The sequence below is a fragment of the Ranitomeya imitator genome, chromosome 1 (genome assembly GCF_032444005.1).
Source record: "Ranitomeya imitator isolate aRanImi1 chromosome 1, aRanImi1.pri, whole genome shotgun sequence".
Classification (NCBI taxonomy): Eukaryota; Metazoa; Chordata; class Amphibia; order Anura; family Dendrobatidae; genus Ranitomeya; species Ranitomeya imitator.
Genome location: NC_091282.1, coordinates 115,540,529 through 115,684,707, shown reverse-complemented (window position 1 = coordinate 115,684,707; position 144,179 = coordinate 115,540,529). Strand labels below are relative to the sequence as shown.

General features: G+C 45.1%; 1 protein-coding gene across 1 annotated transcript; it reads right to left on the bottom strand.

Moving 5' to 3' along the window:
- Nucleotides 1-42,717: 42,717 nt before the first annotated feature.
- TBCA (tubulin folding cofactor A) lies at nucleotides 42,718-113,096 on the bottom strand. The gene is made up of 4 exons (XM_069749961.1): nucleotides 112,951-113,096; nucleotides 48,329-48,434; nucleotides 45,340-45,426; nucleotides 42,718-42,959 (listed from the first exon to the last, which is right to left on the bottom strand). The coding sequence occupies exons 1-4, from the start codon at nucleotides 113,001-113,003 to the stop codon at nucleotides 42,879-42,881; spliced, it is 327 nt and encodes a 108-aa protein (XP_069606062.1). The 5' UTR covers nucleotides 113,004-113,096; the 3' UTR covers nucleotides 42,718-42,878.
- Between the last annotated feature and the right edge of the window lie 31,083 nt (nucleotides 113,097-144,179).

The window sequence follows — 144,179 nt, the reverse complement described above, 5'->3', positions numbered from 1 at the left end:
TGGGGGCTTATCTACAGCATTACAGAATGCTGATGCCGATGGGCTTAGCTCAGATACAATTTTTGGGGTGACAGAGTCCCTTTAATGACCAGTCCATTTGTTTAAAAATCTGACCAGCGTCAATTTTTGTGGTAATAACTCTGTAACGCTTCAACGGATCCCACTGATTCTGAGAATGTTTTTCATGACATATTGTACTTCATAATAGTGGTAAAATTTGTTCGATATAACTTGCGCTTATTTGTAAAAATATCTGAAAAAAATTCAAAAATGTTGCATTTTTCAAACTTTTAGTTCTTATGCCCTTAAACCAGAGAGATATGTTACACAAAATAGTTAATAAATAACATTTGCCACATGTCCACTTTACATCTGCATCATTTTTTAAACATATCTTTTTTTGTTAGGAATTTAGAAGGGTTAAAAGTTGATCAGCAATTTCTAATTTTTCCAACAAAATTTACAAAATCACTTTTTTAGGGACCACGTAACATTTGAAGTGACTTTGGGGGACCTATATGACAGAAAATACCCAGTTACACTATTCTATAAACTGCACCTCTCAAAGTCTTCAAAAATACATTCAAGAAGTTTATTAACCCCTCATGTGCTTCACAGGAACTAAAAAGCAATGTGGAAGGAAAAAAATGAACATTTAACTTTTTTTTACCGAAAATATACTTTAGCTCCAATTTTGTTGAGCAATTTCTCCTGAGTACGCCAATACCCCATATGTGGAGGAAATCCACTGTTTGGATGCATGGCAGGCTTTGGAAGGGAAGGAACACCATTTGACATTTTGAATGCAAAAAATGGCAGGAATCGGAAGCGGGTACCAAATCGCGTTTGGAGAGCTGCTGATGTGCCTAGCAGTGGAACTCCCCCACAAGTGACCCCATTTTGGAAACTAGACCCCAAAGAATCCGCAGGTGCTTCATGGAAGTTTATAACGTATTGCTGTGAAAATAAAAAAATACATTTTACCCATAAAAATGTACATTAAGCCCCTATCTTTTTCATTTTCACAAAACTAACAGGAGAAAATGGACCCTAAAATTCATTGTGCAATTTTTCCTGAGTCCGCCGATACCCCATATGTTGGGGAATACTACTATTTGGGCGCAAGGCAGGGCTCGGAAGGGAAGGGGCAGCATTTTACTTTTTGAACTTAAAAATGTCTGGAATCGAGAGCAAACGACATGTCGTGTTTGGAGATCCCCTGATGTGCCTAAACAACGGAAACCCCAACAAGTAACCCTATTTGGGAAACCAGACCCGTCAAGGAATGTATCTAGATGTGTGTTGAGCACCTTGAACCCCCCGATGCTTCACAGAAGTTTATGACATAGCACTCTGAAATTTAAAAAAATCACATTTTACCCACAAAAAATGTACTTTTAGCACCAAATTTTTCATGTTTACATGGGTAAAAGGAGAAAATGGACCCCAAAATTTGTTGATCAATTTCTCCTGAGTATATTAATACCCCATATGGGCAGGGCTCGGAAGCGAAGGAGTGACGTTATGGAACGCAGACTTTGATGGAATGGTCTGTTGGCGTCAAGTCATGTTTGGAAAACCCCTGATGTGCCTAAACAGTGAAAAAAAAAAAACATAAGTTACCCCATTTTGTAAACTACACCCCTCAAGGATTTTATCCAGGGGTATAATAAGCATTTTGAACCCGCAAGTACTACACAGAATTTGATAACATTAGGTCTTCATTTTGAAAATGTTTATTTTTTTTTTAAGAAAATGTTGTTTTAGTCCCTAATTTTAAATTTTCACAATAGATAACAGGTGAAAACGAACTGCATAATTTGTTGTGCAATTTCTTCATAACGCGTTGATACCTAATATGTGGTCAAAAACTTCTGTTTGGGCACATGGCATGCCTCGGAAAGGAAAAAGCGCTATTTGTCTGGCATAGATTTGTGAATGCTGTGTCGCATTGTTGAGTGCCCCTGACATGCGAAAACAGCAGAAACCCCCCACAAGTGACCCCATTTTGGAAACAAGACCCCTCAAGGAATTCATCTAGTGGTGTACTAAGCATTTTTAACCTGTAGGTAACATAGTAACATAATAACATAGTAACATAGTTAGTAAGGCCGAAAAAAGACATTTGTCCATCCAGTTCAGCCTATATTCCATCATAATAAATACCCAGATCTACGTCCTTCTACAGAACCTAATAATTGTATGATACAATATTGTTCTGCTCCAGGAAGACATCCAGGCCTCTCTTGAACCCCTCGACTGAGTTCGCCATCACCACCTCCTCAGGCAAGCAATTCCAGATTCTCACTGCCCTAACAGTAAAGAATCCTCTTCTATGTTGGTGGAAAAACCTTCTCTCCTCCAGACGCAAAGAATGCCCCCTTGTGCCCGTCACCTTCCTTGGTATAAACAGATCCTCAGCGAGATATTTGTATTGTCCCCTTATATACTTATACATGGTTATTAGATCGCCCCTCAGTCGTCTTTTTTCTAGACTAAATAATCCTAATTTCGCTAATCTATCTGGGTATTGTAGTTCTCCCATCCCCTTTATTAATTTTTGTTGCCCTCCTTTGTACTCTCTCTAGTTCCATTATATCCTTCCTGAGCACCGGTGCCCAAAACTGGACACAGTACTCCATGTGCGGTCTAACTAGGGATTTGTACAGAGGCAGTATAATGCTCTCATCATGTGTATCCAGACCTCTTTTAATGCACCCCATGATCCTGTTTGCCTTGGCAGCTGCTGCCTGGCACTGGCTGCTCCAGGTAAATTTATCATTAACTAGGATCCCCAAGTCCTTCTCCCTGTCAGATTTACCCAGTGGTTTCCCGTTCAGTGTGTAATGGTGATATTGATTCCCTCTTCCCATGTGTATTTACATTTATCATTGTTAAACCTCATCTGCCACCTTTCAGCCCAAGTTTCCAACTTATCCAGATCCATCTGTAGCAGAATACTATCTTCTCTTGTATTAACTGCTTTACATAGTTTTGTATCATCTGCAAATATCGATATTTTACTGTGTAAACCTTCTACCAGATCATTAATGAATATGTTGAAGAGAACAGGTCCCAATACTGACCCCTGCGGTACCCCACTGGTCACAGCGACCCAGTTAGAGACTATACCATTTATAACCACCCTCTGCTTTCTATCACTAAGCCAGTTACTAACCCATTTACACACATTTTCCCCCAGACCAAGCATTCTCATTTTGTGTACCAACCTCTTGTGCGGCACGGTATCAAACGCTTTGGAAAAATCGAGATATACCACGTCCAATGACTCACCGTGGTCCAGCCTATAGCTTACCTCTTCATAAAAACTGATTAGATTGGTTTGACAGGAGCGATTTCTCATAAACCCATGCTGATATGGAGTTAAACAGTTATTCTCATTGAGATAATCCAGAATAACATCCCTCAGAAACCCTTCAAATATTTTACCAACAATAGAGGTTAGACTTACTGGCCTATAATTTCCAGGTTCACTTTTAGAGCCCTTTTTGAATATTGGCACCACATTTGCTATGCGCCAATCCTGCGGAACAGACCCTGTCTCTATAGAGTCCCTAAAAATAAGAAATAATGGTTTATCTATTACATTACTTAGTTCTCTTAGTACTCGTGGGTGTATGCCATCCGGACCCGGAGATTTATCTATTTTAATCTTATTTAGCCGGTTTCGCACCTCTTCTTGGGTTAGATTGGTGACCCTTAATATAGGGTTTTCATTGTTTCTTGGGATTTCACCTAGCATTTCATTTTCCACCGTGAATACCGTGGAGAAGAAGGTGATTCACAAAACTTTATAACACTTAGATGCGTGAACAAAAAATTTAATTTTGTCCACTAAAATACTGTTTTAGCACCAAATTTAAAATTTACACAAAGGGTAATGGGAGACATTAGACATCACAATTTGTTATGAAATTTCTCCCGCATGTGGCAGTATTACAAATGTAGTTGTACACTACTGTTTAAGCACACAGCAGTTATTGGATGGGAAGGAGCACTACTTGGCTTTTAGAGTAAGTTCACACTAGGTGTTTTTTCAGCGTTTTGTTTCTGCTGCAAAGCCTGCTCTTTTAGCAGGAAAGAAACTGCATAAAAAAAAGCATGTTTGACTTGTCTTTTCTTCCTTTTTTTGCTGCGTTTTTTTTGTGGTGGTTTTGGCATGCTAGATTTGTCTCTTGTGCATGCTGATAAACTTTAGTGTTTAAAAAAGTCCTATTCCATAGAATCAGGTTTTGGCACAAAAAAACATAGCAAAACCTAATATCTGCGTTTTTGGTGCGTTTTTTTCACCACTCATTCAAGTCAATGGGTGAAAAACGCTAAAGAAATGCTGAAAAAACACTGAAAGAAGTGACATGCTGTATGTCCAAAAAACTATACAAAGCACAAAATACTGATGACAAAAAAAGAGTGTACATGAGATTTCTAAAATCTCAAAGGCTTTGCTTGTACTGTAAAAAGCAGATGAAAATTTGCATAAAAATAACACTGAAAAAACACCTAGTGTGAACTTAGCCTTAGAACGAAGATTTCGTTGGAATAGATTGTGGCTCCATTAGTTGAGCCCCTGAGGTGCCAGAACAGCAGAAACCCCCACAGGTGACCCCATATTGAAATTTCACTGCCTAAGAAATTCATCTAGGGGTGTAGTTAGCATTTTGAACCTATAGGTCTTTCACAGAATTTTATAACATTGAGACTAGGAAATATGACATTTTAGTGGCAAAAATATAATTTCTGTATCTGCTGCAAATTTGTCAGGTACACAAAGGTTACCGTATTTTTCGGACTATAAGATGCACTTTTTTCTTTTTTGGAGGAAAATGGGGGTGCTTCTTATATTCTGGATTAACTTACCAGGAGTCTCATCCCAGGCTGATGCGTGGCAGTTTTGGAGATGCTCGGTGGTGCTAGGGCTTCGCCGACATTTTGTGAAACCCCAAAGCCCCCCCATAATGCATTTTCCTCCAGGAAAATGGCCGCCGGACGCGGAGCATGTGTAGACCGAGATCTTGGGAGACGTTTCTATTGAGAGAATCTGAACGTGTCTTGTTGGCACATGATCACAAGTGTGCATATCACATACATACAGTCATGTGACCACTGGGTCATACCGAGGAATCGTGACAGTGTGCGGTTCAGTAGTTTCCAGTCACATAGAGTGCATGCAGACTTTTGTCTCAAGACTGGACTAACCCCTTTCATGGAGAACAGATTTCTCAGCTCTACCTGTTAGTAGTCAGTAATACAAGATACTACTACTCACCAATTCCTTAAATGTCACTATAAACAAATGAATAGATTGCTTTATTAATAAAAAGTTTGAGTATATTGAAACTTTATGTTATCAATAGAATTTCACCAACATAATGTAACTAATATTTTCATTAATTGTAATAAACCTTCTGTCAAAAAAGTTGCAGTGCTCATTTACAACCAAAACTGTTTTAAAATAGTTTTACAGCTCACTTAAGCAAGCATCTGTCACCATGTTAAGGCGTTGTCAGCAAAGAGTCAGGTTTGAAAAGTAAGGTAAGTTATTTTTTACTTTGGAAATAAGAGTATATACACAAGTTACATATGCTGATAATGATAATAGTGTGTGGTTTTTGTATGTAGCTATCTAATGCTGACAACATTATTAAATAGCCCATTAATGACCACACAACATGGTGGTCTTTTTGCTACCTTGTGTGCGTAACTTGTGATTATACTGTTAAATTTAGAGGATGATTATTAAACTCATTTACCCTATAATATGTTTGCATGCTATCTGTTATCCTTTTTCTTTGTGGGTTTAGTTGCTTGTAATTTGTAATTGTAATATGTCCAAGCGAGGTAGTCATGGGCGATCTGCTGCTTCTGCTCGCTCTGGCATACTACAGAGAAAACATGTCCCAGTGTCCTACTGTGTGTGGGGTGCATCACACTTAAAGGGATTGTCACCTGAATTTGGAGGGAACAATCTTCAGCCATAGGGGCGGGGTTTTCGGATGTTTGATTCACCCTTTCCTTACCCACCGGCTGCATGCTGGCTGCAATATTGGATTGAAGTTCATTCTTTGTCCTCCATAGTACACGCCTGCGCAAGGCAAGATTGCCTCTGAGAGTTTGAATCCATCTTTCCCTGTGGCTCCGCAGGCTTAGTGCACCCAAGGACCCCAACATCCATTTTGAGGTTCCCAGGGTGACAGAAGAGCTAGCAGGGAAGGGTTCTTTTGCAATCTACTGCCCCGAGTAAAAAGCTCATGCTGTCCCTAGCAGCCTATTGGCTGTGACCGATGCTGTAACTTCATCACCCTCTCTGTAACTGCCCTTGACACTTCCTGAACTTGGCAATAACTCTAGCTCCCCCTCCCTTATCTGAGACTGCTGTTACAGCTAACCCACCCTAGGCTAGACTGCAGCCCCAGAGGGTTTTACTCTCAGATAACATACATCAATATTTAATACATTTAACCACATTTATCCATTCGGGGTGTCAAGGAGTAGAACATCACCTTCACCACTCCTACATAATCGTACTATACTTACTCTAATGGAAATTACAGTCCACTATGATAACATCCTTCACAGCTTGCGGTGGGATTCTACTTATAAACAAGCAAATCTGAATAAGCAGAGCTGCATTATTAAACCTAGGGGAATGACAATCCAGCAGTTGGGCTAAGGACCACACAGCAGTAATACCTTTATATGGCCATTATGTTCCTATCAGCATATGAATTGATATGCCAATGAGGCTGAAGAGCTGTGATAGATCTGAAGTCTCTGTCACACAGCTCTATTCCTGCCCAACACCTGCACCTCTAGCTTGATTGATAGACTCTATCCTGTGTGAAAAAGGAGTCATCATCAGTTAAGCAGAAGGAGGCGGCGCTGAGTTGGGAATAGAGCTAGAGTGACAGAGGCTTCAGATCTATTATACATAGCTCTTCAGCCTTGATGGCATATCAAGTCATATGCTGATTTCTCAGTGATGGAGGAATGGACTGGACATGACAACATATTTCTGGACTTGTATTTGAAAGAACTACGTGTGCATATAAAAAGTTTGAGGTGTAAAATGCTACTGACAGATTCCCTTTTAACCCCTTAAGCCCAAAGGGTGATTTACACGTTAATGACCGGGCACATTTTTACAGACCACTGTCCTTTTATGAGGTTATAAGTCTGGAACGATTTAACGGATCCTGATGATTCTGACATTGCTTTCTCGTGACATCTTGTACTTCATGATAGTGGTAAAATTTCTTCGATAAGACTTGCGTTTATTTGTGAAAAAAATGTGACACCATTCTAAAAACTGCACCCCTCAAGGTGCTCAAAATCACATTCAAGAAGTTTATTAACTCTTCAGGTGTTTCACAGGAATTTTTAGAATGTTTAAATAAAAATGAACATTTAACTTTTTTTCACGCAAAATTTAATTCAGCTCCAATTTGATTTATTTTACCAAGGGTAACAGGAGAAAATGGTCCCCAAAAGTTGTTGTACAATTTGTCCTGAGTACGCTGATACCCCATATATTGGGGTAAACCACTGTTTGGGCGCATGGCAGAGCTCGGAAGCGAAGGAGCGCCGTTTGACTTTTCAATGCAAAATTGACTGGAATTGACATGGGACGCCATGTTGCGTTTGGAGAGCCCCTGATGTGCCTAAACATTAAAACCCCCCACAAGTGACACCATTTTGGAAAGTAGACCCCCTAAGGAACTTATCTAGATGTGTGGTGAGCACTTTGACCCACCAAGTGCTTCACAGAAGTTTATAAGGCAGAGCCGTAAAAATAAAAAAATCATATTTTTTTCACAAAAATGATTTTTGGCCCCCAATATTTTATTTTCCCAAGTGTGACAGAAGAAATCGGACCACAAATGTTGTTGTGCAATTTGTCCTGAGTACGCAGATACCCATTATGTGGGAGTAAACCACTTTTTGTGCGCATGGCAGAGCTCGGAATGGAAGCAGCGCAGTTTGGCTTTTCAATGCAAAATTGACAGGAATTGAGATGGGACGCCATGTTGCGCTTGGAGAGCCACTGATGTGCCTAAACATTGAAACCCCCCTCAAGTGACATCATTTTGGAAAGTAGACCCCCTGAGGAACTTATCTAGGTGTGTGGTGAGCACTTTGACCCACCAAGTGCTTCACAGAAGTTTATAATACAGAGCCGTGAAAATAAAAAATCATTTTTTTTCCACAAAAATTATTTTTTAGCCCCCAGTTTTGTATTTTCCCAAGGGTAACAGGAGAAATTGGACCCCAAAAGTTATTGTCCAATTTGTCTGGAGTACGTTGATACCCCATATGGGGGGGAACCACCGTTTGGGTGCATGGCAGAGCTCGGATGGGAAGGAGCGCCATGTGGAATGTAGACTTAGATGGATTGGTCTGCAGGCGTCACATTGCGTTTGCAGAGTCCCTAATGTACCTAAACAGTAGAAACCCCCCACAAGTGACCACATATTAGAAACTAGACCCCCAAGGAACTTATCAAGATGTGTTGTGAGAACTTTGAACCCCCAAGTGTTTCACTACAGTTTATAACGCAGAGCCGTGTAAATAAAAAAATCATTTTTTCCCACAAAAATGTTTTTTTAGCCCCCAAATTTTTATTTTCCCAAGGGTAACAAAAGAAATTGGACCCCAAAAGTTGTTGTCCAATTTGTCATGCATACGCTGATACCCCATATGTTGGGGTAAACCCCTGTTTGGGCGCACGGGAGAGCTCGGAAGGGAAGGAGCACTGTTTTACTTTTTCAACGCAGAATTGGCTGGAATTGAGATTGGACGCCATGTCGTGTTTGGAGAGCCCCTGATGTGCCTAAACAGTGGAAACCCCCAATTGTAACTGAAACCCTAACCCTAGCCCCAACCCTATCCCTAATCTTAACCCTACCCCTAACCCTAATCCTAACCCTAATCCTAACCCTAGCCCTAATGGGAAAATGGAAATAAATACATTTTTTAAATTTTATTATTTTTAACTAAGGGGGTGATGAAGGAGGGTTTGATTTACTTTTATAGCATTTTTTGAAGCGGATTTTTATCATTGACAGCCATCACAGACTAAAAGATGCTTTTTATTGCAAGAAATAGTTTTTGTGTCTCCACATTTTGAGAGGTATAATTTTTCCATATTTTGGTCCACGGAGTCATGTGGGCTGGTTTTTGGTCATTCAGCCTCACAAAAATCAGAATAAACAGCGATCAAAAAAATGTCACCTGCCTGAAAGTGTTACCAATAAAAACGTTAACTCTTCCCGGAAAAAACAAGACCTCACATGACTCTGTGGACCAAAAAAATACTATAAATAGTAAATCACCCCCTTAGGGAAAAATAATAAAATAAATTTTTTTATTTATTTCCATTTTTCCGTTAGGGTTAGGGCTAGGGTTAGGGCTAGGGTTAGGGCTAGTGTTAGGGCTAGGGCTAGTGTTAGGGCTAGGGTTAGGGCTAGGGATAGGTTTAGGGCTAGGGTTATGGCTAGGGTTGGGGCTAGGGTTGGGGTTTCAGTTACAATTGGGGGGTTTCCACTGTTTAGGCACATCAGGGGCTCTCCAAACGCGACATGGCGTCCGATCTCAATTCCAGCCAATTCTGCGTTGAAAAAGTAAAACATTGCTCCTTCCCTTCCGATCTCTCTCGTGCGCCCAAACAGGGGTTTACCCCAACATATGGGGTATCAGCGTACTCAGGACAAATTGGACAACACCTTTTGAGGTCCAATTTCTCTTGTTACCCTTGGGAAAATAAACATTTTGGGGGCTAAAAAAACATTTTTGTGGGAAAGCATTAAGCTACTTACTGGTAGCGGCATTTCTTGGAGGCCCATGACAGCACGACGAGAGAGGGGATCCGCCCATTAGGAACAGGAAACCTACAGATACAAAAGGGCGGTACCTCTCCCTTGCCTCAGTTGTATTTCAGAGTCTTGAGAGGACTACCGCGGTTAGTGGTACACAAAAATATACACTATATACAGATTATATACAAAATATCAGACATCTATTGGGACTGGTATCGTATTGTGAAATATATACATTTATAGGAAGTGCAACCCCCAGTGAATAGGGAGGGAACTAAGGGTGCTATCATGGGCCTCCGAGAAATGCCGCTACCAGTAAGTAGCTTAATGCTTTACTCGGACTCCCATGACAGCACGACGAGAGAATTACAGAGATGTAAGCTTCCTTAGGGAGGGACTATGGCCTGTAGCACCCTTAACCCGAATGTGAGATCAGAGGAAGCCCCCAAATCCAACCTATAGTGCTTAAAGAAGGTGGACGGGGATGACCATGTGGCCGCCTTACATATCTGGTCGATTGATACTCCAGACTTTTCCGCCCAGGATGTAGCCATGGCCCTGGTGGAATGCGCCCTCAGATTCTGCGGAGCCGGACCTCCATCTGCAGTGTAAGCCAAAGAGATAGCCTCCCTAATCCACTTTGCTAGTGTGTACTTTGATACCCTAAGTCCCTTTCTAGGGTTTTGGAAAGATAAGAACAACGCATCATCTTTCTTCCATGTGTCAGTAATAGAGATGTACTCTAGCAGGCATCTCCTAACATCTAATGTATGGAGTAGTTCTTCATTAGGGTTGGAGGGATTGGGAAGGAAGGATGGTAAAACTATCTCCTGTGTCCTGTGAAACCGTGATGACACTTTTGGTAAATAGGCTGGGTCCGGTCTGAGGATTACTCTGTCTGGTAGAAACTCTGTATAAGGGGATACCCTGGAGAGTGCTTGTATGTCCCCAACTCTACGGGCAGATGTAATTGCCACAAGAAAAGCTGTCTTAAAAGATAGGGCCTTAATTGAAGCTGATTGTAAAGGTTCAAAAGGCTCTCTAGTCAATGCTGACAGTACTAGGTTGAGATCCCAAGGCATAGATCTATCTTTATGTATGGGTCTAGATCTAATAGATGCTTTAATGAACCTCGAGATCCAATAATTATTGGCGATGTTACATGAAAATAGAGCCCCTAGGGCCGAGACCTGTACCCTTAGAGTACTAGTGGATAGATCTAGCTCTAAGCCTTTTTGCAGAAATTCTAAGATTTGTTTTATAGGTAATCCCTCTTCTAAATTAAAATCAGAAGAGGCCAGAAATTTCCGCCAGGTTCTAGCGTAAATTGTTGTGGTTATTTGCTTTCTACTTTTCATAAGGGTCTCAATTAGACTCGGGGAGAACCCTTTGCTTTTTAGCAATGCCCTTTCAAAATCCATGCCGTTAAATGGAGATTCTTTACTTGAGGATGACTGATCGGACCCTGGTAGAGCAGATCTGGAATGTCCGGAAGTACCCAGGGGTCTTCCACTGACATGATCCTGAGCCAAGTGAACCAGGCCCTTCTGGGCCAGAATGGGGCATTCAATATAACTCTGGCCCGATCTTCTCTTATCTTCCTGACTACTAGGGGTAACAGGCCTAGTGGAGGAAATAGGCCTAATAGTGCTGCCGTCTCTTGGATGTGCCACTCCCCGACGCACGTTTCGGCGTCAGCCTTCGTCAGGGCTGACGAAGGCTGACGCCGAAACGCGCGTCGGGGAGTGGCACATCCAAGAGACGGCAGCACTATAGGTAACATATGCTCCTGGCCTAATATTTCTTTTCAACAGTGATCATTTAATATTTAATATTATGTGTGGCCCATGCCTATGTTTATAAGTACCTTCACATGGCATATATTAAGCACTAATTGCACTTTAAGTCAGAAAAAATTACACATAGATAACTTAGTACTCCAGGTCATGTGACTGCACATTCTTAACACTAGTTGCACCTTATGCCAGCATACTATTGTATATATATATATATTTTATGGCATGTATCAAGCACTAGTTGCACTCTAAGTGAGTATAAATTACATATACACAATTCAGTACTCTGGGCCATTTTTCTCTCTTTTTTTAATAAAAAGGTGCATGGCCATATATGATAAATTATTTTCTTATTTTTTGTGCAATCTTTTGTATTCAATAATTTTCAGTGTTGTAGGGCTTCTTTTGAACAGATTTTTTATATCATGTACTGATGATTACAATGTGATTATATGTATATATATATATATTTTTGCCCCGTCTTCTTGGTATTGTGCCTTCTTTTTGGTTTTCCTTCCCCTCTACCATTTGGTATATTTATTTCTAATAAATCTATTTAATTTATTTGGACATTTGTTCGGTTTTTTTGTTCTCTTTCTTTTGCATATATCTCTTTCCGATTTGTCCGTTATTTCGTCCATTATGGGATATATATAATATCTTATATACACAAATTGCATACCTTATGTTTACTAAGAATATTATGAATCTTTATATCCCTTGCCTTGAGCTTTTATCCTAGTGGAGGAAATGCATACGCCAGTTGAAAATCCCATTTGATTAGAAAAGCGTCTACCGTCAGAGGATTTTCCCTGGGATTTAGGGAACAAAATTTTTTTGTCTTCCGGTTGTCCCTGGTAGCAAATAAATCTACTTCTGGATGTCCCCATTTGTGGACGATCTGATCGAACACGCAATTGTTTAGGGACCACTCCCCTTGTCTCAAGGTGTTGCGGCTTAGAAAGTCCGCTTTGATGTTTTCTTTTCCTCTTATGTGTAGAGCGGTTAGGGATAAGAAGTGATTTTCTGCTGTCTGGAACAGACGATCCGCCACTCTCATCAGGGACTCGGAATGAGTTCCACCCTGATGATTTATGTATGCGACTGCCACCTGGTTGTCCGATAGGATCTTGACATGATGACCCTGCAGATATATGAGGAATTTTTTCACTGAAAGCTCTACTGCCATTAACTCTTTCTGGTTGGAGGAGGCTGATGTTAGGGGAGGGGACCATAGACCCTGAACCATCATGTCATCCATGTGTGCTCCCCAACCCGAAGGGCTAGCATCCGTTGTTACAACACGTGTTACCTGTGACACCCAGGGAACTCCCGCTGATAAGTTTTCACTGTTTAGCCACCACCTAAGAGATGTGAGTGCTTTTGGACCTAAGGTAATCTGATTCTGCAGGGACCCCTGTAAGATTCTATCATTAACCAGCACCTCGGATTGTAACGGTCTGGTGTGGAACTGGGCCCAACGGACGGCGGGAATGCAAGAGGTTAAAGAACCCAATAGTGACATAGCCTGTCTAAGGGTCATGGATGGCTTATCAATTGCCCTAGACACCTGTTGCTGGATATGTAACAACTTGTCGGGTGGAAGACAACACTGTTGGGATTCTGAGTTTAACAATAGTCCCAAAAATCTTTGTATTTTCTGGGGCTGTAAACGAGATTTTTCGTAATTTACGATCCACCCCAAATGCTCAAGTTTGGATGTGGCTGTCTCTAGCTGAGAACGGCAATGGTCTGCAGAGCTCCCTACTATAAGAAAGTCATCCAAGTAGGGAATAATTAGGATGTCAGACTCTCGTAAGTGTGCCATGACTTCGGCCACTAACTTTGTAAACACCCTAGGAGCTGCCGATAAGCCGAAGGGAAGAGCTCTGAACTGGAAATGGCGAATCTGGCCCCCCATTGACACAGCTACTCTCAGGAATCTCTGGAAGTGTTCATGTATTGGAACATGATAGTATGCATCTTTTAGATCTACAACTACCATGAAACAGTGATTAAACAACATTTTTATTGCTGAATTGATTGTTTCCATTTTAAATGATTCATTGACCAGGAACTCATTAAGACATTTGAGATTAATGATCGTTCTAAAAGATCCGTCTGGTTTCTTAATCAGAAAAAGAGGAGAATAAAATCCCCTTCCTCTTTCTGATTCCGGAATTTCAATCAGCACGTTCTTGGAACATAAGTTGATAACCTCTGCTTCCAGGGCTGCTTGCTCAAGGGGGGAGGAACGTAAAGGGGTTAATTTAAATTTTTCACGAGGCCAGTGATTGAAGTCCAGTTTTAGACCTTCAGTAACGATGCCTCTGACCCATTTACTGTTTGTAATGTCAAGCCAAGCTGAAGAGAATGCTGACAGTCTACCCCCCACAGGGATCGCTAGTCATTGGTCCGGTTTTTTCTGATCCTTTGAGGAACGGCGAAACATATATCCCGTACCTCTACCGCGTCTGTCTTCCCATCTGAAACTTTCTCTAGTGGGAGAGGACCCGCGTTTCTTCCCGCGACCAAATCTCCTTCGATTGAACGGCCGGCGGTAAGATGAATATAGATTGGGGAATTTCTTTTTGTCATCCCCTGCTTTTTCCAACAACTCGTCCAGAGTTGGACCGAAGAGGTATTGTCCTTCACACGGAATGGCGCAGAGCTTGGTTCTAGACTGAATGTCACCTGACCAGCATTTCAGCCACAAGGCCCTGCGAGCCGCGTTGGATAGTCCTGCCGCTCTAGCCACCATTCTGACAGAGTCCACCGATGCGTCCGATAGGAAGGCTGCAGCATTCTGGATGGTCGGTAGAGCCTTCAGAATAGTGTCCCTGGATGCACCGTCCTTAAGCTGAGACTCTAACTGATCTAGCCAGACCATTAATGATCTGGCCGTACATGTTGCCGCCACAGCAGGTCTGAGAGATCCAGCCGCCATCTCCCAGGTACCTTTAAGGAATATATCTGCTTTTCTGTCCAGAGGATCCTTGAGGGTCCCCATATCCTCAAAGGGTAATGAGGCTTTCTTTGACGCCTTTGCAACAGCCGCGTCCAATTTAGGAGCTTTATCCCATGTATCCACAACCGGATCGTCAAAGGGATACCTGCGTTTTAATGCTGGTGGTAAGGCCCCCTTTTTTCTGGTTTCTTCCATTCTCTAAGGATCAAGTCCTGAATCTTTTCGTTTACCGGGAAAGATCTATGTTTTTTACGATCAAGTCCGCTAAACATCATCTCCTGTTTCGAGGGTTGTGATTTAGGTTCCTCTATACCCATGGTGCCTCTAACTGATTTGACAACTTTGTCGATTTTATCCAAGGGTAGACAAAATCGTCCTGACTCCTCATCTGATGAAGAGGAGAGAGGACTGGAGAGATAGGCCTTCTGTAGGCATCCGTCCCCTTCAGGAACAGGAAACCGACTGAGGCAAGGGAGAGGTACCGCCCTTTTGTATCTGTAGGTTTCCTGTTCCTAATGGGCGGATCCCCTCTCTCGTCGTGCTGTCATGGGAATCCGAGTAAAAAATGATTTTTATTTTCATGGCTCTGCGTTATAAACTGTAGTGAGACACTTGGGGGTTCAAAGTTCTCACAACACATCTAGATAAGTTCCTTTGGGGGTCTAGTTTCCAATATGGGGTCACTTGTGGGGGGTTTCTACTGTCTAGTTACATCAGGGGCTCTGCAAATGCAATGTGACACCTGCAGACCAATCCATCTAAGTCTGCATTCCAAATGGCGCTCCTTCCCTTCTGAGCTCTGCCATGCGCCCAAACAGTGGTTCCCCCCGCATATGGGTATCAGTCTCTCTCTCAGCCTCTCAACAGCGGAAAGCACACAAAAAACAGGTACCCTCCCTATATACTACAATCTTTCTTCTGATTTGTTTCCTCTGGTAGGTGTCTGTTATGACCTGGTGGTCAGGACAATAATGGACCTGGTGGTAAAGAGCACACGGAATGACCAGATAGTTACTGATAATATAGGACGAGCTCTGGGACGTGGGAACTTTGCTGACCGCAATCCCTAATCCTATCAACCACACTAGAAATAGCCGTGCATTGCGCCTAACGCTCCCTATGCAACTCGGCACAGCCTAAGGAACTAGCTAGCCCTGAAGATAGAAAAATAAAGCCTACCTTGCCTCAGAGAAATTCCCCAAAGGAAAAGGCAGCCCCCCACATATAATGACTGTGAGTAAAGATGAAAATACAAACACAGAGATGAAATAGATTTAGCAAAGTGAGGCCCGACTTACTGAACAGACTGAGGATAGGAAAGGTAGCTTTGCGGTCAGCACAAAAACCTACAAAAAGACCATGCACAGGGCGCAAAAAGACCCTCCGCACCGACTCACGGTGCGGAGGCGCTCCCTCTGCGTCCCAGAGCTTCCAGCAAGCAAGACAACAATCAGAATAGCAAGCTGGACAGAAAAATAGCAAACCAGAGAAAAACAAGCAGTCACTTAGCTTCTGCTGGGAAAACAGGTCACAAGAGCGATCCAGGAGTGAACTAGACCAATACTGGAACATTGACAGGTGGCATGGAGCAAAGATCTAAGTGGAGTTAAATAGAGCAGCAGCTAACGAATTAACCTCGTCACCTGTGGAAGGAAACTCAGAAACACCCACAGCCACCAGAGAAAGTCCATGAACAGAACCAGCCGAAGTACCATCCATGACCACAGGAGAGAGCCCGACAACAGAATTCACAACAGGTGTCATTAGGGAAGTTTAATGACAGAGGTATAAATTTCCATTTAAGGAGATGGTACAGGAATGGAAGAGTACCAGCTGTAAAACTGATGCTGGATTGCCGGCTATGGAGTATTTGAGCAGATGTTTCACGGTACCATGACCCGGTTTAGGTTTAGACTTCCATCAAACTCCCCTGATTAATCTTAGTGGAGGAAACATGTCTGGAAAATGATAGGCGTATATAACCAGCGTCATTCTTAGATCCTGGTGATGACAGGATTGGTCAACTGAATGTGATACATGTTTTAATAATAATAATAATAATAATAATAATAATAATTTTTATTTATATAGCGCCAACATATTCCGCAGCGCTTTACAAATTATAGAGGGGACTTGCACAGACAATAGACATTACAGCATAACAGGAATACGGTTCAAAACAGATACCAGGAGGAGTGAGGGCCCTGCTCGCAAGCTTACAAACTATGAGGAAAAGGGGAGACACGAGAGGTGAATGGTAATAATTGCTTTAGTTATTCGGACCGGCTATAGTGTAAGGATCGGGTGTTCATGTAAAGCTGCATGAACCAGTTACCTGCCTAAGTATGTAGCAGTACAGACACAGAGGGCTATTAACTGCATAAAGTGAATGAGAACAATTTTTTTTTTTTTTAAATAGGCCACACAGGGATCCTTACATTAATGCATTGAGGCGGTAGGCCAGTCTGAACAAATGAGTTTTTAGGGCACGCTTATAACTGTGGGGATTGGGGATTAATCGCATTAACCTAGGTAGTGCATTCCAAAGAATCGGCGCAGCACGATTCTTTTTTTATTGTTTAAGTCGACTCTTCTGGTTTAATAGACTTCCTTAAAAGTTATATTTTAATGTTTCACGTTTTGCTTGAGGTTAGTGATTAGCGAGTATACTCGTTGCTCGGGTTTTCCCGAGCACGCTTGGGTGATCTCCGAGTATTTGTAACTGCTCGGAGATTTAGTTTAACTTGCCTCAGCTGCATGATTTACAGCTGATAGACAGCTTGATTACATGTGGGGATTCCCTAGCAACCAGGCAACCCCCACATGTACTCAGGCTGGCTAGCAGCCGTAAATCATGCAGCTGCGTCAACAAAAACTAAATCTCCTATCAGTTACAAATACTTGGAGACCACCCGAGCGTGCTCGGGAAAACCCGAGCAACGCGTACCCTCACTCATCACTACTTGACGTGTACAGCATGCTATAGAGAAACATGATTAGTGATTGTCAGCTATCTCTGTATGTATGTAGCTCATACGTTGAAGGCTGTCAATCATTGAGTGAGACTGCCCACTGGACTCCTAAACCCAGAATGAGCAGATATTTAAGGGAATATAATAACTGAATAATTTTTTTTATGAAATTGCCTTCAATCATCCTATTCTTTGATATACTGCCTGCAGATTTAGCTGCATGCTTCAAGTCTCTGTCACAAGTTCTGTCTATTTTACTTGAAAATAGCGTTTAATTAATCATAAAAATTTGAAACCTCTCAGGGGAACCTGAGGATGCAGCGGGAGCAAATGCTGTCCGCTGTGCAAAGCTTCAAGGTTTACATTTATAACAGAAACCACAAAGCAGATATGCCCTGAAATTCAGCTTTTAGTTTTATTTAAATAACATCTTAAATCAGATATTTTAACCAACATTCAATTTACCAGAAATAATTAACAATGCACTTTCATGGCTTCACACATTAATAATAAGCGGAGTGAAAAATAACCTTTGAAAATAATAAATTGAAAAAATCATGAAGTGAAAAATACAAAATATTGATATTTAAATAATCGATATCAATTACTTAATGTAAAACGCTCTTCTTCCTTCGAAACGTCTGACCGTGGGTTTGAAATGCAGAGTCGTCCATAGGTTTGTTGCTAGCACTGTTATAACAAGGTTAATGTGTGCGATGTATCTATAACTAATCCTATATACTTTATGTATGTTCAGAAGTACTGGGTCTGTGGAACGTGAACATTTTTTCACTCAATATGCTGATACTAAAAAATCTGCACAGAAATATCACAAGTATTGAATTATCGGTACAAAGTAATTTGTAATCATATTAATTTGGAGGAGTTTTATTGATATGTTTATTCATATGTCTTCACATATTGTCTATATGCCTTTTACTGATGGCAAGTAATAATAGGGCGTTTTATATTCTAAATGAATAACTCGTCTTTTGGCTAAACTAAAATTATACGCATGAAAGTTTGACATTTTTATTACGTGAGAAAACTTTTTTAAATTATTCACAAATAATCCTTTCATTCCTCCATCTTGTTTGTAGGAAAAGCTTAGCGCCTGCATTTTTAAATATCCAAACAATTCAATTTTTCTAAATCACATCTATATCTGAATCCACAGTAGCATCTAAATTATTTATAGCAGACCACAGCCAACCTTCTCCGTGAATATTCAAAATTTCTCGCACTGAGAAGCCAAAAAATTATAGAAAACATTTATATGTTTATCGTGCCATCTGTCAGCAAAACCTTCTTCGCATTTGGACAGTAACCAACTTTTTAAACCAGATTTTTCTTGTCTCTGCTTTTGATCTACACATTACGGCACAAAAAAAAAAACACAAGCGGCACCTAGCACTACAATATGTGAGCAGGAATATGACTGACAATGCCACCAACATACCAATTTCCTCATGATGGCACCCTAACCCAAAGGTAGGATTATAAAAATGACCGATAATATTCTTGACTTACAGACAGACAGATGTATCAGCCGTTATTCAACTTTACCCTATGACTTGTATATAGGAAAAGACATAGGCGTGCAAATGTCCACCAACCATCGCTGTATGAAGATCTATGAAGATTTATTGATGGAAGTAGAATTGTTGCTGGTAGATTTTTGCATATAGGGATATTCTTTAAAATCTTTTTAAAAAAAAACATTTTTAACCCCTTAACCCCCAAGGATGGTTTGCACGCTAATGACCGGGCCAATTTTTACAATTCTGACCACTGTCCCTTTATGAGGTTATAACTCTGGAACGCTTCAACGGATCCTGATGATTCTGACACTGTTTTCTCATGACATATTGTACTTCATAATAGTTTTAAAATTTCTTTGATAGTACCTGTGTTTATTTGTGAAAAAAATAGAAATTTGGTGAAAATTTTCAAAATTTCACAATTTTCCAACTTTGAAATGTTATGCCCTTAAATCACAGAGCTATGTCACACAAAATACTTAATAAGGCTAGGTTCACATTGCGTTAGTGCAGTCCGTTCAACGCATGCATTAAACGGACAGCGCAACACAAGTGCCTTTTAAAGATCGCGTTATGCGATCGCGCTAGCGCAGATGCTCCATCTGTGCTAGCGGTGACAGACCCCGAAATGCTGCAGACTGCGTCCGAGGGTCAGTCACAGAATGATGGCACATCACTAACGCATGCCGATTATGACATGCATTAGCGATGTGCTACATAATTGCAGTCAATGGGTATGCTAACGCATCCGTTACATAGCGTTAGTGCCGCTATGTAACGGATGTCATCAGCGGATTGCCATTAACGCAATGTGAACCTAGCCCAAGTAATATTTCCCACATGTCTACTTTACATCAGCACAATTTTGGAACACTTTTTTTTTGTTAGGGAGTTATTAGGGACCACATCATATTTAAAGTCACTTTGAGGGGTCTATATGATAGAAAATACCTAAGTGTGACACCATTCTAAAAACTGCACCCCTCAAAACCAGGGATGTCAAACTGCATTCCTCGAGGGCTGCAAACAGGTCATGTTTTCAGGATTTCCTTATACTGCACAGGTGATAATTTAATCACCTACACACATAATGATTACAGCACCTTGTGCACAGCTAAGGAAATCTTGAAAACACGCATGATTTGTGGCCCTCGAGGAATGCAGTTTGACACCCCTGCTCAAAACCACATTCAAGAAGTTTATTAACCCCTCAGGTATTTCACAGGAATTTTTGGAATGTTTTAAAAAAAAAAAAAAAGAATATTTAACTTTTTTTCACAAAAAATTTACTTCAGATCCAATTTGTTTTATTTCACCAAGGGTAACAGGAGAAATTGGACCTCAAAAGTTGTTGAATAATTTGTCCTGAGTACGCCAATACCCATATGTGGGGGTAAACCACGGTTTGGGCGCATGGCAGAGCTTGGAAGGGAAGGAGTGCCGTTTGACTTTTCAATCAAAAATTGACTGGAATTGAGATAGGACGCCATATCGCATTTAGAGAGCTCCTGAAGTGCCTAAACAGTGAAAAAACCCCACATGTGACACCACTTTGTAAAGTGTTTCACTACAGTTTATAACGCAGAGCTGTGAAAATAAAAATACTTTTTATTTTTCCACAAAAATTATTTTTTAGCCCCCAGTTTTATATTTTCCCAAGGGTAACAGGAGAAATTGGACTCCAAAAGTTGTTGTCCAATGGCATGGCAGAGCTCGGAAGGGAAGGAGCGCTGTGTGGAATGCAGACTTAGATGGAATGGTCAGCAGGCGTCACATTGCGTTTGCAGAGCACCTGATGTACCTAAACAGTAGAAAGCCCCCACAAGTGAATTGGAAGCTAGACAATTGGAAGCTAGACCCCCCAAGTAACTTATCTAGATGTGTTTGTGAGAACTTTGAACCCCAAAGTGTTTCACTACAGTTTATAATGCAGAGCCGTGAAAATAAAAAATAATTTTTTTCCCCCAAAAATGATTTTTTAGCCCCAAAATTTTTATTTTCCCAAGGGTAAGAAGAGAAATTGGACCACAAAAGTTGTTTTCCAATTTATCCTGAGTACGCTGATACCCCATATGTTGGGGTAAACCCCTGTTTGGGCACACGGGAGAGCTCGGAAGGGAAGGAGCACTGTTTTACTTTTTCAACGCAGAATTGGCTGGAATTGAGATCGGATGCCATGTTGCGTTTGGAGAGCCCCTGATGTGCCTAAACAGTGGAAACCCCCCAATTCTAACTGAAACCCTAACCCAAATACACCCCTAACCCTAATTCCAACCACACCCCTAACTCCCACACACCCCTAACCTTGACACACCTGTAACCCTAATCCCAACTGTAAATGTAATCCAAACCCCAACCTTAACCCTAATGGGAAAATGGAAATAAATACATTTTTTTTACTTTATTATTTTTCCCTAACTAAGGGGGTGATGATGGGGGGTTGATTTACTATTTATAGCGGGGTTTTTTAGCAGATTTTTATGATTGGCAACTGTCACACACTAAAGAAGCTTTTTATTGTTGGTATGATAATAAAGCGGTTTTTTTTTGCCTTTTTTTACGGTGTTCACTGAAGGGGTTAACTAGTGGGACAATTTTATAGGTTAGGTTACAGACACGGTGATACTAAGTATGTGTACTTTTATTAAAAAAAAATATTATTTACATAAATAAATGTATTAATTGGAACAATATAATTTTTTTCTTTATTTAGGAATTTTTTTTTTTTTTACACATTTAAATATTTCTTTTTTTACTTTGTCCCAGGGTGGAACATGGTTGTATAGTGTCAGATCGCTGATCTGACACTTTGAAAAGCACTGTGTCAGATCAGCCACCTCCCTGCAGGACCAGGAAGGATCCCGCGGCCATCTTGGATCCTGCAGGGAGGAGAAGCTCGGAACAACGCAATCACATCTCAAGAATAGAGGGACTCAATTCTATATTTTACTTTAAAATTGCATAGATATCGGCCAACCCTGCAGTCTATCAGAGGTGGCCTGTTTGCTAGACAAGAAGTGGCTTCTTGAAAGCATTCATTTAGAGCTGACCTGATTTCTATGTTCGGCCTACTTCAACGCCACCACTCTAGTCCGATGTTACAGAGGCAAATCTGCCTCATATAGCAGTATCTGCATCTGCACAGTTTGGGACAGCAACACTACTACAGGTGCATCTCACAAAATTAGAATATTATAGAGTTAATTTATTTCAGTTCTTCAATACAAAAAGTGAAACTCATATTAGATAGAGTCATTACAAACAGAGTGATGTATCTCAAGTGTTTATGAAAACCCGAAAGTCATTATCTCAGTAAATTAGAATACTTTATAACACAAGCTTGAAAAAATGTTTAACATCCGAAATGTTGGCCTACATAAATGTATGTTCAGTAAATGCACTCAATACTTGGGGCTCCTTTTGCATCAATTACTGCAATGCAGCGTGGCATGGAGGCGATCAGTCTGTGGCACTGCTGAGGTATTAAGGAAGCCCAGGTTGCTTTGATAGCAGCCTTCAGCTCCTCTGCATTGTTGGGTCTGGTGTCTCTCATCTTCCTCTTGACAATATCACATAGATTCTCTATGGGGTTATGGTCAGACGAGTTTGCTGGCCAATCAATCACAGTGATACTGTTGGTTTTAAACCAGGTATTGATACTTTTGGCAGTGTGGACAGGTGCCAAGTCCTGCTGGAGAATTAAGTTTCCACAATCTGTGATGGTTTGGGGAGCCATTTCATCTGCTGGTGTAGGTCCACTGCATTTTATCAAGACCAAAGTCAGTGCAGCCGTCTACAGGGAAATTTTAGAGCACTTCATGGTTCCCTCTGCCGACAAGCTTTTAGGAGATGGAAATTTAATTCTCCAGCAGGACTTGGCACCTGTCCACACTGCCAAAGGTACCAATACATGGTTTAAAAACAACAGTATCACTGTAGAGAATCTATGGGGTATTGTCAAGAAGAAGATGTCCCATTCATAAAATCCACACAGAAAATCCGCTATGTATTCACCCTGTTTGACATAGCCTTAAAGTAATAGATGATGTGTTTTTAAGGAACACCGTTGCCTAATCAGGTCTTGAGGTGTGATGCAGCGAGGGCTGGTATTAAGAGTAAAAATTGGGCAATTGCACTGGGCCCCCATACCCTTGTCGACCCCACATTCTCTACAGCAGCAGCTACACTGTTAAAAGCATTGAAACAATGAAAAAAAAACAACAACAACAACAACAACAACACATATTTGGTATTGTTGTGTTCGTAAAATTCAGGTCTCTAAAAACAAAGTAAATTAATCAGATTGGTAAACGGTATAATGAGAAAAAAAGATCAAAACTTCAGAATTACGTTTTTTGGCCACCGCAATATTGCAATAAAATGCAATGAGAGAAGATCCAAACATCGTATCTACACCAAAATGGTATTAATAAAAATATTTCAGAACAAAAAATAAACCCTCACCCAGCCCCAGATCACGAAAAATGAAAACATTACTGGTCTCGGAATATGGAGACAAAAGCAACATTTTTTTTTTCTGCAAATTTCAGAATGTTTATTTGTAAGGAGAAGAACCAGATCAGGAGTACCTTTTCCGTGATGGATCCGGAACTGCCATCTATGTTGCTGACCGGTAGTGACAAGGTCCGTGGTCAGGACATAGATGAGCCAACGTACCGGCAGGCTAGCCGGGTGGCCCACTGTGAACTGTATCCTGTTCAGCCTGCATTTAACCGCAGAGTAGCTCTAGCCTCTGCTGGGGTTAAAGACTTATCTCCTGCCTGCACTTTGTCTTCCGGACTCAGGACCCCCATCAGAACCATGAGGAATCACCGCCACGATCCAGGACGCCATCTTCTCCAGGACGACATCGGACTCCCATATGCGCCACAACCTTGGCGCCACCACCTGTATCCAGGAATTCCACTCCTGACGTTGTCGGACTGATAAGTCTATTACCTCTAAACTCTTTACCTTGTTTACCTGTGCCTGTTTTCCCCAAGTTACAAATCCCCTTCTGAGTACAACCTTACATCCTCTTCTCCCTGCGTGGAGTATCCACTGTTATATTATAAATAACGTGGTTTAATTTAACAGATACAGCTAGAATTAGTTATAATTACGGCTCATATGAAAAAAACTAATACCTCTAAAAATGTCCTTTATTATTCAATCTTTAAAAAGGGAAAAAAATTATAATCCCCAAACTACACAGTGTGAAAAAAACAAACGAAAACTGTAAAGATATTGCTGATCCATATAAGGTGTAACAGCATAGGCGACGGTTATACCTGTGTAACCCTAATTAGCCCTAGCTGGACCCTTACTGACAGCGGAGGTTGACACCCTCTTGAAAAAAAATTGTGCCCCCATTCAACGGCGGCTCGCCCTGTGGTCCCTAGAAGCCCCTAGAGTAGTACAACCACAAATATATATACATTAATAACACAATCCAATATGCCTGACTTATTTGTGGAATACTAGGATACACAAAACAAACCCTTAGATGTAGGACCAGGGGGTTCCAAGAAATATTCCTGAAGCAATGCCACCGTAATACAATCATAAAGAAATACCAAACATAATCTCTAGTTAATATTTAAGTAGAAGAGGGGGGGAATGGAAACCTACACTTCCCTATTTCCATGTCCCTTCCTGACTGCGGAGGTTGGCACCCCACCACAGCACGCAAATGGAGCCCCCGCTCAACGAAGGCTCTCCCTCAGTTTCCCTATAATTTACCCCTTATTTGTTGTAAACAGATAAAAACAGAAAAAAAGGGGGAAAGAAAGGGATCAATATACAATGAGTGGCCTTATTGGGCTATCAACTAGAGCCTCCCTGTGCCCTATATGACCACTATGGGCATGGTTTGTGCTGCCAATAAGTTGGCAGTCGTTACTAGTGGAATACCACCTATTCTGTTAGTGATAAAAAAAGGGTTTTGTCACTACTTTTTGCTATGGCAGTCTAAGTAGATTGTAGCTCTATTGCACTGTGCCCAAACAAAACATTTTTGTCACTGCTCTTTACTATAGCAGTCTAGGTAGTTTGTAGCTCTATTGCACTGTTATCAAACAGATCAGCAATAAATCAATTCCTGACGAAGGAAGTGTCCGAAACGCGCGTCGGGGTGCGTTACCACAGGGCACAAGCGACCCAAGGTATTTACCGTTAATTAGTCTATGATTCAGGTCCCCTTAGTGCACTCTTTGCACACTTGGTTGTTTGATGTGGATCGGCACTTGTAGTGCCACGAGTGCCTCTTTATACTTGGTACCACACTGATATAATCTTTACTTACTGACCTCATATATTGTGTTGGCACCTGTTTGTATGTCCTGAATGATTCTTTGCACTTAGCACTTTTTTAGCTGAGGATTGATTATCCTATAGTTTAACACTGTGTTTTGGTCTGGAACAACTGATTTTAATTGGCACCTGTAGGCATTTTTTCGCTGTGTATATGGTTTTTTGCACATAGCACTTTATTTATATTTATTTATTCACCATATCTTTTTACATTTGCATTTATCTATAATGACGTTTTTATGGGAATCATGAAGTAGAGAGATTTTTTTATGTATATATTATAGTGGGGACCTTGTGTGAATCATATTGGGTACGCTATTATTATTTGTAACATTCTTATATTGCCCTGTGGTATGGACTAAATGATGTTTTTATGGTTTTATGGAAAATTGATTGTTTATATATAAATTTTTTTAAAAAATTGTGTAATAAAGGCAGATATAATTATAATATATTCCCTTGTGTGGTGTTGATCTCTGGTTAGTCTATGGTCTAGGTGTTTGGGATTGTTCATTCAATAAATCAAATAGGTTAGTTTAAGATACCATTTGTCCTTGATATGCTAGATTGGCATTGCCTCAGCTGAAATAGCATTATTTTTTATAGTGCAAAACAAATATATACAGTGGTGAAAACATCAGAGCTTTTAGACAGAATATATGAATCATAAGGTATTGATATGCCAGTCAAAAAACCTATCCCTGTTTATAGCCCATACTAGATGGTAGCCCGATTCTAATGCATCGGGTATTCTAAAATATGTATGTAGTTTAATTATGAAGATTTTAGAATAATACATTGAATACACAGGATTCAGCCGGCCGCAACCAATTAGCGAAGAGTGGTTCAAATCCCGTGCCAATTCGCAGCCGGACTGCGCCTGTCGCTGATTGTTCGCGGCCGGCCACGTATTATATAGCACAGCCCACGGAGCATATAGCACAGCCCACGCAGTATATAGCAATGTGGGCATCATATCCCTGTTAAAAAAAAAAAAAGAATAAAAAATAGTTATATACTCACCCTCCGGAGCCCCCAGATCCAGGCGAAGCGTTTACCGATGCTCCTCGCGCGCTCCGGTCTCAAGTATACATTGCAGTCTCGCGAGATGATACGTCATCATCTCGCAAGATCGCAATGCATGGAGCGGTCACCGGGGCATCGAGAGGAGAGGGAAAGGCCTGTTCTGGATCCGAGGGGCCGACCGACGGTGAGTATATAACTATTTTTTTAAAATTATTTTTAACATTAGATCTTTTTACTATTGATGCTGCATAGGCAGCATCAATAGTAAAAAGTTGGTCACACAGGGTTAAAGGGACACTGTCACCTGAATTTGGAGGGAACAATCTTTAGCCATGGAGGCGGGGTTTTGGGGTGTTTGATTCACCCTTTCCTTACCCGCTGGCTGCATGCTGGCTGCAATATTGGATTGAAGTTCATTCTCTGTCCCCCGTAGTACATGCCTGCACAAGGCAATCTTGCCTTACGCAGGCGTGTACTATGGAGGACAGAGAATGAACTTCAATCCAATATTGCAGCCAGCGGGTAAGGAAAGGGTGAATCAAACACCCAGAAACCCCGCCACCCATGGCTGAAGATTGTTCCCTCCAAATTCAGGTGACAGTGTCCCTTTAATAGCAGCGTTAACAGAGTGCGTTACACCGCGGCATAATGCGGTCTGTTAACGCTGCCATTAACCCTGTGTGATCGCTGACTGGAGGGGAGTATGGAGCGGCCAATGACTGCGGGGAGGAAGGAGCGGCCATTTTCCCGCCGGACTGTGCCCGTCGCTGATTTGTCGTAGCTGTTTTGCCACAACCAATCAGCGACTTGGGATTTCCGTGATAGACAGACAGAAAGACGGAAGTGACCCTTAGACAATTATATAGTAGATAGATTGCACTCCATTGCATTATGCCTAAAAAATAATAGACAATCTGGCAGTCATAAAATATACTTAGCTCAAACATGCTTGATCAGCTTTGTCTCTGCTCAAACAGTGTCAGCCTCAACGCGTTTCCCTCCCATGATGAGTTCATCAGGAGGCATATGGTATTTTAGTGTTCACTCGGGACATCACAGATATAAGATGACGCCTGGTTGCCCCACGTTAACCCTTGCTCTACTGCATCTTGCAACCTGCTCACATTCACCACTTAAATTTAAAAAAAACAAACAAAACTATGCATGTTTAGGATCTGCATACTCATACTGAACTGGAGAATCATAATGGCAAGCCAGTTTTACCATACAGTGAACATGTAAATAAAAAAAACCCCAAAAAGAATTGTGGAATTGCACTTTTTTGCAATTTGGAATTTTTTTTCTTGCTTTGCTATACACTATGTGATAGAATGAATGGGCCCATTCAAAAGTGCAAATCGTCCCACAAAAACAAAAAAAAAGCCCTCACACGGCTATGGAGATAGAAAAATAAAAAGGTTATGGCTCTTGGAAGAAGGGGAGGAAAAAACAAAAATGAAAACAAGAAAAAGGGAAAATCTTATGAAGGAGTTGAACTGTTTAAATTAAAAATTTCAATGAAAGGTCCTCTTTAAAAGTGCAATAATCAGTGATTTCATATTAGAAATGTAATTAGAAATTTATTTTTAGTTACTGTGCTGAATTTGGACAAATAGAACATGAGAAAATATACAAAAAATGATTTAATAGACTAAACATCAGGATGAAAATGGATGTAAAAAACTGGAAAAGCATGGATGCCACTGCAGTGATATTGGGAAAATGAGAGAAGCCCTGTTTCAGCATCAGATACATTTCATTTCTTCACTTTCAAGAATAATATAATTTACTGAACCAATTTATTCTCTCATAAAACGTTAGTGATTGAGGAACGAGGGCTTGCCAAGACGGATTGCAGTTTAAGAACGCAAGAAGAAAATTTCCATTATTTTAAGTTCCATCATCCCTGGCATACAAGCTTTCATGCTTGCGAAAATAAGTAACATTTTATGAGACAAGAAGTTGCCGTGTATATCTATTGCTTTACCTACATAAGCAGCTGGGAGACAACAGTTATGCTGGTACACACCAATGAACAGTATTATACCTACGGCACCATTGTGATACCTACAGACGTAAGCTAAACATCAATTATTGTGTGATTGTAAATTGAACCGTTCTGTATATATCCCTGGAGAAAACAGTGATATATAGGATATAAAAGATCTCTTGTTAAGACAACACAATTTCCACATTGCTGGAACGATAGTTTACTGTTGAATATATATCTTTGAACGGAGAGATGACATGAAATATAAGAAATATTGAAAAACTAAGTTTAAAAGATAGGCCATCAATGTTGGATCAGTGGGAGTGCGACACCCGGCACCACGATGATCAGTTTATGGTGGCGGCTGAAACTGCTCAGTTGTGGAGCTGCACAATCCACCTATTCAAATCAATAGGGGGTGGATGTGCAGTACCCGTCTGCAGACACTACTGCGCAGATGGCGTTGTACTGTGCAGCTCCGTAATGGAGCAGTTCTGGCCGCCGCCAACAGCGGATAAGCTGGGTGTCACACCTCCAACGGTCAGACATTGAAGACCTGCATCCACAACCATTTCGACCCATTTCTGAATAAAAGCTAAAACACCTCAAAAGGAACTTGATCCAGTTGTCAATTTAAAGCCAAGGGCACGTCAGTCTTCGGGAACACCTCTGGAGCACTTGTGGGATTGGCACGCACTGGAATAAAATGTAATTTTAGCAGTCATTCTGCTGATAAAACTATGAAGAAAGGTGTTAAGCTTTTCCTAAGTAGTGATGCACTCTGCTTTCCCCATCTGTCTCTCAGACAATAAATGGCGCGGCTGTCGAGCATGAGACCCTAATACAGGGCTCTACAAAGCATCGTTTTAAGTTCACAGCAGTCAGACATTCAACAAATACCCTGTGTATAGTAACTATACTTTGATTATTATTTTTTAAACAAATTAATAGTACATGTAAAGATTAGAGACTTATATATCTTATATCATCAAAATAAAAAATAAAAATAGTGTAATTCATTATGTACACACATATGACAAGTTGTGGGCCACCTTTGACATGCAAAAATAGAGATAAACAAACTCAAATAGGCTTTATTGGCAGGACCAAAATACATGCAGTGTTGCCAAAGCAAGGAAAATAGATGCGACATGGGAAAGGATCAGGGATTATGGGAATGGATTGTTGGGGACACAATTTGGGAAATAACAGTGCATTTGTTGGTTTTAAGTTCCTCTCAGCTTATGACATATGGTGAGTGACGTATTTTGCGGCGATCTCCACTGTTCATTCCTCTTCCCCCAGTAGGATGCAGAGTTTCCTCTCCTCGTCCATGGATGGGAAGTCCGGGTTGTGAATGGAAAGTCTCTGGAAGTGGGAGGCCTTCACTGCTGAGCAGGGCCGCCATCAGGGCATGACGGCCGTGACTGGCGTATGGGGCCCGGTGAGCAGAGGGGGCCCGCATCGGGCCCCCTCTTATCTGCTCACCGGGCCCCTACCGGCAGCCGCAGGCTAACCGGGCCCTTAGCGCCGATGCTGCAGCTGTTTAAAGCTATTGACGTGCGGGCGCGGGCCCGCACGTCAATAGTTAACAGCCGCGGCGCCGCCAGCCAATCTGAGGCTGGCAGGCGCTGACGTCAGCCGCAGCGTGCGTGCATGTCGCCGGCGTCTGACATCATTATCAGTCGCCGGCGACTGCATGCACGCTGCAGCTGCGTGGAGACTTCGCCCGCCGCAGGAGCGCGGCAGGTAAGAAGAACTTCTTTTTTTTTTTTTTAGAGCGCCGATCCGGGGGCCCAAGGAAGAACGCTGGACAGAGATGGGGCAGAGTGCTGGGAAGAGATGGGACAGAGTGCTGGGAAGAGATGGGGCAGAGTGCTGGACAGAGATGGGGCAGAGTGCTGGACAGAGATGGGGCAGAGTGCTGGACAGAGATGGGGCAGAGTGCTGGACACAGGGGCAAAACGCTGGACAGAGATGGGGCAGAGTGCTGGGCAGAGTGCTGGACAGAGATGGGGCAGAGTGCTGGACACAGGGGCAAAACGCTGGACAGAGATGGGGCAGAGTGCTGGGAAGAGATGGGGCAGAGTGCTGGGAAGAGATGGGGCAGAGTGCTGGACAGAGATGGGGCAGAGTGCTAGACAGAGATGGGGCAGAGTGCTGGGAAGAGATGGGGCAGAGTGCTGGGAAGAGATGGGGCAGAGTGCTGGGCAGAGTGCTGGACAGAGATGGGGCAGAGTGCTGGACACAGGGGCAAAACGCTGGACAGAGATGGGGCAGAGTGCTGGGAAGAGATGGGGCAGAGTGCTGGGAAGAGATGGGGCAGAGTGCTGGGCAGAGTGCTGGACAGAGATGGGGCAGAGTGCTAGACAGAGATGGGGCAGAGTGCTGGGAAGAAATGGGGCAAAGTGCTGGGAAGAGATGGGGCAGAGTGCTGGGCAGAGTGCTGGACAGAGATGGGGCAGAGTGCTGGACAGAGATGGGGCAGAGTGCTGGACAGAGATGGGGCAGAGTGCTGGACAGAGATGGGGCAGAGTGCTGGACAGAGATGGGGCAGAGTGCTGGGCAGAGTGCTGGGAAGAGATGGGGCAGAGTGCTGGACAGAGATGGGGCAGAGTGCTGGACAGAGATGGGGCAGAGTGCTGGACAGAGATGGGGCAGAGTGCTGGACAGAGATGGGGCAGAGTGCTGGGAAGAGATGGGGCAAAGTGCTGGGCAGAGATGGGGCAGAGCGCTGGGAAGAGATGGGGCAGAGCGCTGGACAGAGATGGGGCAGAGCGCTGGACAGAGATGGGACAGAGCGCTGGACAGAGATGGGGCAGAGCGCTGGACAGAGATGGGGCAGAGCGCTGGACAGAGATGGGGCAGAGCGCTGGACAGAGATGGGGCAGAGCGCTGGACAGAGATGGGGCAGAGTGCTGGGCAGAGTGCTGGGAAGAGATGGGGCAAAGTGCTGGGCAGAGATGGGGCAGAGCGCTGGGAAGAGATGGGGCAGAGCGCTGGACAGAGATGGGGCAGAGCGCTGGACAGAGATGGGACAGAGCGCTGGACAGAGATGGGGCAGAGCGCTGGACAGAGATGGGGCAGAGCGCTGGACAGAGATGGGGCAGAGCGCTGGACAGAGATGGGGCAGAGCGCTGGACAGAGATGGGGCAGAGCGCTGGACAGAGATGGGGCAGAGTGCTGGACAGAGATGGGGCAGAGTGCTAGACAGAGATGGGGCAGAGTGCTGGGAAGAGATGGGGCAGAGTGCTGGGAAGAGATGGGGCAGAGTGCTGGGAAGAGTGCTGGACAGAGATGGGGCAGAGTGCTGGACAGAGATGGGGCAGAGCGCTGGACAGAGATGGGGCAGAGCGCTGGACAGAGATGGGGCAGAGCGCTGGACAGAGATGGGGCAGAGCGCTGGACAGAGATGGGGCAAAACGCTGGACAGAGATGGGGCAGAGTGCTAGACAGAGATGGGGCAGAGCGCTGGACAGAGATGGGGCAGAGCGCTGGACAGAGATGGGGCAGAGCGCTGGACAGAGATGGGGCAAAACGCTGGACAGAGATGGGGCAGAGTGCTAGACAGAGATGGGGCAGAGTGCTGGGAAGAGATTGGGCAGAGTGCTGGGAAGAGATGGGGCAGAGTGCTGGACAGAGATGGGGCAGAGTGCTGGACAGAGATGGGGCAGAGTGCTGGACAGAGATGGGGCAGAGTGCTGGACAGAGATGGGGCAGAGTGCTGGACAGAGATGGGGCAGAGTGCTGGGCAGAGTGCTGGGAAGAGATGGGGCAGAGTGCTGGGCAGAGATGGGGCAGAGTGCTGGGCAGAGTGCTGGGAAGAGATGGGGCAGAGTGCTGGACAGAGATGGGGCAGAGTGCTGGACAGAGATGGGGCAGAGCGCTGGACAGAGATGGGGCAGAGCGCTGGACAGAGATGGGGCAGAGCGCTGGACAGAGATGGGGCAGAGCGCTGGACAGAGATGGGGCAGAGCGCTGGACACAGATGGGGCAGGATTGGACACAGATGGGGCAGAGTGCTGAACACAGATGGGGCAGAGTGCTGGACACAGATGGGGCAGGATTGGAAACAGATGGGGCAGAGTGCTGGACACAGATGGGGCAGAGTGCTGGACACAGATGGGGCAGGATTGGAAACAGATGGGGCAGAGTGCTGGACACAGATGGGGCAGAGTGCTGGACACAGATGGGGCAGAGTGCTGGACACAGATGGGGCAGGATTGGAAACAGATGGGGCAGAATGGAGACAGATGGGGCAGGATTGGAGACAGATGGGGCAGGATTGGAGACAGATGGGGCAGGATGGATGCGATGGAGACAGATGGGGCAGGATGGGGAGATCATATGGGGCAGAATGGATACTCATGAGGGCAGGATGGGAGAACATATGGCTGGAGCCTGCAATGAGACACACGGGGGCTAGGATGGCGAATATTACCATAGGGGCTAATTAAGGGATATTATTATTGCAGTGATGTATTTATTTTATTTTTTGAGTATACTGTTTTAAATGGGGGGAGGTCCTGTTACTGTGCAGAGTGATACTATGTCACCTTCTTTATGTGGTGTAATGTAGAGGCTGTGAAAATTAAGTAATGTATTCTGCAAGTGGAACTCGAGATAACTGTGTTATTTCCTGCAGAGACGAGTCCTGGCTGGAAGAAATGATGGCGGTCTGTGCTGGATGAAAGATGAAGGACTTCACCTAGAGACGTCACTGGTGAGTCAGTGTTAACTATACACTGACACTATACACTGTATACTATATACAGAGCTCCTGTGTATAATGTCACCGGTGATCACTGTATTACCTGTACACAGACACTGCTTACTAATTACAGATCTCCTGTGTATAATGGCACTGATGGTGATAGTATTGTGGTTGTTTTTTTTTTATTACTGATCAGTATTGTAGTATTCAGTCACTATGTGGTGGTAATATGCGGTCTGGTCATGGTGTTGTGGTATTTGTTCCTTGTATTTTATATTATTCGATCACTGTGGTGGTAATATGTCATCTGGTCATAGTGTTGTGGTATTTGTTCCTTGTATGTAGTATTATAGGTCATTTTAAAAATTGAAAAATAAATAAAAATATACCTAAATTGTATTGCATATTTTAACAAATATTTAGTAGGTTACAGTACAGTAGGGCCCGGCCAAAAGTGTCTACCATGTTCTGGTGGCGGCTTAAAAAATCTTTTGGCCAAAACAAAAGCTGCCGGCTATATGTGTGATCTGGTGATGGGAACTGTTAATGTGTGATAGGTGAGAAGTGGAGATTTTCCAAGAGATAGCGGTGGGACTGTGGACAGTTCGAGGGGTGGAGCCTGGAGGCGGGGCTGGGGTGGAGCCTGGGCGGAGTCTCAAGGGGGCCCCGAAAATTTTGCCAGTATGGGGCCCCAAAATTTCTAGTGGCAGCCCTGCTGCTGAGTATTTGTTGCAGGGAAGCAGGAAGTGCGCCTCATCCTCCAGTGCCCTCTGCTGGCACAGTCTGTTCTCCTGTGGCTTGCATGTCTGTCAGTGCCGCCCTGTTTCCACCTCTAGACTGTAGGCACTCAGTCTGTATAGACTCAGGGTCTGCCTGTCTTTGGGATGATGTAACCTCTCCAGATATGGGGCCAGAGTATAGTCCCTCCGCAGTGACCGGTAGATAGAGTTTCTGGGACTTATCTAATTCACTCTGCCAACCCTCTATATATTACATCTTGCAGCGCTCTGAGATCTTCATTTCTGCTTTTGTCAGGACGTGTTGCTGACTTTGGTGGGACTGGCTGCCGAGGTTCGTGGCTTGCGCTGGGCTTTGGCTCAGTAGGGCTTTATGAAGGTAGGAGCTGGGGTTGCTGCTCTGTATGTGCACCTGATGTGATAGTGCCCTCTTGTTAATAGTAAGCCATAAGGGGAATTGGTCCAACTCTGATCAACAGGCTATGTTTGAAATGCTGCGATGTACTTGGAGATATTTTCAAAACTCCAGGTGGAAGACTTTGGCTGGGCTGGAATCCCACTGTCTGGTCTGGATAAGTCGCTGGGCCCCAAACCTCACTACCATACAGTAGTATAGGAGTGATGATGCTATCAAATATCTTAAGACAAAATCTCACCAGTTGTTTGAGGTCGTGCAATTGTCTTCTGATGGCATAGAAGGTTCTGCACGCATTTTGCTTTCACGGCCTCGGCTGCTTGCTTGAGGCTCCCTGTTTGGCTTAGCTCCAGCCCGAGGTAGGTATAGCTGTTGGTCTTCCCCAGTGTGGAACCATTTAATGTGAGGGAGTGAGTGGGGTTTTTATTCTGGTTTCTCTTCTGAAACACCATGACTTTAGTCTTCTTTTGGTTGATGGGCAGCACCCAGGTGGTGCTGAATGTTTCCAACACTGCCAGACTATCTTGGAAGCCTCTCTCAGTTGAGGAGAGTAGCAGGAGGTCATCTGTGTACAGCAGGAACTTCACCTCTGTCATGCAGACTGAGGCCTGGGGTGGAGGAGGATTCCAGGGCTGCTGCCAGTCCATTTATGCAGATGTTGAATAGAGTTGGGCTCAGGCTGCAGCCCTGTCTGACCCTGTGGCCATGCCGGATGAAGCCTGTGCTCTTCTCGTTCACCTTCACACTGCAATGGTTCTCAGTGTATGAGCTCTTGATGATGTCATAGGTTCGGCCATCTATTCCGCTTTCCAGGAGTTTCAGAAACAGGCCGGGGTGCCACACTGAGTCAAAGGCCTTCTTGAAGTCCACGAAGCATGCAACTATTTGCCTTCTTTTTCCTGTGGATGTGGGTCTTGAGGCATGTTAGTGGCTACATTTTGTTAATAAAATTGCACTAAATTATGGTCTGCAACCATCTTTCTTTCATGTTCACACTCCGTGATATGCAGTTTGCAGGCTGATCTAAATTTCCTATTTTTCTGTTGTGGGAGAATCTCTCCCAGTAATATAGGCTGGATATTGAGCTGTGTGTAAGGCTGGTTTCACACTTGCGTTTGGCTGGTCTACGTATGGCTGCGTACATCCTCTGTTAAGCTCCACCTACTTCTGCATGCATCCTGCGTACCTTTAACATTAGGTACGCAAGGACGTGCGTTGCATGCGGATGTGTCATCATGCGGTGTTTTGACATGCCCGCCAACCGCACGGGAACGCAAAGAGTTGCATCCAAAGTGTTGCTGTTTTCATTAGCTGTATATTTGCCCAGCTTCTACTGTACCTTGCACTTCCACTTGACCTGCTTTCCTCCAAATCTGTAGTTTCGCCTCCTCTCTATGCTGCAATCTCTAACATCGAGAGAAGGGTGAGGAACATAATGAGAGCTGTTGTAAATGAACAGTCGCTCTAATGGACACTTAACATTTTTCATGTCACTGAGCAGCCACAAAATGGTAGAGCATTTTTAATAAAGACTATTTTGAAAATTTCTTACCTTTACACTGAGGAAGCAAAGAAAAAAAAAACATAGCCCTTAAATATATGGTGTGTGCAATTCTTTGTTGTTTTGGTGATCTATGTTAATGAACTTTAAACTAATTTCATCCAGTAAATCAACCCTGAACATACAATGCAGTAATAACCCTCTGTATCTACTATCTTACATATTGATTTCCATTTCTGATCATTATCTGCTCTGCAACTTCAGGGCAGATATATCTAAACTTCGACTCAGTACCCACTACTGTTGATGATCATTTGCAAAACTGTTTTTCATAAGCATATTACTGCTGCGAAAGAAAATTTGTCCTATTAATTGGCTTATAGGTTACACTTAATGGTTTGTGATCTTTAACCCCTTCACGACCTTGGATGCATTCATACTTTCAGTTTGGCAAATACTTACTGACTTTGAACACAGGAAGCTGTGCACATGCGATCACCGCCATGTGTTCAGCTGACACCTGGCACTTAGGTTCCAGGAGCGGTGCCCACTCCTGGCATTTCAACCCTCTAAATGCTGCGATTGATATTGGCAAATTCCACACCGTCGGGTGAAGCCCAGCCACTCGTGGATGGCAGACTGGCACCTGAGAGAAGAGGCCCAGGATCTGCAGTAGCACCCAAGGCTCGGTGAACAACATGGTCCTCAGTCACGAAAAACATGCCCTTCTGGGCGAAAAGAGGCAACCACAATAATCCTTGCCCTGTCTGTTAGGCAACAGAGCTAATGAAGGGAAGGCATAAGCTAGCTCAGTTCCACCTGATCAGAAAGGCATCCACCGCCAGTGGCTGTTCCCTGGGGTTAAGAACACAGAACTGCTTCACCTGATTCTTTTGATGGGGAAGAGGTCTATGTCTGGATGACCCCACCTCCGTACAATCTGCTCAACGATGGAAACCTTTAGTACCCACTCTCCCTGCCTGAGTAGGTTGAGGCTCAAAAAGTCTGCTTTGAGGTTTTCTTTTCCTCTTATGTGAAGAACAGTCAGTAAGTTTAGACCTGGCCGGAGTATCTCCAGACCAGCATTTCCGCCACGATGCTCTCCGGACAGGCCGCAGCTTTTGCTGCCAACCTGACAAGAGTCCGCTGAGACATCTGATAAGAACGCTACGGCACCCTGTATAATTGGACTCCAGAATAGTCTCTCTAGAAGTTCTCTCCTTCAGTTGAGTCTCTAGTGTGTCCAGCCAGACCATCATAGACCTGGCTGTACATGTAGCCACTACCGCTGGCCTTAGAGCTCCTGCCGACATCTCCCAGGTGCCCTTAAGGAAGGTATCTGCCTTCTTATCCAGTGGGCCATTTAAAGTCCCCATGTCCTCAAAGGGCAAAGAGGATTTTTTTAATGCCTTGGTTGCTGCCACTTCAAGTTTCGGGGCCTTATCCCAAAATTCGGCACTGGGTCGTCAAAAGGATACCTCCTTTTAAAAGCTGGGGGAAAAGGAACCTTTCCTCTCTCTCTCCTCTGCTACGGTCTGCATGACTGACAGTCTTTGCAAGTCCCCCTTGCCGGACTCTTGTCTAAAGTGCACACTCCTTATGTCTTGATTTCACAGCACACTTCTTTCCCTGGCAGGAATCAGGAGAAAATAAGGGGAAGACTACATCAAGTGAACTTTCACAATGATCTTTTACCAGTGCGAATCAATAAAAAGGTACTGGATCACAAGGGGGATGCATCTCAGCCGAAGGATCTTCCCTTGAGGCTGCTGAAACATCACTCTGCTGGAGCTTCTCCGACTAGACCTCCCCGCAGAATACAGACCCTCACACGGCCACTTCCCGCAGTGTCACGGGGTCATCACCAGGATGCTCTAGGCTTCTCACAGAGCTGCTGTACAGGATGCTCCTGTTCCTGCTGCTTGCACGAATCCATCCTTTAGAAAAGGATCAAGGCCCGGAAGCAAGGTGGTCTGTTCAGGTACCATTTTAAACTGCTGGGCACACCCCCATCCGGTACCCCCAGATATCTGGGTCAGCAGGTCTCTCCTGGCTTTCGGTGCCATTTTTCTGGAGATCTTCTCCACGAAGCTTGTCAGCCATGCCTCCTGGATGTGATGTGGTCTCCAGGTGCCCCCCCTCCCGCAGGTACAGAATATGTGACCGGCCCCAGACAGACACCAGCCCCTGGCCACCCACACCGCCCCACTGACCTCAACACATCACCAGGAACCGTTCTGGCCGCATCACACCAGATGTGTCCCTAGGCATGTCATCGGGGCCCACCAGATGCCCCAGAGAGCGCCACGCACCAGACACCGCCCGGCACGCTCCAGGGGCATACTTACCAATCTTCCAGCGCCGACCATCCCGAGCAGGCACTTTTACCCAGATACCGCTCCACCTGCTCTGCTCACTATAGTGCGGTCCCCCCTTGACCCACTGTGGCGCTTCTAGGAACCCCGCTGTCTGAACCGAGCATCTGGGTCAGAGAACCAAACGAATCTTCTATCTTCTTCACCGGTATGTCTGTAAGAGGTTTACCCATCAAGGACAGGAAACCAACTGATGCGTGGGACAGGTGTCGCCCTTTTGTGTCTGTAGATTTCCTGTCCTTGAAGGGCAGATCACTCTAGTGGTGCTGACGTGGATACCAAATAAAACTATACTTTTTCATAATAGCGATGAACAAAGTGGACTAAAACATGATAAAACCAGAATGTAAATAAAGATGGTGATGCTGAAAAAGGTCATCTGGTTCCGCAAAAAACAAGCTGCCATACAGCTCCATCAGTGGAAAAGTAAAAGTTATAGCTCTCAGAATAAAGTGATGCAAAAATTATTTTTCTATAAATTTGTTTTTATTGTGTAAAAGCGCCAAAGAACAACAAAAAATATATAACTAAGGTATCGCTGTAATAGTACTGACCCAAAGAATAAAAACTGCCTTATCAATTTTACCCCAAGCGGAAAGTAATTAAAACAATTCCTGAATTAGTGGTTTTTGTACATTCTGCGTCTCAAAATTTGGAATAGAAAAGCGATCAAAAAATGTCATGTGTCCGAAAATTGTACCAATAAAAATGTCAACTTGTCCAGCAAAAAATAAGCTGTCACATGATTCTTGGGTGAAATCTCAAAAAATTATACATTTTTAAAAATATGCTTATGCAAAAACTAGTTTGCTGTAATCGCACCAACTCAAAGAATGGAAAGTTATCATATCACTTATACCGCACGAGAAACTGCATAAGAAAAAAATAAAATCAATTCTTCACCTGCTGTTTATTAGTTCATTCTGCCTCTTAAAGATTGCAGTAAGGCTTGGCGCACACTTATCCTGTACTCTGGGCTGAGCGCTTACACCGGGGTTTCCATATAAATCTCTGAAATATTTGATTCAGACAGAACCCCCGGCAGAAGATTCCCTATAATGAGGTGGATGGAGGCACTGTGGACGCTGTGTGGCCTATGATCCAGAGGTGTCCATCTTTTTAGGCGTGCAAAAAAGCATGCTTCCCCACAGTTTTCTTCACTTCTGAAAAGAAGGACAATGCTGATCAGAGGCCAGATAGAGTCCAGAGTAATTATGCTGCCTCACTACAGTAAATTGATCTCTCGGGAATTGCATCTGAATCACGTCATTTGGAGATTTAGATGGAAACCCCAAAGTAAGTGCTCAGCATATAGCACAGGATAAATGTGATCCCAAACATTATGTAAAATGTTCTCAATAAATGATTCAACTCAATCCACAAAAGAAGCAAGTCCACACTCGGGTCCATCATCTATTAATTTAAATATGGGGGCTTCCACAAAGGCTCTGGAAAAGCGTATGGCTTCTGGCCCCCCCGAAAGGAATCTAGCAAATTCTGCATTCCCAAATCCAAATACTCTCCTCCCTTCTGAGCCCCAGAGTGTGTCTAAACCACATTTAGCAGCAGTCATCCATCTGGCTCTTCGGTAGTAATGAGAGCCCCCTAATTTACAGGTGCATGTCTCCAGAAGCATGAGCTGGGCATAATGTACAACCACTGCTGCTTGTTTCTGCAAAGCAGCCATAGAGTCAAAATCATCACTACACCTGAAGACAAATTCCCAAAGGGGTATAATTTCCAAAATGGGGTCACTTGGGGGGGGGGAGCTTAAACAACATTGTAGCTGTAAAAATGTAATTATTCTTTCTTCACCACTCAATGGTATACATTTCTGTGAGGCACATGTGGTGTCAACATGCTCACCTCATTGAGAAGGTGTAGTTTGTAACATGAGGTCCATGACCATGTCACATTGGCAACGCGGCATCCTCAAACCATTACAGCAACATCTGAACTCCAATATGGCTTCTTACGTTCTGAGCTTTGCACTATGCCTAAAAAGTAGTATTCCCCAACATATAGGGCATTGGTATACTCAGGAGAAATTGCACAACAAATTGTATTGTGCAATTGCTCCTGTTACCTTTGAGGAAAAAAAGGGGCTAAAAGAACATTTTGGGGGGCAAAATAGGATATCCTGAATTAATGGGTAGACAGGATCCTGCTGTAATTAAAACCGCCACAGGCTGGAGTGCTTGGTCAGAGTTTTAAATTGCAGCAGGATTCTACCTACCCAAAAATTCAGGCTTTAGCCTAAGCAAGGTGTTCACACTAGATAGGTTCCAAGCAAAACTGGAGATCACCTTGTTGTTGGCTGCTGGGCATGCATGAATTGCACAGATTATGTGCTAAGAAACTCCATTTTTTCTTATTATCTAGAGCAGTAATGCTATCCATATTTTATATTTACATGCTTTAGCAGTACAGAATGCAACTCTATTTTTTTGTCATGCATAGAAATAGCTACTATGGTGATGGCTACGTTGTTGACGTATAGTCAGCGTTGCAGCCAATACCTGAGCACTCAACTCTGGCAGAGCCACTGAGCTCAGATATTGAGTGCAACAATGCCGACTTGACATCAACGAGGCAGACAATAATAGACACTGGTAGAGGCATTATTCTTGATTGGGGAAAGCCATTTCTCCACTACATAAGCCCCTGGTAACACGTCAGCACCTCTAACGCCCATCCCATGCAGTGCTCATCACAGGAGCTTGCTTCATTACAAAGCCCTTACTGCAGGAAATCAAAGCATTGGCATTTCCCAGACTACTCAATTTCACCCCACCATCTACTTAACATTAAACTACTCCAGTACTGAAATTAACTTTTTGGACCCCATCATTAAGCTGCAGAACAATGAAACAGAGACATCCCTGTATCAAAAGCCAATCAACTCTCCAACATACCTTAAATGGGACAGTTTCCATCCAAACCACAAACTAATGTCTACAGCCAAGCCACCAGATAAAATGGTATAATGTTCCAACCCCATGGCTAGGGATGAACACCTTGGTCGCCTTAGAAAGACCTTTAGAATCAGGGCTACCATCCAAGAACAATTCAAAACCAAATTACAAGAGCAACTAGAACAGTGTTTCTCAACTCCAGTCCTCAAGACCCACCAACAGGCCATGTTTTCAGGATTTCCATAGGTGATGGAGTTAATGCTGAAGCAGGTGATGAAATTATCACCTGTGAAATACTAAGAGATCCTGAAAACTTGACCTGTTGGTGGGTCTTGAGGACTGGAGTTGAGAAACACTGAACTAGAATATCAAGGAATCACCTGCTACATTACAAAGGCAAAGAAGAAAATAACCGGGTGCCTCTAGTAGTCACCTACAATCCAACTCTGGAGGTGCTAAGGGGAGCTGCACGTAAATTACAACCTCTACTACAAAAAGATGCCCGCTTACAATCCATTTTCCAAGACCCCCCACTACTGTGTTTTAGGCAGCCCCCAAATCTAAGAAGCATCATTGTCAGAAGCTCCCTGTCCTCTCCAACAGCTGCAGGTACCTTTCCTTGCAACCAGAAAAAAAAAAAAAAGTAAAACCTGTCCATTTATAATGACCACGGACACGATAAAGATCCCCAACTCACATCAGGATTAGATCCCAGGTACTTTCAGCTGCATCACTTCTAATGTGGTGTACCTAATTATATGTACTAAATATCCAACTGGGGTCTGTATGTGGGGGAGACAGGGCAAAAACTGAGGACAAGGATGAATTCTCACCAACACACAAGAGAAAAAAAAAAAAATTGGATCTACCTGTGGCAAAACATTTTTGTATCCCAGATCACAGCCCCATGGACATGAAATTACTTGTATTAAAAAGGTAACTTCAATTCTCAGAGAGACAGAAGAGTCTGGGAATACAAACTCATGACAACCTTTGACACTCTCAATGCAGGAATTAATGTGTCACATGGATTTATGCCTTTTTATATCAATTAAGGAATTTGCTTCTCAGACCTTGTGGGGGCATCACAACACAGAACCAGACCCCAATCAGAATAAAATATTCACACTCCTTATCTATGAACGGTTATAATATTTATGGACACAACTGTTTATCACTCTCTTGTATTGGTAGTTCTGCTTCACTTCACCTGCCATAACTGACATTATTTCTGTGTTGTGCATAAATACGTGATTCTTCAGAATTGCTATTAGGCTGCCGTCACACTATCAGTATTTGGTCAGAATTCTACATCAATACGGTATTTGTAAGCCAAAACCAGGAGTGGAACAATTAGAGGAAAAGTATAACAGAAACATATGCACAACTTCTGTATTTATCACCCACTTCTGGTTTTGGCTTACAAATACTGATGTAAAATACTGACCAAATACTGCAAGTGTGACGGCAGCCTTAGTCTATGCCTGATGAAGAGACCAGTGTAGTCTCGAAAGCTTGCAATTTGTTACCATCTTTTCAGTTAGCCATTAAAAAGGTATCAACCACTGAGGACTCAATTCTAAATATTTTTCCCGACTACTCAGTAATTACACTGCGACGTATCTGTATAAGAGAAAGCAATTTATTTTGTACATCCTTGACGTTACACATCTGGAATCTTGTCCTTTTATTGTCAGGCCACAGAAATGCATTCAGATTTCCCAATGTTCAAGCAGGACAGTGGAATGGTATCAAGGCATAAAAAATGGAGGCGGGAGAGAGCTCAGGCATCTAGTTTCACGGAGTCCAGCATGGCACGAGCATCCTTGTATTCCTCTGTCTCTTCTAAGTCTTTTTCATTCTCCTAAACAAAAGAAAGACGATTACTTCAAGCATGGACGATGGGCCACACTGCCCTGATATTCTGACCCTATGACTGGGGGACAGGTGACAATGCCGATACAATGACTTGGGCATCTACAGGAGGCTTCTATGGTAGAAATATCCCAAAACAATCAATAATGGTATCAATAAGAACTACAACTCAGAGCTCAAAAGACAAGTCCTCATACAGCTCCTTCAGTGGAAAAATAAACTGGTCTGTTAATGGGAGTCACAAGACGTGAAAATTCTGGATTTGTTTTAATTACTAAAAAACCATTATATATCACACACAAATGCGGGAGAAATAAGTATTGAACAAGTCCCCAATTTTCTACGAAAAGGTGCTATTGACATGAAACTATCACCAGATGTCTGTAACAATCCATTCAACCCACAATGGCAAAGACATCAAACCATAGCGGTCTATAAATTATGTATAATACAAAATCACACAGGGAAAAGGTATTGAAAACTATTAACAAAATGTAATACTTTGTACAAAAGCCTTTGTTAGTGATGACAGCTTCAAGATGCCTCCGGTATGGAGAAACTAGTCGCATGCATTGCTCAGGTGTGATTGTGGCCCATTCTTCCATACACTCTTCTCATTCGGACGGTTGCCTGGGCTCCTTCTATGAACTCTGAGCTTTAGCTCAGTCCATACATTTCCTGTTGGATTCAAGTCAGGTGATTGGCTGGGCCATTCTATAAGCTTTATTTTCTTTTTCTGATTGAAAGTTTCCTTGGATGTTGGGAATCATTGTCTTGTTGAAATGACCATCCTCATTTCATCTTCATCATCCCGGGAGATAGCAGCAGCAGATTTTTTATAGAGAATGTCTCGATACATTTGTCCTTTCATCCTTTCTTCAATTATATGAATTTTGCCAGTGGCGTATGCTGAAAAACAGCCCCACACCATGATATTCTCATCGCCAAACTTCACTGTTGGTATGGTGTTTTTCGAGAGATATGAAGTGTCTTTTGGCCTCCAAACATGATGTGTATTATTGAATTCAAAGAGTTCAATGTTGGTCTCATCTGACCAGACTATTCTGCCAGTATTTCACAAGCTTGTCTAAATGTTGTTGAGCAAACTTTAAAACGCACTTGAAAAACTCTCATGCTGAATAAAAAGTATGTTCATGGCGAGTATGCATACAGGCCATAAAGGCTGAGAGCATTACGGTACTTATTTTCTTTGAAACAATTGTCCCTGCTGATTCAACAGCTTTCTGTAGCTTTCCACAAGTGGTCCTTGGCTCTTAGACAACTCTTCTGATAATTCCTTTCACTCTTAGGTCTGAAATCTTGGGAGGAGTAACTGGTTGGGGCTAGTTTCAGTTGAAATTATGTTCTTTCCACTTCTGGATTATGGCCCCTACAGTGCTCTATGAAATCTTCAGAAGTTTAGAAAGTCTTCTGTAACCAATGCCATTAGTATGTTTTGCAACAATAAGGTTGCAAAGGTCTTGAGACAACTCACTGGTTTTACCAATCGTGAGATATTTCTTGTGTGGCACCTTGGTAATGAGACACCTTATTAAAAATATCAGTTGGTTCAACTAATTTCCTGTAATAAGTGGCAAAATTGCTAACAGATTACACCTGGTGTCATGAATTTCCGTGGCTTTTTGTAACTTTTTCTTCAGGTATTCAATACTTTTTTCCCCACTTTCATTTCTCATTAGAAACACAATTTAAACATCTATGGATTGATTTCTTTGCCTGTGGGGATTGGATGGTGAAAATTTCTTGTCAGTAACACCTGTACAGATATCTTTACTTAGAAAAATGGTGATCTCTCTCTGCAAATGAAGTCTACTGTGTTAAGTCTGAATGAAGCATAGAGGCTACGTTCACATATGCGTTGTGCGGTGCTGCGTCGGCGATGCAACGCACACAAACGCAGCTTTTTGTGACGCATGAGTTCATTTTTGCATGATTTTTGGAGCAGAAAAAACTGCATCATGCAGCGTCCTCTGCGCCCTGACGCTTGCGCCAAAATGACGCATGCGTCACAAAACGCAAGACAACGCATGTCCATGCGCCCCCCCCCCCCCCATGTTAAATATAGGGGCGCATGACGCATGCGTCGCCGTGGCTGCGCCCGACGCAGCACCGCACAACGCTAATGTGAACGTAGCCATATTAAGCTTATTTAAAATCTGTGTAAACTCCTAATAAGACCTAGAGCCAAGAAAATAATGGGATCACCTGATATAATGCGGGAACAGGTTTCTACAGTACATCACGCTACGGTTTATATGCATGTATAAACGTAAAACTAGAATTGATAAAATGAACTCATTTGCTTTATTGTCTTTGAAAAATGCAAACCTATACACAAAAATACTTACCAAGACCTGTGTCAGGTCTGTGTGTGCGGCTTCTAGCCTGCGGTGACAATCTGGGATCATCATGCGAGATTCCTGGAGAATTTCAGCCTGAAACGCAAAAAGTAAAGACCTGACATTCCAACTAACAAAATGGGAGTCAAGTTTATTTTTAAATCATATGAATACACTATTATGACTGTAAGCTTGGCTAACTAGATGTAAAATTACTAATTTTCATACATCCTTGTGCCCAGGCCAGTTATTTTATACCCGTGTCCAACGACCGTGATGTCAAAGTTGTGAGCATGACTGGCATCCATAGGAGGATCAGAAGACTCTATACGTAAAGTCTTATCTGGCTCAAAACACAACTAATGTGGCAAATGATGTGATGGATATCTTGAAATCTGTATCATCATTTTAGTACTAGAATCAGTTACATGAGGAAATGTATCATTGCATTTGCAAGCACTTTTAGGATGCGGGATAAATCGCATCGTACAGGCCCACCACTTTTTGAATGTGTCTAGAAAAGTGGACCATGTCAACAAGGACGGAGGGGGTCCGATAGAGCTCTAACACTTAAGGTTTTCAAGGTTATGGATGGATACCTTGAACATGGAAAAATTATTTTTACATACATTAATCATTGCCATTCGTTAATTAAATTACATTACGTTTCAGACTGCAATCTTCATACCTTCACTCATTTTTAGACCCTCCTATATGAAGTTTGCAGCCAGAAACAAGTTTAACATTTTTCCCATGTGTGAGTGTCCCTCCCTGTAATATAGGCTGGATGTGAGGTCTATCAATATGCATCCAGCGAGCTGCTGTCTTTACTCATTGCCATGTACCAGCACAGTTCCAGAACTTGTACTTCTCCCTTATCCATAGCTTGCTTTTTCTGCACTCCACAAAACCTTACATGCTTTTCCCCCGCCCTGCTACTATTTTGATCACTGAGAAGATGAGAAGGAGCAGAGCAGTCAGAACCAGGAGTTGACAGATTTGTAACATGATTTTTTTGTAGTTAAGTCTATATAGAAAGTTGCTTAACTTTGCATGTAGAAAGCAAATGAACCATAAAGAAAAATAATCTTTGTGATGGTAGATTACCTTTAAGGTATGAAAATGGCTGAAAATGTGGAGCAAAGATTTCATTTTCAAAATACTTCAATTTAAGACTTGTGGATTTAGAGGTTCACACTGTAGACGTGTACACACCCACTTGTCTATTTCTCGATCAACACAAAGCAGAACCTATCCTTATTTGTAGCTTTACCAATGGTAAAGGAGTGAACAAAACGATAATAAATATCCAAAAAGTGAAATGTAGATGTCAATAGGATAATTTGAAAAATCTTGAAAAATAACCACATTAATAAAAAAAAATAAAACCACCATCATTGATTAAACATTTAGCAATTTTGATTTCAGGGCCAGACTGCGTCAAAGTTTTCCTAAAATTCCCATGTAGGATAAGGGCAAAGGTACATCACCGAGCTGTAAAATCATCTGGAGCCATATGTAGCTTTGCGTTTTAGATTTCTTCGAATTTCTGTAAATTCAGGCAGAAAAAAAAAAAAAAAAAAAAAAATGTTTCTTCTGACTCTACTTTATGGAGAAAAAAAAAAAAAATGTATTCACACACTTAAGAGGTTTTTTCGCCATGGGCGCTGACAGCGGATGGAGGGGTGGTGTATATGTGCTCGCCCTGGTGGTGACTGAAATCACAGCCTGCACTCGGAAAGTTTATTTTAAATAACCTCCTTCTGCTGTTTTTCGCCCCTTCATCCAGAATGGGATCAGCTGGTTGCATTAAAATCGCCTGCATCGTTTGGTTAATAAAGAAATACTGCGCCGAGATAATATCACAGAGAGATAATTACGGCATGAGAAAAACTGTCATTGAGTATATTGATCATGTGGAGAGACCCCGGCAGGAGGCGTTAAGCGACAGGGAAGGGGAAAGAAAATGAAAAGCAGAAAACAGCAGGTTTTTATTTTGATGCTTATCATGCATAAAAAGTTATTACTTATCACTGCATTTCATTTTAGCAGAGATGATATTCTCACCATGCGCTTGGGAGGAAAATTACCAAACTGGAACCCCACCGAATGTGAACATTTTTCCTGCCTCCATACTTAAGTGTTGTTTTGTAAAATCCTTAGGTTAAGGATAAGAAATACGAGAAGTTTATAGTCTGCGGTCAGGAGGCTGATAACCTGGCGGCAGTTTTACAGTAAAATATGCTGCAATAGTTAGTTCCAAAGAGGAGCGATGGCTTTACTGTGTGGCGGCATTATATCAGTGCAGGATGTGCACCAAGAACCAGCCATTTATTCCAAAGCATTAAAGGGGATTTCTGGATTCACCTTTGTGTAAGTGATCGGTCTTACCTATGTAAAGTAATGAACTCAGCCTTTAATCACCCTCCCCGGTTACAACATACTAATAAAGCCACATATGTAGAGACCATCTTGTCCTGCAACAGATTCCCCTATACACATTAAAGTCAGCAGAACCCGACGACATTTGCACCATCAACCGATCCGCTGTCTACTGTCTCCAAACAATGATTCAGGTAGAACAGCTCAGCTACTAATGAAGTGAATAGGATCTGAGCTGCCGTTCTGAACATTGACCACTACACAGCGAATGGAACGCTATAGGGCAGCCTCATAGCAGAGAGTCATGCCCTGGCATTAGATTCTCATTGACGTGTTACTCCATCCTGGCACACAGATATTAGTTGGCACATCTGCACCTACTGAACGTCCATCCGACTCTCTACACAAAATAACTAAGTGCACAACACTGGCCCGAAGTCTTCAGGGCCACTCTATAGACGGTCAGCCAGTCCTTTCATACCAGCGCCTTATGCCAGATTGGGCTCATTCATTTCTTAATTATAGGGTCTGCTTGGTGAAGGTGCAATATTCTGATGACTGTACATGGTAAAACGAAAAGGGTTAAAAAAAAAAAAAAAAGTCACTCGTTACTTACCTGTTTTTTAATGACGTACTCGTCCCCTCCTTCGCTTTTCATGCGCTCTATCTTCTCCTCTTGTTGTTTAGCTTCTTTTTCATACATTAATTTTTCCTTTGATAATCTGGAACAGAAGACATCAATATCATCATTGCTAACAATACCTGGATATTGTGGGTCCAGACTGGGCAGTATGTTAGGTCATCCCAACAATATGCCCCTTTAAGTACATGTCAAGAGGCTTGGGTGCACATCTGTGACTGAACCCTGACACTGAAGTGTGCAGCAAATTGTAAAAGGAGTTGTCCCACCCCTTCCTATAACAGCTCGTTTTCAGCTTCTTCCTCTCTTTCTTTCAAGAACCATAACTTATTTTTCTGTTTCTATAGCTGTACAAGTTTGATTTTTTTGAGGGGAGAAATATAGTTCTGAATGACACCATTCACTTTACCACTTGAAAATTATGGAAGAAAAGAAAATAAGTTTGGCAAAATAGTGGAAAGAAAAAAAAAAAAAGCAATTCTGCCAAAATTTCAGTGAGCTGCCTGTAGGATTGTGAGAGAGGCAAATCAGAACCCTCGCTTAACTGCAAAAGACCTTCAGAAAGATTTAGAAGACTCTGGCATTGTGGTAAATTGTTCTACTGTTCAGAGACACCTGCGCAAATATGGCCTTCATGGAAGAGTCATCAGAAGAAAACCTCTTCCGAGTCCTCATCATAAAATTCAGTGTCAAGAGCACAGCTAAACAAGCCTGATACATTTTGGAAACAAGTCCGGTGGACCAATGAGGTTAAAATAGAACTTTTGGCCACAATGATCAAAAGGTGTGTGTGAAGAAAAAAGAAGGGACAGAATTTCAGGAAAAGAACATCTCGCCAACCATTAAGCATGGGGATGGATCAATCACGCTTTGCGGTTGTATTGCAGCTAATGGCAAGGAGAACATTTCACGGGTAGAGGGAAGAATGGATTCAATTTCAACAAATGATGCAAACATAACACTATCTGTGAAGAAGCTTAAGTTTTTCGAAGAGGATGGCTTTCTACAAATGGTTAATGATCTTAAACACATGTAAAAATCCACAATAGAGGACCTCTAAAGGCGGAGGCTGAAAGTTTAACAATGGCCCTCACAGTCTCCGGGTCTGAACAACATTGAAAATCTGTGGTTAGACTTCAAAATAGCAGTGCATACAAGACGGCTCAGGAATCTCACACAACTGGAAAAATGTTCAAAGGAACAAAAGATGAAAATCCCTCAAACAAGAATTGAAAGACTCTTAGCTGGCTACAAAAAGTGTTTATAAGCTGCGATACTTGCAAAAGGGGTAGAGATGAGTGAATTTGATTGGGTCAGGGCTTATTCGGCAAGCTATATTGCTTACCAAATAAGTTGCAGAGGGAACCCGGCTTCCTGGATTGCTCTGACTGATCAGCTATTGGGCTCCGCAGCTGCATGTTTCGTGGCTGTGTGACAGTGTCACGCTCACGCCCTGACTGGTGGGCGTGAGCTCGGGGGGTTGTGGCCCCACTGTGCCACAAACCAGACTACCCTGGAAGGGGCGTGACTATGACAGCTGCCTGGGTTTTCACTGGAGCCCCTGATGGTGAGGTCAGACTTGTGCAGAAGGCAGCTGCCAGGTGCTACTCCAGGGTGGTGTATGGCTGTGGCTGCTGATCCCACTTGGAGAACAGGAACACTAGGACAGGTGTAGGCATCAGGCAAGACTGGCAGAAGAGCACGGCTGAAACTCAGATGAGTAGGCTGGCACGGCAGAGACAGAGGGCTGGCAGAGACACGGCAGAGAACAGAGGGCTGGCAGAGACACGGCAGAGAACACAGGGTTGGCAGGCACGGCAGAGAACACAGGGCTGGCAAGAACACAGGACTGGCAGGGACGGCAGGAACACAGGACTGGTTGGTGTGGTGTATGAAGGAACAGGTAGGGACCTATTCACACAGGAGGTGCAGATAAGGATATGTAGTATGAAGAAACAGGTAGGGACCTGTTCACACAGGAGATGCAGGTACGGAAACAAGCCAGAAGGAAAGGAGAATAAAGGAATGCGGAGAAGAGCTGCAGCAAGAGATTTCTGCAGAAGCTAAGCAGAGCAGAGCCACAAGGAATGTGTAGAGGAGCTGCAGCAAGGGATAACTGCAGCAGAAGCTAAGCAGAGCAGAGCCACAAGGAATGCGGAGAGGAGCTGCAGCAAGGGAAAACTGCAGCAACAGAAGCTAAGCAGAGCGGAGCCACAAGGAATGTGGAGAGGAGCTGCAGCAAGAGGTCTCTGCAGCAGCAAAGCAGAGCAGAACCACAAGGAATGCAGAGAGAAGCTGCAGCAAGAGAATACTGCAGCAGCAGAAGCTAAGCAGAGTAGAACGGAGCAGAACCGCAGGAGTGCGGAGCAGAGGTAAAGCCACAAAGGTACAGAGCAGGCAGAGCCGCAAGAGTGCAGAGAATAAGCAGACTGAGAACACAAGGAAAGACACAACAGGGAAGGCAGCCACAGACAAGGAGACAGAGGTAGGACAAAGTACAGACAAGGCAATGGAACAAGACACAAGGACAAAGACACAGGGACCAGGATATTCTGCCTCCTGGAGGGCAGACAACAAGATCAAGGCAAGAACACAGCGAAAGACCACTGGAGAGGGACTAACACAGAGCAAGGCCTGGCAAACTCAGAAGCTAAACACAAACTGAGCTAACACATTGCACAGGCCCAGTCCACTGGGTGGAGCTGCACTAAATACTGGAGGCCCCTTGGTAATTGGTCAGGAACAGATTAGACAGATGCACCTGATTCCTATAAGAACCAGAGAGTTCAGGTGCCGCCCCCCTATGCACACAGCCAGGAAGCATGCAGAGATCAGAGGAACAGAACATGGAGCTGGCAAGAAACATAAACCACATCATGGCCTGGAGCAGTGGGTAAGATAGGGTGAGAGATGAGAGGCCATGCCGTGATGCCAGCAGAGTTGTTACACCGTCAGAACACATGCATGAAGATCCCAACAAACAGGGCTGTGGAGCCAAGCAGCTAATCAGCCAGGGCAATCCAGAAAGCTGGTAAGAGCTATAGCTTGCCGAATAAGCCCTGACCCGATCAAATTCACTCATCTCTAAAAAGGGAGTGCTACTAGGTACTAAAAATGCAGAGTGCTTAAACTTTTAAAATCAGCCCATTTTTCCGTTTTCTAATTTTTTTAAAATGTAAAAGATGAAGAAAAAAAAAAAGTGCCTAAAATATAAAGGAAATGTGTCATATTTAACTTTAGGCCTTTTAACGATCATTTCATCTTCAACTTTGACTTTTCACAACAACAGTAATTTTGACCAGGGGTGCCCAAACTTTTACACACCACTGTAACTGTCAAACATTATAGCAATTTTATAAGATCAACGTCAAAAATAGAAAGGTTACGGACAGCACTCAGGGTAGATGGTGGTGGTCATTGGTAAGATGGATATCCTAACAATATAGAAGAGACCACGTTTCCTAGTTGCAGTGAAGGTAACATTGTACCAGCATGTAACTTTAAAGGCATCCCCATTTTACAAGATAGCCAATATTTCGCTCTGCCTGGAACTGTGTGATGGACTGTAAGGAGCAGTAAGGCGGTCAGCATCTCAAGAAAACGTGGACTACACTTAATGAACCAAAACATTGGCCATCTTCTAACATTTGGTTCCCCTGACACGCCAACAACTCATTAAACGTTATTGCCATGGTATAAACGTAAGTGCCGTTGTCTTTCCTGTTCTAAGGAGTCAATAAGAAATGGCTACTAGAGATAATCAATTCAATTTGAGCTGTCCTGGTCTTGTGTCTTGTCCAGTCATCAGTGGCAGCCAGAGCTGGGCAGACTTCACTTCTGCGCCAGGCATTTTTGGCTCGGAGTCCTGTGTACCGCTGATGCTTACTAGTCCCTAGGACTCACATCATAAGGCCTAGAAAGCGCAAGAGGCGCTTAGGATGCTGGGTCCAGCAGTGAAGACCGGCTGCCACAAAAGACCCGGACTGGACAAGGGTAACTGTTCAAATGTAATGCGTGAAGGACCAATTAAACTCATCACATCTCAGCTTCTTGGACCTTTAGGTAGTAGATATAGGGAGGGGAATATTGAAACTACCTGTAACATTTGAATTTTTAGCTTCTGAGATAATTTTGCTGGCCATGTAATCCCTTTCCCAAACTCCAGAAAAAAAAAGTGTGTGTGTGTGCGTGTGTGTGTGTGTGTGTGTGTGTGTGTGTGTGTGTGTGTGTATGTATGTATCTTTATAAAAAAAAAAAAAAATAACCTTCCTTTTTTGCAAATTGTACTGTATGTCAAAATCAAAATGTACAGATTCCCCACTACTGGGAAAGTAAGAAGAGCTCATCCATTCAGAAAGATGTTCATCGAGGTTCTTCCCCAACTAATGAAATCTAACAACTATCCAGCCCCCGAGCCCAAATGAAAGCTGCCAACCTGAGCAGTAACGCTCTTCTTCCTTCTCACAAGGTCAACACAAGATGTGCGCAAAGGTCTGGAGCCGGTAAACAAGAGCCGACAAGCCTTCATTGCTCTTATTACAGCGTTTCAACGCCACAATGAAGCAAATACGACGTAAGATAAATACAAATACTGGGATTTACATTTAGAGGATCATGAGGAAATGGCTACTGGCAAGTAAAATGACCTGACACAACTGGAGGACCATTTGAGAGAGAATTATTTTACGCCCTGTTAAATCAGTCAAGGTTCTCTGATTGAAGTTAGATCAGTGCTAAACGAGGTTTATGCTTCCCCAAATCTGACAGAGACATTGGAGACAAATGGAAGAAGTGTGAAATGATGGACTGACATTTTCCTATCAGTAAACTCCATGTCAGAAAAAAAGGTCTAAAAAGTGAATGAAGGCAAAGGCTATACGGTGCAGTCAGTGAAGATTCGGTGACATGGGACACACGTCCCCATCTCAAGTCCCGTCATATCACAGGAAGTAATATGGACTTCTTAGGAGCAGAAATAAGTTCTCAGAAAATGCTCTGAAATAATTCACTAAGAAAATTATAGTGTTGGATCGTCAAGTAGTGGCTGTGTAGGCATGGTCAGATATTCATGGCATATTCAAGTGTCTATACCCAAGATATTTCTCATGGGAATTTCACAAAAAAAAAAAAAAAAGGGTTTCAGGAATAAATGAAACTGAATAAATTGCAGAAAATGTGGATATATATAAAAAATAAAATCGCTACTCAGATGATAAATCCCCCACTTCTCCAGCACAGTTGCGCTAATGGCCTGACAATCTCTGTGCCTCCTCCTGACACTCCTGATTCATGCGACCTCTGCAGCCAATCACTGACCTCAGCAGGCATGGCATCAGACCGCGGAGGCCAGAAAGTGGCTGCAGTAGTTACCGGCTAAAGTACAACAAGTCATCACTGCTGGACAATACATTCTGATCACTGGGGTCCAACAGGGCAGCGGCACCGGAGTGGTGGGGGGGATTTACCTAGCAAGAAATTATTTTATTTGAATCGATTTGTAATTAATTGAAGTAGAACCATTTGTAGATCTGAAGACTGTCACTCCGGCTCTATTCCCCACCCAGCGCCAACTCCTCCTGCTTGACTGATGGCTCCTTTGCGTGAAGTCACAAAGCGTAGAGGCTGTCAGTCAAGCAGGAGATGGCAGCTCTAGAAGGGGAACAGAGCCGGAGTGACGGAGGCTTCAGATCTACAAATAACTCTTCAGCCTCATTTGAATACCTATTCATACACAGTTTTCTCAGTAATTGAGGAACATACTGGCCATGTAACAATATTGCTGGTCTTGTCTTAAGCTACATGCACAGAAATAGTTTGGCAGGTGAAATCCTGCTGACATGTTCAGTATTTGGTCAGAATTTCACATCAGTATTTGTAAGTGAAGACCAAGAGTGGGGGAAAACACCGGATTACGTACAGGTAATGCTCTTTTATAGAGCCACGACAGCACCCACTTGAGAGAGGGGATCCGCCCCTAGGAACAGGAAACCCTATGGAGAGAATAAAAGGGGCGGTCCCCCTCGCTCCCACAGTTGGGTTTACAGAGATTGCGAGGAACCGCCCATTAGATTTTAGTATGTCATTCAATATTACCGTTTATAACTTAAGTATGGCTAACTACAAGAACCAAACACCCTTAACCGTGCTTCTAAATAAAAAACCTATAAGGGTGGGAAGTGAAGGGGTGCTGTCGTGGCTCTATAAAAGAGCATTACCGGTACGTAATCCGGTGTTTTCTCTTCGCCACGACAGCACCCACTTGAGAGACTTTCAGAGATAGTCATTTGGGAGGGATCACCGTGTTAAGGACTGATCTACCGAAGGACAAGTCAGATGAGGAAGACAAGTCTAATCTATAGTGATTATAGAATGTAGTAGGTGAAGACCAGGTTGCGGCCTTACATATCTGTTCTAACGGAACCTCCGCTCGTTCAGCCCAGGATGATGCAATCGCCCGGGTGGAATGTGCTCTTACGGTCTCAGGCGGATTCTCCCCTTTGGATGAATAGGCCAGACATATTGCATCTCGAATCCACCGAGATAAAGTACCCTTCGTGATTCCAGCTCCTTTTCTATGACCCTGGAACGAAACAAAGAGAGCCCTGCTCTTCCTCCAAGCACTAGTCCTATCCAAATAGGCTAATATGGCTCTCCTCACATCTAATGTGTGGTATTTTTGTTCTTCCTGTAGGGTTATCATAGAAGGAGGGAAGGAAAATTTCTTGTGATCTGTGAAATTTAGTACATACTTTGGGTAAGTATGAAGGGTCTGTTTTTAAGACAACTCTGTCTGGGAAGACTGACATAAAGGGAGGATCTATAGATAGTGCCTGTATGTCACTTACTCTTCTTGCTGATACTAAGGCTACGAGAAGAGCTGTCTTGAGGGAGACATGTTTTATGTGAGCTGAATGTAGTGGCTCAAAAGGGTGGTCTGTAAGAGCTTCCAGAACTAAATTAACATCCCAAGGTGGTACATGGGGAATTCGAACTGTCTCTGACCTCTGGCATGCTGCAACAAATCTGGCTACCCATTTATTACCTGCGATATCATGACTATATAAAGCCCCTAGCGCAGAAATGTGTACTTTTAAAAAGGTACTGACCGCCAGACCTAGATCGCGCCCTTTTTGAAGAAATTCTAGAATCATGGGAATATGAATTTCATTTGACAGGGCCGTTGGGTAGAGGTTTAAAAATTTTCTCCACACTCTTGCGTAGATGGAGGTAGTGGATTTTTTTCTACTTAATAGCAGAGTGTCAATCACTTTGTTTGAGAATCCTCTCATCTTTAGCAGCTGCCTCTCAAATTCCAGGCTGTTAGTCGAAGACCCTTCACCTGAGGGTGGTTGAAGGGGCCCTGGAAGAGAAGATCCTGATCCTCCAGGAGGATCCATGGGTCTGAGATTGACATGGCTCTCAGCCAGGAAAACCATGGCCTCTTGGGCCAGAATGGAGCTATTAAAATCACGTTTGCTCTGTCCTCTCTTATCTTCCTGATCACTGTCGGAAGTAATATCAGCGGGGGAAAGGCATATGCCTTCTTGAATACCCATGGCACTTGAAGGGCGTCGAAGATATCTGGATTGTCAGATCGGAACAATGATGCAAATTTTTTGACTTGCCTGTTTAGTCTTGTCGCAAAGAGATCTATCTCGGGAGTGCCCCATTTTTTTACTATCATGCAAAAGATACGATGACTTAGAACCCATTCTCCTTGGTGGAGAGTGTGGCGACTGAGGAAATCTGCTCTCGAATTGTCGATTCCCCTCACATGCAGTGCTGACAGGGACAGAAGGTGCTCCTCTGCTATGGCTAGAATGTCGTTGGCTATAGACATGAGTGTTTCTGATCTTGTTCCTCCTTGGTGGTTTATGTATGTTACCGCTGTCATGTTGTCTGAAAAGACTCTTGTATGCGTTCCGTGTAGCTGCGGAAGAAATTCAGATACGGCATGATAGATAGCTTTTAGTTCTTATTAGAAGAATCATCCGATTCTCTAGGAGACCACAGACCTTGCACTATTTGATCTTCTAAGTGTGCTCCCCAACCACTAGGACTGGCATCAGTGAAGATAGTTTTTGATGGTTTAACCACCCAGGGAACCCCACTGGTAAAATGATCCGGATTCAACCACCAAGTGAGAAATTGTATTACATCTGTTGGTAAGGAAATACGACTATCCAGTCGGCCATGTAATCTTTCTTCCTCACGAAGAATTGTATATTGTAATTTCCTGCTATGGAATTGGGCCCACGGAACAGCTGGAATACAGGAAGTAAATGAACCAAGAAGGGACATACCTTCTCTTAGGGAAATTAGAGGGTGGTTAATCACCGATTGTACTTTGTTTAGGATTGTTATTTGTTTTGATTCAGGAAGAAAGCACATTTGATTTGCAGAATCTAGAATAATTCCTAAAAATTTTTGCTTAGTTGTGGGGGATAATCTAGATTTTTCCCAATTTACTAACCACCCTAACCCCTGTAGGGACGAAATTGAATCAGCTAAACGTTGATGACATTGAGAAAGAGAGTTCCCGACTATCAATAGGTCATCTAAATATGGTATTATGAGGGTGTCTTTTAACCTCAAATATGACATTACCTCTGACATTAGTTTTGTTTTGTTTAGTTTTGATGACAGGGGACTTCCACCAAAACTCCTTTGGACAGGAGAGTTATTATTTCCTGTTCCAAGGCTTCTTGTTGTGATGGTGACTTTAAGGAAGTCAGACAAAATGAGTCTGGGGGGACTTGGAAAAAACTTAATTTTAGGCCCGTAGCAATGAGGCTAGTTGCCCATGGATTAGAGGTTATTGTCAGCCACTGTATAGAGAAGAAGGACAACCTACCACCAACGGGTAGATCTGTCCTAACGGGGTTTATCCTCAGGTTTGAAAGGGCGTTTTCCGAAGAAGGCTCCTTTTTGTTTAAAGTCTTTATTAGCCCAACGGTCCTGGTTTTTATAGTCCCGTCTTCTGTTGAACATGGGCTTTCGGAACGCTCTCCTATAGGATGGAAGGTAAGTGTTATTGGGGAACCCTTTCTTCCTCTCACCCGCTTTGGTAATGATTTCATCTAACTGAGTACCAAATAGGTACTCACCTTGGCATGGTAGACCACATAACTTAGATTTCGTCTGTGGATCTCCTTTCCACCCTTTTAACCACAAGGCGCGGCGAGCCGCGTTGGTCAGACCTGCTGATTTGGCTGCTAACCGGATGGAATCAGCTGAAGCATCAGCTAGAAAGGCAGTAGCTCCTTTAATTAACGGAATAGATGATATGATTTTATTGCGGGAAAGGCCACCTTTCAAGCCTTCTTCAAGGTCATTCAACCAGACCAACATGGACCTTGCAGTACATGTGGCTGAAATAGCCGGTTTTAAGGCTCCTGTACAAGATTCCCAAGTTCTTTTTAAAAGGGAATCCGCTTTCCGATCAAGTGGGTTTTAGTATCTTCTATACCCATAGTATTACGTATTGATCTGACTAGATTGTCAATACTGTCTGTAGGGAAACATGTATCCTGTTCACCCTCCGAGGATATAACCTCTTGGGAATCGTCCGAATCTTTATCCTCCACCTCAGATGACTGTTCAGATCTAGGAGAACTATATGTTTTCCTACTCTCAGGAACTTTATCCGAGCTTCGAAAAGCTCGTAATTCCTCTCTAATCATGCTACGTATATCTTCCGACCTTACAGAAGACTCCTCACGTAAGGTGGATTCGATGCATGAATGGCACAACTTTTTTAAATAGGTGTCCGGGAGCGGCTGAGCGCATAAGGCACATTGCTTATGTTTGGATTTCCCTGTTCTTTTAACCTAGGGAATTAGATAAAAGAGGGGAGTGTAATCAGCTTAAATAGGGTAGACAAACACTCACCCCTGAAGCTGTAGTCATAATACCGGCTGGAGAGGAGGAGACGGAGGAGCTGACCGGTCCGATCTTTTTTCTCTGGTGCTCTTGGAGGATGATCTGCGGCTACTGCTAGTCCGGCTTCCAGGAGTAATAGCGGTGACTTCAGCTGAAGGCAACGCTGTGTCCTGGGGAGATGCCATGATGGACGCCGGGTATCAGCGCCGGCGTCCTTTTGTAGATGGGGGCCGCCATCTTCTCCCTGCCGCACCCGGAAGTGACTACCACATCCGGGTTGCGGCTCTGCTGTGCGCGCCTGCGCCTCCACCCAGCAATCGCGCAGGCGCCGTCCTCCTCCTACGTCACCCCGGAAGTTGTAGCAATACTTCCGGGGGAGAAACAATGGGCCACACGCTGCCTGTGCGCCTCCCGAAGATGGCGACACAGGGTCTTACCCAGCGGTCCGGTCCCTGCAGGTGCACTGGATGATTCTCCGTGAGCCAGGCGACTCCCCGATCCTGGCCTCACGGTACCTGCCGACAGAGGGGGGAAGCTGCCATAGAACCCCCGACGCCGCTTCCAGCTCTGGAGCCCTTGCCGTCCCTATAAGGTAAACTGCGCAAGCGGCATCCAGGCTGGGAATCCTCTTCTCTCCCAGGTGTCTCCCGTAGGAACAGGAAACCAACTGTGGGAGCGAGGGGGACCGCCCCTTTTATTCTCTCCATAGGGTTTCCTGTTCCTAGGGGCGGATCCCCTCTCTCAAGTGGGTGCTGTCGTGGCGAAGAGAAAAAATGCTGAAGGGGTGACATGTTTCTATTATGCTTTTCCTGATTGTTTCACTCCTGATTTTGGCTTCAACATATTGATGCAAAATACTGAAAGTGTGAACGTGGCCTAACTGCATCCATTTCACATCTTTTCCCCCCACATTTCCCACTAGTGGCTATGGGTTTTTTTTTTAACAATTTCCTATGAATCACCTTTAAGGAGCTGCACTGCATTAAAAGCATTCAAGGTATTGCCTCATGCATTTCTACAAACGTTACGACCCGTGCACACAAAGATTTTAAATTTTCAATTTTTTTTTAGTGTGAAATTGGCAGTATATTGGAATACCAGAAAAAAGATCAAAATGTGACCAATAATTATCTGCAGCATGTCAATCTATACTGTGAATTTTTCACAGTGGATTTCACCTTCTGTAATGTAAAAAGGGTAAAATCTGAGACAAATGTGAACGTAATTCATGCCGACTTTGCGGCCAATTCATCAGTTTGGTTGCCAGTGGTTAAGAACCTGAATGAAAAGAACCTAAAGAGGAAAGAGATTTATTTCCTGCACTGTAGTAAAATCCGATATACTGTACTGTGTCCAGAGTTGCAAATAAACACAATAGTCTGGAGTGTCGAAAAGACAGAAAACCAAAAAAAAAAAACCCACACTGGATAAAAATATCTGCGTTCCACGATGTAGAGCAAAAACTGAACGAGTGGCAATTATTGTAGAGAGACAAAACCTCCAATATACGTAACATGGAATAATGTGACGAGATCAGAAAACAAGATCTTATAGGTCACTAATGGAGCCACAAGATCCACAAAGTTCCAAAAGAGACTACAAAGCATTCATTAGGCTTTCTTCTAATACAAGTCCGGAAACTGTACTGTCACGAGTGGAAATGGGTTGAATGGCGAATTATTAGGAATCCGTTACCAGGTATTCGCTACCCAATCAGAGAGCAGCATGATGTAGGAGTAGAGACCCCAACTACAGTGATGTGTCACTTATTGGCTGCCTAGTGTCGTTTTTATAAAAATCACTGTTTTAAAATCAGCAGGAGATCATCACTAGAGGATTAGTAACCCTAGTAGTCCCTCATATACATGAGCGCTGTATAACCTCGCCCCCACCACGGATTGGCTGCTTTCTGCCTATGCTCAGTGTATACATAAATCTGCCAATCAGTGGTGTGTGTGGGGGGGGGGTTATACAGAGCTCAGCATTCAGAGAAGTTCTGAGAAAAAACAGCTTTTAAATCAGAACTGCAGCAAACAGCTCAGTAGGGACACATCAGCCCCATTCACACATTGTTTGCCAAATTACAGTGACAGCCATGACCTTAGTATGACCAGCGTACGCTGGGACAACAATGTATAGACTGTCAGAAATAATATACACACACATTTAACCCTAGATCCCAACAAAAAATACTGATCCAAAACTGAACATCAAAATAAATTCATACTAGACTCCTTAAACTAACAGGTCACAGACTGGACTCTAGATTCAGACCCCAGAGACTCCTTACCCACATATTACCAGTTTCCTATATGATTAAATGCTCACCATTCATAACTGGATTGATCTTTTAAGGCAACCACAGACCTCCAGCCAACTCAAACCGGACCGCCTGCATGCGAAGGAGCTCTCCAGCAAAGTCACCCAGCCGTGGCCAAAGAGATTAGCACCGGTGTGGAGGCCTCTAGGACAGAGGGGTGAGCCACAGAAGCCACAAGACTTTGTTGGTGAATAAGTACTCCGGGCTGGACAGGCAGGCTTGATATTACATTTGCTTGGCGTTTCATCCAATTGATAAGGCATAAAGCCCCCCGTCTAATAGCATCCGCATGCTGTGCCAGCACTGGACGTACACCACTGCCGACTACCCTCGCTGATATACAGATCACTATATTTTCCACTGGTCGGAGCCATTGAGCCACTAACCATGATAAACCAAGATCCATCTTCTTTAATACGACTCGTTTGGATCTGTCGGCTTAAACACGGAAGATTATTGTTTGCAGTCCTCTGTACGGATAGACTTATATGACAGAAGAGAAATACAGAACAATTTTCCTGGAAAAGAGCGTGTGTATGACAGTGGAGTGGGTGATAATAACCGCTCAGTCTCCGTTATTACTGCAGAGATATTGCTTGTTACAATCTCAAGCTTACCTTTAGCATCTGTCACATACCAGGCAATCCTGGTTCATTGTGGCTGCCAGGAAGATTCCCACCAGCCCCGGCTCCTCAATTCTCTGCTCTCCGCAAATGGAGGCTAACATCCATCACTTTATCACTTCATCTTCACTGTCAGAGTTTTCACAAGGCTCAAAATACGATCCATGCGTTCACTTATAGGACAGATCTCCATGATCGTAAGAAATACATCAAGTGGGCAATTCAGACCTTATTCCAAGGTAACAGTCATCATTAGGATGGAAATATATGTGAGGAAGCATTAAAATGTGCCCCACACAATGCACAAAAAAAATTAAAATAAAAAAATCACCACCATTCCACAGGAAGCCACAGAACGGGGATCCCAAGTGCTTATGTGTGAATGGAGGGATAATGTTTAATTAGTCTCTTCATAGAGGGAGAGAGCAGGGCCTCTAGTGCCACCTACTGGTAGAGGCAATTCTACAAGTCAAGATTAATCCTTCAAAAGCAGTCATACCAGGGGCGTGGCTTGCACGGGCTAGGGAGCAGACCTGTGCCTGGGTAGCTCCTGCTAAATCCCGTATAATTAGCTTCTAAAAGCCTACATTTGGGGACTGAACTCCACTTAAACCTGCCTAAAGCTACCAAGAACAGCACAGAACGCTTGTAGAGCCTCTCTAACGATGGCAAGTACACCTAAGCTCCAGCCGCGGCCTTCCTGCGGGCCCACACACTCAGAGGCCCAGAAAACCACAGCCAAATAAGCCCTCAGGCTTCAACCCGGACCCAGACAATGGAGGACCACCGGGGAAACCCGCCGCAGCACCCGCACTGAAAACCGCGGCCTCTGGGACTGCCGCAGCTCAGCCCGGAGCCACTTCCATTCATAGGCCTGAAGCCGCGGCCTTTCCTAAACCTTCGGAGCCGAGCTACGGAGAAGAAGCCTTAACCCCGCCCTCGACTCCGCCTACTATGCATACTAAAGTGGCGGCCGAGAACAAAAAAAATGGCGGCGCCGCAGCGAAAATGCCGGGGAGACTCATACAAGAACTTTCACAGAGGGTGAGTCCCACCCGGAGACACCCGGGACCCGGCACCCAGCTTGCCCGAGCTGTCACAGCGACAAGGACCCCACCGCGAGCCGCGGCGCTACATGCTCCGGCGGGGACGGGAGGTAAGCGAGACGCCGCGGCCCCGCCCACAGCCCCGCCTACCGCTCGCGGCAGTCCGGCTCCATTGACAAGGAGATCCACAGCCGCATCGGTCCCGCCATCCGCGCTCGCTGCCCCGAAGTCCCCGAAGCATCTGGCCGCTTCCACCCAGCTGGGAACGGCCGCGGGGAGAGGGCACAGAGCCGCGGCTCCACTCAGACAGGCGGGACCGAAACCCGGAGTGAAAGCCGAGGCTCCGCCCACCACTCCGCCCTCGGCCAGCCGCGAAAATGCGCCGGGAGCCAGAGACATGGTCTCGGCTCCAAGAAGCGCATCAGCCCGGCCCGCAGCACAAAGAGGCATAGAACCTCTAACTACCCACTGGCCGGATGAGTCAGATAAAGAGCATAGGGGCACAGGGGAGATCACCTAAACGGGGGAGAAGCAGACAGGACGAGACTCCTCCCCCAACTCCGCCCACAGCTACCCAGCTTTCTACAGCACCAAAAACGAAACTGCATCCCATACATTAAGGCATGATGCCCCTCCATTCACTCCACAGACCAGACCCCACTCACAGACAAAATCTCAATTCCACTGTGAGCAAATAGCCCAAGAGGGGGAAGACTTTACTCCAAATACACCACGTCCACCAACTGGTTCAACGGAGACAACAATAAACAAAAAACCACTTCTCAAGAGAGACTTTGACCACATACTGGAAAAACTCAGCGAAATGTTGGGGGTTGCTTTTGTGAAACAAAGTATGGACTTCGAACAAATTTTCTCCTTTAAATCACCCACCATAGACTCAGAGGGTTCAGAGACAGTGTCCGAGTCCTACGTAAAAGACGCACTTTCATCTATAGCTGAGAGCATCGGCTCCTCCTCGAGTTCCTCCCAAAGTGATTGCACATCGCCCATTCACGACACATACCTACCATCCGAATGTCTATCCGACACCAGTGAAGAGGATCTTTCATGCAGAAGCATGGATTTCACACACTCGGCCAGCTCAAGGTCCCCCTCTATACTGGAAGCTAAAATTGACACTCTTCAAAAAGACTTAGACAACCTAAAAAATAATATAGCGCATCTCGAGGACCACAGAAGGAGGAGCAATGTAAAAATAAGAGGAGTTCCTGAATCTATTAAACCGCCACAGCTGAAGAACTATATTCTCAAAATGATCCACAGATTCATACCTGAGGCCAGCGATCCGAACATTATTGAAAAAGCCTTTCGAATCAAAAGACCCACGTTTCTCCCACAGGGCGTACCTAGAGACATCATCGTCTCTTTCTTCCCAGCATGGATCAGGAGCAAACTATTCGATCTCCCCTCCGACAAGAACTTCCAGCTCTCTTCGTTTGGTCAACTTTCTTTCTTCAGGGACTTATCCAGAGCCACCCTGAAGAAACGCAGAGACTTTGCACACATTACACAAGAACTACGAAGGGCACATTTTTCATACTCGTGGTCCCCCTCCTCCACTCTCACAATAAAACTTTTGTCGGGTAGTATCCATATTACAAACCTAGTGGAGGGCCTATCCTTTCTTCAACTCCACGGCCTAAGCCCTCCATGAATGCCTAGCCAACACGTCCTTAAACCTGGTAAAGCTTACAATGTTTCTGAATAAAATGTAGTCTACCTTTCATACATCTTCTCCTACCTACACAACACTGTTACACCTAATAGGGGTCTTAGTTCCCAATGATCAGCTTTAATCCTGAGCCAAATATTCTTTCGCCCACATAGTCACAGGCTCATCTTAGATGTTCCCTGTTATAAATCACTACACACCATACAATAAGCAAATTTACATTAGGCTTTCATACTCTAATGCCTACCAGTTAACCACTACAGTATTAAATACCTACTTAACGACGCCTTAAGCGTCTATGGCTTAGTATATTTGTATACAATGCTTGTTATTTTACTATGTTATTTTACTATGTTTATTTTACTCAACTGTATGATTGCCTATATCCCCCCTATGTCAGGGGGATGTTCCTTTCTTACCTTAATTCCTTCCCCCCCCTTTTTCTTTCCCCTCCTCCCCTCCCCCTCTTACCCCTACCTGTTAAAGTTAAAACCCAATAAAATTTTTGAAAGCAAAAGCAGTCATACCACATGGCTTCCAATAGCAAGCCAAGTCAGATTCTTCTCCAAAAAGGAAAAGCCCTCCATTAGCAGACAGCTGTTTAGGGGTTCTTGGTTTTTGTCAGTGGGCTGGCTTGGTGAGGGGCTTTGGAGGTCCATGGTGTAAACTTTCTCCTTGAGGATAGAGTTAAGAGAGTCAGGAGACTTGTAGGCCAAATGGAGAGAGTTAGTGCACATGCTCAACTACTCTAATTTCTTACATAGAACCGACACTGGCTCAGTCAGTCCAATAAAGGGGACTTCGGGATCCCTATTCTCTGGACTGGCGAGATGATGTTGACTAGAGCAGCAACCTACCCTGAGTATACAAAAAGAAGCCCATGTACATTACACATAGCCACGCCGCAGAACTTAAAGACCAATTTTCAATAATACTTTACAACTGCAATGCAAATCTTCCAAAACTGCAGCACAATGCTAGTGACTAAGCTTCCGAAAACTGGAAAAATCCATGAAGATTTTTAAGCATTTTTTTTGGGGGGGGAAAAAGGCAGATGAAAAAGCCACCTCGAAATCTTCACCCCAGACCAGGAAGTTGAATGGCAGCTTAAGACAACTGCATAATGTCCGTCAGTTGCCGCATGTCCAGAGCTGCTCTTAAGTCAATGCCACCAAAAAAAAGTGAAAGCCGTCAGAGGTACAATAAAAAGGTCCTTGGGGTTAGAATAGAACCCTACCACAACTCCTTGTGAAGTCAGTGAGAATCCGTCCATGTTCACGAGATCCTGATCAATCGTAGCAGGATATCTCGGAGATTATATACAAGATCCCCATTAGATTGCGCCTGTTACTAGGTGATATTACATAAGAGCGCTTATCTGTACAGATCAGTAAATCCTTCCTGTAAATTAGCATTTTATAAGCGTATGGTACATAAAGCACTGTTATATTTTATCTGCCCTCATCTGAAAATTAAAGAGCCAATTAAGAATGGTTTCCGTTGACCTTAGTAACGTCTTAAAGTGCAAATATTAAAAGATCGTATGTGACAAGATCATTTCTTATATGTACATGCAAGTGCCGTGTTCACATATGAAATACAAAAAAAACTCTGAACTCTCTTCCTTCCAAAAAGATGAATATCCCTTGCATGAACTACCCCGCTACACAACGGCGGCAGTGTGAACCAACCCTACAAAATCAGCCATTTGTAATCCAGCTGCGTGCTTATTAGCTGTGAACCATAGCTGCTCGGCTCATTCTCCTAATCTTCCGTCTTAACTCCATTTATTTGGCTTATTTTTTTTTTTTCTCTCCTCTTTCTGCTGCTCCTTTTACAAAATACAACACTGCCCCTTCGAAGATTAATTGATCATCAATTTAATCCTAATTTGGACCAAGTCAGGTGGTAAATGGACCATTTTCGCTTGATTGTTAGTGAAATGTGTGCAAGCACACTGATAAATTTTGATTATTTATCAATTACCGCCAAATGAACTAAATCTATTGAATAAATTCCAACCTGATTGCCATAATAGAGTCTGAAAATATCGCTATTGATAATGATTCTCGCTAATAGTCTTTTCCGGCTGCAGTTCCTGGGTTGTCGGCGAGACAACAAAGAATTCATTTTTCATAACATCAGCGGCGTATGCCTCGGCAATCCTTCATTAATCAGCTACATTATGGGGCTGCTCCTCTGTAATGTGTGTTGCTTTGCTCAGAAAGCCTAAAACACTTTGTCATATTTTATGTCAATTATCAGTAATTTTAATATCCTTCCATCAAGGCATCTTGTAATAGTTAACATATGCTACAGTAAGTGTCTTAAGACTCCTTGAGATGAGTTATACTGCGGATAGGGTTGTGCGAGCCACAATGCCATAGGCGGCATGCAAATAACAAAAACGACAGCCTAATGAGAAAAATGTCCCTTGATCTTAATTTCTGATTGCACAGGCTAAGTCACTTAGAGCCGGGGTGGAGCTGAGCTGCTTTTAAACGAATCTGCCAGTGTGTTTTCCCAAAGTTAATGGAAAAGCCGCTCTCTGGAAAATGGAAAAAAGAATTAGACCCGACACACATTCAGCAACCCTAATACTGTATTTTTGAGGCATGTAGCCGATGCCAGTTCAAATGACAAAACCAAATTACTTTTGTCATTTTATTAAGGGTATCCGCTGTGCACGGAGCTAACTGAAATGTGCAAAACTGTATAAAAGCCATGCACAGTGTCCTTAACTTCCAGAAGGGAGGAAAGCCTGGGCCAGCGCTTTATTCTCCTTTAGTTTCTGACTGCGGGTCTCGCCCAAGGTCACACTTTAGTAAATGTGCACCCGGCACCGATGCGGAATTATAAATGATTTGGAATAGAGGCCACTGTTCACTGAATTTCTATTTCAGCCGCAGAATATGCTGCCACCGACTCAAACGGATTTCTTTATTACGGCCGAGAAATTAATCATAATCTGGCTTTTCAGCTCTGAAGAGGCAGGTAGTTAAGCTGTAAACGGATTGCGCACAACCCAAAGATCAATGTGCGGCGCACGAGTTAATAAAGATTCTCTCATTTTCATTAGGGGAGAGGACCTCATCTGAGAACTTAAGGGGAAAAAATAATAATAATAATAATAATAATAATAATAATAATAGGATTGAAAGATCGAGGGTTTGTAATAAGTGTAAGTAACGCAGGAGGAAAAAGAAACAAAGACTCGGTATTATTACGTAACCCCAAAATGTTCACCACAGAAAATGTAGTAGGAAAATGGAATGAACCCGTGACATTTCCTTCTTAGCGATTTATGCCCAGAATGTTGGATGACTGTTGCGAGGTCAGGACACTGGAGAAGTGGTAGATCGTGCTCAGGGGCAGATGTTGCTCCAGCAGTCATTTCTCCAGGTATCACATGAACGGGGGTACCACGTGTTGGACCCACATCAATCTGGTATTGATGACCTATTTTGAAGATGGGTCACAAACAAACTAGAAGAACAGCCCTTTAAAGTACGGTAATAGATGTCCTAAAAGCTATGGCTGCGACCACTTGCTACCCTTCAACTGTCTTTGCATTACCTAGGTTACTTACCAACACTAAACTTATACTCTGATTATGTCCAATTTCTGGAACCAAATAAGTCTTTTCTGTGACCAAACATGAATCCATCTGGTCTCTCCCATATCCTCACTTGCCAGTTAGTACATATAAATGTACACTCACAAGTTAGTACTAGTAATGAGCGAGTGTGCTCGTTACTCGAGATTTCCGAGCATGCTCAGGTGTTCTCCGAGTATTTTGGGCGTGCTCGGAGATTAGGTTTGTGTCCCAGCAGCTGCATGATTTGCGGCTGTTAGGGAATCCCCACATGTTTTCAGGCTAACAGGCAATCCCTGCATGTGTTCAGGTTGTCTTAACAGCCGCAAATCATGCAGCTGCGGGGACACAAACAATCTCCGAGCACGCCCAAAATACTCGGAGAACACCTGACCATGTTCGGAAATCTCGAGTAACGAGCACACTCGCTCATCACTAATTAGTACACTTCTATCTCTATAGCCAAGCCCTGGTCTTCACTAATAGTAAAAAGGTTTATGGACTCACGAGAAGCTCTTTATTCCACAAATAAACTAAGGCCCCTTTCACACATCAGTTTATTGCCGTCAGTCACAATCTGTTGGCTCGACGGATCAGTGGCAGATTGTGAAAAACGGATGCGACGGATTCATGTTTGAGATGGCTCCGACTGGCGGATCTGGCTAATTGGATCCTAAATAAATCGGAGCATGCTCAGTTAAAAAAATGGAATCAGTCAGCGGATTCTGTCATTTGACGGATCCGGTGCCCATAGGCTTCCATTCTAGCAAACGACGGACGGCGACGGATCTCTCGCTGTCTGATTTTTCGACGTACACAAAATGTTAACTTTGTCCATTGTCTCCGGCCAAACAGTTTTCTACGGATCTGGCGAACGACTTATGAAACGCGAGGCAATCCATCACAATCCATCGCTAATACAAGTCTATGAGAAAAAAATTAGACGGATTGTGACGTATAGCAAAAAACTGATGCGTGAAAGGGGCCTAAGCACAGACTTGTAGAGCATACAGCCCACATGTATTGCACACATATATATATATATATATTTATATATATATATATATATATATATTATAATATATATCTATTTATATAATTACCTTAAATTGTGTGTCATCCACTTCCGTCTGGACATCCTCGAATCCCACAATCCACCGCACCAGAAGTACGCCAATCGCCATATTGGAATACCCAAGTAATGGGTATTTCAATATGACACCCGCTGGTCGTACCAGGCCCTTGCGCATCGCTGGACGCCCCGCTGCTGGGACTCCCCCGCCGCCAGACCGTCGCTGGGATCCAGACCGCCGCTACCACATCCTCTGCCTCTCACCGAGCGCACTCCCGTGTCTCCACATGACTCGCTGCCCTGAACCTGTCGCAGCCCTGCCATGGACGGCGGCGGCGGACAGGGCGGGAGCCAGGTGCAGGTAATCACCGTACGGGGGAGGGGGGGGGCTCTGAGGGAGGAGGCAGCAGCTGCAGTCAGGAGGGGAGGAGAGCACAGGCCACTTCTCCGCATCCTCCACCTCTCCCCGAGCACACTCCCCCCGTATCCCCACATGACTCGCTGCCCTCAGCCTGTTAGAGCCCTGTCATGGCCGTCGCGCAAGCTGGGCTCACACTGCACAGGAAGGGGGGGCTCACAATACACAAGGGGTCTCACACTGCAAGGGAAGGGTGCTCACAATACACAAGGGGGCTCACACTGCACAGGGGGAGGACTCACAATACACAGGGGGTTTCACACTGCTAGGAGAGGGGTGCTCACAATACACGAGTCTCACACTGCACAAGGGGTCTCACAATTCAAAAGGGTTCTCACACTGCATGGGGGGGGGGGGGGTCTCTGCAGCAAAGCCTGCCCCCATCGGGACGTCACAACCCTTCAGATGCGATAGTATCAGGCCTCCATCTAGTATTTAAATAAATTAATAAATCACACCTTTAGGATATGTTCACACATTGCATTTTTGATGCATTTTTTTTCTCCTGCAGCTGAAACCTCCACTGTTGGTAGTAATAACAGTGTGCATAAAATGCAGCTATTTGTGGTGTCTTTTCTTGCGGAACTGTATGTCCTGTATACAAACCCAGTTAGCTTTGTTCACACACACACACAAAAAAAAAAAAAAAAAAAGTGGTTTCATATGAACTGCTGTTTCCCCTCAAATTCATTATTTTCGACAGCACATCCCTCTGGTTAGATAATATCATGCACTGTAAACTAACGAATATTTGTGCTTACATAAAAGATGTGATCAAAGAAACAAGCAACTTCTTGTCAAACGGACAGCATGGATCAGAGCCTGGCTGCACGATCGCAGCCAGGTTGTTTTCTCTTTGAAAGGTCATGGCGTTTCAGAGAAGTTAAAGGGGTACTCTGGGGAGAAAAACATTTTTTGTACTGTTCCTGCCCTCATACACTATAAAGATGAGATGGTCAGTGCACTTTATCTTTTGTAATTTCATGTGACAGGAGCTGCTCCTTACTGCTCTCCCCTCCCGTCTGGGTCATTGCTAGAGTTGAGCGAATATGTTCGGGTTCCCTCTTATTCGGCAAGCTATAGCGCTTACCGAACAAGCTGCAAAGGGATCCCGGTTTCATGGATTGCTCCGGCTGATCGGCATTGCAGCTGCATGTGTCGTGGCTGTGTCAGTCACAGTACATGCATGGAGAGCCCAACAAACAGGCTGCCCATACATGTGCTGGGACACAGCCATGACACATGCAGCTGCGGTGCCGATCAGCTGATTAGCCGGCGTGATCCAGGAAGCCGGGTTCCCTCTGCAGTTTATTCGGTAAGCGCTATAGCTTGCCGAATAAGAGGTAACATGAACAAATTCGCTCAACTCTAGTCATTACATCACACACCAGTGTCATCACACCGACACGTGTCATACAGGGAGAAGAGGCAGAGCAATGTATTGGCTTATTCATTACTGCCATGGTCAATCCCTCCTTCTCCATGTCAACTTGGTAGTGTTCTGACCCCTGCAACTTTATCACTCTGGATTGTCAGGCGTCTCCTCAGCCTGAGGAAAGCATCCAGCCGTCTGCTGCAGCATCTATCAGACATGGTATAACCCCCCTCAGGTCCCGTTGCTCTGTTCCTTATAGTGTGAACCAAACATACATGGGTTTATAAAATATTTATCTGTCCTATATGACTCATGGCAGGACACATTATGCACAGTCATGGCTTGTACAGCAGAGGATCACAGCCTGTATTTGCATCCCCTTGACATGACTGCTACTACACAGGATTGTGCCCTCTGATCTTGGACTAAACAGAAACAGATATCGGGTGGGCAGTTATAAAAGGCAGGCTGGCAGCACCCCCTATTATCAGGAAACTGGCTGCTCCTCGGCAGGGGCGGTGGCAGGGAGAGAGGAATACTGCTGTGGGATGTAATGACCTAGACAGGAAGGGGGAGCAGTGAGGAGCAGATTCTGTCACACAAAGTTACAAGGGTTATAAAAGATTATTAAAGCGCACTGACCAGCTCATCTTTATAGTGTATGAGTGCAGGAACAGTACATTTATCTCCCAGGAGCATCCCTTTAATGTTTAAAGATCCGGCTGGGGATCATAGTGAGAAATGAGACTAGTCTAGAGTTACCCCGGCCAGATTATCACCGTAAAGTAAAAGCGCTAGGTGATTGACAGGTCTCTTCCCATAGAAACCTGTCAATCACCTAGATTGGTGAAGGGACAAGCCAGTCAGGGGCAGTCACAGACTAAAATCCTATATAGAAAAGAAACACCAGAAATAATGACCTTGTATGGTCTATGAATAAAACTACAATATATAAACCTCAAAAAATATTCATTTCAGTATATGAATTGTTGCAGCCACAGACTAGTCTTGTTTCTCACTATGGTCCCAGGCTGGATAGTAGAACGATATATTAGAGAAAAGCATACCTGGGTTCAATCGAGCAGCCAGGGTCCAAGTTCATGCTGGCCACGGTTTCACGAGTAATCTTGACAGCTTCCCTTTAAACTGTAATGTAACTTCACAGACATATGATTTACATAACCTGTTATTTGGTGATGGCCATGATCAGTCTTTTCTTACAAATTATTAGGTTGATGTTCCAAAGGGCCATGATGTGAAAAATAATGGGCACGTGCCCATTCTGAGAGCAGACAGATGTTACATTTGTAATTCTTACATACAACTACGGTATATCTCTTTAGACAATGGTGGGGACTGAATAACTGAAAAAATTGGGAGTCCAGGATTCCACCTGAATATCTTAGTGGTCCACTTTCATAGACATAAATAGGACATTATCCAAAAAGTTCCCTCAGTATCAGCGACCTGGGTGCATTGGAGACATGGATTTGCCCAGACCCGCTTTCGACCCACCATGTTCATCTTTCTCATCTCTCCACTTCATACTAGCAGGACAATGGAAGAACCTCCAACGTTAACTTTATTTTGTTTAATTTTGCCATTTAAAACACAATATCCTTATAGTCTCCTTTTTATTGATTGCTGTAGAATCGCTTTATTAAAAAGACGTGCTTTTCCTAAATGCTCGCCGCTCCTATTTATTCACTAACCTGCCATAAGAATTTTAAGAAATATGCCAAGCATGATATTTGCTTTATGGACACCCGCTGGCTTCTTCCAACAATTATAGGCTTTAACCTGTAAAACCATACTCTTGAATAGACCACTTACTGAGTCCACCGCTAACAAAGCCATTACTTCTGCGTAAATCAAAAGTTTAATGTCTACACTTCCTTACTAAAAAGCTGATGTGGAAAGAAAGATTTTATGTTGCACAAGTATAAAGTATTATGTGCTGCAAGGACTATAATCCTGAGACAACTGTCAGCCTGACATGTAAGAAGGAGCACAGGACTAGAAAGGACACCTCCTGTAACCCACAGACTCTAAAATACAGGCCAACAAGCAATGGCACCAATAATTACACTGAAGGCAGCAAAATATTCTGGTGCAGTCCAATGTCCCATTACATACAAATACAGCTCTGGCAAAAATTAAGAAACCGCTGCAAAATGTTTCGTTTGTCTGATTTTTCTTGTTCTAGGTATATTTTTTGAGTAAAACGTAAATTGTTCTTTTAGTCTATAAACTTTGACAACATGTCTAGGAATTTCCAAGCAATACATTTTGTATTTTTTTTTCTAAAAAAGAATGGTCAAAATTAAAAACATAAAACAGTGCTTTAAGACCTCAAATAATGCAAAGAAAACAAGTTTCATTTAGAAACAACAATACTAATGTTTTAACTCAGGAAGAGTTCAGAAATCAATATTTTGTGGAATAACCATGATTTTTAATTACAGCTTTCATGAGTCTTGGCATGCTTTCCACCAGTCTTTCACACTGCTTCTGGCGCAAAAATTTAAGCAGTTCTTCTTTGTTGATGGCTTGTGACTATCCATCATACTCTTGATTACATTCCAGAGGTTTCCAATGGGGTTCAGGTCTGGAGATTGCGCTGCCCATGACAGGGGTTTGATGTGGTGGTCTCTTAATTATTGCCAGAGCGGTATTTTTTTGACTATAGGATGCATCTTCCTGTAAGTTGGACGCCAGGTTTAGACAACAGAAAAGAAGAAAAACATGTTTTCCACCAAATAAGACCTCATTCCAACATCAGATTTTTACATACATGTTCCATCCGTGTCTTTCCTGACATCCCAATTTCAGTAAGTATTTGTACACTCCAGGAAATGATTTAAAAAATTATGTACACATATCTGGTCTTCTCATCATTCACAACGCAGAACAATAATGCCAAAGGGAAACTGAAGACAAAATAGACACTATATGGAAACAGGGTTTTTTTTTTTTTGGTGGGGGGCCTGATGCAAACAGTATGGGAATGAAAGTTTATTAACACAATTGTAGATCCCCACAATTATTGCAAGTTGTCGGCAGCACATCCCATTTGCATGAAGAGATGAGCTGTCAAGGATTAGTGTTTAGGCTGCAATAAAAGAAGCAAATCAGTCAAGAAATGAGCTTTTGCTGGTTTGATGGCTGATAATGGCAATAATGGGGAGCGAGGCAACAAATTCATTTGGTAACGGAAGCCTAAAATCACTCCATGTTATGGAGCTTGTGTAAATTACTTCTAACTCCTCCAAAGACAACATTAAATATTTTTGCACCTCTCTCATGGCAGAAACACCAGATTAGTTTTCCAATGTAAGTCAAGTAAATTTTACCAGAACCCACTGAGTTTTCCCTCTGGGTCCTGGTGTGATTGTAACGTTCTTCAACTAAACATTTTATTCGTGGGCTCTCAATAAACCAAGAAGCTCTTTTGGACAAACCTTCATGGTCCAGCATCCCAATCGCCGTTGGATTTGTTATCCCCCAATGAACTGGGTGAAAATAATCAGCAAAAAATGATCTGGGATGTACGGTAATAATCGATCCTCCCAGTGGCGGTTTATGGTATTTCCATTACAATGATTTACCAACTTTGGAAAAGAGAAAAAGATCTTTGGAAAAAAAAAATCCAATCCATACTCCCCATAGGTTCAGATGTAAAATTCTTTAATCAAGGCTTGTAGATTTGTAATTATGGTATGTCAGCTACATTTAAACAAGAGCGTTAAAAGATTGTTAAAGTTAAACTAACACAATTGCAATGTGAATTGTCTTAGTCTCATTCTAATCTACTGATGTCACTTTCATTTAGCCGGAAGGAAACAACGGGACAGTGTCGGTGCTGTTTTTGCATGGCCCCGGCACTCTCCATTCACTTTAAATTGAAAGCCATTATTAGTTTCAAATGGATAGAAAAAGACATATTTAAGGATGGTTTATGCAATTAAAGACTAACTTATGGACATGCCATGATCGCTCCACCACAAGAACCACTCCACATACGTTCTCCAGGATAAAGCTGATGTTATAAATCACAGTCGGACCTGTGCGTCAGCACATATCTATCCCACCGGCCCAGAGCCCAATATCCATCAACGTGCTCCAACCAATAATGAAGGGAGCCTGACGTCAGAGGAATGGGAGACTTAAACTTCTCCCAATTACATCATGTAAATTACAATAGGACGTACATGTGTGGCGCTACATCTCCCATTGTATCACTCATTTACAGTGGGGCAAAAAAGTATTTAGTCAGTCAGCAATAGTGCAAGTTCCACCACTTAAAAAGATGAGAGGCGTCTGTAATTTACATCATAGGTAGACCTCAACTATGGGAGACAAACTGAGAAAAAAAAATCCAGAAAATCACATTGTCTATCATTTTTTTTTGCATATTATGGTGGAAAATAAGTATTTGGTCAGAAACAAACAATCAAGATTTCTGGCTCTCACAGACCTGTAACTTCTTCTTTAAGAGTCTCCTCTTTCCTCCACTCATTACCTGTAGTAATGGCACCTGTTTAAACTTGTTATCAGTATAAAAAGACACCTGTGCACACCCTCAAACAGTCTGACTCCAAACTCCACTATGGTGAAGACCAAAGAGCTGTCAAAGGACACCAGAAACAAAATTGTAGCCCTGCACCAGGCTGGGAAGACTGAATCTGCAATAGCCAACCAGCTTGGAGTGAAGAAATCAACAGTGGGAGCAATAATTAGAAAATGGAAGACATACAAGACCACTGATAATCTCCCTCGATCTGGGGCTCCACGCAAAATCCCACCCCGTGGGGTCAGAATGATCACAAGAACGGTGAGCAAAAATCCCAGAACCACGCGGGGGGACCTAGTGAATGAACTGCAGAGAGCTGGGACCAATGTAACAAGGCCTACCATAAGTAACACTACGCCACCATGGACTCAGATACTGCAGTGCCAGACGTGTCCCACTGCTTAAGCCAGTACATGTCCGGGCCCGTCTGAAGTTTGCTAGAGAGCATTTGGATGATCCAGAGGAGTTTTGGGAGAATGTCCTATGGTCTGATGAAACCAAACTGGAACTGTTTGGTAGAAACACAACTTGTCGTGTTTGGAGGAAAAAGAATACTGAGTTGCATCCATCAAACACCATACCTACTGTAAAGCATGGTGGTGGAAACATCATGCTTTGGGGCAGTTTCTCTGCAAAGGGGCCAGGACGACTGATCCTGGTACATGAAAGAATGAATGGGGCCATGTATCGTGAGATTTTGAGTGCAAACCTCCTTCCATCAGCAAGGGCATTGAAGATGAAACGTGGCTGGGTCTTTCAACATGACAATGATCCAAAGCACACCGCCAGGGCAACGAAGGAGTGGCTTCGTAAGAAGCATTTCAAGGTCCTGAAGTGGCCTAGCCAGTCTCCAGATCTCAACCCTATAGAAAACCTTTGGAGGGAGTTGAAAGTCCGTGTTGCCAAGCGAAAAGCCAAAAACATCACTGCTCTAGAGGAGATCTGCATGGAGGAATGGGCCAACATACCAACAACAGTGTGTGGCAACCTTGTGAAGACTTACAGAAAACGTTTGACCTCTGTCATTGCCAACAAAGGATATATTACAAAGTATTGAGATGAAATTTTGTTTCTGACCAAATACTTATTTTCCACCATAATATGCAAATAAAATGATAAAAAAAACAGAATGTGATTTTCTGGATTTTTTTTTCTCAGTTTGCCTCCCATAGTTGAGGTCTACCTATGATGTAAATTACAGACGCCTCTCATCTTTTTAAGTGGTGGAACTTGCACTATTGCTGACTGACTAAATACTTTTTTGCCCCACTGTATGTCATTAAGCTGGCCATACACGTTAAATGGCTTTCAGACGAAAAATTGTTCAGCCAACAGCCATCTCAATAGACTTCCCTGAACGCAGAAGTGCTCCTGTGTTCTCTATGAGAAAGCCACCGACTGACGTCGACTGGTGGCTCATCTCTGGGAGGTCAATGATCGGCAGGCTGCAATTGGATATGCCTGATCGACATCTGTCCCGACCATCAGTCGGCTGGCACCCCCTGATACATTAGGCAGTCGGCAAAAATCAGTGGATATTGGAAGGATTTGGCAGACATAAGCTGGCTATACTACCGTAATTAGACTCATATGCAATCAAACTATAATCAAATTCCATTAATCAGCTTTGGCTTCTCAAAAGGTGTTTTCCAAGATCTAACCAATCATAGGCAGAAAATGCCGTAATTAGGGATGAGAAGACCTATGGAAGTTCGGGTTTGGCCGGACTTGAGTCCAAAGTTCAGATCAGATACCAGAATTTGACCCCGGAACCCATATAAGTCAATGGGGGCCCGAACATTGGTGCTGTAAAATGGTCGTAGTAAGGGCTGTGGGAGCTGCAATAGGAAGCAAAATGGGGGAAAAGGAAAAAGATTTAATATATCACAGAAAAAAAAAAAACTTGAACCAGGAGGCGGAGGTCCAAGTGGAGGAGTGGAGCAGTGCCTTACGTATTTTACTGTACTTAACTGAATGAAAGAAGAAAAAAAAAAAAAAGAGAGAAAGAAAATAAAAGTAGTGGGAGTCAGACACCCCCATTACTAACCCCGTAGTCAAAAGAAACAACACACACGCTTTATTTGAAATGGAAAAAAAAAAAAAAAAAAAAAAAAAAAAATCACTCCCGGACAATTTCCCTCTTTCACCCATTCATTAAAAAAATAACCAATCTACACTGGTCTGCTATAATCCAGATGGAGGTCCGATGACGAGCTCAGTCTTCTTTGTCCAGTTTATGGACGTCCGTTCCGAGAGTGAAGCTCCATAGACTGGAGCAGAACCAATGGCAGTTCTCACGCTGTACTCTGTGATAACCCATCCGCTGTGAACTGAGGTGACATCAGTAAGGTTATCTGAGGCAACCACACCACTCATCATTCCGGCTGTTGCGCTGCTCTTGTGAAACCCGACGCCTACGAAATGAGGTAACCTTACTGACGTCACCTCAGGCTGTACTCAGAGAACCCGGCCGCTGTGAACTGACATCTGGCAGTGGCTGCTGCCCCAAGAACGAAGCTCCATAGATTAGAATGGAGCTCAATACAACTGGACGAAGAAGACCGGGATTGTCATGGCACCTCCATTTGAATTACGGCAGACCAGTGTGGATTTTTTTTTTTTTTTAATAAATGGGTGAAAGAGGTAAATTGCTGAGTTCTTTTATCTAAGTGATTTTTTTCTCTTAACTTACTTGGTTAGTAATGGGCAAGTCTGAATGACATGTCTCTATTACTAACCGGTGGACTTGATGTCAGTGGACATTACACAGCTGACATCAACACCAGAAGAAAACAGACTCGAACAAAGAAGACCCAGGAAAACATACTTAGAAGGGAGGTAAGAACATTTCTAAAACAATCCACAGCGAGGAGATTGGAACAAAACAAAAATCCTCTAAACTGCATGCTCGCAAACGCCAGAAGCCTGACAAACAAGATGGAAGAACTAGAAGCAGAAATATCTACAGGTAACTTTGACATAGTGGGAATAACCGAGACATGGTTAGATGAAAGCTATGACTGGGCAGTTAACTTACAGGGCTACAGTCTGTTTAGAAAGGATCGTAAAAATCGGAGAGGAGGAGGGGTTTGTCTATGTAAAGTCTTGTCTAAAGTCCACTTTAAGGGATGATATTAGCGAAGGGAATGAGGATGTCGAGTCCATATGGGTCGAAATTCATGGAGGGAAAAATGGTAACAAAATTCTCATTGGGGTCTGTTACAAACCCCCAAATATAACAGAAACCATGGAAAGTCTACTTCTAAAGCAGATAGATGAAGCTGCAACCCATAATGAGGTCCTGGTTATGGGGGACTTTAACTACCCGGATATTAACTCTGAAACAGAAACCTGTGAAACCCATAAAGGCAACAGGTTTCTGCTAATAACCACGAAAAATTATCTTTCACAATTGGTGCAGAATCCAACCAGAGGAGCAGCACTTTTAGACCTAATACTATCTAATAGACCTGACAGAATAACAAATCTGCAGGTGGTCGGGCATCTAGGAAATAGCGACCACAATATTGTACAGTTTCACCTGTCTTTCACTAGGGGGACTTGTCAGGGAGTCACAAAAACACTGAACTTTAGGAAGGCAAAGTTTGACGAGGTTAGAGATGCCCTTAATCTGGTAGACTGGGACAATATCCTCAGAAATAAGAATACAGATACTAAATGGATAATATTTAACCCTCCAATCATCTGTGCCTTTATAGCCTTTTTACTAGGCACTGCTCCTAATAGCCAGATTCCTACTCCACACTGATGAGGGGCAAAAACCCCGAAACAGCTGTCTGTGGATGGATACCATGCTTGGCATAGGTGGCTTTCCTTCATAGGATGCTGCCCTTCCCGTGGTTGTTCCTTCCCGGGGAAAGGCCTGGCTATTCACTGCTTGCGTCGCGAAACACGTGATGGTGTCTCCGCAGCTTCTTTTCATGAATATTTAACCCTCCGTCACATACAACTGATCTGACAGGCGCTTCTCTTTTACTTTCATTTCTCCTTCCTCACCAGATTGTGAGGAAACCCCCTCCCTCCAGGTAGTCTCCTGTCTCTTGAAGGTCTGTGAAACCTGATATCACAGTTGGATTTCAGAGCTTCAGGGGAGAGGATATAGCTGCACAGATCTCTCAGGCTCATTGTATGTGAATACGTCACATTCAGTAAGGTTGGTATTTTATGTTTTTATTCATCACAATAGTTTATTTAGCTTGTTTTATGAATGTATAGCACAAAATGTGAGGATATTTCATAGAAATAAGGGAGATTTTATAAAAGAAAGTGTGCTGCTCAGGCATATACAGTAGTTCCCTAACATATTCCTTCTCTTGCTTCAGATTATCTGCTGAAATGGAGAGGAAAATGTACAATTTATCCAAACAACTTGATGTTGAGGAAGTAACAAACATGCTGTTAACTATGTTACTATTTCTTTGCGTCTGGAGGAGAGAAGGTTTTTCCACCAACATAGAAGAGGATTCTTTACTGTTAGGGCAGTGAGAATCTGGAATTGCTTGCCTGAGGAGGTGGTGATGGCGAACTCAGTCGGGGGGTTCAAGAGAGGCCTGGATGTCTTCCTGGAGCAGAACAATATTGTATCATACAATTAGGTTCTGTAGAAGGACGTAGATCTGGGTATTTATTATGATGGAATATAGGCTGAACTGGATGGACAAATGTCTTTTTTCGGCCTTACTAACTATGTTACTATGTTGTTAGATGATAGAGACCTCACACTGAATGAGGATTTAGGAGAGGAAAGTGAGATTGATTCTCATGATGAGGTGGAAGAATGTGTCCTGGATTCTGAAACAGAGCAAGATGGTGACAGTGGTGAGGATGAAGAAGTTGGATCATATTATATTGGAAAAGATAAAAATACTAAATGGAACAAGAAGCCATTCCAGAAAAAACGTAGGGAACCTTTAAACATTATTACTCACCTTCCTGCAGTAATAGGAACTGCACGTAATGCAAAAACTGCAGTTGAATGCTGGAACAGTATATTTACAGATGACATTCTGGACTCTATTGTCACATATACCAACCAATATATAGACATTATAAAGGACAAGTACATCTGCAACAGAACCATCAAGCCCACAGATGAAATAGAACTGCGTGCTTTTTTTGGATTACTGTACCTTGCAGGAGCTTATAGGGCAAATAGACAAAGTTTGGAGGAACTTTGGGGTAAAGATGGGGATGGAGTTGAAAAATTTAGCCTTGTTATGTCCATAAACAGATTCAAGATTCTAATTCGTTGCCTTCGGTTTGACGACAGAACTACCCGAACCGAACGCAAAACACATGACCGACTTGCTCCAATTCGTGATATATTTCAAAGATTTGTTGTAAACTATAAACAAAGTTATTACCCTGGAGAGAATCTCACTATTGACGAAATGCTCCCTGGTTTTCGTGGTAGATGTGCCTTTCGTCAATATATTCCATCAAAGCCAAACAAATATGGAATAAAAATTTATGCCCTTGTTGATGCCAGTAAGACCTACACTTACAACCTGGAAGTTTATGCAGGAAAACAACCAGAAGGTCCTTACTGTGTGAGCAACAAACCCATTGATGTTGTAAAAAGACTGGCTGAACCCTTATTTGGATCGGGTCGCAATATTACAGCTGACAATTGGTTTACAAGTTGTGATCTGATTGATTATCTGAAAATTCAGAAGCTGTCATATGTGGGAACTGTAAGAAAAAACAAAAGGGAATTGCCGCCACAGTTTGTAAGTGTGAAAGAGAGACAACAGTACAGCAGTATGTTTGCATTCCATAATGGAAAGGCTTTAGTTTCCTATGTACCACATGCCAAAAAAATCGTACTTCTTCTATCAACACTTCATGATGATGCTGCCATCGATCCTGGGACTGGGGCAGAAAAAAAAACGGAGATAATTACATTTTACAATGCCACCAAAGGGGGTGTGGATACAGCAGATCAGATGTGCTCCACTTTCAACATCAGCAGAAACATCAAACGCTGGCCAATGGTCATATTTTTTGCTATGTTGAATTTGGGTGGTATAAATTCACAAGTAATTTATCTTGAAAACAAGCTTGAACCACTCCGTAGACGATTGTATCTGAAAAAATTGGCCCATGAACTAGTACTTGGAGAGCTACGCAGGAGAAGCGTGAAAACAATCAGTATCCCCTCTCGCCTTAAAGTTCAGCTCAAAAGGTTCCGCCCAGAAGATGATGGTGAAAAGTCACCATCTGCACCACCTCACAAAAGAAGGAGATGCACCACCTGCCAAACGGAAAGCGGAACCAGAAGGCTTTCAAATTATGAAAGTCTCAAATGTCATAAAGCAATTTGCCTGACACATGCAAAAATGGTGTGTAATTCTTGCTATTTGCTCTGCAAGTGTGACTTTTCTGGGGAAACCTCAGCATCTACTTCTGATTGAATATGTTTTTAATAGTACTTAAGGTACCTTAAAATTAAGTTTGTGTTCAAAATTTTTGTTTGTACATTTTTTTGAGAGAGTCGAACTGGGGACTATTTGGCGGGAGTTTTGAAAAGTTTGTATTTCATAGTTATTAGTTTTATGTTAAGTAAATGTTTTTTTTTGCAACTGATTATGTGTAGTCTCTTTTATTACATCCCTATGAAGGTCACTGATCACTTTTAGAGCACTGAAATTGCAAACATTAGATATTATAGGTATTTTTCCAGCAGGCGCCTGACAGGCACATTGTATGTGAACTCGTTAGTCCGAATATTGTATGTGACGGAGGGTTAAGAACATCCTAAATAGGCACTGTAAGCGGTTTATACCTTGTGGGAATAAAAGGACTAGAAATAGGAAAAACCCAATGCGGCTAAACAAAGAAGTAAGACAGGCAATTAACAGTAAAAAGAAAGCATTTGCACTACTAAAGCAGGATGGCACCATTGAAGCTCTAAAAAACTATAGGGAGAAAAATACTTTATCTAAAAAACTAATTAAAGCTTCCAAAAAGGAAACAGAGAAGCACATTGCTAAGGAGAGTAAAACTAATCCCAAACTGTTCTTCAACTATATCAATAGTAAAAGAATAAAAACTGAAAATGTAGGCCCCTTAAAAAATAGTGAGGAAAGAATGGTTGTAGATGACGAGGAAAAAGCTAACATATTAAACACCTTCTTCTCCACGGTATTCACGGTGGAAAATGAAATGCTAGGTGAAATCCCAAGAAACAATGAAAACCCTATATTAAGGGTCACCAATCTAACCCAAGAAGAGGTGCGAAACCGGCTAAATAAGATTAAAATAGATAAATCTCCGGGTCCGGATGGCATACACCCACGAGTACTAAGAGAATTAAGTAATGTAATAGATAAACCATTATTTCTTATTTTTAGGGACTCTATAGCGACGGGGTCTGTTCCGCAGGACTGGCGCATAGCAAATGTGGTGGCAATATTCAAAAAGGGCTCTAAAAGTGAACCTGGAAATTATAGGCCAGTAAGTCTAACCTCTATTGTTGGTAAAATATTTGAAGGGTTTCTGAGGGATGTTATTCTGGATTATCTCAATGAGAATAACTGTTTAACTCCATATCAGCATGGGTTTATGAGAAATCGCTCCTGTCAAACCAATCTAATCAGTTTTTATGAAGAGGTAAGCTATAGGCTGGACCACGGTGAGTCATTGGACGTGGTATATCTCGATTTTTCCAAAGTGTTTGATACCGTGCCGCACAAGAGGTTGGTACACAAAATGAGAATGCTTGGTCTGGGGGAAAATGTGTGTAAATGGGTTAGTAACTGGCTTAGTGATAGAAAGCAGAGGGTGGTTATAAATGGTATAGTCTCTAAGGCTTCTTTCACACTAGCGTCGGAATCTCCCCGTCGCAATGCGTCGGGGAGAGATTCCGACGCTAGCGTTTGCTGCATTGCACAATGGGTGCAGCGGATGCATTTTTCCGGCGCATCCGCTGCCCCATTGTAAGGTGCGGGGAGGTGGGGGCAGGGTTCCGGCCGCGCATGCGCGGTCAGAAAAAGCGGTCCGTCGGGAGAAAAAAAGTTACATGTAGGGTTTTTTTCTCCCGACGGACCGCCAAAGCACGACGCATCCGTCGCTAGACAGATGCGAAGTGTGCCAATCCGTCGCAAATGCGTCGTCAATAGAAGTCTATGGGGAAAAAACGCATCCTGCAAGCACTTTTGCAGGATGCGTTTTTTCTGCAAAACGACGCATTGTGACGGATTTAAAAAAAACGCTAGTGTGAAAGTAGCCTAACTGGGTCGCTGTGACCAGTGGGGTACCGCAGGGGTCAGTATTGGGACCTGTTCTCTTCAACATATTCATTAATGATCTGGTAGAAGGTTTACACAGTAAAATATCGATATTTGCAGATGATACAAAACTATGTAAAGCAGTTAATACAAGAGAAGATAGTATTCTGCTACAGATGGATCTGGATAAGTTGGAAACTTGGGCTGAAAGGTGGCAGATGAGGTTTAACAATGATAAATGTAAGGTTATACACATGGGAAGAGGGAATCAATATCACCATTACACACTGAACGGGAAACCACTGGGTAAATCTGACAGGGAGAAGGACTTGGGGATCCTAGTTAATGATAAACTTACCTGGAGCAGCCAGTGCCAGGCAGCAGCTGCCAAGGCAAACAGGATCATGCGGTGCATTAAAAGAGGTCTGGATACACATGATGAGAGCATTATACTGCCTCTGTACAAATCCCTAGTTAGACCGCACATGGAGTACTGTGTCCAGTTTTGGGCACCGGTGCTCAGGAAGGATATAATGGAACTAGAGAGAGTACAAAGGAGGGCAACAAAATTAATAAAGGGGATGGGAGAACTACAATACCCAGATAGATTAGCGAAATTAGGATTATTTAGTCTAGAAAAAAGACGACTGAGGGGCGATCTAATAACCATGTATAAGTATATAAGGGGACAATACAAATATCTCGCTGAGGATCTGTTTATACCAAGGAAGGCGACGGGCACAAGGGGGAATTCTTTGCGTCTGGAGGAGAGAAGGTTTTTCCACCAACATAGAAGAGGATTCTTTACTGTTAGGGCAGTGAGAATCTGGAATTGCTTGCCTGAGGAGGTGGTGATGGCTAACTCAGTCGAGGGGTTCAAGAGAGGCCTGGATGTCTTCCTGGAGCAGAACAATATTGTATCATACAATTATTAGGTTCTGTAGAAGGACATAGATCTGCGGATTTATTATGATGGAATATAGGCTGAACTGGATGGACAAATGTCTTTTTTCGGCCTTACTAACTATGTTACTATTTCATTACACCCCAATTGCCCTGGTGCAGTGGAAATCTGGAATGAACGCGCCATTTCTGGGGTGGCTGATCTTATTAGGCTTTGAAGGGATCAATATCCATGGATTTTTTTTTTTTTTTTAAACTGAAGGATGTATGTATTTCTGTTGACTACATTAACCCCTCTACCCCCAAGGGAGGTTTGCACGTTAATGACCGGGCCAATTTTTACAATTCTGACCACTTTCCCTTTATGAGGTTATAACTCTGGAAAGCTTCAATGGATCCTGATGATTCTGACATTGTTTTCTCGTGACATATTGTACTTCATGATAGTGGTAAAATTTCTTTGATACTACCTGTGTTTATTAGTGAAAAAAAAACGGAAATTTGGCAAACATTTTGAAAATTTCGCAATTTTCCAGCTTTGAATTTTTATGCCCTTAAAATCACAGAGATATGTCACACAAAATACTTAATAAGTAACATTTCCCACATGTCTACTTTACACTAACACAATTTTGGAACCAAAATGGTTTTCTGTTAGGGAGTTATAAGGGTTAAAAGTTGACCAGCAATTTCTCATTTTTACAACACCATTTTTTTTTATTTTTTATTTTTTTACGGACATCACATCACATTTGAAGTCACTTTGAGGGGTCTATATGATAGAAAATACCCAAATGTGTCACCATTCTAAAAACAACACCCCTCAATGTGCTTATTAACCCTTCAGGTTCTTCACAGGAATTTTTGGAATGTTTGAAAAAAAAAAAAAAAAAGAACATTGAACTTTTTATCACAAAAAATTTACTTCAGTTCCAATTTGTTTTTATTTTACCAAGGGTAACAAGAGAAATTGGACCCCAAAAGTTGTTGTCCAATTTGTCCTCGGTACACTGATACCCCATATATGCAGGTAAACCACTGTTTGGGCGCATGGCAGAGCTCGGGAGGAAAGGAGCGCTATTTGACTTTTCAATGCAAAATTGGCTGGAATTGAGACAGGACGCCATGTCGCTTTTGGAGAGCCCCTGATGTGCCTAAACATTGAAACCGCCCCCACAAGTGACACCATTTTGGAAAGAAGACCCCGTAAGGAACTTATCTAGATGTGTTGTGAAAACTTTGAACCTCCAAGTGTTTCACTACAGTTTATAACGCAGAGCCATGAAAATAAAAAAATCATTTTTTTCCCCACACAAATTATGTTTAAGCCCCCAGTTTTGTATTTTCCCAAGGGTAACAGGAGAAATTGGACCCCAAAAGTTGTTGTCCAATTTGTCCCGAGTACGCTGATACCCCATATGTGGGGGTAAACCACTGTTTGGGCGCATGGCAGAGCTCGGAAGGGAAGGAGCGCCGTTTGGAATGCAGGCTTAGATGGATTGGTCTGCAGGCGTCACGTTGCATTTGCAGAGCCCCTGATGCACCTAAAACAGTAGAAACCCCCACAATTGACCCCATATGGGAAGCTAGACCCCCCAAGGAACTTATCTAGATGTGTTGTGAGAACTTTGAACCCCCAAGTGTTTCACTACAGTTTATAACGCAGAGCCGTAAAAATAAAAAAAATCTTTTTTTTTCCTCCACAAAAATTATTTTTTAGCCCCCGGTTTTGTATTTTCCCAAGGGTAACAGGAGAAATTGGACCCAAAAGTTGTTGTCCAATTTGTCATGAGTACACTGATACCCCATATGTTGGGGTAAACCCCTGTTTGGGCGCACGGGAGAGCTCGGAAGGGAAGGAACACTGTTTTACTTTTTCAACGCAAAATTGGATGGAATTGAGATCGAATGCCATGTCGCGTTTGAAGAGCCCTGATGTGCCTAAACAGTGGAAAACCCCCAATTCTAACTGAAACCCTAACCCAAACACACCCCTAATCCCAACCACACCCCTAACCCCAACCCTAACCCTAATCCCAACCATACCACTAACCCCACCCTAATTCCAACCGTAAATGTAATCCAAACCCCAACTTTAGCCCCAACGGGAAAATTAAAATAAATTTTTAAAAATTATTTTTCCCTAAGGAGGTGATGAAGGGGGGTTTGATTTATTTTTATAGCGGGTTTTAGCGGATTTTTATGATTGGCAGCTATCACACAGTGAAAGACGCTTTTTATTGCAAAAAATAGTTTTTGCGTCTCCACATTTTGAGAGCTATAATTTTTCCATATTTTGGTCCACAGAGTCATGTGAGGTCTTGTTTTTTGCGGGACGAGTTGATGTTTTTATTGGTACCATTTTCAGGCACGTGACCTTGGATCACTTTTTATTCCGATTTTTGTGAGGCAGAATGACCAAAAACTAGCCATTCATAAATTTCTTTTTTTTGTGGGGGGGGGCGCGTTTATACCATTCCACGTTTGGTAAAATTGATAAAGCAGTTTTATTTTTCGGGTCGGTACGATTACAGCAATACCTCATTTATTATGTTTTGGCGCTTTTGTACAAATTTTTTTTATATAAAATAGTTTATTTTTGCATCGGTTTATTCTGAGGACTATAACTTTTTTACTTTTTTGTTGACGTCGCTGTGTGGTGGCTCTTTTTTTACAGGACAAGATGACGTTTTCAGCGGTACCATGGTTATTTATATCCGTCTTTTTGATCGCGTGTTATTCCACTTTTTGTTTGGTGGTATAATAAAGAGTCGTTTTTTGCCTTTTTTACAGTGTTCACTGAAGGGTGGGGGACAGTTTTATAGGTCGAGTCGTTACGGACGCGGCGATACTAAATAGGTGTACTTTTATTGCTTGCTTTTTTTAATTTAGATAAATTAATGTATTTATTGGAACAATATACCGTATAGATTTTTTCTCTTTATTTATTTATTTATTTTTTACACCATGTAAATATATATATTTTTTTACTTCATCACATTCCCCCGGAAGGCGATGATTTAATCACCTAAACACATAATGATTACAGCACCTTGTGCAAAGCTAAGGAAATCTTGAAAACACGCATGGTTTGCGGCCCTCGAGGAATGCAGTTTGACACCCCTGGTATATATAACACGCAGTATAGAACAAAGCCACGTAGTATATAGCAGCCATGTAGTATATAACGCAGCCCACGTAGTATATAGCAGCCACGTAATATATAGCACAGCCCACGCAGTATAGGACACAGCCCACATAGTATCTAACACTGGCCAGGTAGTATATAGCAGCCACGCGGTATCTAACACAGCCCACGTAGTATTTAGCAGTGTGGGCACCATATCCCTGTTAAAAAAAAATAATTAAAATAAAAAAATAGTTATATATTCACCCGGCGGGATCCAGCGAACCTCTGGCAATGCGCGCGGTTGCCGCCACCTTGCGTTCCCAGGATGCATTGCGAAATTACCAAGATCACTTAGCGGTCTGGCGAGACCGCTAAGGGTACCGTCACACAGTGCAATTTTCATCGCTACAACGGTACGATCCGTGACGCTCCAGCATCGTAACAATATCGCTCCAGCGTCGTAGACTGCTGTCACACTTTGCAATCTACAACGCTGGAGCGATAATTTCATGACGTATGTGCGATGTAGAAACCGTTGGTTACTATGCGCACATCGTATACGATATATGTTACACCATGCGATCATACCGCCACAGCGGGACACTAGACGACGAAAGAAAGTTTCAAACGATCTGCTACGACGTACGATTCTCAGCGGGGTCCCTGATCGCGGGAGCGTGTCAGACACTGCGATATCGTAAGTATATCGCTCGAACTTCACGAATCGTGCCGTCGTAGCGATCAAAATTGCACTGTGTGACGGTACCCCAAGTCTTCTGGGTAATTTCGCAATGCATCTCTGGGACCGGAAGCTGGCGGGAGCGCATCGGACTGCGGATGGTGAGAATAGCAGGTTTTTTGTTTTTTTATTATTTTTAACATTAGATCTTTTTACTATTGATGCTGCACAGGCAGCATCAATAGTAGAAACTTGGTCACATAGGGTTAATAGCGGCGGTAACGGAGTGAGTTACCCGCGGCATAACGCGGTCCGTTACCGCTGGCATTAACCCTGTGTGAGCGGTGACTGGAGGGAAGTATGGAGCGGGCGCTGACTGCGGGGAGTATGGAGCGGGCGCCGGGCACTGACTGCAGAGGAGTAGGGAGGGACTAATCGGACTGTGGCCGTCGCTGATTGGTCGCGGCAGCCATGACAGGTAGCTGGCGAGACCAATCAGCGACTTGGATTCCATGACAGACAGAGGCCGCGACCAATGAATATCCGTGACAGACAGACAGAAAGAAAGTCGAAAGTGACCATTAGACAATTATGCAGTAGATTGGGTACAGTAGTTTAGAGCAGGATGTGCTGTAAATTTTTTCATAAGTTTTTTGAAAGCTCTGAAATGTCCTATAAGGCCATGTGCACACGTTTAGTAATTTACCTCAGTATTAGGCTGCTATCACACTAGCAGTATTTGGTCAGTATTTTACATCAGTATTTGTAGCCAAAACAAGGAGTGGGTGATAAATGCAGAAGTGGTGCATATGTTTCTATTATACTTTTCCTCCAATTATTCCACTCCTGGTTTTGGCTTACAAATACCAATGTAAAATACTGACCAAATACCGCTAGTGTGACGGCAGCCTAATACTGAGGTAAAATACTGACCAATTACTGCTACAGTGACGTCAGCCTTAGTACGATAAAATCAGGAGTGGAACAAATCAGGGGAAAAAGTATAATATAAGTGTGGGCACCACTTCGGTAATCCTGGTTTTGGTTTATAAATACGGATATAAAATACTGACTCAAATACTCAACGTGCGCACACGGCCTTAATGTCTGTTCTGTTCCTGATCTAAGGATCACGGCTTTTAGTGGAGATGAATCTGTGCTGTACTTTACGTACATGCTCAGTAGTGACCGATGCTGTGGAGTCGAACACAGGGAAAGTGAGGTGTTGGCGATTTGGCTTACCGACTCCACAGCCCTGCTTATCTAATGAATCCATTTCACACAAATGGCCTTCCCACTAGTGCTCTTTTTCCATTTATTTTCTTCTTTGCAGCAGTCACATGATTATTGTAGTCCGCTATTGGCCTTAACCCCTTCATGACCCAGCCTATTTTGACCTTAATGACCTGGCCATTTTTTGCAATTCTGACCAGTGTCCCTTTATGAGGTAATAACTCAGGAACGCTTTAACGGATCCTAGCGATTCTGAGACTGTTTTTTCGTGCCATATTGGGCTTCATTTAGTAGTAGATTTAGGTTGATGATTTTTGCATTCATTTGTGAAAAAAATAAATAAATAAAAAAACAAAAACGGAAATTGGGCTAAAATGTTGAAAATTTCGCAATTTTCAAATTTTGAATGTTGATTCTGTTAAACCAGAGAGTTATGTGACACAAAATAGTTAATAAATAACATTTCCCACACACATGTCTACTTTACATCAGCACAATTTTGGAACCAAAATTTTTTTTTGCTAGGAAGTTATAAGGGTTAAAATTTGACCAGCGATTTCTCATTTTTACAACAAAATTTAAAAAACCCTTTTTTTAGGGACCACCTCACATTTGAAGTTAGTTTGAGGGGTCTATATGGCTGAAAATACCCAAAAGTGACAACATTCAAGAAGTTTATTAAAGGGAACCTGTCACCCCCAAAATCGAGGTTGAGCTAAGCCCACCGGCATCAGGGGCTTATCTACAGCATTCTGTAATGCTGTAGATAAGCCCCCGATGTATCCTAAAAGATGAGAAATACTCAAGCTACTTACCAGGTAGCGGTGTTTTCCAGGAGCCCATGACAGCACTAACGAGAGAGGGGATCCGCCCTTCAGGGACAGGAAACCTACAGAGATAGAAGGGCAGCACCTCTCTCCCGTATCAGTTGGATTACAGAGCATTAGAGGACCTCGTTGGTTAGTAGCACATAAATAATTTACACATTTCACCCTGTGACTAAACTTAGAAAATTTATATACATAAGTGGTGATAAGCCATATCAGTAGAAGGGGAGGATATAGAAGTGCTGTCATGGGCTCCTGAAAAACACCGCCACCTGGTAAGTAGCTTGAGTATTTATTCAGTCGCCATGACAGCACTAACGAGAGAATTACAGAGAAAAGAGTATTAGGGAGTGACTACTGCTTCGAGCACCCTTCTACCAAACGTGAGATCATTGGAGCCACCCAGATCTAATCTATAATGTTTAAAGAAAGTAGATGGAGATGACCATGTGGCCGCCTTACATACATCCTCAATCGACACCTCCGATCTCTCTGCCCAGGAAGTCGCCATGGCTCGAGTGGAATGAGCTCTTACGCCTTCTGGGATTTCTAGGCCACCTGCTGAATAAGCCAAAGAAATCACATACCTAATCCATCTACCCAAGGTGTTTTTGGACACCCTAAACCCTTTCCTGACTCTCTGAAAGGATATGAATAAAGAACTATCTTTTTTCCAGGGGTCTGTTAAAGATATATACTTAAGAAGACATCTTTTGACATCTAATGAATGGAGTTTGAGTTTTCCTGAAGTCTGTGGAACTTTGACGCTACCTTCGGAAGATAAAAGGGGATCAGTTCTTAATACTACCCTATCTTCTCTAAACTGAATGTATGGAGGCTGTCTAGAGAGGGCCTGTAAGTCACTAACTCTCCTTGCAGATGTGAGAGCGACCAAAAGCTGTTTTTAAGGACAGGACTTTTATAGGAGCAGATTCTATTGGCTCAAAGGGGGCTTCAGTCAAAGCTGTAAGTAGCAGGTTTAAAGGGAACCTGTCACCCCGAAAATCGCGGATGACGTAAACCCACCGGCATCAGGGGCTTATCTACAGCATTCTGTAATGCTGTAGATAAGCCCCCGATGTTACCTGAAAGAGGAGAAAAAGACGTTATATTATACTCACCCAGGGGCGGTCCCGCTGCTGGTCAGGTCGGATGGGTGTCTCTGGTCCGCTGCGGCGCCTCCCATCTTCATTACAAGACGTCCTCTTCTGATCTTCAGCTACGGCTCCGGCGCAGGCGTACTTTGCTCTGCCCTGTTGAGGGCAGACAAAGTACTGCAGTGCGCAGGCGCCGGGCCTCTGACCTTTCCGGCGCCTGCACACTGCAGTACTATCCTCTGCCCTCAAGAGGGCAGAGCAAAGTACGGCTGCGCCGGAGCCGTGGCTGAAGATCAGAAGAGGACGTCTTGTAATGAAGATGGGAGGCGCCGCAGCGGACCAGAGACACCCATCTGACCGGACCAGCAGCGGGACCGCCCCTGGGTGAGTATAATCTAACGTCTTTTTCTCCTCTTTCAGGTAACATCGGGGGCTTATCTACAGCATTACAGAATGCTGTAGATAAGCCCCTGATGCCGGTGGGCTTACATCACCTGCGATTTTCGGGGTGACAGGTTCCCTTTAAGTCCCACGGAGCAAGTCTTTTCTTAACAATGGGTCTTGATCTAGCCGCTGCTTTGATAAATCTAGCAATCCAATAATTGTTAGCTAAATTACAATTGTACAAAGCCCCCAAAGCTGACACATGAACTCTAAGGGTGCTTGTAGCTAAACCCATCTCTAGACCTCTCTGCAGGAACTCCAGAATCTTAGTAATACTGATTTTTTGACCCAGCTCTGATCCTGAAACAACCATGAATTTTTTCCAGACTAACAAATATTTGTTGTGGAAACCTTCCTGCTTTTTAATAAAGTATTAATAAGACCTTGTGAAAAACCCCTTTTCTTTAGTAATGACCCTTCAAATCCCACGCTATCAGATGTAAATTGGACACTCGTGGATAGAAATTTGGACCTTGTGAGAGGAGGTCTGGGAGTTCTGGGAGAATCCAAGGCTGAGAAATGGACATTTTCCTCAGCCATGGAAACCACGGCCTCCTGGGCCAGAACGTCGCTATCAGGATTACTCGAGCCCTGTCCTCCTGAATCTTCCTCAGAACAAATTGGGATCAAGTTCAATGGGGGAAAGGCATAGGCCATATTGAAGTGCCATGGAATCAGGAGGGCACCCACTGCGTACGGATTGTCTCTGGGGTTTAGGGAGTGACACTTTTTGTTCTCTCTGCTGGCGAAGAGGTCTATATTTGGGCACCCCCAGAGAAGTATGATCTGGTCGAAGATGGTCTGATTGAGAACCCAATCTCATTGTCCGAGTTTCCTGCGACTTAAGGTACCGTCACACATAACGATATCGTTAACGATATCGTTGCTTTTTGTGACGTAGCAACGATATCGTTAACGAAATCGTTATGTGTGACAGCGACCAACGATCAGGCCCCTGCTGGGAGATCGTTGGTCGCTGGGGAAAGTCCAGCACTTTATTTCGTCGCTGGATCTCCCGCTGACATCGCTGGAGATGCATAACCCGATGTTTACCCTGGTTACCGTTGTAAATGTAAAAAAACCAAACACTACATACTTACATTCCCGGTGTCTGGTCATGTCCCTCCCCTCGCAGTCAGCTTCCCGCACTGACTGGTGAGCGCCGACCAGCCGTAAAGCACAGCGGTGACGTCACTGCTGTACTTTACGGCCGGCGCTCAGTCAGTGCGGGAAGCTGAAGGCGAGGGACATGACCAGACACCGGGAATGTAAGTATGTAGTGTTTGTTATTTTACTTTTACATTGGTAACCAGGGTAAACATCGAGTTACTAAGCGCGGCCCTGCGCTTAGTAGCCCGATGTTTACCCTGGTTACCCGGGGACTTCGGGATCGTTGATCGCTGGAGAGCTGTCTGTGTGACAGCTCTCCAGCGACCAAACAGCGACGCTGCAGCGATAGACATCGTTGTCGGTATCGCTGCAGCGTCGCTTAGTGTGACAGTACCTTTAGGTAATCGGCCATGATGTTGTGTTTTCCCTTTATATGAAGCGATGTGAGTGACAATAGATGAGTTTCGGATATCTATAAGATACGACCCGCCACTTCCATTAAAGATCTGGATCGGGTTCCCCCCTGATGGTTAATGTAAGCTACAGTTACTTGATTGTCTGAGAATAGCCTGACGTGATGGCCCTGTAAGGACATAAGGAAATTACTCAGAGCTCGTTCTACTGCCAACAACTCTAAGGTTAGAGGACAAGCTTTGTCCAGAATGTGACCAAACTCCCTGGACCCACCTATCCCCCGTATGTGCTCCCCATCCCCTGGGGCTAGCATCTGTGGTCACCACTCGAGATATATGGTATATCCAGGGAACACCTGTACGCAGGTTCAGTGTGTGTAACCACCAACGCAAGGACTGAATAGAGACATCGGATAAGGAAAAGGTACTGTCCAGGTGGCCTTCTAACAGATGAGTATTGCACAATACATCCCACTGTAGGACTCGTGTGGTACTGGGCCCAAAGAACCGCCGGGATACACAACGTGAGTGAGCCTAACAGTGACATCGCTCCTCTTAATGTTACCGATGGATTATTAACAACCTTGAGTATTTGCCGCTGAATTTTTTCTACCTTTGTATCTGGTAGACGGCATTCCTGCAACCTTGAGTCCAATATGAGACCCAGGAATTCTTGAACCTCTAGAGGTTGTAACCGAGATTTTTTTAAATTAAATCATCCAACCCAGCCTTTGTAAGGCTGCAATTACTTTATCTAGTTGGGCCGAGCAGTGTGATTTTGAGTTCCCAATTATCAATAGATCATCCAGATATAGAACTACTAGAATATCCTGTTCATGAAGATGTGCCATGACCTCGACCATTATCTTTGTGAACACACGAGGAGCAACTGCAACACCAAAGGGGAGTGCCCTGTATTGGAAGTGTTTAACCCTCCCGCCTAGTAAGATTGCTACCCTTAAATATCGCTGGAGGTCTGCGTGTATAGGGACATGATAATAGGCGTCTTTAATATCTAAGACTACCATAAAACACTTGCCAAACAATAGCTTTATTGCCGTTTTGACCGACTCCATTTTAAATGATTGGACCCATAAAAAATTTATTCAGGCCCTTAAGGTTGATGATGGTGCAAAACGAATTGTCTGGCTTTTTAATCAAGAAGAGGGGGGAATAAAACCCCTTACCCCTTTATGCTTCAGGAACTTCCACCAATACGCCTTTTTTGCTAGAGTTCCTGGACCTCAGACTCTAATGCCAGTTCTGCAGGTGAAGAACGTACAGGTGTTACCAGAAATTTGTCATTAGGAATGTTCTGAAAATCAAACTTCAGTCCAGATTTAATAGTCTTCAGGACCCATGGGCTATTGGAAATATTAAGCCAAGCCGGATAGAAGGCCAAAAGTCTGCCTCCCACCTGGTCCGGAAGTCATTGTGGCTTTCTGTTGTCCCGAAAGGAGTTAAACATGTAGCCTCTACCTTTCTTCCTATTTGCGTCATATCTGGGATTCGCTCTATTCGACCTTGTGCGGTCAAACCACCTTCTGTTAGTGCCCCGTCTGTAGGTGGGTCTTCCTAGGTAGGGGAATCGTTTTTTACTGTCCCCTGCTTTTTCTAATAATTCATCCAAAACTGGACCGAATAGGTGCGCCCCTTCACATGGAATGCTGCACAACTTTGATCTGGCCTGCATGTCCCCCTGCCAACATTTCAACCAGATGGCTCTACGGGCTGAATTAGAAAGTACCAGATCTGCCGATGCATCAGCCAGATAAGCTGCAGACCCCTGAATCATAGGAAGGGAGGATAATAACTCATTTCTCGGGGTCTTATTTTTAATCTGATCCTCCAGGCTGTCCAGCCACACCATCATAGAGCGTGCTGTACAGGTGGCTGCAATTGACGGTCTGAGAGCCCCTGCTGATGTTTCCCAGGCTCCCTTAAGAAACACATTGGCTCTCCTGTCTAGCGGGTCCTTTAAAAGTTCCCAAATCCTCAAACGGTAGTGAGGATTTCTTGGAAGCCTTAGCCACGGCTGCATCAAGTTTTGGGGCTTTATCCCATGTCGCAGATGCTGTCTCCTCAAACGGATACTTCCTCTTAAATGATGGAGGTAGAGAACCTTTCCTGTCAGGCTTTTTCCACTCTCGTGTAATGAGGGAACTTACTTTATCTACTACAGGAAAGCATCTGCGGGATTTACGGTCTAGACCTTTAAACATGACCTCCGGCATAGATCTTTCTTACGGAGTTTCCTCAATTCCTATAGTGTTATTCACTGCTTTGACGAGGCGGTCTATCCGGTCAAAGGAAAAACATGAATGACCGTACTCAGTCTCTGAGGAAGATGATTATGTATGCGAAACCTCTGACTTCAGCTCCCCTGAATCACTGTCCTCAAATTAACTTGGGGATTTAGGTTCTATTTCTCTAGACCCTCTATTTCGAGATAGGGATTTGACTGAACCCCTGAGCTCTTGCCTGAGCATCTGCCTTAGGCTGGTAACGAAATCTGGCGTCTCCTCTGCTATCAACCGCTGAATGCACGGTTTTCTTTATGTAGTCATCCGGAAGAGGTATTCCACATTCTGCACATTCTTTGTGTATAGATTTAGAGGACCGCTTTTTTCCCTGATGGATATGGAGAGAGGGAATATAAGGGGAGACACCCATCACTAAGTGAACTTTCTTGACGATCACTTACCCCTATAGTAACCGAGTAGTACCGTAGATTGCGGGGGGACCCTCTGAGCCGTTGTAACGTCCTTACAGCTTGAGGATTTTCCGGCTTTAGAACTTTGATTAGTTCTATCACCTCCAGGACAACTACTGCCACTAGATCGCCGCTGGGTGCTCACTGTTTGGGGCTTCTCCAAGGATTGACATTGCTGCTCTGACTGCAACGGTTCCTGCTCCTGAGAGTCCATTATAACATGGATAGGAAGCCTGTGGTAGCCCAAACCGAATCTTTAAGTAGGAGGCCCCTTTAGGTACCTCCCCCGGATAGGGGTCAGCAGGCCAATCCTGGTGAACTGCCTGGTATGCAGTAGATGGGAGGCCCCTCCCCACGAGACCTCACCGCCGTCGGCCCAACTCCGCCCGCCAAGCGCCGCTCCCTTATCCCAACTAACCGGCCCCCCTGCGATAGAAGCCGCTCAGCGCCCGGTTTCCGGAGTTATTCTAAAGGGCGCCACCTTATTTACCACGGTGGATGATGCGCAGTGCATGCGCAATCGCCTGCCGACGCTCTAGGCTCCGCCCCTTCTCACGCGTCACTTCCGATGCGCCCCGCTGCTCCCTGAACGCCGAACACGGCGCTTGTCACCGATACACAGCCCCCGGCCAGAGTGGAACGCCGGCGCCGCTTGTCACAGATACACAGCCCCCGGTCGGCGCCGACGCGTAGTCCCGGAGGATAGGGCCTCCCATATAGTACTCACCCGTACCTGCGGCGATGGGACACCGAAAAGACAGCACTCCCCCTGAAGGCTGCTTCTGCTCTGCTGCTGCCTACCCCCACAGCCCTCGGTGGTGCGGCACCTCCAGAACTTCGATCAGCACCAAGGAAGGGGAACTCCTGCCTCCTGGTTCGGTGTGTCGGATCTGGGTCCAAATCATCTTTCTTCACCTTCTTCAAAAAGGTATGTCTGCAGGGTCCCCTGTCAGAGACAGGAAACCAACTGATGCGGGAGAGAAGTGCCGCCCTTTTATCTCTGTAGGTTTCCGGTCCCTGAAGGGTGGATCCCCTCTCTCGTTGGTGCTGTCATGGCGACTGAATAAAAAGAGGTTAGATAATACTCACCTGGGCGGGCGGTCCGAACCGGTGGGCGTCGCGGTCCGGGGCCTCCCATCTTCATAGGATGATGTCCTCTTCTGGTGTTCTTGCCGCGGCTCTGGCGCAGGTGTACTTTGTCTGCCCTGTTGAGGGCAGAGCAAAGTACTGTAGTGCGCAGGTGCCGGGAAAGGTCAGAGAGGCCCAGCGCCTGCCCACTACAGTACTTTGCTCTGCCCTCAACAGGGCAGACAAAGTACGCCTGCACCGCAGCATGAAGAGCAGAAGAGGACGTCATCTGATGAAGATGGGAGGCACCGGACCGCGATACCCATCGGACTGGACCGGGACCGCCCCAGCGTGAGTATAATCTAACCTCTTTTTCTCATCTTTTAGGATACATCGGGGGCTTATCTACAGCATTACAGAATGCACTACAGAATGCTGTAGATAAGCCCCTGATGCCGGTGGGCTTAGCTCACCATCCATTTTGGGGGTGACAGGTTCCCTTTAACCTTTCAGGTGCTTCACAGCAGCAGAAGCAACATGGAAGGAAAAAATGAACATTTAACTTTTTAGTCACAAAAATGATCTTTTAGCAACAATTTTTTTATTTTCCCAAGGGTAAAAGGAGAAAGTGGACCCCAAAAGTTATTGTACAATTTGTTCTGAGTACGCCGATACCAAATTTTTAGCCTCAATTTTTTCATTTTTACATGGGCAACAGGATAAAATGGATCTTAACATTTGTTGGGCAATTTCTCCTGAGTACACTGATACCTCACATATGGGGGTAAACCACTGTTTGGGCACACGGCAGAGCTCGGAAGGAGAGGAGCGCCATTTGACTTTTTGAATGAAAAATTAGCTCCAATTGTTACCGGACACCATGTCGCGTCTGGAGAGCCTCTGATGTGCCTAAACATTGGAGCTCCCCCACAAGTGACCCCATTTTGGAAACTAGACCTCCCAAGGAACTAATCTAGATGTGCGATGAGCACTTTGAACCCCCAAGTGCTTCACAGAAGTTTATAACGCAAAGCTGTGAAAATAAAAAATCATTTTTCTTTCCTCAAAAATTATTTTTTAGCCCACAATTTTTTATTTTCACAAGAGTAACAGGAGAAATTGGACCCCAAAAGTTGTTGTCCAGTTTGTCCTGAGCACGCCAATACCCTATATGTGGGGGGAAACCACTATTTGGGCACACGTCAGAGCTCAGAAGGGAAGTAGTGACGTTTTGGAATGCAGACGTTGATGGAATGGTCTGCGGGCACCATGTTACATTTGCAGAGCCCCTGATGTGCCTAAACAGTAGAAACCCCCACAAGTGACCCCATTTTGGATACTAGACCCCCCAACAAACTTATCTAGATGTGTGGTGAGCACTTTGAACCCCCAAGTGCTTCACAGAAATTTATAACGCAGAGCCGTGAAAATAAATCATTTTTTTCCCCACAAAAATAAGTTTTCAGACCCTATTTTTTTATTTTCCCAAGGGTAACAGGAGAAATTAGACCCCCAAAGTTGTTGTGCAATTTTTCCTGAGTATGCTTGTGCCCAATATGTTTGGGTAAACCACTGTTTGGGCGCACATCGGGGCTCGGAAGGGAGGGAGCACCGTTTGATTTTTTGAACGCAAGATTGGCTGGAATCAATGGTGGCGCCATGTCGCGTTTTGAGACCCCTGATGTGCCTAAACAGTGGAAACCCCCAAATCTAACTCCATCACAACCCTACCCTAATCCCAACTATAGCCATAACCCCAATCATAACCCTAACTCCAACACAACTCTAACCACAACCCTAATCCCAACCCTAACCTCAACCCTAATCCCAACCCTAACCACAAGCCTAACCCTAACCCCAGCACACCCCTAACACAAATCTTAACCCTATTCCAACCCTAACCCTAATTCCAACCCCAACTCTAATTCCCTAACCCTAAGGCTATGTGCCCACATTTCGGATTCGTGTGAGGATTTTTCCGCACAGTTTTTGAAAGATCCACAGGTAAAACGCACTGCGGATTTCACCTGCGGATTCCTATTGAGGAACAAGCGTAAAACCCTGCAGAATCCACACAAAGAATTGACATGCTGCGGAAACACCAGGGTTACTTACTGGTAACAGGTTTTTCCGGAACCCATGACGGCACACCTGAGAGAGGGGATCCGCCCAGCCAGGACAGGAAACCCTACTGAAAATAAAAGGGCGGTACCTCTCCCTCGCTTCAGTTGGTTTTCAGAGCATGAGAGGCCCCCCTGGTTAGTACACATGGCAATCCAACACCACATCATATTAACTAAAAAAGCACCCAAAACAATACTGCACACCGAAAGGGTGATAAAGGGGGGGGAATATACAGGTGCCGTCATGGGTTCCGGAAAAACCTGTTACCAGTAAGTAACCCTGGTGTTTTCCCTTCCCCCATGACGGCACACCTGAGAGACTTTTGTAGAATGAAACCTTAGGGAGGGACCACCGCTTGGAGTACCCTTCTACCAAAGGTTAGGTCAGCAGAGGAGGAAAGGTCTAGCCGGTAGTGCTTGAAAAAAGTTGAGGGTGAGGACCAGGTAGCGGCCTTGCAAATTTGATCAATTGATACCTCAGCCTTTTCCGCCCAGGAGGTAGCCATGGCTCTGGTAGAGTGAGCCTTGATGCCTTCAGGAACCGGAGTGCCACCCGCAGAGTAGGATAAACTAATGGCCTCCCTAATCCATCTAGCAATAGTACTTTTAGCTACCCCACACCCTCTTTTGCTACCCTGAAAGGCTATGAATAGGGTTTGGTCTTTCCTCCACTGACTAGTCATAGATATGTACTGTAACATAGATCTTCTCACATCTAGCATGTGGAACTTTTGTTCCCCTGGATTTTTGGGATTACTACAGAAAGATGGTAAGGTAATCTCTTGACTCCTATGGAACTTTTGAACCACCTTGGGGAGATAAGCCGGGTCCGGTCTTAGAACGATCCTGTCATCAAAAACCTGAGTATAAGGAGGGGATATTGACAGGGCTTGCAAATCACTTACCCTACGTGCCGATGTTAGGGCTACTAGAAGAACTGTTTTAAGGGTAAGTAATTTAGGTGATAACTCCTGTAAGGGCTCGAACGGGTGTTTAGTTAGAGCTTCTAAGACCAAATTTAGATCCCAAGGAGGGATTTTTGGGATAACGACCGGCCGAGATCTACTGCAAGATTTTATGAATCATGAAACCCATCTATTTAAGGCAAGATTACAGTTATACAGGGCCCCCAAGGCTGAAACCTGAACTTTAAGGGTGCTGGTTGCTAACCCAAGATGTAATCCTGCTTGCAGAAATTCTAGGATAGGACCCACTGGAGCCACCTCCCCCAATGGTTCACCCAGGAAGTCAAGAAATTTTTTCCATGTCCTACCATAGATTCTAGAAGTTATGGGTTTTCTGCTTTTCAACAGGGTGGAGATTAAACCTGGTGAGAATCATGGTGAGAATCCATGGCGACTTAGTAACGCCCTCTCAAATTCCAGGCTGCCAGATAGAAGCCCTTCACCTGAGAGTGGGTTACTGGGCCCTGGGTTAGTAGGTCCGGAATTTCTGGCAAAATCCATGGATCTGTTAACGACATCTGTCTTAGAAGGGAGAACCATGGTCTCCTTGGCCAAAATGGAGCTATGAGGATAATCCTCGCCTGATCCTCTCTGATCTTCCGGATCACAGCTGGGATCATCACTATCGGGGGGGAATGCGTAGGCCAGAGAAAACTTCCAAGGTATTAGTAGGGCATCTACTGCGAAGGGATGTTCTCTTGGATTCAAGGAGCAGAATTTTCTGACTTTTTTGTTGTGAGAATTGGCAAACAAGTCTATTTCTGGTGAGCCCCAGGCTTGGACTATTTGCTGAAATATCTGGGGGTTTAAGGACCAATCCCCCTGTCTTAAGCCTCTGCGACTCAGGAAGTCTGCTTGAGTGTTTTCTATGCCCCTGATGTGTAGTGCCGACAGAGATAACAGGTGTTGTTCCGCCAGTTGGCAGAGGAGTTTTGACGCATTCATGAGGCCTTTGGACCTCGTTCCTCCCTGATGATTGACATACGCCCACCACTGCTCGATTGTCTGTTAGGATTCGAGTATGGCGACCCTGGAGTAAAGGGAGAAAATGTCTTAGGGCTTTCTCCACTGCCCATAGCTCTTTTTCGTTTGATCCATAGTTGTTTTCTCTTATGGACCAGGTACCTTGTACAGAGTGAGATCTCAGATGAGCTCCCCAACCTGTACCGCTTGCGTCGGTCGTGATGATGTCTATGACCGGATTTTTCCACCGGACCCCCTTTGTCAGGTGGTGTTCTACAGTCCACCAAGCTAGGGAATCCCTTACGCTCAGGGAGAGACATAGATTTCCTTCTAAATGCCCTCTTAACAGTCTTTGAGCTGAGAGAACTTCCCACTGTAGTTGTCTTAGGTGGAATTGTGCCCATTCTACTGCCGGTATACACGATGTTAATGAGCCTAGAAGGGACATCGCCTTTCTGAGAGTCATTGCGGGTTGACGTATTGCTGTACTGGTCAGGTTTATTATCTTGTCCACTTTGTTTTGTGGAAGGAGGCAGAGCTGACGCTCGGAGTCCAGTATTAACCCCAGGAAGGACTGTATTTTTACTGGCAGTAGTCTGGATTTGGGGATGTTTATTATCCAACCCAGCTCCATTAGAGTTGATGTTACCACTGATATTTGATGAGTGCAGTGGGACTCTGACCTCCCTATTACCAGGAAATCGTCCAGATATGGGACAATTACTACATCCCGGGACCGGAGGTATGACATCACTTCCACCATCACTTTGGTGAAAACTCTGGGGGCTGTAGACAGGCCGAATGGAAGAGCTGTATATTGAAAATGCTTTACCTGATTTTGAATATAGAGAGCTACCCTCAAGTATTTCCGATATTCCTGATGTATTGGTATATGGTAGTAAGCATCCTTTAAGTCTATTACTGCCATGAAGCAGTGCTGGAAGAGAAGTTTTATGGTCGTGTTTATAGACTCCATCTTGAAAGTGTAGTTCTCTATGGATTGGTTGAGCTTTCTTAGATTTATAATAGTTCTCCAAGAACCATCCGGTTTTTGGATCAAGAAGAGGGGGGAGTAAAACCCCTCTCCTTCTTCCTGAACCGGGACCTCCTGAAGAACATTTTTGTGGACAAGTCCCAAGATCTCGGTTTCTAGGGCAGATTGTTCCTGCTGAGACTTCCGTCGGGGAGTTATTATGAAGTTTCGTCTGGGAGGACAGACGAATTTTATTTTTAGGCCGTCTCTGATGATGTTCGTGACCCAGATACTGGGGGAGATATTTACCCAGGCCGGAAAGAAGAGGGAGAGTCTTCCTCCCACTTCTGGCGTAATGTCATTGGGAGGATTTTTTTGCCGATGTGGAGGGCCCTTTAAACATATAGCCCGATCCTCTTTTATCTCTAAAGTCCCAATTTTTCCTCTCCCCTGGGGGGCGACCTCTATTATATCTTCTCCTCCGAAAAAAAGGTTTTTTAGGATCTTTAGGGATGTTGGGAAAACCTTTCTTCTTATCTCCTGCATGTTCCAGGATGTCTTCAAGTTTTTTACCGAAGAGAAGTTGGCCGTCACATGGGATAGAACACAGTTTGTGTTTACATGGCAAATCCCCCGGGCAACCTTTGAGCCAGAGGGCTCTTCTTGCCGCGTTGGACAAACCCGTGGCTCTAGCTGTTAGTCTTGCGGAATCCGCAGAAGAGTCTGCCAAAAAAGCTGCTGCTCCTTGTAGCAAAGAAATATTTGCAAGGATGTCAGTTCTGGGTACTTTGTTTTTCAGTTGATCTTCTACCTGATGTAGCCAGACCATTAGGGCACGGGCCATACATGTTCCCGCAATCGCCGGCTTAAGGCCCCCCGCTGAGGCTTCCCAGATGTGTCTCAGGAAACTATCTGCTTTTTAATCAAGCGGGTCTTTGAGAACACCAGAGTCCTCTAACGGAAGGGATGATTTTTTTAAACATTTGGCTACTGCCCCGTCAATCTTAGGGATTTTCTCCCAGGACTCAGAGTCTTTATCCTCAAAAGGATATCTCCTTTTGGATGAAGAGGGCAAGGAACCCATTTTTTCAGGCTTTTTCCACTCTTTGTCAATTAATGCTTTTATTTTTGCATTAACTGGAAACGTGCGTTTCCTTTTCTCTTCTAGGCCACCAAACATGACATCTTCTAGTGACCTAGGTGTCTTCTCCTCTTTAAGCCCCATTGCAGATCTAACTGCTTTGACCAGTTTATCTACGTCCTCAGTTGGGAAACATGGACGACCTCCTGAATCACTGTCTGAGGAGGAATCTGAAGACTGGACAGAGGCCGAGGAGGTAGAGGGAGACCGGGATGTTTTATGACTCCCCTGTCTCTGAGAGGCATCTGAGTCTGTGGACGCCTTACGGCTTCTCCTTCTTGGTTCGCTAAGGGCCAATTTTAAGGAGTCTTTTATTTCAGCCTGTATTATGGCTTTTAGGCTAGTGGCAAAATTAGGGGTCTCTTCTTGTATGGTTTTCGTAATGCAGTCAGCACAGAGATCCTTCTGCCACTGAACTGCAAGCGGGTTTCTACAAAGGGCACACTCTCGGTTCTTTGTTTTACCAACCGCTTTCTTGGACCCCTAGTGATCAAAACAGACAAAAATGGACCCTGTTACCATAAGGGTTACATTCATGTAGATCACTCACCACCACCGACAATCAAGGGTACCGATTTTGGAGGCTGGACAGATGCACGTGAAGCGTCCCTCCTGGACGCTGACGAATCCTGCCGGACAGAGCGACTGCTGTTCCTACCACTTGAGCGGCTGCTCTTGGTATGCTGGTGGCTCGGCAAGGCATCTGGTGAGAGCTCCATTTGCTGCTGCTGCTGCTGTGAAGGCGGCTGCTGCTGCTGCTCCTGTTGTCCTACTTCCATGGTGAAGTTTATGGACATGAGCGCGTCTTCTGTGGTCTAACCCCCTTTTATGGGGCCCAAATTAACCCCCTCCCACCGGCCGGCGTTCTCATCATGGGCGCCGCCATCTTGGATCCGGCGCCTGCCCCCGACGTCACGCGGGCACGCCCATTCCCAGCATGCCTTGCGCGTGACGTCAGACGAGCGACCCGGAAGCGGCCACCGCACCTGGACGCCGGCAGAGAGGGGAGGGCGGCGTGGCAGCCATGGAAGGGAACACAGCCCTCTGACCATGCTGCTCAACGCCCGCAGAGACCCGGAGGACCTGCGGACGGTGCTTCCAGACCCCCGAACCCAACGCACAGGCGCTGCCTGTTCTTCCACGCCGGGACGGGACCTGGGTAAGTGAACCGCCGTGTTCAGTAAGAGGGTCCCTGTCAGGACAGGAAACCCAACTGAAGCGAGGGAGAGGTACCGCCCTTTTATTTTCAGTAGGGTTTCCTGTCCTGGCTGGGCGGATCCCCTCTCTCAGGTGTGCCGTCATGGGGGAAGGGAAAAATACAATGCAGCTTTTCCGCGCGGTATTTTCTGCACCATGGGCACAGCGGATTTGGTTTTCATGGTACTGTAAACGTGATGGAAAACTGCTACAAATCCGCAGCGGCCAATCCGCTGCGGATCTGCAGCCAAATCCGCACCGTGTGCACATAGCCTAATTCTGACCCTAACCCTATTTCTGACCCTAGTTCTAACCCTAACCCTAGTGGAAAAATAAAAGTAAATATATTTTCTTTATGTTATTATTGTCCCTACCTATGGGGGTGATAAAGGGGGGGGGGGGGGTGTATTTATTATCATTTTTTTTTTTTATTTTGATCGCTGTGATAGAACCTATCACAGCGATCAAAATGTACCTGGAACGAATCTGCCGGCAGAGTCTGCGCCCGCTATTTTGGAAGATGGCGGCGCCCATGGAGAAGACGGACGGACACCGGAGCTCGGTAAGTACAGGGGGGTGGGATCGGAGCACGGGGGGAGTGGACAGGAGGACGGAGGGGAGCAGAGGACAGGACGGAGGACGGCTGCGGTGGATCGGTGGCGGGGGCAGATCGCGGTCTCCAGCTATGGCCGATGATATTGCAGCATCGGCCATGGCTGGATTGTAATATTTCACCAATTTTCATTGGTGAAATATTACAATTGCTCTGATTGAAAGAGAAACGTCACTTTCAACAGCCAATCAGAGCGATCGTAGCCATTGGGGGGTGGGGGGTTTGGGGGAGTGGAGTAAATGCACTGGAGATATAGGAAGTTCAACACATAAAATGACAAAACAAAAACATTAGTTAGCACATTTGCTGCCTTTAGACAAATTTTCGTTGCGCCTGGAGCAGAGAACTGTCTGGGTTTTTTATACTATTGGTGTCTTCTTAACCCCTTAATCCCATAAGACGTACTATCCCGTCCAGGTGACCTGGGACTTAATTCCCAGTGACGGGATAGTACGTCATATGCGATCGGCCGCGCTCACAGGGGGAGCGCGGCCGAGTGTCAGCTGCCTATCGCAGCTGACATCCGGCACTATGTGCCAGGAGCGGTCACGGACCGCTCCCGGCACATTAACCCCCGGCACACCGCGATCAAAGATGATCGCGGTGTGCCGGCGGTGCAGGGAAGCATCGCGCAGGGAGGGGGCTCCCTGCGGGCTTCCCTGAGACGATCGGTACACGGTGATGTGCTCACCGTGTACCGAACGTCTTCTCCCTGCAGTCCCCAGATCCAAAATGGCCGCCGAGCTGCATCCGGGTCCTGCAGGGAGCACTTCCGGGTCAGGATCAGGCTGCAGCTGCAGCTTTAATCCTGCCCGGCTGTATGTCAGATCACCGATCTGATAGAGTGCTGTGCACACTATCAGATCGGTGATCTGTGATGTCCCCCCCGGGACAAAGTGAAAAAGTAAAAAAAAAAAAAATTTCCACACGTGTAAAAAAAAAAATAAAAAAAAAAAATCCTAAATAAAGAAGAAAAAAAAATATATATTATTCCCATAAATACATTTCTTTATCTAAAAAAAAAACAAAAAAACAATAAAAGTACATATATTTAGTATCGCCGCGTCCGTAACGACCCGACCTATAAAACTGGCCCACTAGTTAACCCCTTCAGTGAACACCGTAAGAAAAAAAAAAAAAAAACGAGCCAAAAAACAACGCTTTATTATCATAACGCTGAACAAAAAGTGGAATAACACGCGATCAAAAAGACGGATATAAATAACCATAGTATCTCTGAAAACGTCATCTTGTCCCGCAAAAAACGAGCCGCCATATAGCATCATAACCAAAAAAAAAAAAAAAAGTTATAGTCCTCAGAATAAAGCGATGCCAAAATAATTATTTTTTCTATAAAATAGCTTTTATCGTATAAAAGCGCCAAAACATAAAAAAAAAAAAAAAATATATAAATGAGGTATCGCTGTAATCGTACTGACCCGAAGAATAAAACTGCTTCATCAATTTTACCAAACGCGGAACGGTATAAACGCCTCCCCCAAAAGAAATTCATGAATAGCTGGTTTTTGGTCATTCTGCCTCACAAAAAAAAAAAAAATCGGAATAAAAAGCGATCAAAAACTGTCACGTGTCCGAAAATGTAACCGATAAAAACGTCAACTCGTCCCGCAAAAAACAAGACCTCACATGACTGTGGACCAAAATATGGAAAAATTATAGGTCTCAAAATGTGGAGATGCAAAAACTTTTTTGCTATAAAAAGCGTCTTTTAGTGTGTGAAGGCTGCCAATCATAAAAATCCGATATAAAAAACGCTATAAAAGTAAATCAAACAGACAGCGTTGCATGGCGAAAATGTCACAATTAACGCCGTGCAACGGGTCCGTTAGCACACCCATTGACAGCAATGTGATTTTCGGGTGTAGCGCATCGCTAGAGCGTGCCATTTTCGGCTCGCGCTAGCAAGGTGCCGTTCTTTTGTGGCGCGCCTCGGACGCTGCTCGCAGCGTCCGCGGCGCGCCCGAGGTCCGATCCCCGATCTTCCAGAGCGGGGACGTTAACGCGACCACTAAACACGACACCTAAAAAGACATTGCGTTAGCGCAATCCGCTAGCGCTAAACGGATTTCCCTAACGCAATGTGAACCTAGCCTTAGGGAAAAATAATAAAATTAAAAAAAAATTTATTTATTTCCATTTTCCCATTAGGGTTAGGGCTAGGGTTAGGGCTAGGATTATATTTACGGTTGGGATTAGGGTTGGGATTAGAATTAGGGGTGTGTCAGGGTTAGGTGTGTGGTTAGGGCTACAGTTGGGATTAGGGTTAGGGGTGTGTCAGGGTTAGAGGTGTGGTTAGGGTTACAGTTGGGATTAGGGTTAGGGGTGCGTTTGGATTAGGGTTTCATTTATAATTGGGGGGTTTCCTCTGTATAGGCACATCAGGGGCTCTCCAAACGTGACATGGCGTCCGATCTCAATTCCAGCCAATTCTGCATTGAAAAAGTAAAACAGTGCTCCTTCACTTCCGAGCTCTCCCGTGCGCCCAAACAGGTGTTTACCCCAACATATGGGGTATCATCGTACTCGAGACAAATTGGACAACAACTTTTTGGGTCCAAGTTCTCTTGTTATCCTTGGGAAAATAAAAATTTGGGGGGCTAAAAATCATTTTTGTGGGAAAAAAAAAAGGATTTTTTATTTTCACGGCTCTGCGTTGTAAACTGTAGTGAAACACTTGGGGGTTCAAAGTTTTCACAACACATCTAGATAAGTTCCGTGGGAGGTCTAGTTTCCAATATGAGGTCACTTGTGGGGGGTTTGTACTGTTTGGGTACATCAGGGGCTCTCCAAATGCAACGTGACTCCTGCAGACCAATCCATCTAAGTCTGCATTCCAAATGGCGCTCCTTCCCTTCCGAGCTCTGCCATGCGCCCAAACAGTGGTTCTCCCCCCACATATTGGGTATCAGCGTACTCAGGACAAATTGGACAACAACTTTTGGGGTCCAATTTATTCTGTTACCCTTGTGAAAATACAAAACTGGGGGCTAAAAAATAATTTTTGCGAAAAAAATTTTTTTTAATTTAACGGCTCTGCGTTATAAACTGTAGTGAAACACTTGGAGGTTCAAAGCTCTCAAAACACATCTAGATAAGTTCCTTAGGGGGTCTAGTTTCCAAAATGGTGTCACTTGTGGGGGGTTTTAATGTTTAGGCACATCAGGGGCTCTCCAAACCAACATGGTGTCCCATCTTAATTCCAGTCAATTTTGCATTGAAAAGTCAAATGGCGCTCCTTCCCTTCCGAGCTCTGCTATGCGCCCAAAAAGTGGTTTACCCCCACATATGGGGTATCGTCGCACTCAGGACAAATTGCACAACAACTTTTGTGGTCTAATTTCTTCTCTTACCCTTGGGAAAATAAAAAATTGGTGGCGAAAAGATCATTTTTGTGAAAAAATATGATTTTTTATTTTTACGGCTCTGCATTATAAACTTCTGTGAAGCACTTGTTGGGTCAAAGTGCTCACCACACCTCTAGATAAGTTCCTTAAGGAGTCTACTTTCCAAAATGGTGTCACTTGTGGGGATTTCAATGTTTAGGCACATCAGGGGCTCTCCAAACGCAACATGGCATCTCATCTCAATTCCAGTCAATTTTGCATTGAAAAGTAAAATGGCGCTCCTTCCCTTATGAGCTCTGCCATACGCCCAAACAATGGTTTACACCCATATATGGGGTATCAGCGTACTCAGGACAAATTGGACAACAATTTTTGAGGTCCAATTTCTTCTCTTACTCTTGGGAAAATAAAAAATTGGGGGCGAAAAGATCATTTTTGTGAAAAAATATGATTTTTTATTTTTACGGCTCTGCATTATAAACTTCTGTGAAGCAATTGGTGGGTCAAAGTGGTCACCACACATCTAGATAAGTTCCTTAGGGTGTCTACTTTCCAAAATGGTGTCACTTGTGGGGGGTTTCAATGTTTAGGCACATGAGGGGCTCTCCAAACGCAACATGGCGTCCCATCTCAATTCCTGTCAATTTTGCATTGAAAAGTCAAATGGCGCTCCTTTCTTTCCGAGCTCTGCCATGCGCCCAAACAGTGGTTTACCCCCACATATGGGGTATCAGCGTACTCAGTACAGATTGTACAACAACGTTTGGCATCCATTTTATCCTCTTACCCTTGGTAAAATAAAACAAATTGGAGCTGAAATAAATTTTGTGTGAAAAAAAGTTAAATATTCATTTTTATTTAAACATTCCAAAAATTCCTGTGAAACCCCTGAAGGGTTAATAAAACTTCTTGAATGTGGTTTTGAGCACCTTGAGGGGTGCAGTTTTTAGAATGGTGTCACACTTGGGTATTTTCTATCATATAGACCCCTCAAAATGACTTCAAATGAGATGTGGTCCCTAAAAAAAAAAAAATGGTGTTGTAAAAATGAGAAATTGCTGGTCAACTTTTAATCCTTATAACTCCCTAACAAAAAAAAATTTTGGTTCCAAAATTGTGCTGATGTAAAGTAGACATGTGGGAAATGTTACTTATTAAGTATTTTGCGTGACATATCTCTGTGAGTTAAGGGCATAAAAATTTAAAGTTGGAAAATTGCGAAATTTTCTAAATTTTCGCCAAATTTCCGTTTTTTTCACAAATAAACGCAAGTTATATCGAATAAATGTTACCACTAAAATGAAGTACAATATGTCACGAGAAAACAATGTCAGAATCGCCAAGATCCGTTGAAGCGTTCCAGAGTTATAACCTCATAAAGGGACAGTGGTCAGAATTGTAAAAATTGGCCCGGTCATTAACGTGCAAACCACCCTCGGGGCTTAAGGGGTTAAAGCCCACATACACATTAGACTAATGTCGGCTGAACCCTCCAATATTAGAGGGTTCGGATGACAGCATGAAGCATATGAGGGGGCCGGCCGACCGATTGTTGGGAGAGATGTCATTCAGATATGTCCAATCTTGGTCAGTAGATTGCATTGTTCCCACTAAAATAAAGGCCCCTTCACATTAAGCGACGCTGCAGCGATACCGACAACGATCCGGATCGCTGCAGCGTCGCTGTTTGGTCGCTGGAGAGCTGTCACACAGACCGCTCTCCAGCGACCAACGATCCCGAGGTCCCCCGTAACCAGGGTAAACATCGGGTAACTAAGCGCAGGGCCGCGCTTAGTAACCCGATGTTTACCCTGGTTACCATGCTAAAAGTAAAAAAAAACAAACACTACATACTTACCTACAGCCGTCTGTCCTCCAGCGCTGTGCTCTGCTTCTCTGCTCTCCTCCTGTACTGTCTGGGAGCCGGAAAGCAGAGCGGTGACGTCACCGCTCTGCTTTCCGGTTCACAGACAGTACAGGAGGAGAGCAGAGCACAGCGCTGGAGGACAGACGGCTGTAGGTAAGTATCTAGTGTTTGTTTTTTTTTACTTTTAGCATGGTAACCAGGGTAAACATCGGGTTACTAAGCGCGGCCCTGCGCTTAGTTACCCGATGTTTACCCTGGTTACCAGTGGAGACATCGCTGGATTGGTGTCACACACGCCGATCCAGCGATGTCAGCAGGAGTCCAGCGACGAAATAAAGTTCTGGACTTTATTCAGCGACCAACGATCTCCCAGCAGGGGCCTGATCGTTGGTCGCTGTCACACATAACGATTTCATTAACGATATCGTTGCTACGTCACAAATAGCAACGATATCGTTAACGATATCGTTATGTGTGAAGGTACCTTAAGGCTATATTCACACTTTGCGGATTTTGCTGCGGATCTGCAGCGGATTTGACCGCTGCGGATCCGCAGCAGTTTCCCATGAGTTTACATTTCAATGTAAACCTATGGGAAACAAAAAACGCTGTGCACATGCTGCAGAAAAATCCGCGCGGAAACGCTGCGGATTACATTCCGCAGCATGTCACTTCTTTTCTGCGGATTTTCAGCTGCTCCAATAGAAAACTGCAGTTGAAAATCCGCAGAAGAAAACGCAGTAAAAACCGCGATGGGTTTTCACTGCGGATTTTGCTATTCCGCTGCGGAAAAATCCGCAGTGGAATCTGCAAAGTGTGCACATAGCCTAAGTCAACTGGCCGCTTTCTCAGAACACAGGAGTGCTCAGTCGAGAGAGCGCATGGATGTATGGAAGAGTTGACTGAACAATAATCTGAAGCATCAACCAGCCACAGCCTTCTAAAGTTTATAGCCAGGCTTAGGACAGTCAATCTAGACCAAACTGGTGGGGATTAGTAATGAGCGAATATACTCGAGATTTCCCGGGCACACTCGGGGGTCCTCCAAGTATTTTTTAGTGCTCGAGATTTACTTTTCCTCACCGTAGCTGAATGATTTACATCTGTTAGCCAGCATAAGTACATGTGGGGATTCCCTTGCAACCAGGCAACCCCCACATGTACTTATGCTGGCTAACAGATGTAAATCATTCAGCTGCAGCAAGAAAAACTAAATCACTAAAAAATACTCGGAGACCCCCTGCCCCGAGCGTGCTCTGGAAATCTCGAGCAACGAGTATATTCGCTCATCACTAGTGGGAATCTTAATGCCAGCACTCACACCAACCTGCTGGGCAAAGACACCTTGATAAGCACTAAATCCTCTGATGGTCTAAAGGTACCGTCACACTAAAGCGACGCTGCAGCGATACCGACAACGATGTCGATCGCTGCAGCGTCGCTGTTTGGTCGCTGGAGAGCTGCCACACAGACCGCTCTCCAGCGACCAACGATCCCGAGGTCTCCGGTAACCAAAGTAAACATCGGGTTACTAAGCGCAGGGCCGCACTTAGTAACCCGATGTTTACCATGGTTACCAGAGTAAACGTTAAAAAAACAAACACTACATACTTACCTTCAGCTGTCTGTCCTCCGGCGGTCTGCTTTCCTCTGCACTGTCAGCGCCGGTCAGCCGGAAAGCTGAGCGGTGACGTCACTGCTGTGCTTTCCGGCGCTGACACAGGATGCAGGAGGAGTGCAGAGAAGCAGAGCGCCGGGGACAGACAGTTGAAGGTAAGTATGTAGTGTTTGTTTTTTTAACGTTTACGCTGGTAACCAGGGTAAACATCGGGTTACTAAGCGCGGCCCTGCGCTTAGTAACCCGATGTTTACCCTGGTTACCAGTGAAGACATCGCTGGATCGGCGTCACACACGCCGTTTCAGCGATGTCCACGGGAGATCCAGTGACGAAATAAAGTTCTGGACTTTCCTCAGCGACCAACGATCTCCCAGCAGGGGCCTGATCGTTGGTCGCTGTCACACATAACGATTTCATTAACGATATCGTTGCTACGTCACAAAAAGCAACAATATCGTTAACGATATCATTATGTGTGACGGTACCTTTACATCGCTGAGATAAAGATCATTTATGGCTGATCAGTCCCCAGATTTCACAATATAAGCTGCATAAATTAATAAATAGGTTTCAAACTTGAAATCTACTTGCAAGCCCATGTCAGAAAGACTGTAAAATCCGGTTTGAAAATATTTGTCTGATATTAGAATACGCGGATTGCACTGCTAGCCTCACTAGACACGAGCGAATGTCTTCGGATCACTTCTTAATCGGCTCGCTAATAGCGCTTACCGAACAGCTGCAGCGGGAACCCGGATACCTGGAGCGCTCCCGATAATCAGCTGTCCAGCGCCGCAGCTGCATGTGTCACAGCTGTGCGACAGTCACAACACACAGGCTCTCCATGCATGTGCTGTGACTGTCACACAGCTGTGACACATGCAGCTGCCTCTTAAAAAAAAAACAACAGGTAAATGTAATCCAAAACTGCCCATAGCAACCAGTCACAACACAGCTTTCATTCAGTTTTCTAGCTCTAAAAAATAAGAGATGTGCTGTGATTGCTTACCGGAGTGGCCATTCACATAGTAGCTTTCATGTTTTCATGTGTAGAATGCGACATGAAAGCAGCACGGTGATTGGTTGCTATGGGTAACAGAGGCAGTTAGGCAGGAGTCTCGTCACACGGCATCACGTTATAGACGCAGATTACACCCGAGACGGCACTGATGGAGACGAATGAGCAGCGGATAATAACGTGCGGCAGATACGTGACAGGGGACGTGTTCCGGTTCGGACACGTTACTGTAGCGTCTGTTACTGGCAGGGGCGACTCAGAGTCACTCGCACGCCTGTCCACTCCACTCACCGCTTCACTACGCCGGTCTTGATCTTTATTTGCCTCACCCGTGGGTCCGCCATCTTTTACCAGGGTTTTAGTAATGCAAGCGCGATACCGTCCCTAGCGAGGCCACCGAGCATGCGCAGTACGCACAGTTACGGCCGGGCTGTATAACGTGACAGCGGCTGACGTCACAGGGAGGATCAGGAGCTTGTGTGCAAACTGCGCTTGCGTGCGAGGCCTTGCGGGTCGGGCTGTAGGACAGTGTGCAGGGTCCCTGCTGTGAGCGCAGTGCGTGCTGTTTAACTCTTGCAGGCCCGAGGCAATTTTTGTTTTTGTGATTTAATTTCTAATTCCTCCTTCCAAAAGCAAAAACCCCTTTTTTTAATTTCTCAGTCGTCATAACTACGAGGCTTGTGTTATGCGAGACGAGCTGTAGTTTAGAAGACGCCATTCACTTTCTTTGCCATATAGTGTACTGAAAAAAAGGGGAAAAGTCTAGGAAAAAAAAATGCAATTCTGTCATTTTTTTCTTGAATTTTTCATTTCCGGCGTTCATTGCGGAATAAGGCTGTGTTCACACGTTCTGTTTTTTTCGCGGTTTTTCCCGATAAAAACGCTATAAAACCGCAAAAAAAAAAACGCATACAATAAGCATCCCATCATTTAGAATGAATTCCGCATGTTTTGTGCACATGATGCGTTTTTTTCCGCAAAAAAAACGCATCAGGCACAAAATCCGGACATGCTCTATCTTTTTGCGGTTTTTCTGCGGATTTCCCACTCCAAAATGCATTTGGAAGTGTCCGGAAAAAAACGCTGCAAAAACGCGTCAAAACCGCTGCAAAAACGCGTCAAAACACGCATGCGGTTTTCTTGCGGATTTCATGCAGAAAATGTCCGGTTTTTCACAGGAATTTTCTGCATGAATTCCTGAACGTGTGCACATAGCCTAAAAGTGACCAGGTCACATGATTCTCCAGGACACAGCAAGCACCAGGAGCCCAAACTTGTAGTTTTTAAAAAAATTTTTTATTAACTTAACCCCTTAAGGACCGAGACACATTGTAGGTTAATGAGCGGGCCTCATTTTTCCGATTCTGACCACTGTCCCTTTATGTGGAGGTTCATGACATTGTCCTTCATGGTACTGGTAAATTTTGGTCGATATAACTTATGTTTCTTTATAAAAAAAATATCGAACATTTGACAAAAAAATTAGAAACTGTCACAATATTTAAACTTTACATTTTTATGCCCTTAAATCAGAGCTGTGTCACACAAAATAAATAACTACCGTTTCCCCCACATCTGCTTCACATTTGCATCATTTTATAAACATTTTTTTTTATTAGGAAGTAGTGTTGAGCATTCCGATACCGCAAGTATCGGGTATCGGCCGATATTTGCGGTATCGGAATTCCGATACCGAATTCCGATACTTCCCGCGTATCGGATACCGGAATCGGAAGCTCCCAGAATTCAAATTGAACGCAGCAGCCAATGAGGAATGATTGGAAGTGTGGGCACATCCTGTTTAGCATGGTGGGCATGTAAGTACTGGCAAGGCTGTGATTGGCTGCTGAAATGATGTCACTCTGCACTATAAAAAACGCTGCCGCCATTTTGCGCTCACTCTGCTGTGATTTCAGTTAGGGACAGGACGCTGTGTTCTAACTGAGGGCCAGTTGAGATAGCTAATTGCTTTATTTTCCTTTCCAAAGGCTAATTTAGCAAAACGCTGTGTGTTCTTCACTGTTCACCTTGCTCTTGCCTTGCAGCGCTGTTTTAACAGCGTTCTGCAAGGTCTCTGTGTGTGTGTGTGTGTGCAGCTCACTCTGTAGTCTGTGTGCAGCCATATACCCGGTTGTATTCAGCTCAGGGGGGGTTCACACTGCCTCACACAGTTGTCCTTTTTTGCTCATAGTGCAGCCTGCTGCACATTTTTTCTCAAATTTCCTATTAGTGTTTTTCCACCCGTCTCCAGCTAAATTGTGGAAAAACACTACATAGGATAACCTAGAGGGTGTTTATTGGGCCTTGCAGCGCCGTTTACGGCTGTCTGCACGGTCTCTGTGTGAGCGCAGCTCGCTCTGTAGTCTGTGTGCAGCCATAGCCAGTTGGATTCAGCTCAGAGTGCGTTACTGCCTCATACCTTGAAAAAAAATTTCCTTTTTTTCAAATAGTGCAGCCTGTTTAAAATTTAAAAAAAAAAATCCCTATTAGTGTCTTTCCACCCGTCTCCAGCTAAATAGTGGAAAAACACTAAATAGGATAAAGAGAAAAAGAGTTTGTAGCCAGCTCACCGGTAAATCACCGCAGGTGCACGGAACTCCGCTGCAGGAAGACGATCCAATCATCAAAGAAAAGAAAAAAAAAGTTGAATTCCAGCTCCTTAAAACATGACGTTTATTGTATCCAAATAAAAAATCCAAATGTCCATGGTGTGCAACCTCCCACCGGTAAGTGCCTGGGATGACAGAGATAAACGGCTACGCGTTTCGATCGGAGTGATCTTTATCAAAGCCATACCTGGATCAGGCAGCTTCTCCTACTTATAAGGAGGCTCACCCAACCAGATCATTCATTTGAGTCACATGGCAATTTGACAGGTCCTTTCATCTAAAATCATTGTTCTATATGTAACAACATAACAAAAATAAAGGATTAAAATCACATTCAGCAATAATGTAACATAACTTCATGTCTTTTATTCAATCCTGTTGGGACACAGGTGTTCAATTGGAAAATCCAATATGCTTCTCGTGTGAGAAGCCGGCGTCTAATGTCACCACCCCGACTAGGGGTATTAACCCGTTCTATGCCCTGAACCTGAAGAGTGACAGTGCTGCGTGCATGGTGCCTAACAAAATGTTTGGATGCTGCTGATATATTCCTGTCATTATTCTGAGTGTTACCTATGTCATATAAGTGTTCCCTAATGCGTGTTTTCAATTTTCTGGACGTACAGCCCACATACGACAGGTTACACTCTATACATTTGATTTTGTATACCACATTGCAAGAATTACAATTGATGTACTGCTTTATATCAAATTTGATAGTTTCATCCGCATTATAAAATGTCTTTTCAATACTGGCGAATTTACATGTGCTACAATTTCGTGTGCCACACCTGAAAAATCCTGGATAATTTAACCAGGTTCTGATGGATTTATTTTTGGAGCAGAACAAGCTAGGGGCTATTTTATTACCAATGGTCGGGGCTCTTCTCGACACCACATTAATGCCAGAATTTAGTATGTTATACAGCTGCGGATCTTCATATAAAATAGGTAAATATCTGTTGACAATATCTCTAATTCTAGCGAACTGCGGGCTATATTGAAAGCATATGTATGGCTTTTGTTCCATTTGTAAATTTCTATGCTTTTGTGCTGTAACTAGTTCTTTACGATCTTTTCCTGCTACTATTTTTTTGGCCCGATTAATTGTCCATTGAGGGTATTGTCGATATGTTAATTTATTTGCTATTTGCTCGATTTCACCCTTGAGATCTTTTTCTGAACTGCAATTCCTTTTAATCCTGGTGAACTCACCCACCGGAATTGATTTAATTGTATGCCTGCTATGGCTGCTTTTGGCATGCAGTATTGTGTTACCCCTCACTGGCTTGTGATGTGTTCTGGTGACGATATTTGAATCTATTTGCCCCGTAAGCTCCAGATCTAGAAATGATATACTTTTGCTATCTGCCCTATGCGTGAATCTAATATTGTATCTGGCAGATACATTGATGATACGCTCATGATATGGGAGGGTGATGTGTCTGCCATACCGCGCTTCATGGAGTACCTGAATCAGAATGAGTACAATATTAGATTCAGCCTGGGAGCTTTCTAGGTAAGTTCCCACGATCTATGAACAGCCAGCAGAGGGCGCCTCACCGCAAATGAAGCTAAATATAGCTCATTGATCTATATTTAGACTCATTCTCCGGGGTTTTGCAGCGAGGAGTAGCATTGCATTAGCAAAGCTCCTTGCTGCAAACTGTTTTAACCCCTTCAGAAGGATTTACATCGTTGGACGTTACAGATCTGCGGAGGGTAAGTATATTGTTGGTTTATTATGTTTTTTCTTTCACAGAACGAGGGTCTTCAGTGACTGGATTGGGCGTAGAATAAAATACTCCAACAACCATTGTTTTTATTTCATTAAAATAATTTTAAATATTGTGTTTGTCTTTTATTTAACCCTTTACTACAATTGGATTAATAATGGATAGGTGTCAAAATTGACGCCTCTCCATTATTAATTAGGCTTAATGTCACCTTACAATAGCAAGGTGGCATTAACCCTTCATTACCCCATATCCCACCGCTACACGGGAATGGGAAGAGAGTGGCCAAGTGCCAGAATAGGCGCATCTTCCAGATGTGCCTGTTCTGGGGTGGCTGGGGGCAGATATTTTTAGCCAGGGGGGGGCCAATAACCATGGACCCTCTCCAGGCTATTAATATCTGCCCTCAGTCACTGGCTTTACTACTCTGGCGGAGAAAATTGCGCGGGAGCCCACGCCAATTTTTTCCGCCATTTAACCCTTTATTTTAAGAGCTAGAACGGCCAAATTTTGCAGATACACTTTACTGACATTAGTAGTGTGGAATCTGCAAAAAAAATGGAGAGAAGACATGGTTTACTGTATGTAAACCATGTCTCAAATCATGTCGGGTTTTAGGAAGGAGAAAGAAAAAGCCGGTAATTGAATTACCGGCTTTCAAGCTGTATAGCGCTGGAAAAAATATTAATATATATACATATATGTGTCTCACTGACATATATATATATATATACCTATTCTATGTGTACACATTTATTCTACCTATTCTACTGTAAGCTGTCAGTGTGATATTTCTGTACACCGCACTGAATTGCCGGCTTTTCTCTCTAACAGCGCTGCGTATTTCTCGCAAGTCACACTGCTTGTCCGTGTGTAATCCGTATTTTTCACGCTTCCATAGACTTTCATTGGCGTATTTCTTGCGCAGTACGGTGACAAACGCAGCATGCTGCGATTTTGTACGGCCGTAGAAAGCCGTATAATACTGATCAGTAAAATACGGCAGATAGGAGCAGAGGCATAGAGAATAATTGTGCCGTATTTTTTGCGAGTTTTACGGACGTAGTTTCTGCGCTCTTACGTCCGTAAAACTCGCAAGTGTGAAGCCGGCCTGACACTGTTTTCTCGTGACATATTGTACTTCATGATAGTGGTAAAACTTCTTCGATATGACTTGCATTTATTTGTGAAAAAAACAAAAATTTGTCGGAAATTATGAAAATTTAGCAATTTTCAAACTCTTAGTTTTTATGCCCTTAAATTAGAGAGTTATATCACATAATATAGTTAATAAACAACATTTCCCACATGTCTGCTTTACATCAGCACAATTTTGGAAACATAATTTTTTTTTGTTAGGACGTTATAAGGGTTAAAAGTTGACCAGCGATTTCTCATTTTTGCAACAAAATTTGCAAAACCATTTTTTTACGGACCACCTCACACTTGAAGTGACTTTGAGGGGTCTATATGACAGAAAATGCCCAAAAGTGACACCATTCTAAAAACTGCACCCCTCAAGGTACTCAAAACCACATTCAAAAAGTTTATTAACCCTTCAGGTGCTTCACAGGAATTTTTTGAATGTTTAAAAAAATTGAACATTTAACTTTTTTTTCACAAAATTTTTACTTCAGGTCCAATTTGTTTCATTTTACCAAGGGTAACAGGAGAAATTGGACCACAAAAGTCGTTGTACAATTTGTCCTGAGTACGCCGATACCCCATATGTGGGGGTAAACCACTGTTTGGGCACATGGCAGAGCTCGGAAGGGAAGGAGCGCCATTTGACTTTTCAATGCAAGATTTGCTGGAATTGAGATCGGAGCCCATGTCACGATTGGAGAGCCCCTGATGTGCCTAAACAGTGGAAACCCCCACAAGTGACACCATTTTGGAAAGTAGACCCCCTAAGGAACTAATCTAGATGTGTGGTGAGCACTTTGAACCTCCAAGTGCTTCACAGAAGTTTATAATGTAGAGCCGTAAAAAAAATTTTTTTATTAATTTTCACAAAAAATGATCTTTTTGCCCCAAATTTTTTATTTTCCCAAGGGTAAAAGGATAAATTGGACCCCAAAAGGTGTTGTGCAATTTGTCCTGAGTACGTCAATACTTCATATATGGGGATAAACCACTGTTTGAGCGCATGGCAGAGCTCGGAAGGGAAGGAGCACCATTTGACTTTTCAATGCAAAATTGGCTGGAATTGAGATCGGACGCCATGTCGCATTTGGAGAGCCCCTGACGTGCCTTAACAGTGGAAACCCCCCACAAGTGACCCCATTTTGGAAAGAAGACCCCCTAAGGAACTTATCTAGATGTGTGGTGAGCACTTTTAACCCCCAATTGTTTCACTAAAGTTTAGAATGTAGCATTGTGAAAATTAAAAAATCATTTTTTCTTTCCACAAAATGATGTTTTAGCCCGCAATTTTTTTTTTCCCAAGGGTAACAGGAGAAATTGGACCACAAATGTTATTGTTCAATTTGTCCTGAGTACGCTGATACCCCACATGTGGGGGGGGAACCACCGTTTGAGTGCATGGCAGAGCTCGGAAGGGAAGGAGCACCGTTTGAAATGCAGACTTAGATGGAATGGACTGCAGGTGTCATGTTGCATTTGCAGAGCCCCTGATGTACCTAAACAGTAGAAACCCACCACAAGTGACCCCATATTGGAAACTAGACCCCCCAAGGAACTTATCTAGATGTGTTGTGAGAGCTTTGAACCAACAAGTGTTTCACTACAGTTTATAACGCAGAGCCGTGAAAATAAAAAATATTTTTTTTTCCACGAAAATGATATTTTATCCCCTATGTTTTTATTTTCCCAAGGGTAACAGGACAAATTGGACCCCAAAAGTTGTTGTCCAACTTGTCCTGAGAACGCTGATACCCCATATGTTGGGGGGAACCACTGTTTGGGTGCACGGCAGAGCTCGGAAGGGAAGGAGCGCCATTTGAAATGCAGACTTAGATGGATTGGTCTGCAGGTGTCATGTTGCATTTGCAGAGCCCCTGATGTACCTAAACAGTAGAAACCCCCCACAAGTGACCCCATATTGGAAACTAGACCCCCCAAGGAACTTATCTAGATGTGTTGTGAGAGCTTTGAACCAACAAGTGTTTCACTACAGTTTATAACGCAGAGCCGTGAAAATAAAAAATATTTTTTTTCCACGAAAATGATATTCTATCCCCTATGTTTTTATTTTCCCAAGGGTAACAGGACAAATTGGACCCCAAAAGTTGTTGTCCAACTTGTCCTGAGAACGCTGATACCCCATATGTTGGGGGGAACCACTGTTTGGGCACACAGGAGAACTCGGAAGGGAAGGAGCACTGTTTTACTTTTTCAAAGCAGAATTGGCTGGGATTGAGATCGGACGCCCCCTGATGTGCCTAAACAGTGGAAACCCCCAATTATAACTGAAACCCTAACCCCAACCCTAACCCTAGCCCTAACCCTAACCCTAGCCCTAGCCCTAACCCTAGCCCTAACCCTAGCCCTAACCCTAGCACTAATGGGAAAATGGAAATAAATACATTTTTTTACATTTTATTATTTTTCCCTAACTAAGGGGGTGATGAAGGGGGGTTTGATTTACTTTTATAGCGTTTTTTTGGCGGATTTTTATGATTGGCAGCTGTCACACACTAAAAGACGCTTTTTATTGCAAAAAATAGTTTTTGCATCACCACATTTTGAGAGCTATAATTTATCCATATTTTGGCCCACAGAGTCATATGAGGTCTTGTTTTTTGCGGGACGAGTTGACGTTTTTATTGGTAACATTTTCGGGCAGATGACATTTTTTGATCGCTTTTTATTCCGATTTTTGGGAGGCGGAATGAACAAAAACCAGCAATTCCTGAATTTCTTTTAGGGGGGGCGTTTATACCGTTCCACGTGTGGTAAAATGGATAAAGCAGTTTTATTCTTCGGGTCAGTACGATTACAGTCATACCTCATTTATGTAATTTTTTTTATGTTTTGGCGCTTTTACACAATAAAAACTATTTTATATAAAAAAATAATTGTTTTTGCATCGCATTATTCTGAGAGCTATAACTTTTTTATTTTTCTGCTGATGATGCTGTATGGTGGCTTTTTTTTTGCGGGACAAGATGATGTTTTCAGCGGTACCATGGTTATTTATATCCGTCGTTTTGATCGCGTGTTATTCCACTTTTTGTTCGCCTGTATGATAATAAAGCGTTGTTTTTTGCCTTGTTTTTTTTTTTTTTTTTTTGCGGTGTTCACTGAAGGGGTTAACTAGTGGGATAGTTTTATAGAGCGGGTCGTTACGGACGCGGCGATACCAAATATGTGTACATTTATTGTTTTTTTTTTTTTTACATAAATAAATGGATTTATTGGGAAATTTTTTTTTTTTATTTGGGGATTTTTTTTTATTTTTTTTTACACATTCTATTTTTTTTTTTTTTTACTTTCTAACATTGTCCCAGGGTGGGACATCACTGTATTAGATCAGATCGTTGATCTGACACTGTGCATAGCACACTGTCAGATCAACGATCTGACAGGCAGATTAGCTGGCTCTCCAGCGCCTGCTCTCAGCAGGCGCCGGCTAGCCAGGTCACTTCATGACCCGGAAGGAGTCCGGCGGCCATCTTGGATCCGGGGACTCCTTCCGGGTCACCGGAGCAACGCGATCTCATTGCGTTGCTCCGGTGGGAGAGCGCAGGGAGCCCCCGTCCCTGCGCGATCCCCCTCTATGCCGCTGTCACTACTGACAGCAGCATCAGAGGGGTTAAATGCCCGCGATCGGCGATAGCGCCGATCGTGGGCATTGCTGCGGGGTGTCAGCTGTCGTATACAGCTGACACCCGCACCCGATCACCGCGGCGCTCAGCGCGAGACCGCGGTGATCGGTGCGCCGTACTAGTACTGCTGCTGGCACTAATGCAGTGCCGGCAGCGCAGTACTAGTACGGCGCATGTCGCGAAGGGGTTAAACTAGCTCTGTAGCCCGATCTGCAAAAAAAAAAAAAGTAAAGTTCACCAAACACAACTTAACACTTGTGTAGGCCACATTTGAAAAATAATAAAGTTTAGTCCACACTTTACAACATTAGTGTTTCTTACACCTGTTAGGAGGAGCATTTCAGGAATAAGCACACTAAGGCCTTAGTACTTTTCTGCTTATCTTTATCTGTCAACCAAGATGAAGAGGGCAGGGAGTAAGGCACGTGGGCGTGGGCGCGGAGCAGGGAGAGGAGCAGGGAGAGGACGTGGTGATTCTGTGCCTGCTTCGGGCGCCGGTGACTCGTCGTCACTCAGTTTCAGCAGGGAACAGTCCTTCATGCGCAGCTTTGTCGGAGAGCGCCGTGCACCGCTGCTGCGTGAAGACCAAATTGAAGCCGTTGTCGGGTGGATGGCAGCTAACGCCTCGGCATCGACTTCAGTTAGTGCCACATCCTCTCAGGCACAGACCACTGGAGAGCAGCCATCTGTCTCTTCACCACCTGCCAAATTGGCCAGGCAGTCAGAGAGCCCAGGACAGGAGCCGTCTCTACTTCTGTTCTCTGAATCTCTTGGCTTGGAAACAGGGGGCCAGCCAAGCAGCATTGGAGAAATGGAAGAAGAGGCAGTGTGCAGTGATGCCCAACAGCTTTGTCTCTCTGACTCTGAAGAGGCGGGTGGGCCAGTGCCTCCGGTGACCACAGCGCAGTACGCATCTGATGATGAAACTCAGGTGACGCTTTCTGGTGCGTACTGTGCTGCCGAGACTACCCAGGAGGAGCAGTTGGTGGCAGAGGGTAGTGGAGATGATGAGGTCGTTGACCCATCGTGGCGTGAGGAACAGGAAGGTGGTGGGAGTAGCTCTGAGGAAGAGATTCCCCTTACGGGCCAAAGAGGGAGAGGGAGGGGGAAGACTGCGGAGCCTGTAGCCTCCACTTTGGCACCCGTTAGGAGCCTGTCTCTTTCCAAAGCCAAAAAGGGCGCTCCCAAGACTTGCAGTGCCTGGTCCTTTTTTGACACAGTTGCAGATGACATTTGTTTTGTCAAATGCAAGCTGTGTCATCAGAAAGTAAAAAGAGGGAAAAATGTCAGCAACCTCAATACCACAAATATGTGGAAACATGTGCGGACCAGGCACGCGGTGGAGTTACAGAAACAGACTGAAGATGTAGGCCAACCAACAGCGGCAGCTACCACCTCTTCAGCTCGTGTTGCCTCTTCCTCCAGCTCACGCACAGCTGGTTTGACTTCCTCCCAGGATCGCCATGGAAGAACCTCTGGCACTGTTGTCCAGAGACCTTGTGTAATTCCACCCACAGCACCACCTTCCCAGTCATCCTCACACTCCCAGTCTACTCTACAGCCATCGGTAGTACAGGCATGGGAGAAAAGGCGGGCATTCTCGGCCAACCACCCCCGAGCACAGGCTCTGAATGCAGGCATTGCCAAACTGTTGTCCCTGGAAATGCTCTCGTTCAGGCTGGTGGAGACTGACAGCTTCCGTGACTTGATGGCATTGGCAGTCCCACAGTACAAGGTGCCCAGCTGCTTTTACTTCAGCAGGCAAGCTGTCCCTGCCCTGCACAGGCATGTTGAGGGAAACATAAAACATGCGCTACTGAACGCCGTCAGTAGCAAGGTCCACCTCACCACCGATGCGTGGACCAGTCAGCATGGACAGGGGCGATACGTTTCCCTCACTGCTCATTGGGTTAATGTTGAGCCAGGTACAGATCGTGCGAGTGGCGCAGGACGTGTCCTGCCCACTCCAAGGATTGCAGGAATCCAGTCTGTACGCATTGACTCCTCCTCTTACACAAGTTCCTCAGAATCAACTCTGCAGGAGCCGTCACAGTCCACCTCCACATGGACCCGTGAACGTTTACCTATGACCGACATGAGCACAGCCGTGGCCAAACGTCAGCAGGCCGTCTTGAAACTTGTTTCATTGGGGAATCGAAGCCACACAGCGCAGGAGCTCTGGAATGCCATCAAGCAGGAGAGCGATGTGTGGTTACTGCCAGCGAATCTCCAGCCAGGCATGGTAGTGTGTGACAATGGCCGAAATCTAGTGGCAGCTTTGGCCCTTGGCAACCTCACTCACATCCCATGTCTGGCACATGTGCTCAATTTGGTTGTGCAGAGTTTTCTGAGGGACTATCCGGATCTTGATGCCCTGCTGCACAAGGTCCGCCTAGAGTGTGCTCACTTGCGGCGTTCCAGCTTGGCCAGATCCCGCATTGCTGCTCTGCAGCGCCGATTCCGCCTTCCGGAACACCGCATCATATGTGACCTACCTACCCGGTGGAATTCCACGTTACATATGTTGGAGCGGTTGTGTGAGCAGCAGCAAGCAGTTATGGAGTACCAGCTGCATCAGGCGCAAAGAAGTCGCAGTCAGCGCCGATCAGACTTCATAACCACAGAGTGGGCCACTATGAAGGACGTCTGCCAGGTTTTGCGTCCTTTTGATTATTCCACGCGGATGGCAAGTGCAGATGATGCACTAGTCAGCATGACTGTCCCCCTTATCTGCCTGCTTCAGCAAACTTTGCAAGGGTTAAGGGATGATGTTGTGGAAGAGGTGGAGGATGAGGAGTCACCTTTTCCATCAGCTTCTGGAGAGTCAGCGCCACGTGGTTCCTCACAAAGGGGTACGCAGGGGCCAATTTGTGAGGAGGATGAGGAGGAGTCAATGGAGGAGGAAGAGCTCCGTCCAGAGGAGGGAGCGACACAATTGTCCAGTGGTCAGTGTGTACAGCGAGGGTAGGGTGATGACGAGCGGGCAGAGATCATGTCTCAAGCAGGGGACAGCGTTTCTGGGCCAGTTGGCACTCTGCAGCACATGGTGGATTTCATGCTGCAGTGCCTGAGAAACGACCGCCGCATCGACCACATTCTCAACATGCCTGATTATTGGGTGTTCACCCTCCTCGATCCTCGCTACCGGGACAACGTCCAAAACCTCATCCCAGCATTGACCCGGGAGCGTAAATTGCGGGAGTACCACGACACACTGGTGAATTCCATCATCTTCTCCTGTCCAACTGAGAGGAGTGCTGCTAGTGCTTTACAAAGCAGCTCAGTGCGTCGAGACAGTGGGGGAGGCTCTGCCCAAAGAGGGAGCAAAAGCAGTGCCTCTTCCCAAGGCAAGCCCAGTATGGCACAACTCTGGCACACTTTTGTGTGCCCGCCCCAAATGTCTACACCATCACCGGTGGCTCCAGTCAGCAGGAGGCAACGGTTCCGTCAGATGGTGACAGACTACATGGCTTGCCCTCTTACTGTACTCCCAGATGGCTCTTCCCCGTTCAAGTTTTGGGTCTCTAAGCTGGATACATGGCCAGAGCTAAGCCAGTATGCATTGGAGGTGCTGGCTTGCCCTGCGGCTAGTGTCTTATCGGAACGTGTCTTTAGTGCCGCAGGTGGTGTACTAACAGACCGTCGCATGCGACTGTCCTACGATAACGTTGACTGGCTTACTTTCCTGAAAATGAACCAGGCCTGGATCTCGCAGGAATTTGCCACTCCTCTGCCTGATTAAGTAATTGGGTGTCATCCAGGTCTCCTGCTGTGTTCATCTTTCTACCACCTGAACTGCTATTCCTGGGCTCCAACACCGCCAGTTGCGGCTCAGAAGTGCAGGCTGCACAGTAAAAACATACGACCCAGTGTTATTGGGTTTCAGTAACGTCAGCTGATCCCCAGCTGTGTAGCCGTCAATGTGTCCTGCGACCGCCACGCTGGCACAACAACCTAAATGTAAGGGAACCTGTCCCCCCCCCCCCGTCGTTTGTTACTGAAAGAGCCATCTTGTGCAGCAGTAATGCTGCACAAGGAAAAGGTAGCTCTTTTGGTTTAGCTCCTTGCACACGCAGAACTTAACACTTATAAAATGTGTTCACTGATACCGTTATACCGTCCCGGAGCTGGGACTTTCCTTCGTAATGTGACGCAGCACAGCCGTCATTCCTACCCCCTTGGTGCCATGCGCTGCCTCCTCAGCGTTGTTTTAAGCTGTCACGGAGCCTGCGCTGTTCTGTTATCCCTTGGGCATGCCCTATTTGCGCTGCCTGTCTTCTGACATAATTTGGTGTCAGGCTGGCTGCGCCTGTGCGGCCGCGCTGCCCGAGATCCCGCCTCGCAGTGTCTTCTGATTGAGTCACACTGCGGGCCTGGGATCCATGGGCATGCGCAGTGCATATCTTTCCCTCGGGCTCTCGCTCATTTCCCTCCGACTTCTTTAGACTGTGCGCCGTCAGCTGATCCCTAATAGCATGCCACGGCCGTGACACCGCACAGTCTGAAGAAGAGGGAAGGAGGGGAGTGAGAGTCGAGTATATGCACTGTGCATGCCCATGGATCCAAGGCCCGCAGTGGGATTACGTTAGACGAGACTGCGAGGTGGGATCTGGAGCAGCGTGGACGCACAGGCACTGACAGCCTGACACCAAATTATGTCAGAAGACAGGCAGCGCTAATTGGGCATGGCCAAGGGCTAACAGAACAGCGCAGGCTCTGTGACAGCTTAAAACAACGCTGAGGAGGCAGCGCACGGCACCAAGGGGATAGAAATGACAGCTGTGCTGTGTCCCATTACGAAGGAAATTCGCACCTCCGGGACGGTTGAACGGTATAAGGGGACACATTTTTAGTGTTTACTTCAGTGTTTGCAAGGAGCATAATTAAAAGAGCAACCTTTTCCTTTTGCATCCTTAGTGCTGCACAAGATGGCTCTTTCAGCTACAAACGTCTTGGGGGGGGGGTTAAAGGTTCCCTTTCAACTTGCTCCAATCAGGCTTCGGCCTACACTCTGTTCCTCTGCTCCTCCTGCTGACCCTGGGCTCTAACACCGCCAGTTGGTGCCTGGAAGTGCTGTGTGCACAGTTAACAGTCGCTCCTCTGTTATTGGGGTTCAGTAACGTCAGCTGATCCCCAGCTGTGTGTGCGGCAATACCTCCAATCTGCTCCTCCTGCTGTCCCTGGGCTCTAACACCGCCAGTTGGTGCCTGGAAGTGCTGTGTGCACAGTTAACAGTCGCTCCTCTGTTATTGGGGTTCAGTAACGTCAGCTGATTCCCAGCTGTGTGTGCGGCAATACCTCCAATCTGCTCCTCCTGCTGTCCCTGGGCTCTAACACCGCCAGTTGGTGCCTGGAAGTGCTGTGTGCACAGTTAACAGTCGCTCCTCTGTTATTGGGGTTCAGTAACGTCAGCTGATCCCCAGCTGTGTGTGCGGCAATACCTCCAATCTGCTCCTCCTGCTGTCCCTGGGCTCTAACACCGCCAGTTGGTGCCTGGAAGTGCTGTCTGCACAGTCAACAGTCGCTCCTCTGTTATTGGGGTTCAGTAACGTCAGCTGATCCCCAGCTGTGTATCCGGCAACGTGTCATGCGACCGCCACGCTGGCACAACTAAAATGTAAGGGGACCTGTCCCCCCCCCCCTAGGCGTTTGTTACTGAAAGAGCCACCATATGCAGCACTAATACTGCACAAGGGAAAGGTCGCTCTTGAAATTATGCTCCTTGCAAACGCTGAACTACACACTCATGTAATGTGTCCCCTCACACCGTCCAACCGTCCCGGAGGTGGGACTTACCTTTGTAATGTGACGCAGCACAGCCGTCATTGCTACCCCCTTGCCACCGTGCGCTGGCTCCTTAGCGTTGTTTGATTCCGTCATGGACCCTGCGCTGTTATGTTATCCCTTGGCCATGCACAGTTTGCGCTGCCCGTCCTCTGACATCATTTGTTGTCGTCCTGGCTGCGCCTGTGCGTCCACGCTGCCCGAAATCCCACCTCGCAGTGTCGTCTAATGTGATCCCACAGTGGGCCTGGTATCCATGGCCATGCGCAGTGCATATACTAGCCTCTCACTCCTCTTCTTCACGCTTCTTCAGACTAGGCGGCGTCAGCTGATCCCTAATAGCATGCCACGGCCGTGACGCCGCACAGTCTGAAGAAGCAGGAAGGAGGTGAGTGAGAGGCGATGATATGCACTGCGCATGCCCATGGATCCCTGGCCCGCAGTGGGACTACATTAGATGACACTGCAAGATTGGATCTCGGGCAGCTTGGACGCACAGGCACTGCCAGCCTGACACCTACATGATGTCAGAAGACGGGCACCGCTAACTGTGCATGGCCAAGGGATAACATTACAGCGCGGGCTCCGTGACAGAACCAAACAACGTTGAGGCGGTGGCGCACGGCACCAAGGGGGTTGGAATGACGGCTTTGCTGTGTCACATTACAAAGGAAAGTCCCACTTCCGGGACGGTTTGACAGTGTGAGGGGACACATTATATGAGTGTGTACTTCAGCGTTTGCAAGGAGCATAATTTTCGGAGCCACCATTTTCCATGTGCAGTATTACTGCTGTACAAGATGGCTCTTTCAGCAACAAATGCCTGGGGGGGGGGGTTAAAGGTTCCCTTTCAACTTGCTCCACTGCAGGCTTCGGCCTACACTCTGCTCCTCTTTGATTCCCTGGGTTTCAACACTGTCAGTTGCCACCTGGAAGTGTTGTCTACAATGAAAAAACACTAGGTGATGTGTCAGTGGGGTTCAGCACCGCCAGCTGTTCCCCTGCTGTGTAGTCGGCAACGTGTCCAGCACAAGCCACGCTGGCACAACAGAACAAAAGCTGCCACCAGTGCAGGCTTCGGCCTACACTCTGCTCCTCTCCTCTTCCTGCTGACCCTGGGCTTAAACACCGCTAGTTTTTACCCGGAAGTGCTAGCTGCACAGAGAAAAACACCAGCCAATGTGTTAGTGGGGTTCAGCAACGCCAGCTGTTCCCCTGCTGTGTAGCCGGCAACGTGACCTGCAAACGCCACGCAGGCACATGAATTGAAATTAAAGGGAACCTGGCCCCACCCCCCCAGGTGTTTCTATGTATAACAGCCACCTAGTACAGCAGTACTGCTGCATTTGTACAAGGTGGCTGATTTTTTATCCTTGCCCACGTAGAATTAAACACATAAAATATGTGTCTCATTACAGACCATTACAATGTCCCTGAGGTGTGACTTTCCTTTTTAATGACACGCACCACCCCCCTTGGTAGCGCTGCCCGTCTTCTGACATCATTGGTTGGCTGCCTGTGCCTGTGCGTCCGCCCTGCCCGACACAACCCCCCTTGTTTCATATATTTTGGCTGCGAGGGTGTGATTGATGGGCATGTGCAGTGCATATGTTCGCCTGTCTTAACTCATCTCCTTCCGCCTTCTTCAGACTGTGCGGCCTCCTGGCCGTGGTAGGCGATAAGGGATCAGCTGAGGCCGCCCAGTCTGAAGCAGGTGTAAGGACATGTGTGAGCGGCAAACATATTTACTGCACAAGGCCACGAATCCCAGCCACGCAGTGTGATTTTTTGAAAACACACTGCGGGCTTGGGATTCATATCCATTGCTAACCGCAACGGCCAACATGAAATGAGGTGAGAAGACAGGCAGCGCTCACAGCGCATGGCCAAGGGATCACAATAGCGCAGACTCCTGTACAGCTAATAACAACGCTCAAGAATCTGCGCCCAGCACCTAGGTGTAAATTTTGACACCTGTGCTGTGTCTCCTTAAAAAGACAAGTCACGCCTCCACTACTGTTTGACAGTATAATGGGCTAAATAGTGTACGTGTTTTATTCAGCGTGTGCAAGGAGCAAACTAAATAGAGCAACCTTTTACTTGTGCAGCATTAATGCTGCACAAGGTGTGGCTCTTGTACCTTGCAACACCTGAGGGGGGGTTAAAGGTTACCTTTGAAATTGGTTCAACTAGGCTTCGGCCTACACTCTGCTCCGCTCCTCCTCCTGCTGACCCTGGGCTCTAACACCGCAAGTTTTTGCCTGGAAATGCGAGCTTCACAGAGAAAAACACCAGCCAATGTGTTAGTGGGGTTCAGCACCGCCAGCTGTTCCCCTGCTGTGTAGCCGGCATCGTGTCCAGCACAAGCCACGCTGGCACAACCAACCAAAAGCTGCCACCAGTGGAGGCTTCGGCCTACACTTTGCTCCTCTCCTCCTCCTGCTGACCCTGGGCTCTAACACCGCCAGTTTTTGCCCAGGCATGCGAGCTGCACAGAGAAAAACACCAGTCAATGTGTCAGTGGGGTTCAGCAACGACAGCTGTTCCCCTGCTGTGCAGCTGGCAACGTGTCCTGCAAACGCCACGCAGGCACATGAACTGAAATTGAAGGAAGCCTGCCCCCCACCCCCAGGTGTTTCTATGTATAACAGCCACCTTGTACAGCAGTACTGCTGCATTTGTACAAGGTGGCTGACTTTTTCTCCTTGCCCACGTTTAATTAAACACGTACTAAATGTGTCTCATTGAGACCATTCCACTGTCCCTGAGGTGTGACTTTCCTTTCTAATGATACGCAGCACCACCCTTGTTAGCGCTGCCCGTCTTTTGACATCATTGGTTAGCTGGCTGCGCCTGTGCGTCTGCCCTGCTCGAAACAACGCCCCTCGGTGTCTTATTTTTTTGGACAGCGAGGGTGTGATTGATGGGCATGTGTAGTGCATATGTTTGCCTGTGTTCACTCATCTCCTTCCGCCTTCTTCAGACTGGGTGGCCTCATGACCGCGGCATGCGATAAGGGATCAGATGAGGCCGCCCAGTCTGAAGCAGGTGTAAGGACATGTGTGAGCGGCAAACATATTTACTGCACAAGGCCACGAATCCCAGCCACGCAGTGTGATTTTTTGAAAACACACTGTGGGTCTGGGATTCATGTCCATCGCTAACCGCAACGGCCGACATGAAATGAGGTCAGAAGACAGGAAGCGCTCACAGCGCATGGCCAAGGGATAACAAGAGCGCAGACTCCTGTACAGCAAATAACAACGCTCAGGAAGCTGCGCCCATGCACCAAGGTGTTATTTTCGACACCTGTGCTGCTTTTCTTTAAAAAGAAAAGTCACGCCTCCACTACTGTTTTACAGTAGAATGGGCTAAATAGTGTACGTGTTTTATTCAGCGTGTGCAAGGAGAAAAATTAAGAGAGCAACCTTTTACTTGTGCAGCATTAATGCTGCACAAGGTGTGGCTCTTGTACCTTGCAACACCTGAGGGGGGGTTAAAGGTTACCTTTGAAATTGGTTCAACTAGGCTTGGGCCTACACTCTGCTCCTCTCCTCCTCCTGCTGACCCTGGGCTATAACACCGCCAGTTGTAGCCTGGAAGTGCTAGGTGCACAGAGAAAAACACCCGCCAATGTGTTAGTGGGGTTCAGCACCGCCAGCTGTTCCCCTGCTGTGTAGCCGGCATCGTGTCCAGCACAAGCCACGCTGGCACAACTGATCAAAAGCTGCCACCAGTGCAGGCTTCGGCCTACACTCTGCTCCTCTCCTCCTCCTGCTGCCCCTGGGCTCAAACACCGCTAGTTTTTGCCCGGAAATGCGAGCTGCACAGAGAAAAACACCAGCCAATGTGTTAGTGGGGTTCAGCACCGCCAGCTGTTCCCCTGCTGTGTAGCCTGCATCGTGTCCAGCACAAGCCACAATGGCACAACTGACCAAAAGCTGCCACCAGTGCAGGCTTCGTCCTACACTCTGCTCCTCTCCTCCTCCTGCTGCCCCTGGGCTCAAACACCGCTAGTTTTTGCCCGGAAATGCGAGCTGCACAGAGAAAAACACCAGCCAATGTGTTAGTGGGGTTCAGCACCGCCAGCTGTTCCCCTGCTGTGTAGCCTGCATCGTGTCCAGCACAAGCCACAATGGCACAACTGACCAAAAGCTGCCACCAGTGCTGGCTTCGGCCTACACTCTGCTCCTCTCCTCCTCCTGCTGACCCTGGGCTCTAACAACGCTAGTTTTTGCCCGGAATTGCTAGCTGCACAGAGAAAAACACCAGCCAATGTGTTAGTGGGGTTCAGCACCGCCAGCTGTTCCCCTGCTGTGTAGCCGGCAACGTGACCTGCAAACGCCACGCAGGCACATGAACTGAAATTGAAGTGAGCCTGCCCCCCACCCCCAGGTGTTTCTATGTATAACAGCCACCTTGTACACCAGTACTGCTGCATTTGTACAAGGTGGCTGACTTTTTCTCCTTGCCCACGTGGAACTCAACACGTACAAAATGTGTCTCATTAGAGACCATTACAATGTCCCTGAGGTGTGACTTTCCTTTTTAATGACACGCAGCACCCCCATTGTTAGCGCTGCCCGTCTTCAGACATCATTGGTTGGCTGGCTGTGCCTGTGCGTCCGCCCTGCCCGACACAACGCCCCTCGTTGTCTCATATATTTTGACTGCGAGGGTGTGATTGATGGGCACGAGCAGTGCATATGTTCGCCTGTCTTCACTCCCCTCCTTCCGCCTTCTTCAGACTGTGCGGCCTCATGGCCGTGGCAGGCAATAAGGGATCAGCTGAGGCCGCCCAGTCTGAAGCAGGTGTAAGGACATGTGTGAGCGGCGAACATATTTACTGCACAAGGCCACGAATCCCAGCACCGCAGTGTGACTTTATGGAAAGGCACTGTGGGTCTGGGATTTATGGCCATCGTTAACCGCACCGGCCAACATGAAATGAGGTCATAAGACGGCCTGCACTAACAGGGCATTGCCAAGGGATAACACAAGAGCGCACTCTCCTGTACTGCAAATAACAACAGTAAGGAGTCTGCGCCCAGCACCTAGGTGTAAATTTTGACACCTGTGCTGCGTCTTCTTCAAAAGAAAAGTCACGCCTCCACTACTGTTTGACAGTATAATGGGCTAAATAGTGTACGTGTTTTATTCAGCGTGTGCAAGGAGAAAAATTAAGAGAGCAACCTTTTACTTGTGCAGCATTAATGCTGCACAAGGTGTGGCTCTTGTACCTTGCAACACCTGAGGGGGGGTTAAAGGTTACCTTTGAAATTGGTTCAACTAGGCTTCGGCCTACACTTTGCTCCTCTCCTCCTCCTGCTGACCCTGGGCTCTAACACCGCTAGTTTTTGCCCTGAAGTGCTAGCTGCACAGAGAAAAACACCAGCCAATGTGTTAGTGGGGTTCAGCACCGCAAGCTGTTCCCCTGCTGTGTAGCCGGCATCGTGTCCAGCACAAGCCACGCTGGCACAACCGACCAAAAGCTGCCACCAGTGGAGGCTTCGGCCTACTCTCTGCTCATCTCCTCCTCCTGCTGACCCTGGGCTCTAACACCGCTAGTTTTTGCCCGGAATTGCTAGCTGCACAGAGAAAAACACCAGCCAATGTGTTAGTGGGGTTCAGCACCGCCAGCTGTTCCCCTGCTGTGTAGCTTGCAACGTGAACTGCAAACGCCACGCAGGCACATGAACTGAAATTGAAGGGAGCTTGCCCCCCACCCCCAGGTGTTTCTATGTATAATAGCCACCTTGTACAACAGTACTGCTGCATTTGTACAAGGTGGCTGACTTTTTCTTCTTGCCCACATGGAACTCAACACGTACAAAATGTGTCTCATTGAGACCATTCAACTGTCCCTGAGGTGTGACTTTCCTTTCTAATGATACGCAGCACCACCCTTGGTAGCGCTGCCCATCTTCTGACATCATTGGTTGGCTGCCTGTGCCTGTGCGTCCACCCTGCCCAACACAACGCCCCTCGTTGTCTCATATATTTTGGCTGCGAGGGTGTTATTGATGGGCATGTGCAGTGCATATGTTCGCCTGTCTTAACTCATCTCCTTCCGCCTTCTTCAGACTGTGCGGCCTCATGGCCGCGGCATGCGATAAGGGATCAGATGAGGCCGCCCAGTCTGAAGCAGGTGTAAGGACATGTGTGAGCGGCAAACATATTTACTGCACAAGGCCACGAATCCCAGCCACGCAGTGTGATTTTTTGAAAACACACTGTGGGTCTGGGATTCATGTCCATCACTAACCGCAACGGCCGACATGAAATGAGGTCAGAAGACAGGAAGCGCTCACAGCGCATGGCCAAGGGATAACAAGAGCGCAGACTCCTGTACAGCAAATAACAACGCTCAGGAAGCTGCGCCCATGCACCAAGGTGTTATTTTCGACACCTGGGCTGCTTTTCTTTAAAAAGACAAGTCACGCCTCCACTACTGTTTTACAGTAGAATGGGCTAAATAGTGTACGTGTTTTATTCAGCATGTGCAAGGAGAAAAATTAAGAGAGCAACCTTTTACTTGTGCAGCATTAATGCTGCACGAGGTGTGGCTCTTGTACCTTGCAACACCTGAGGGGGGTTATAGGTTACCTTTGAAATTGGTTCAACTAGGCTTCGGCCTACACTCTGCTCCTCTCCTCCTCCTGCTGACCCTGGGCTCTAACACCGCCAGTTTCTGCCCGGACGTGCTAGCTGCACAGAGAAAAACACCAGCCAATGTGTTAGTGGGGTTCAGCACCGCCAGCTGTTCCCCAGCTGTGTAGCCGGCAACGTGACCTGCAAACGCCACGCAGGCACAACAGAACAAAAGCTGCCACCAGTGCAGGCTTCGGCCTACACTCTGCTCCTCTCCTCCACCTGCTGACCCTGGGCTCATAACACCGCCAGTTTTAGCCTGGAAGTGCTAGCTGCACAGAGAAAAACACCAGCCAATGTGTTAGTGGGGTTCAGCAACGCCAGCTGTTCCCCTGCTGTGTAGCCGGCAACGTGACCTGCAAACGCCACGCAGGCACATGAACTGAAATTAAAGGGACCCTGCCACCCACCCCAAGGTGTTTCTATGTATAACAGCCACCTTGTACAGCAGTACTGCTGCATTTGTACAAGGTGGCTGACTTTGTCTACTTGCCCACGTTTAATTAAACACGTAAAAAATGTGTCTCATTACAGACCATTACAATGTCCCTGAGGTGTGACTTTCCTTTTTAATGACACGCAGCACCCCCCTTGTTAGCGCTGCCCGTCTTCTGACATCTTTGGTTGGCTGGCTGCGGCTGTGCGTCCGCCCTGCCTGAAACCACGCTCCTCATTGTCTTACTTATTTTGACTGCGAGGGTGTGATTGATGGGCACGAGTAATGGATATCTTCGCCTGTCTTTACTCATCTCCTTCCGCCTTCTTCAGAATGTGCGGCCTCATGGCCGCGGCATGCGAGATGGGATCAGATGAGGCCGCCCAGTCTGATGCAGGCGTAAGGACATGAGGGACAGGCGACAAAATTTACTGCGCAAGGTCACGAATCCCAGCTCTGCAGTGTGACTTTATTAAAATACACTGCGGGTCTGGGTTTCATGGCCATCGCTAACCGCACCGGCCAACATGAAATGAGGTGAGAAGACAGGCATCGCTCACAGCGCATGGCCAAGGGATAACAAGAGTGCAGACTCCTGTACAGCAAATAACAACGCTCAGGAATCTGCGGCCAGCACCTAGGTGTAAATTTTGACACCTGTGCTGCATCTCCTTAAAAAGACAAGTCACGCCTCCACTACTGTTTGACAGTATAATGGGCTAAATAGTGTACGTGTTTTATTCAGCGTGTGCAAGGAGAAAAATTAAGAGAGCAACCTTTTACTTGTGCAGCATTAATGCTGCACGAGGTGTGGCTCTTGTACCTTGCAACACCTGAGGGGGGTTAAAGGTTACCTTTGAAATTGGTTCAACTAGGCTTCGGCCTACACTCTGCTCCTCTCCTCCTCCTGCTGACCCTGGGCTCTAACACCGCCAGTTTTTGCCCGGACGTGCTAGCTGCACAGAGAAAAACACCAGCCAATGTGTTAGTGGGGTTCAGCACCGCCAGCTGTTCCCCAGCTGTGTAGCCGGCAACGTGACCTGCAAACGCCACGCAGGCACAACAGAACAAAAGCTGCCACCAGTGCAGGCTTCGGCGTACACTCTGCTCCTCTCCTCCTCCTGCTGACCCTGGGCTATAACACCGCCAGTTGTAGCCTGGAAGTGCTAGGTGCACAGAGAAAAACACCCGCCAATGTGTTAGTGGGGTTCAGCACCGCCAGCTGTTCCCCAGCTGTGTAGCCGGCAACGTGATCTGCAAACGCCACGCAGGCACAACAGAACAAAAGCTGCCACCAGTGCAGGCTTCGGCCTACACTTTGCTCCTCTCCTCCTCCTGCTGACCCTGGGCTCATAACACCGCCAGTTTTAGCCTGGAAGTGCTAGCTGCACAGAGAAAAACACCAGCCAATGTGTTAGTGGGGTTCAGCACCGCCAGCTGTTCCCCAGCTGTGTAGCCGGCAACGTGACCTGCAAACGCCATGCAGGCACATGAACTGAAATTGAAGGGAACCTGCCCCCCACCCCCAGGTGTTTCTATGTATAACAGCCACCTTGTTCAGCAGTACTGCTGCATTTGTACAAGGTGGCTGACTTTTTCTCCTTGCCCACGTGGAACTGAACACGTACAAAATGTGTCTCATTGAGACCATTCCACTGTCCCTGAGGTGTGACTTTCCTTTCTAATGATACGCAGCACCCCCCTTGGTAGCGCTTCCCTTCTTTTGACATCATGGTTAGCTGGCTGCGCCTGTGCATCCGCCCTGCGTGAAACAACTCCCCTCGTTGTCTTATTTATTTTGTCAGCGAGGGTGTGGTTTATGGGCACGAGCAGTGCATATGTTCGCCTGTCGTCACTGATCTCCTTCCGCCTTCTTCAGACTGTGCGGCCTCATGGCCGCGGCATGCGAAAAGGGATCAGCAGAGGCCGCCCAGTCTGAAGCAGGTGTAAGGACGTGTGTGAGCGTCGAAAATATTTACTGCTCAAGGCCACGAATCCCAGCACCGCAGTGTGACTTTATGAAAAGGCACTGTGGGTCTGTGATTTATGGCCATCGTTAACCGCAGCGGCCAACATGAAATGAGGTCATAAGACGGGCAGCGCTAACAGGGCATTGCCAAGGGATAACACAAGAGCGCAGACTCCTGTACAGCAAAAAACAACGCTCAGGAAGCTGCGCCAAGCACAAAGGCGTTATTTGGGACACCTATGCTGCGTCTCCTTAAAAATACAAGTCACGCCTCAACTACAGTTTGACTGTAGAATGGGCTAAATTGTGTACGTGTTGCATTCAGCGTGTGCAAGTAGAAAAATTAATAGAGCAACCTTTTACTTGTGCAGCATTAATGCTGCACAAGGTGTGGCTCTTGTACTTTGTAACACCTGAGGGGGGGTTAAAGGTTACCTTTGAAATTGGTTCAACTAGGCTTCGGCCTACACTCTGCTCCTCTCCTCCTCCTGCTGCCCCTGGGCTATAACACCGCTAGTTTTTGCCCGGAAGTGCTAGCTGCACAGAGAAAAACACCAGCCAATGTGTTAGTGGGGTTCAGCACCGCCTGCTGTTCCCCCACTGTGTAGCCGGCAAAGTGTCCTGCAAACGCAACGCAGACACAAAGCTGAATCCAGTGCAGGCTTCGGCCTACACTCTGCTCCCCCTGCTTACCCTTTGCTCCAACACCGCTAGTTGAGGCTGTAGGAAGACAATCTTTGATAGGCAACACATCCGGGTTCCAGCACCGCCAGCTGGTTCTCGGCAGTGTTTTTGTCACAGGTACTCCCTCGTGCCAAACCTGGTTTCAGCACCGTCAGCTGTTTCCGGGTTGTGTCAAACTCGCTGAGACGCCTATGCTTGCCCCGTCGTGGTGCGGTCGGGTTAGCCAACTCCAGGGTGCCTACAGTTTAGGAGCTTCCTATGTGGGCTGCGTGAACTGGTAGTCAAGGCTGGTTCTGTAGTGCCAGTAGGCCCAGCTCCCCCTGTAGGACTGTTGGGGTTCGGTAACTGCGGCTGCCTCGCGGCCTAGCTGTTCTCTCCTCTCCTGTGGGCCTTGGGGTCCACCACCTGGTTCCAGCACCGTCAGCTGGTTCCGGGCCGAGCCTTTGGCTTAGGTGCCTCCTCCTCGGTATCCGAGTTCCGCCAACGTCAGGCGGTCCTTGGTAGTGCTTTTAAGCGCGGGCACCTACAGCTTAGTAACCGGGTTCCAGCACCGTCAGCTGGTCCTCGGTCGTGCCATTGGCTCTTGCACACTGGGGCAACGCATCTGGGTTCCAGCACCGCCAGCTGGTTCTCAGCAGTGTTTTTGTCACAGGTACTCCCTCGTGCCAAACCTGGTTCCAGCACCGTCAGCTGTTTCCGGGTAGTGTCAAGCTCACTGAGACGCCTATGCTTGCCCCGTCGTGGTGCGGTCGGGTTAGCCAACTCCAGGGTGCCTCCAGTTTAGGAGCTTCCTATGTGGGCTGCGTGAACTGGTAGTCAAGGCTGGTTCTGTAGTGCCAGTAGGCCCAGCTCCCCCTGTAGGACTGTTGGGGTTCGGTAACTGCGGCTGCCTCGCGGCCTAGCTGTTCTCTCCTCTCCTGTGGGCCTTGGGGTCCACCACCTGGTTCCAGCACCGTCAGCTGGTTCCGGGCCGAGCCTTTGGCTTAGATGCCTCCTCCTGGGTATCCGAGTTCCGCCAACGTCAGGCGGTCCTTGGTAGTGCTTTTAAGCGCGGGCACCTACAGCTTAGTAACCGGGTTCCAGCACCATCAGCTGGTCCTCGGTCGTGCCATTGGCTCTTGCACACTGGGGCAACGCATCTGGGTTCCAGCACCGCCAGCTGGTTCTCGGCAGTGTTTTTGTCACAGGTACTCCCTCGTGCCAAACCTGGTTCCAGCACCGTCAGCTGTTTCCGGGTAGTGTCAAGCTCACTGAGACGCCTATGCTTGCCCCGTCGTGGTGCGGTCGGGTTAGCCAACTCCAGGGTGCCTCCAGTTTAGGAGCTTCCTATGTGGGCTGCGTGAACTGGTAGTCAAGGCTGGTTCTGTAGTGCCAGTAGGCCCAGCTCCCCCTGTAGGACTGTTGGGGTTCGGTAACTGCGGCTGCCTCGCGGCCTAGCTGTTCTCTCCTCTCCTGTGGGCCTTGGGGTCCACCACCTGGTTCCAGCACCGTCAGCTGGTTCCAGGCTGAGCCTTTGGCTTAGGTGCCTCCTCCTGGGTATCCGAGTTCCGCCAACGTCAGGCGGTCCTTGGTAGTGCTTTTAAGCGCGGGCACCTACAGCTTAGTAACCGGGTTCCAGCACCGTCAGCTGGTCCTCGGTCGTGCCATTGGCTCTTGCACACTGGGGCAACGCATCTGGGTTCCAGCACCGCCAGCTGGTTCTCGGCAGTGTTTTTGTCACAGGTACTCCCTCGTGCCAAACCTGGTTTCAGCACCGTCAGCTGTTTCCGGGTAGTGTCAAGCTCACTGAGACGCCTATGCTTGCCCCGTCGTGGTGCGGTCGGGTTAGCCAACTCCAGGGTGCCTCCAGTTTAGGAGCTTCCTATGTGGGCTGCGTGAACTGGTAGTCAAGGCTGGTTCTGTAGTGCCAGTAGGCCCAGCTCCCCCTGTAGGACTGTTGGGGTTCGGTAACTGCGGCTGCCTCGCGGCCTAGCTGTTCTCTCCTCTCCTGTGGGCCTTGGGGTCCACCACCTGGTTCCAGCACCGTCAGCTGGTTCCGGGCCGAGCCTTTGGCTTAGATGCCTCCTCCTGGGTATCTGAGTTCCGCCAACGTCAGGCGGTCCTTGGTAGTGCTTTTAAGCGCGGGCACCTACAGCTTAGTAACCGGGTTCCAGCACCGTCAGCTGGTCCTCGGTCGTGCCATTGGCTCTTGCACACTGGGGCAACGCATCTGGGTTCCAGCACCGCCAGCTGGTTCTCGGCAGTGTTTTTGTCACAGGTACTCCCTCATGCCAAACCTGGTTCCAGCACCGTCAGCTGTTTCCGGGTAGTGTCAAGCTCACTGAGACGCCTATGCTTGCCCCGTCGTGGTGCGGTCGGGTTAGCCAACTCCAGGGTGCCTCCAGTTTAGGAGCTTCCTATGTGGGCTGCGTGAACTGGTAGTCAAGGCTGGTTCTGTAGTGCCAGTAGGCCCAGCTCCCCCTGTAGGACTGTTGGGGTTCGGTAACTGCGGCTGCCTCGCGGCCTAGCTGTTCTCTCCTCTCCTGTGGGCCTTCGGGTCCACCACCTGGTTCCAGCACCGTCAGCTGGTTCCGGGCCGAGCCTTTGGCTTAGGTGCCTCCTCCTGGGTATCCGAGTTCCGCCAACGTCAGGCAGTCCTTGGTAGTGCTTTTAAGCGCGGGCACCTACAGCTTAGTAACCGGGTTCCAGCACCGTCAGCTGGTCCTCAGTCGTGCCATTGGCTCTTGCACACTGGGGCAACGCATCTGGGTTCCAGCACCGCCAGCTGGTTCTCGGCAGTGTTTTTGTCACAAGTACTTCCTCGTGCCAAACCTGGTTTCAGCACCGTCAGCTGTTTCCGGGTAGTGTCAAGCTCACTGAGACGCCTATGCTTGCCCCGTCGTGGTGCGGTCGGGTTAGCCAACTCCAGGGTGCCTCCAGTTTAGGAGCTTCCTATGTGGGCTGCGTGAACTGGTAGTCAAGGCTGGTTCTGTAGTGCCAGTAGGCCCAGCTCCCCCTGTAGGACTGTTGGGGTTCGGTAACTGCGGCTGCCTCGCGGCCTAGCTGTTCTCTCCTCTCCTGTGGGCCTTCGGGTCCACCACCTGGTTCCAGCACCGTCAGCTGGTTCTCGGCAGTGTCTTTTGCTCTTGTACCTTCTGCTCCCCATCCTGGTTCCAGTACCGTCAGCTGGTTCCGGGCAGAGCCTTTGGCTTAGGTGCCTCCTTCTGGGTATCCAAGTTCCACCAACGTCAGGTGGTCCTTGGTAGTGCTTTCAGGCACGGGTACCTCCTGCTTAGTAACCGGGTTCCAGTAACGTCAGCTGGTCCTCGGTAGTTCCATTGGCTCTTGGACCTTCGGCTACCCATCCGGGTTCCAGTACCGTCAGCTGGTTCTCGGCAGTGTCTTTTGCTCTTGTACCTTCTGCTCCCCATCCTGGTTCCAGTACCGTCAGCTGGTTCCGGGCAGAGCCTTTGGCTTAGGTGCCTCCTTCTGGGTATCCGAGTTCCGCCAACGTCAGGCGGTCCTTGGTAGTGCTTTTTAGCACGGGTACCTCCTGCTTAGTAACCGGGTTCCAGTAACGGCAGCTGGTCCTCGGTAGTTCCATAGGCTCTTGAACCTTCGGGTAGCCATCCGAGTTCCAGTTCCATCATCAGGTTCTTGGCATTTTCTCAGCCTTCTTGTACCTTCTGCTACATTTCCAAGTTGAAGACCCTAAAGTCGACGACCCGGAAGACCACCCCGATGACGACGACGACAACCCGGAAGACCACCCTGATGACGACGACGACGACGGCGGCGGAGACGACGACGGCGGAGATGACGACACTGGAGACGACGACATGGAAGACCGAGAAGCAGAAGAACAAGAGGCTGCAGAACAAAGAGCAGAAGAACATTAAGCATATCACTTAATATCAGAGCAAAAGATATTAACTCAATTATATGCAGGAGAAGACTAAGCAGTGTATGGGGGTGAGTCCGTTCCTCCTCGTGGTGCCCCTGGATAAAGCCTGATGCTGCAGGCCAAACTGAATGCGGACAAATGTAACTTTTGTGACTGGCAGAACGGAAGGTGTAATCTTCCAACTTTTATAGATAACAACTACGGGAATGCCTGTCACAAATGAGAATATGATGAAGAAGTAGAATAGGAAGAATAATACAGTTGAATAAAATGAATATGTAGAATAGGAAGAATAATAATAGTTGAATAAAATGAATATGAAGAATGTAATAAAAAAAAAAAAAAAGGTAAAGGATGAAGAAGAAGATGAATAAGGTGAAGAAGAAGTTGATGTCAAAGATGCTGATGATGATGAAGATGAAAGTGTGGGAAAAGTAAAAAAAAAAAGAAGGGGAAGGTCGTGGAATAGTGAAACATCAATATCTGACAAAATAAAAAAAATATTTACATAGTCAATATCTTTGTCACTCCGAACGTCTTTAAAAAAAAACAAAAAAAAAAACATGCTATTCTATTTGATTGGGCTAAACCTCTATGACTTTAATGTCTCCGCCACCTCCCCAAATACATCCTGCATTATTCTTAGTTGTTTTCCTTCATGTAGAATGAACCTACAAGGAAAGAAAGGGTTTATTTTAATTCCGATATTTTGGTCCCATTGACTTGCATTGGGATCGGGTATCGGTATCGGCGATATCCGATATTTTTTGAATATCGGCCGATCCTATCCGATACCGATACTTTCCAATATCGGAAGGTATCGCTCAACACTATTAGGAAGTTGTAAGGATTTCTCATTTTTCCAACACAATTTATAAAACCATTTCCTTTAGGGACCACCTCACATTTGAAGTGACTTTGAGAGGCCTACAGTGTGGCATGTAAAAGTTTGGGCTCCCCTAGCCAAAGTGACTGTTATTGTGAACGCAATTTAACCCCTTTCCGACAACGGGCGTAATAGTACACAGCTGTCGGTATCCTGCCCTTTGATGTGGGCTCCGGCGGTGAGCCCACATCTTTCCAGGGACATGTCAGCTGTTTGAACATCAAACAGCCACCAGCGGCTATTAACTAGTTAAATGCCGCTGTCAAACACTGACAGCGGCATTTAAAGGGCGCTTGCGGCAATCGAGCCGGAAATACGCAAACGGTGACCCGCGTCACGTGATCGCGGGTCTCTGGTGTGTCAGCATGACAACCCGAGATCTCCTGCAGAACTCTATGGTTGTCAGTGCCGGATTGCTGTGAGCGACACCCAAGTGGTCGGCGCTCATAGCAACTCAGCAATTCTACTACATAGAAGTGATCTGACCATCGCCTCCATGTAGCAGAGGCAATCGGGTTATGGCAGCTTCTGGTCTCCCATGGAGACTATTGAAGCATGGCAAAAGTAAAAAAAAAAGTGTTCAAAAATATAAAAAATATATAAAAGTTCAAATCACCCCCTTCGCCCCATTCAAAATAAAATAATAAAAATAAAATCAAACCTACACATATTTGATATCGTTGTGTTCAGAATCGCCCGATCTATCAATAAAAAAAAGGATTAACCTGATCGCTAAACGGTGAAGCGAGAAAACAAGTCAAAATTCCAGAATTACGTTTTTTTTTTTGTCACTGCAACATTACATTAAAATGCAATAACGGGCGATCAAAAGATCGTATCTGCACTGAAATGGTATCATTAAAAACGTCCGCACAAAAAATAAGCCCTCACCCAACCCGAGAAAACATTCTAAGATCTATAAATTTTATTTTTCCACTGATGGAACTGTATGGCGTCTTGATTTTTGCAGGACAAGATGATGTTTTCAGCGATACCAATTTTTTTTATATTCCTTTTGATCACTTTTTATTCCACTGTTTTTCCAGCCACAAAAAAAAACAGGTTTTTTTGCCACATATGTTTTTTTTTTACAGCGTTCACTGTAGGGGTTAACTAGTGACAGTTTTACAGATTGGATCATTGGAACAAGGCGATACTAAATATGTGTACTATTGTGGTTTATTTTGGTTTTTACCTACGGTAAGTGTGTATTTATTGGTGTAATATTTTTTGTTCTTAAAGGGACTCTGTCACCTGAATTTGGAGGGAACAATTTTCAGCCATAGGGGCGGGGTTTTCGGGTTTTTGATTCACCCTTTCCTTACCCGTTGGCTGCATGCAAGGCAAGATTGCCTTGTGCAGGCATGTACTACGGAGGACAGAGAATGAACTTCAATCCAATATTGCAGCCAGCATGCAGCCAGCGGGTAAGGCTACTTTCAAACTAGCGTTAACTGCAATCCGTCACAATGCGTCGTTTTGCAGAAAAAACGCATCCTGCAAAAGTGCTTGCAGGATGCGTTTTTTCCCCATAGACTTGTATTGACGACGCATTGCGACGGATTGCCACACGTCGCATCCGTCGTGCGACGGATGCGTCGTGCTTTGGCGGACCGTCGGGAGCAAAAAACGCTACATGTAACGTTTTTTGCTCCTGACGGACGGCTTTTTCCGACCGCGCATGCGCGGCCGGAACTCCACCCCCACCTCCCCGCACCTCACAATGGGGCAGCGGATGCGCCAGAGAAATGCATCCGCTGCCTCCGTTGTGCAGTGCGTTAAACGCTAGCGTCGGAATCTCTGCCCGACGCATTGCGACGGGGAGATTCCGACGCTAGTATGAAAGTAGCCTAAGGAAAGGGTGAATCAAACACCCGAAAACACCGCCCCTATGGCTGAAAATTGTTCCCTCCAAAATCAGGTGACAGAGTCCCTTTAAACCAAGCACTCGAGAACATGATAGTACAAATCATTTATATACTCCAAGATACCCCTCTAACAGTTATTACCAACGAAAGAACAAACAGGAGCTTACCGTAACATCTTATATAATGTATCTTATTAAATAAATGTATCTTAAATAGATAAATAC

Excerpts from the sequence above, each read along its gene's own strand:
- TBCA (XM_069749961.1), bottom strand. The coding sequence starts at position 113,003 with ATGGCGGACCCACGGGTGAGGCAAATAAAGATCAAGACCGGCGTAGTG. Across the intron at positions 48,435-112,950 it reads AAGACCGGCGTAGTGAAGCG|ATTATCAAAGGAAAAATTAA; the intron begins GTGAGTGGAGTG and ends CTTCTGTTCCAG. Across the intron at positions 45,427-48,328 it reads AGTACGTCATTAAAAAACAG|GCTGAAATTCTCCAGGAATC; the intron begins GTAAGTAACGAG and ends TTTGCGTTTCAG.